The 144,179-nt window shown below is 30.3% G+C and overlaps 16 protein-coding genes across 21 annotated transcripts in view; 9 read left to right on the forward strand and 7 right to left on the reverse strand.

Moving 5' to 3' along the window:
* Window positions 1–854: 854 nt before the first annotated feature.
* On the reverse strand, window positions 855–2,025 carry LOC148194756 (uncharacterized). The gene is made up of 3 exons (XM_088095768.1): window positions 1,905–2,025; window positions 1,491–1,637; window positions 855–1,170 (listed from the first exon to the last, which is right to left on the reverse strand). The coding sequence occupies exons 1-3, from the start codon at window positions 1,991–1,993 to the stop codon at window positions 1,065–1,067; spliced, it is 342 nt and encodes a 113-aa protein (XP_087951894.1). The 5' UTR covers window positions 1,994–2,025; the 3' UTR covers window positions 855–1,064.
* A 7,845-nt stretch (window positions 2,026–9,870) lies between these two features.
* LOC148194757 (uncharacterized) lies at window positions 9,871–12,088 on the forward strand. Its single transcript, XM_088096304.1, has 3 exons — window positions 9,871–9,970; window positions 10,540–10,683; window positions 11,896–12,088. Exons 1-3 carry the CDS (start codon window positions 9,891–9,893, stop codon window positions 11,996–11,998), a joined length of 327 nt encoding a protein of 108 aa, XP_087952430.1. The 5' UTR covers window positions 9,871–9,890; the 3' UTR covers window positions 11,999–12,088.
* Window positions 12,089–20,967: 8,879 nt separating this feature from the next.
* Window positions 20,968–23,720, reverse strand: LOC148194758 (uncharacterized). The gene is made up of 4 exons (XM_088096062.1): window positions 23,369–23,720; window positions 23,169–23,272; window positions 22,705–23,088; window positions 20,968–21,228 (listed from the first exon to the last, which is right to left on the reverse strand). The coding sequence occupies exons 1-4, from the start codon at window positions 23,493–23,495 to the stop codon at window positions 21,166–21,168; spliced, it is 678 nt and encodes a 225-aa protein (XP_087952188.1). The 5' UTR covers window positions 23,496–23,720; the 3' UTR covers window positions 20,968–21,165.
* A 1,695-nt stretch (window positions 23,721–25,415) lies between these two features.
* Window positions 25,416–29,004, reverse strand: LOC148194759 (G-box-binding factor 4-like). 3 transcript variants are annotated; one of them, XR_015781745.1, is made up of 5 exons: window positions 28,191–29,004; window positions 28,025–28,096; window positions 26,983–27,725; window positions 26,557–26,586; window positions 25,416–26,077 (listed from the first exon to the last, which is right to left on the reverse strand). XR_015781745.1 is itself a non-coding variant. In XM_088097612.1 (4 exons), exons 1-4 carry the CDS (start codon window positions 28,728–28,730, stop codon window positions 25,997–25,999), a joined length of 723 nt encoding a protein of 240 aa, XP_087953738.1. In that variant the 5' UTR covers window positions 28,731–28,994; the 3' UTR covers window positions 25,416–25,996. The 3 variants fall into 3 exon arrangements, 1 of the variants encoding a protein (XP_087953738.1); XR_015781746.1 differs by lacking the exon at window positions 26,983–27,725 and adding an exon at window positions 27,726–27,934 and having other exon boundaries at window positions 28,191–28,999; XM_088097612.1 differs by lacking the exon at window positions 26,983–27,725 and having other exon boundaries at window positions 28,191–28,994.
* Window positions 29,005–31,975: 2,971 nt separating this feature from the next.
* Window positions 31,976–33,153, forward strand: LOC148194760 (UPF0496 protein At1g20180-like; the record flags this gene model as incomplete). Its single annotated transcript, XM_088095607.1, has 1 exon — window positions 31,976–33,153. A coding segment is annotated over one exon (1,044 nt), but the record flags the coding sequence as incomplete, so codon positions are not given.
* A 4,215-nt stretch (window positions 33,154–37,368) lies between these two features.
* LOC124833469 (sterol 3-beta-glucosyltransferase UGT80B1-like) lies at window positions 37,369–48,127 on the forward strand. 2 transcript variants are annotated; one of them, XM_047308061.2, is made up of 15 exons: window positions 37,379–37,532; window positions 37,606–37,921; window positions 38,914–39,062; window positions 39,407–39,643; window positions 40,181–40,292; window positions 41,218–41,388; window positions 42,238–42,301; window positions 42,547–42,604; window positions 42,716–42,893; window positions 43,423–43,553; window positions 45,418–45,520; window positions 46,769–46,845; window positions 47,071–47,118; window positions 47,268–47,417; window positions 47,609–48,127. In XM_047308061.2, the coding sequence occupies exons 2-15, from the start codon at window positions 37,738–37,740 to the stop codon at window positions 47,810–47,812; spliced, it is 1,866 nt and encodes a 621-aa protein (XP_047164017.1). In that variant the 5' UTR covers window positions 37,379–37,532; window positions 37,606–37,737; the 3' UTR covers window positions 47,813–48,127. The 2 variants fall into 2 exon arrangements, with proteins under 2 accessions (XP_047163952.1, XP_047164017.1); XM_047307996.2 differs by having other exon boundaries at window positions 37,369–37,921.
* Window positions 48,128–48,269: 142 nt separating this feature from the next.
* Window positions 48,270–50,392, forward strand: LOC148194761 (ABC transporter G family member 1-like). The gene is made up of 2 exons (XM_088096287.1): window positions 48,270–49,282; window positions 49,354–50,392. The coding sequence occupies exons 1-2, from the start codon at window positions 49,112–49,114 to the stop codon at window positions 49,705–49,707; spliced, it is 525 nt and encodes a 174-aa protein (XP_087952413.1). The 5' UTR covers window positions 48,270–49,111; the 3' UTR covers window positions 49,708–50,392.
* Window positions 50,393–52,565: 2,173 nt separating this feature from the next.
* LOC124833615 (Sphingomyelin synthetase family protein) lies at window positions 52,566–55,512 on the forward strand. Its single transcript, XM_047308170.2, has 4 exons — window positions 52,566–52,948; window positions 53,594–53,988; window positions 54,437–54,630; window positions 54,747–55,512. Exons 1-4 carry the CDS (start codon window positions 52,659–52,661, stop codon window positions 55,143–55,145), a joined length of 1,278 nt encoding a protein of 425 aa, XP_047164126.1. The 5' UTR covers window positions 52,566–52,658; the 3' UTR covers window positions 55,146–55,512.
* Window positions 55,513–56,529: 1,017 nt separating this feature from the next.
* Window positions 56,530–59,147, forward strand: LOC124833705 (uncharacterized). The gene is made up of 6 exons (XM_047308346.2): window positions 56,530–56,548; window positions 56,667–56,894; window positions 57,271–57,359; window positions 57,473–57,650; window positions 58,615–58,685; window positions 58,791–59,147. The coding sequence occupies exons 2-5, from the start codon at window positions 56,700–56,702 to the stop codon at window positions 58,678–58,680; spliced, it is 528 nt and encodes a 175-aa protein (XP_047164302.1). The 5' UTR covers window positions 56,530–56,548; window positions 56,667–56,699; the 3' UTR covers window positions 58,681–58,685; window positions 58,791–59,147.
* Window positions 59,148–60,694: 1,547 nt separating this feature from the next.
* Window positions 60,695–63,253, reverse strand: LOC124833856 (small ribosomal subunit protein uS13z/uS13y/uS13x-like). Its single transcript, XM_047308453.2, has 4 exons — window positions 63,115–63,253; window positions 62,408–62,568; window positions 62,102–62,290; window positions 60,695–61,071 (listed from the first exon to the last, which is right to left on the reverse strand). The coding sequence occupies exons 1-4, from the start codon at window positions 63,115–63,117 to the stop codon at window positions 60,966–60,968; spliced, it is 459 nt and encodes a 152-aa protein (XP_047164409.1). The 5' UTR covers window positions 63,118–63,253; the 3' UTR covers window positions 60,695–60,965.
* An 11,297-nt stretch (window positions 63,254–74,550) lies between these two features.
* Window positions 74,551–75,731, forward strand: LOC124833951 (uncharacterized). The gene is made up of 2 exons (XM_047308562.2): window positions 74,551–75,132; window positions 75,348–75,731. The coding sequence occupies exons 1-2, from the start codon at window positions 74,644–74,646 to the stop codon at window positions 75,531–75,533; spliced, it is 675 nt and encodes a 224-aa protein (XP_047164518.1). The 5' UTR covers window positions 74,551–74,643; the 3' UTR covers window positions 75,534–75,731.
* Window positions 75,732–79,409: 3,678 nt separating this feature from the next.
* On the forward strand, window positions 79,410–80,214 carry LOC124833381 (17.6 kDa class I heat shock protein 1-like). The gene is made up of 2 exons (XM_047307893.2): window positions 79,410–79,582; window positions 79,664–80,214. Exons 1-2 carry the CDS (start codon window positions 79,435–79,437, stop codon window positions 80,107–80,109), a joined length of 594 nt encoding a protein of 197 aa, XP_047163849.1. The 5' UTR covers window positions 79,410–79,434; the 3' UTR covers window positions 80,110–80,214.
* Window positions 80,215–84,166: 3,952 nt separating this feature from the next.
* Window positions 84,167–86,370, reverse strand: LOC124834043 (plant/protein (DUF793)). Its single transcript, XM_047308671.2, has one exon. The coding sequence runs from the start codon at window positions 85,761–85,763 to the stop codon at window positions 84,543–84,545; it is 1,221 nt and encodes a 406-aa protein (XP_047164627.1). The 5' UTR covers window positions 85,764–86,370; the 3' UTR covers window positions 84,167–84,542.
* Window positions 86,371–103,257: 16,887 nt separating this feature from the next.
* On the reverse strand, window positions 103,258–107,116 carry TLP5 (tubby like protein 5). Of its 3 annotated transcripts, none has more exons than XM_047308785.2 (5): window positions 106,954–107,116; window positions 105,583–106,048; window positions 105,362–105,449; window positions 104,366–104,498; window positions 103,258–104,161 (listed from the first exon to the last, which is right to left on the reverse strand). In XM_047308785.2, the coding sequence occupies exons 2-5, from the start codon at window positions 105,928–105,930 to the stop codon at window positions 103,432–103,434; spliced, it is 1,299 nt and encodes a 432-aa protein (XP_047164741.2). In that variant the 5' UTR covers window positions 105,931–106,048; window positions 106,954–107,116; the 3' UTR covers window positions 103,258–103,431. The 3 variants fall into 3 exon arrangements, with proteins under 3 accessions (XP_047164741.2, XP_047164884.2, XP_047164817.2); XM_047308928.2 differs by lacking the exon at window positions 106,954–107,116 and adding an exon at window positions 106,908–106,926; XM_047308861.2 differs by lacking the exon at window positions 106,954–107,116 and adding an exon at window positions 106,765–106,901.
* A 15,631-nt stretch (window positions 107,117–122,747) lies between these two features.
* On the forward strand, window positions 122,748–126,237 carry LOC124834332 (trihelix transcription factor GT-2-like). Its single transcript, XM_047309027.2, has 2 exons — window positions 122,748–123,157; window positions 123,993–126,237. Exons 1-2 carry the CDS (start codon window positions 122,877–122,879, stop codon window positions 125,602–125,604), a joined length of 1,893 nt encoding a protein of 630 aa, XP_047164983.2. The 5' UTR covers window positions 122,748–122,876; the 3' UTR covers window positions 125,605–126,237.
* A 17,137-nt stretch (window positions 126,238–143,374) lies between these two features.
* LOC124832532 (trihelix transcription factor DF1-like) overlaps window positions 143,375–144,179 on the reverse strand; it is a 3,303-nt gene continuing 2,498 nt past the window's right edge. The window contains exon 2 of the mRNA XM_047306753.2: window positions 143,375–144,179. This exon is cut by the window's right edge and continues 1,235 nt beyond it. Within this exon, the coding sequence (XP_047162709.1) occupies window positions 143,761–144,179 (419 nt within the window). The 3' untranslated portion in view covers window positions 143,375–143,760.

The following is a 144,179-nucleotide window of genomic DNA, read 5'->3' on the forward strand; positions in this document are numbered from 1 at the left end:
TCTTTCAAAGTTACGTTGTGTGATCAAGTAAAAAACAAATTTCAAATTATGTTGTGTTAAAGTAAAAAACAAATTTCAATACAGTATTTTTAGTTGAAGTTGTAAGTAGTGAAGAGAAAGTGAGGGAAAACCATAATAATAAGTTTATCAACACTCGTTTTTCAGACTGCGAAATGGAACTTTCCTCGCAACTACGGTGTGTTTGGAGAGATATGGACATGTTTAAGTCACGTTCAATATAACTCCAGGACAAACACACCACTGTTCCACCCACCCACCCACAATGTATATATATACACTTAAATAAATTTGAAAAAAGCATAAACTTTTGACATCTTAAAAGATGTGTAAATACCAACTATCATAATCACCTCTTCTAAATATCTGAACGTAAATATTAAACATATTTCTTTATATTTTCAATACGATAAAATTTTATCATATAAACATTATTTACTTTATTTTTACAACATTAATTAACGACAATATAATGAAAAAAATGAGTTAATCATTTAAAATGACACAAAAATCAAATCTGATGAAATGATTGACAGTTCAAACTCGATGAAGTATTTGTTAAAAAAGTTAAATGTACTTAAATGTGATAAGCACATTATAAAATTTCATTATAGGGCTAATAGCGACATGAAATAAGAATTACAACAGAAACGTAAACAGTTAATTTTATTGAAAGTGTTCATTATAGTTGTAATTTGTTTTCATTGTTAAAGAATATTTCCTAATTAAGTCTAATCCATTTTAGAAATTTGATAGACATTTTTTTCAAGTTTGTTTTTGTTTCATTTTAAGATGATTGTTATTAAATTTATTTTAAAATTATAATATTTCATTCATAAAGAAAAACTTATAAAATTTGAAGATTTCGTGAATAGTTTCATACAAAATCATTTATGTGAAAGTACATAACATTAAGAGAATACAACCATTTCATGAAAGCTTAAAATAAATTCAACGTAATAGTACGATAAAGTTCAATTGCAATAGATTGCAAATTGAATGTTACAGATTAGATTCCTTCTGGTGCTTCTCACTGAATTAAGGTCTCAATTACTTTTATCTCTATAAGTAAGCCGCTGCTTTTCTCCAGGCACGTACTCAATTGCTGCTTGATTCACTCTCTCGGAATTCTCTGCCTTGCTTGTTTCATCACTATATTCACCAATTCACAGTGAAATATATGTCAGAATTTGAAATTGTATTATAACTCAGTGCATAAGTATATGATTAACAGTTAATAGTTTGAAGTCCTAATTTCAATTTAAATGGTCTAAAAGTTAAAAGGGTTAATCTCCGACAATGTTGATTCAACATTGCATATATCAGTTTTGAAGAAATGTACCTGCTGCCTTTTGGAAATGTAACTGACAATATATGCAATGAAAAAAAAAAAAGCAATAGCCTATCTAAGTCATGTGAATATAACATTAAGCAAACCAATCTAAATGGTAAGATCTTTTAAAATGCAGTACCGTCCAATTCTAGCCCTCCTATGATTTTGTATGCCGTTCTTGTCGTTATTGAATGCGCTGGTAATCTGTTCACCGCGTACCTCCGCCTCAGCCATGTCTTGTCTTGCTCCCTCTGCATTATTGAATGCGTTTGATATACCTCTGGGTCTGCATAAAAAATTGAAAAAAATTGAAAAAAATTATTAATGAGGTAATTATAATTATACTATTGACTATATAACTCTTAGATTGATAATAGCAAGATCAACACGTCAACGAATGAGTTGAAGACAATTGAATACAATTAACTTCAATAAAAGTTAGTTAAATAGAAAATTAATTTTAATTTAGAAGGAATATGGAATATGTAATTTTGAATATACGTGAATTGATAGTTCTAAAAGCAATAAAGAAGAAGAAATGGGTTATCCATACCTTGTTATGTTATAAACGCATATCAACACACCCAAGCATAACACAACAAAGGCAAGACGGAATAGGACATCGAGCTCATCGGTTTGCATCTTAAATAATTAAACGAGAGTTAGTAGTAGACAGGTAAGAAGAATGATCCAATGTATGCATATTTATAGGATCCAGATTGGTGCACAAATGGAATTTCATGTTTCAATAAAAAAGTATTAAAAATCTGTTACCTTTTCTTTGAAAAGGGGAATTGGACATATAACAAGTCAAGTAGTAGTTGAATATAAAAATAAGGATAACGATGGTTTGATAATATTTTTTTAACAACATTTTAGCATTATTTATGTGTCATTCTGTGATTGGTTCTGTTTATGATTATTATTATTATTGATTGTGGAGTAATTTTGGACCAATCACATAATGATACGTAGATGATGTTAAAATGTTATAAAAAAATATTGTTTATCCTAAAAATAATAATGCTTGTATAAAAACATGATGTGTATAAACGTGACGAATAACAAAAATATATTTAAAATGAAACTTTGGTGAAGTTGAATGGGAAATTGGATTTTAGTAAACAACACACCCCAAAATAGTTATTGATGAAATGTAGGAATTTTATTCACAATTCCATAACAAAATTAGAAAGGGCGTGTATTCTATCTTCTCAATTATACAGAATTATCTTCATATAAATCTACAAAATCAACGGAAGGGCATTTTATAACAAAACTATAAATGGCTCATATTTAGAAAACACAAACTTATATTAATATTTCTAAATGAAAACCTTATTAAAAGATGCTGTGAAATAAATAGAGGAAAAATGCTTCAGTTTTTTGAATGAAAGGGCCAACTATTTTCTAATTCTTTTATCTCTCTTTTATTTTCCTTCTTCTACTATAATCTTAAGGCCTGTTTAATTCCGAAACAATAAAGTATAACGTTTTATCCATCTTGGTAATACAAAATTTGATGCATATATTATAAAGCGATATTATTTTGTTTAATGATACTGAATAAAAGTATTTTCAGGTCAATTTAATACTTCTGGTTCGTTTGGGTGGCATCAGAATGTAAGAGAGAGAGAGAGAGAAATGAAAGAAAAAAATTATGATGATACGAGATTATTCCTAAAAATTTTAAAGAATAAAATAATTTTATTTATTATTAGTTTTAATTATTTATTATTGGTATTATAAGAAAAAAAAAATTCGTTACGAACTATGACTAATAGTCATCCATAATCAATAATAATAATAATAATTTAAAGAGACAAGTTAAAATGAATTTCCTCCCAAATCTTATCTTCTGGAAGAGATGGACTCCAAGTTGCATTTGTGCACTTCATACGAATAAAAAGAAATCAACGCAAATATTTTTTCTTCCATCTTTTCATTAGTCTTTCTTTGAATTAAAAAGTTAAAAATAAAATTATTTAAATTAGGAAAAAAATGAAAATGAATAAATAATTTGGTTAATAGGAGAAAATAAAATTATATACTAATTTGAACAATCATCGAAATATTTATTATTTATTATTTATTATTTATGTGTTTTAATTAAGACATTTTATATAAATCCACGCGTGTTCTTTGAATAGAAATATGTTATTTCAGTCCTCTTCCTCTAAGCGTGCTACTTCAGTAAAGTTTTAGGTAGTGAAGAAAAAATTGGAATCAGCTGTTGCCTAAATAATGAATCAAACATTTTAACTTTTTTCATGTGCGTGTGAGCCTCTAAATAAAGTTATACCAGTCCTTTTTCCTTCCTTATCCTTTCAAATTTATTTTTCCTTTTCAAACAATTTTTTATTTCTCTTAAAAACATATGAAATCCTTTTCTTGTTACAAGAATCTATTTATCTTTTTATACCGAGCACTAAAAGAGGAGGTAGAATGTTTTTTATTTCATAGTTTCATATTTTTATTAAAAGTGCATAAGGTTTCAACGTCTTATGTTCAATGTCAGGAAAGGAAAATGTCAACGTTAAAAATGACTGAGTAAAACTTTTATAAATAAAAGTTTAAGGAATTTAGATTTTTTTTCGACGAATTAGTTATTAGACATTACAAATTGAGAATTTCAACGTCATATTGGATAAATTTTGCGAAATTATTTTGCGCGATGGTAAAATTGTATTAATGTATGACGTCGAATGTCGTAGTTTCAAATGACAAAAGACTATAAGAATTCAAAATATCACTTTTTAGACGTTATATATTAGTGAATTCATTAAAAATTTGGGTAGGAGGTTGAAAATTCATTTACTTTATCTTTGCGCGAAACCTCTTCTCTGCTCAAACAACGAAGTTTTCGACGACCAACACATATAATCTTTATTTCGTTTTATATAAATGCACGTTTATTAACTACTTTATGTATAATTTTCGTTCTTGTTGATATTGTTGAACTTATTTGTTGTTTTGTTGATATTGATATTGTTGAACTTATTTGTTGTTCATACACATTATACATCCAAACTTACGGTAAAACTGAGAGTATGAATGAGGATTACTTACATAATTTATCATTTAATTATTATTGTTATATTGTAAATTTATGGGTATTGTTGAGGTCATTCGAAAAATAAGAGATAAAATTAGTAAACCAATGATAATTAATAATAACATGGGTATTAATAAATGTATATGGTAGATTGACGTAATTTTATGACTCTGGTGGAGAGATTCTATGGTAGTGCCTTGTAGTGTAGGTGTTGATGTAGGAAGCATATTCTTCGAGGTTATCCTAACGTTCCAATAATTGTTCCATCGAGTAGAGAAGAGGATTATGCAGTGAGAAGTAGCAAAAGGTCCTATTATAGGTATTCCATCTTGGCCTAAGGCATTTTTTAAATGATTAACCTTGTGTGCGTGGGTGAAACTCAATAACAATGACGACTCTGCAGAACAATAGAAGTCTCTACAAGTGCATGACTCATCATAGCTCGACTTCAATACCTATATCTAGATTTGTCAAAGTCTAGTATATTATATATCCTTAGGTTGTTGTTTGATTTTAAAGTGAAATGTGTTAAATGTTGAATTATAATTACATACTTAATTTGTTTATAATATTAGTTTATCATTATTGTTTGTGTGTTTGTTTTTTACAATAATCACTTTAATAGCTTGAGCTTAAGAGATGTTAGGATGCACATGTATTAGGAAATGATAGAGCTAAGATGTAAAATAAAAAATTTAATTTCAGAAATATATTTTTATAGTCATATACAAATATTTACATATTAATTCAGATACGAACAGTTTAATTATGATATTCTTCACACGTTTAAATAACATATATATATATATATATATATATATATATATATATATATATATATATATATATATTTATTACATACTAACATTAAGTTGGATTAGTCAAAACTAATATGTTCTGTCAATATATAAAATACAAATAACAATCATGTTCATTTTCATTGGTTTCCTATATTATTCATCAAAGGCTTATCAGTAATTTGCTTTATATATTTAGATTTTTATTTGTTTTGGTCTTTTCATATTTTTTAATTCAATTGGTTTTTTTTATATTTTAAAAAACAACTAAATTAAGTATTATTTTTGTAATATTCAATTGAATCTTATTGTTCTAAATTCAACATAACTTTTTCCATATTAAATTGACGTTAATATTATTTAATGTAAATTTGTCACGTGTCAAAATTTTAATCAAAGATGTTATTTATCAAAATTAGAAAAAATTTAAAATAAAAAACAATTCATTTTAGCATATAGCAAATCTATAGTTTTGACAGATAACTGTTTTAAACAATTTAACAAGAGATTATATTAATATTATTTTAAAAAAATCAGAAATCATATGAGTAAAAAATAAATATATAAATAAAATAATAATGAATATTTAAATATAGAATGTAAATTATTAATTAAACCTCCAGTAAAAACTCCCACCTCACACTTCATTGACTTGTCCAAAGTATAAGTCTTCCTCCGTGTTGGTATCATCATACTTTCACAAACCTGTACTCTCTACTCAAGCGTTTCATAATCTGACACCTACTCTATTTTTTATAATTTTTTTAATAACATTTTAACATCATCTACATATTATGTGATCGATCCAAAATTACTTCACAATCAATAATAATAATTATAAACATCAACATAGACCAATCATAAAATAAAACGTAGATGATATTAAAATATTATAAAAAAGATGTTGTTAAAATATCATTATCCTAAATTTGTTAGAGACTTTTCTTTTACGGTTGAAATTCCATTCTAAAGATTCACTAATGCGGATATATATATATATATATGAAATTATTATACAAATAAGCTACAGTTATAAACGAATATAACTTATATATGCTATTATACTTTTAAAATTATTGATAAAGAACAAACTAATTCTCCCCTATCTTAAGAAACCTTACAATAATATACTAATTTTGAAAGTAACAAAAATATAAGAAATTATTAGAACGACTTTTATGATCGAGATACAATATTTTTCAAAATATAAAAATACATCAAAAAATATCTATTTAGGACACAGAAAAGGAAATGACACTAGAAACTAAACAACTTCTGCATCATTTTTCAACCAAAAGGCAGACGTTTGCTATAAACATATAATTAAAATTTTATATTTAATGAACATTCAATTTTTATTATGCAATATCTGGAAACAAATTTAAACTTATATCACTATTCATTTCAATGACCAAAACATTATAGATTTATAGTGCTTAGAGTTTTGCTTAAACTTCATTTAAATTTTTCCTTCGTTAAAATATATATGGCCAAATGTAAGGTATAAAATTAATTTGTCATCCCTATTAACAGCTCCATTATAATTGTAATGATAACATAATAATAATAATAATAATAATTTTAATTAGACTATAATAAAAATATGTATATATTGTGGAATTATAAAAATAAAAAGTGAAAACATTCCACATACAAAATTCTGTTATAGTATTAAGGATACAGCATGCAAAAATTGGCCTATTTATCTGGAGGGAGACAGACATGTGCTTACAAAGAGTCATAAAACTATTATAATTGGCAACTTCATTGAAAATGGTCATTGCTTATTGCGTAGGTCTTAGGGTTTACACTAATCAATTCAACACTAATCAATTCAACGCTTTTCCAAAGCGGAAGAACCGCCAGGTTTCCGGAATACTAAAAAATACGGAAAAGCAAAGGGAATACTAATAAAAATGGAAAAGTAAAGGAAACCACGCATACCACTCATTATTACCTTCATTTTAATTTTTAAATGTTTACTATTTTTAAAAACAATTAATTCAATATTTAACACAACTTTGTTAACAACCTGAACATTTTATTGCATTATGATTTTTAAATATTTTAATTGGTATGTGAAAGACGAGTTTAAATATCTTTTAGTTTTTAATCTTTGACAAAAAATTAAAATTTATCGTTATCAAATTTTCATACATTTTAATCTTTAAATTTTAAAAGTAAATATATTCTTCATAATTAAACTATCATTTTTTATGCCAAATGTATTTAAAGATAATGTTTAAGTAGTTTAGTTTATAATGTTCTTACCATTTTTACTTTAAATATTAATCTAAAACATCATTAAATAAGATCAACAAAATCAATGTTATTAAGTTAAAATCTTTATAATCATTCAATCTTAAAATTTGAAAATTAAGATATATTAAAGTTTAAAACAAAAACAAATTATAATTTCGTATTAAAGATACAAACCAAAATTATATTTAATTCTTATCATTTATGTTGTTTAAAATTTTTCATATAAATATCTACTTATAAAATTACGTGCTTTATATATAACTAATTTTTATCAAAATTTAAAAGGAAATTGTATCACAGTGTCAGAACAGGCATATAACAATTCTATAACAATAAAAGTGATGCACTTCATTAGCATACCATAGCTAATCAATATTGTGATTGGAGAAACACCTTTTTTTCTTTCTATATAATGCTACTTTATCCCAAACTATCTCTAGTTAGTTTCTACTTCCGCATATAAGTGTATGGTAGGTTTTATTTTTAGTTGATTTGAAATTTCTATTAAATATTTTAAAAATATTTTTCATGTTTATCACATACACATTCCAATTTTAATATATTTTAATTTCTAACATCTAAATTATTAAAATTAAAAGAAAATAAAAGTAATGTTTATAAGATTAAAATAATATATTTTACTTAGAATATGTTGAAGTATAAAAACAAAAAATGAAAACATTTGTATTAGAAAGTGGGTTTAAACCTAATTCAACCCCACAAAATCGACTTTTAAGGTGAGGTTTGCACCTCACTTATATATTATAATTTAGTCTTATCTTTAATCGATGTGTGACTTCCAACACACCTCCTTCATGTCGAAGTATAAACATCTTGTGCGTGATAGTAGAAATTGGGTGGTCCGATAGCGGGTGGAATAGAAGAGTAGAATGTCCACTTAGAACTCGCTAGGATAGGCTCTAACCATGATTTTGATACCATATTATAAAGTGGGTTTTTAAGCCTAAGCAATAACTTCACTTATATATCAGAAGAAAATAAATTCTTGATCACGTTCTTTCGCAGCCAATTTTGTTACTGCCAAGATCTTCATCTTCTACCTTTTGTTCTTGGTTTTCCTACAATTTCTTCTCCTTCTATGGCTACTCCCTCTATTATTCTCACGTCATTATGTTTTATATGTTTTGATTTTGTTTTCTAGTGTTTTCAATGAGAAACAATTGGGTGTTTTAATCACTCGTAGCCTTTGATTGATTTTTGAGGAATTTGGAGGATATTATGGAGATTCGGGTTGTGAAATTTTTATCCAATTTGAGGTTGTGAAATTCAATGACTTTTGCAGTTGTTCCTTCTTCTACTAATTCTCAGACGCAGTCACATTCCTCATGAGACTTTTTCAAGAGTAAATTAATGGTCTATTAGCCCTTCTTCCCCAATTCTGGTAAAATAATTTCTCATATTACTAAGGGTACCCTAAGCAATAACTTCATTCAACAGTAGTCATTGCATTGCATAGGGTTTACACTATCAATCGAACGCTTTCTTCTCCCCAAAAGTGGAAGACTAGCTGGATCTCCCAAAAAATAATAAACAAAAAAAAAGGAAAAGAGATTACCTTTATCTTAATTTTTCAATGTTTATTTCCAAAACCAGTTGATATAATATGTTTACACTACTTTTTTAACAACCTGTTAGTCTTCCACTAATGGTCCATTTATCAACATTTTGTTGCATTTAAAATCAGCAAAATGATATATAAGAGTTTTTTTTTTCCATATTGTCGTTTAAATATTTCAGTTGGTCTGTGAAAGATGATTATATTAACTGATATTGAAATTATATACCATGCGCCATAATTATGACTAACGGGCCTAAGTCTGTGATGACTTTTATTTTTAAAGAAACCTAAGTATAATTAAGACCATCTAGTACCACAAAGATAAAATCTTGTTTTAGATAAAAGTAACTTTCTTTATAAAATAAAGAATTTTTTTTTTTAACTTTTTGACAATAATAATAATAAAAATAAATGAATTTTAAGTCTTAGGTTCTCATAACAACGGACTAATTATTCTAAGGTTCTCATTGCATAAGTCTTATGGTTCACACTATCAGTAATTATTAAAGTTCAATTTCGGTGTAAGAATAAGGTCATTGCAATAGTAGTTTTGGTCGTGTTGTGCATGCACATACTATGTGTGTACAAATTTGCCTGTAACATAATAAAATTTGAGATGCAATTTGCATTAAGAAATACCATTCTTTATAGTGGTAAATTATGCAAACACGTTTTGGAATTTTTATATGACCCATTCCCTCCTTTTTCAATAAGAAAGTAGCATGTGTTTAGTCTTTTTTAAAACCATTTTTTTTATTGAAACACACCTATCTGGATCCTATAAATATATGCATACTTGGATAATTCTTCTACCCTATCTGCTAATCTCACTTTCGATTATCTAAGATGCAAATTATGCTGGATCAGAGTTTCCTTGTCTATGTTCTGTTGGCTGTCATCTTTGTTATTTTCATGTGGCTAACAAGGTATGGATAATCCATTTTCATACTTTGCTTCATATAAAAAAAGAAGTTAAAACAGTCAAATTTTTTCTACTTTATTGATTCTAACTCTTTAAGTTAATTGAGAGGTGATAGATAATTAGAATTTAGATGATGGGAGAGGAATGGTATTTATGTATATAGTTCTAATTATATCAATTCATGTATATTCCATATTATATATACAAAACATTTAATTTATTCATGGAATAATAAGTCTCTACATAATAAATAGTTTCAATTTATCCCTTGACATGTTGATCTTACTATTATCCATCTGAGTTATAGTCAGTATATATTGTTGACTAAATTACTTAATAAATATGGGGGAGTAAATTATTTACAAGATTTTATGTTTAATCATGTTGACACAAAGAAAATGGTTTTATATGTGCTGGTGATGTGGCTACCGTCCTTCGATGTCATACATGTATCTAATCATTGAAATTTCCAATAATTGAAATATCCTAGATTTTCACCTTCCCATCATTTTCTTTTAATTATAATTACCTCACTAATAAATGGTCTCAAGTTAACATTAATTTTGTATGCAGATCGAGAGTACACAATTCATTCTATAAGGGTGATGGTTCGGCACAAAAAGCTAAAGGTTTAAAAGTTCACTCCGGAGGAATTTCCAATTCGTTCAAAAGTGAAGGAAAGGGCATACAAAATCTTGAAAACGCTGAAATTATCTGGTATTACTTTCACAAAGATCTTGCAATCTAAATTTATTTAGACTTTTACAATATGCACATGTGTTTGATAGGGTATTATTCACTTGTTTTTGCACCAAAATCTCACATACATTTCCAAAGTCACCCGGAACATTAATCAACATTGTCAGTGATTAACACTTACAACTTTTAGAATGCTTAAATTGAAGTTGGGGCTTCAAACTATTTATTAAGCCTAAGTGGTTGACATGTGCTTTTGGTAGTACCGAACATGTATGAGATCTGGCTGACAGTGGAAGTGAAATATATGTATTGTAAGATTGGTCGGATGTTTTTTAAACATTGTGCATGGACAGGCAAAGATTTAATTTCTTCATAATAAAATTCATATATTTTTAAAATTTTGACTGTGACAAAAATATGATTTGATGTTTAAGTTTATTTGAAAACTTTCAAACTTGTTTTTTATATGAAAACGGTAAATACTATCGTATAAAATATGTTTAAAACTTTAAATAAATTTCAAAAATATTTAGTTAAAAAAATTAAATTTATTTATTTATAAGAAAAAAAGACTGGATCAAAGTTTTGAAAACAAAACTAAAAAAGAATAGTTTCAATTTTTATTAAAAATTAATGAATTAAAACTATATTTAACCTTAAAATATTTTATATTTTAATTTTTCTTGTTTGAATATTTTAGTTTTTCTTGTTTGAATATAGAATAATTAAATATCTTTTTTATGATAAAATTTTATTTTAAAATTCAAATTTACAAAAATAAGTATTATCCAAATTTAAATAATTAAATAATATTTAACAAAAAAATTTATATCTATGCGTGTACGATGTGTATAAAGAGATATATAAAGAAAGTGACTAGGTATAAAATTTTAATTTCTTTCATTTACATAAATTTCAAATTTTATTATTTAGTTTATTGGAATATATTAAGATTCTTAAATTTTAATTTCTTTATCTAAACAATTCATTTTAACTAAAAAAATTAAAATTCATCGAATGAATTGCTTTCTTAAAATATTCATTCAAACACAAATTAAGATTTGCAATGAATGCATATAATGCTTACAACATCTCTAAATAGTCTACATATTGTTTACACTAGTTGGATTAAATACTACATTTTTTAGAATAATATTCCAGCTCCATTCTACTCTCATCTCATTGTTACTGTTCAAATTATAACAACTTCTTCCAATTGGTTGAATGTAGTCGCAGCGAAACAACCAACCTTTTGGCTAGTTTACTCCAATTTATAATAAACTTAGCTCGAGGTGGAAAGTATGAAGCTGATGGTAAAGATAAAAACAAATGAGTTGAGAACTTCGTTCAAGACAACTCAGTAAGCTCAGAAGCACAAGGATGTTGTACTAATTTCTTTCTCTTTTTTGTATTTGTTTCTATGTTGCCACATCAAACCTTTTCATATTTTCAGTTAATCTTATATTTTTGTTCGATAATAAAATATGCATGATTATGGTTAATTTTATCTGGATATTTAATAAATATGTCGTTTTTTTGTGTTTCGTAATCTTGAAATACAAGATTTCTCATAATATGAAAAATACATTAAAAAAATATATGTTTCTAACAAAAAGCGAAAATGACGCACTAAACTAAACCACGCAATATAATAAGTTAATCATGATATTTCTTTTATAAAAAAAATCATTATAGTCGTATAATTTAAGTCTAATGATGAAACACTTTCAGCTACACCTCAAGCTTTTTTAACTAGGAAGTTTGTTCAAAATGTTGAACAAATGTATGTTTTACTATGTGATTTGAATAATATATATATATATATATATATATATATATATATATAATTGATGAGTTATATATATATTATTATAATATTCTTTAATTTATTCAAAACACAAATATCGCTAACAATCTCCCAATTAATTTCTAATATCATATCCAGTTTACTTTATCCTAAAAGTCATGTACGAATATTAATCCAGATACTTACTGTACCATAGGATACCTAAATTCACCAACTGTCGACGAGCACCACGGACGACAGAGTGTCGACCCCTCTCACGATCAAAGGAGTATCGAACACTCCTGGCCAATCGTTGTGAGGTCGACATTCATTTTGTTGATGTCGACGTACTGGCAGACCACAAACCAGCGACGATGTCGCGTCAGTCAGCGACAATGTCGCGACATCTATCGCCCTCACGACATTTAATATGTTTGTGTCGACACAAACAGTGGTCAACATGTAGTGAACGACACCATAATAAACGGTTCAGCAATAAAGAATAAGCAGTTACAAATATTAGCTAATGCAACGCCACGAATCACGCAGGTAGTTGACTCAGTATCAGACACGACCTAGCAGTTACAACTTCCAAATAGTCCACTTCGGTAACTGTCCAGATTTTCAGGTAAACGGTTTATTTTCCTGTTTTAAATATGCAAAGCACACCAGAAAAAAGGTACGTTTTTCCCCTTAGAGAAATTAAGAGAGAGAAATTACTCTTCTGCTTGATCACTTTGAACCAAAAGATTCAGGTGACCCTTTTCTGACTTGAGCGTCGGAGTGCCTTTGCAGGTACCCAGCCCACCTTTTCCCAAGGAACAGAACGTAAAGAGAGGAAGGAAGCATCGTGACAGACAACATAAGAAGAAGCAGTTCAGTTTTGTTAGGTTTGTATCTCGGCCTCCACATCCCTACTGAAACACTTACAATTTAATTATTATACTCTTCACACATTTAAAGAACATATGTATTTATTACATAGGTTTAATTGCTTCCTTTGTCCCCAGTTTGGTTGAATTGTGTCAAATTCATCCTCATTTTTAAAAAAGTTTCATTGTCATCCTCACGTGGTGTAAAAGTTTCATTGTCGTCCTCACGTGGTGTAAAAGTGTCAATTGAATCCAAACATAGAAAAAATTTGTGTCAAAGTAGTCATTTTTCCTATATATCTGTGTCTTCCTTTCATACAATCAAGTACAGATATTCATTTTACCTTATCCAATTTAAGGCTTTTCATAGCTCCAGAGAAGTGACATATGAAAGGAAGACACAGAGATATAGGAAAAATGACTACTTTGACACAAATTTTTTCTATGTTTGGATTCAATTGACACTTTTATACCACGTGAGGACGACAATGAAACTTTTTTAAAAATGAGGATGAATTTGACACAATTCAACCAAACTGGGGACAAAGGAAGCAATTAAACCTATTACATACTAATACTAACATTAAGTTGGATTAGCCAAAACTAGTATACGTGTCTATAAATAAAATACAAATAACAATCTGTGTTAACTTTTCATTTTGGTTTCTATGTAGGTTTTTATATGTTTTGGTTATTTTGTATTTTTTTAACTCAATTGAGTTTTGTTTATTCTTTTAGTTTTTTAAAAACTAAATTGTATCTTATTTTTGTAAAGTAAATTCAACATAGTTTTTTTTTTAAATTGGTCTTAACACAATTTGAAAATATTACTAATAAAATTTAGGTTTATTACATTTAAAATCTTATTTATCTTATAATATAAATGTGTCATATGTTAAAATGAAAGGAATCCTAAAATAGAAAATGATCTAAATTTTATCATCTAACAAATCTAAATTTTTAACATAACTTTTTAAAATGGTGTCAACGTCAATTTAAAAATAATTAATTTTTTTTTACAAAAATAAAAAATCAATTGGATAAAAAATAATTGTATAAACAAAAAACGAATTAAATATTTAATATAGAATGTAAATTATTAATTAAACCTCTCAAATAAAAACTCCTAGTTCATTTAGTTGTGGGATTGGAGAACCACAGCTACTTGTGAGAGGATTTCTAGAATTGTCACAACTTGGTGAAATTTTGCAAAACCACTATTGGGGTTTTAAAAACCAACACAACTTACTAAGGTTTGCAAAACCATCACTATTTACTGAGTTTTTATAAACCGTCAGTAAGTACTGGACTTATATCATTATTCATTTTAAACATTATAGATTTATAGTGATTAGAATTTTGCTTAAACTTCATTTAAATTTTTCCTTCGTTAAAATATGTTGTTGTGAAGTGTAAGTATAAAATTAATTTATCAATTTTGTGCCATGAAAAGAATTAATTATGTAAAAGTTATTGTCTGCGCATTGAACGCAAAAAGTCTCTAACTTTTAGCAAAATATAAGGATTAGAAAATTTAATTTTTTTTTATGCTCGTTTACATCATTAACTTCATAGTTGAGTTAGTTTAGTGTTTTTTACTCTAAATCGCCTTATCAGTCTCATTTAATAACTTAGACTAAAATAGCATAATAAAATAATATTTAATTTTATTTTCAATTTGATCAAAATTAATATACACTAAACATTATCGTGTAAATGTAACTATAACAGTGTTCACAGCCCCATTATAATTGTTATAATAATAATGATAATAATAATAATAATTTTTATTGGAGTATAATAAAAATGTGTATAAATATAAAACTAAAAGTTAGATCAATTACATATTTAGTAAAACATCAGAACTAAAATCGCAAAAAAAAAAAATTAATTACGCATTAAATCAACCAAATTACAGTTCAGTTGATTTTTTTATAAACATTTATATGCGAATTTTCTTATAAATAAATTTAATTTATAAGCAAATAAAAAAAATCTCATATAAATTAGGTGATGAAAATTTATTTTTTAATTAATTAAAAATAACCCTCATTTTATTATTTCATAAATATTTTCCCTATTTATCATAATTTAATTAATTATTTAGTCCTTATATTCGTACCAAAAACATTGTGTTCCTATACTTAAAAATAATATATTTCATTCCTCTTATATATATATATATATATATATATATATATATTTGAACCATAAAAATAAAAAGTGAAAGCATTACACATACAAAATTCTCAGCTCCGCTTCAGTCACTACTGCATTCACCCGATTGAAAGTGAAAATAAAGAAAATGTCACAATTTCAATATTATAATAGGTATCGCAGGAGATTGAAAATCATCCAGCAAAAATATTCACAAATAAAAATAAAAAAATCCCAACGTAAGTTTAACGGAGTTTGATATCTCAGGCATCATAAATACTTAATAAAAATATTATTATTTAACATAATTTCTTTTTCAAAAATGACAAAATTATAAATCCTTTAATCGTAGAACTATTCAATCCTCTATATACTTGCAATAGGAAAATATAGTATCTTCTAACATAAGTATACCCCATAAATAAAAACACAACATAAACGTAAAGGTTTACATTCACGAATACTTAACCGTATGCAAATTTTTTTACAAAAACTACAAATCCTCACATAATATTTTAGGCAAAATCTGCAAACTTTCTCATCATATGAATCGAGATTCATGTATTCTTAGATGTGGTGCAGCCCTCTGGAGACTAATTTGACCAATTGTCTTCAATGTATTCAGATTCTGAATCTGGCATATTACATGTGAGAAAGAACTCCACAATATAAAAATTCCACGAGTTTTGGCAATAAATTATGGTATAAGCAAGACATTACATAAGATAATCTGATTTTAAAATTTTATGGTTTATGCATAATTGGCAATAACATATGTATTATGTAGTAGTTTAACATGAATATATATAATTTCATGACATCTAATGTAAATACTTTTTATATTCGTAACATGATCAATAGGTCTAATATCAATGATCCAAGAATTCGTAGTGATATTACCTTTCTTGCTTTGTTGTGTACATGGCTGACCATTAGCAACACTGATTTGGTTGATTTTCATTTCAGATGTTTGAAGAAATTTTAGAAGTTGTTGAATTTTTCCATCAGTGAGAGAATCATCATTTTGATTGACCACGACCACAATTTGATGATGCTTCAGATCATTTTCTTCTATAGCATGATTGAAACTATTCTCTGCACCAATTTCGTTGATAGCGTTCTTGTTCTTTTGTTTCATCCATAGTGGATATCGATGTTTTGAGTAATATCCATCTGCAATGTGATACAATTTGTGAAAAGATCTACATTGCTCTGCTCTACCTTTACCTTTACCTCTAACTCTACCATGAAGTTTCCATTTATTGGAATGAGAATTTTCAAGAACATGCGACTTCCGTTGTTGTTGATGAGTGCTATCAGTATGAATTTTTACATCAGAACAACTACTTCCACTTAGATGTCTTTCTTGATGAAGAATGAGCGAAAAAACTTTGTTGATGTTAGGCAAAGGTTCCATGAGAAGAATTTGAGTCCTAACATTTGTATATAATTCTCCCAATCCCTTTAGAAAGCACATAACATACTCTCATTATGAGAACAAGTCAAGTTAGTATCCTAATTATTTAATATTTATTAAATACGTAAAATGAAACAATTGTTATTATTTGTTATTGTTTGTTATTATTTGTTATTATTTATTAAATACGTAAGCTATATTTATTAATATGAAACAATTGTTATTATTTGTTAACCTCTAAATATGTTTTAATATAATATATATTTACTGATATATAAAATACACAAAAATACATCGTGGGTTTAAAACTAGTTTATCTGAAAAACTTAATCAAGAAAAGATAGTTATAATTTTTTTAATTTATATTGTTACAGTTTTACCGTCTTTGAGTGGAGTAATTATTGTACTCAAGAAAGTTATTAATCTTAATCAAACGGCTCTATTTCCAATTTATTTACCAATCAATTTTATTATAACATTTACATGTTGCTTCACAAACCAATTTAAATATTTAATTAAATCATGCAATCTTTTATATAACTTTTTGCTTAATTTAAATGCAATAAAATGTTGACGAGTGAACCATTAATATAGAAGACTACCACGCTGTCAATAAAGTAGTGTTGAATATTATCTGTTTTTAAAAACAATAAACATTTAAAAATTAAGATAAGGTGATCATGTTTTCCAACCGTATGTGTCGTTTCCTTTATTTTATTTGTTTTCCGTTGACCCAGCTGGTCTTCTGGGAGAGAGAAAAAAAGAAGTCTCACTGGGTGTACCGGTAGTACGTACTGTAGGAAAATTTTGTGTGAAATGTTTTCACCTTTTGTTTTTATGGTTCAACAAATTTTAAGCAAATTAATATGTCACTTTGAAATTAAGATAAATTTTGAAAATATTTTTTAGGGAGTAAAGAGCTAAACATGAATTCAAAATTAACTTTGCATCAAACTGACTAAACTATGAAGTTTAAATGATGAGAAGAACTTACAGAAAATATAATTTTCTAATCACTATTTTTTTTTGTGTTTTTTTATTGAGTGGTTCATGTATTCACTCACTTTTAAATACAAACCAACTGAAATGTTATTATTGTGTTTTAAATACATTCACTAATATATTGACTAACATTTTTGTTGAAGCCACTAAATTTTAAATGCAAGTGTGATTTTCTTATATAGAATTATTTTTATTTCAAAAATGTCACAATGAGTTTTGCCATGTTGTTTATATTGAAATGCTTTTCTAAGTTGAAGCCAAATATAAGATTCATACAAGTTTTATCGTAACATGTTGAGAATCGAAAAACAATTTATCTTTTTGAGCACAAACACATTCACAAACAAAATATTTTAAATTAGATATTTCAAATCCATTACAGAAAGGCTAACCTTTTTCTTGGCCCAACACAGAATCTACGGACTATCACACCAACAATGGAATTTCTTCTTGCACTTCCAAACTTTTCTATATTCCCATAATGGTCTCTTTGACTTTGACTAACAGGATAAAAAATCCTAATTTATTACCCTCCTGTGCGCCATATAACACTTTCTCCTCCTGTGCACCCCCACAGTCACTGCCACAAAACCACAACGCTCTCCTCCACGCACTGTCTTCTTGGTGCAGCAGAGTTTAATTTATTTTTAGTCTGCTGCGTATGAACGATTTGTGTATGAACGAAATTTGAAAACCTTAAAATTTGTGTATGAACGAAATTTGAAAACCTTAAAATTTTTCGGTTTAAATGGTTGGTTTTGGTTGAGAGATGAAACTGATTTAGAAATTCATAGTAGAAGGTCAGACCATGAAGGAAAAGCATCGGATTTGGAGGTCTTAAAATGGATTTCAAATTTACGTTTAGAAAATCATTAAATTTTAAAATTTGATTAAGAGATTTCAAAATTTAATTTAGAAAGACCATTATTGTGAAAACGGACTCCGTCCACTACCGTATTGTTTCCTTCACCTCCGTTCTTCTTTTATCCTTTAGTAATATTTAAAATTTGACAGTACTAAAAAAAACTATCAAATTTCATAATAAAATATTAGATTTTAAAATCTAGAATAAAAATTCTATATATTTTTAAAATAGATTTCGAGATTTAGTTTAAAATATATCAAATTTCAAAATCTAATTAAGATTTTTTTGAAATTCAAAATTCGATATATATATATATATATATATATATATATATATATATATATATATATATATAATTTTTAAAATTTATTTGAATGGCTTGTAATTTTGTTTTATTTTTGTTAATTTTATTTATTTTGTTTGTTATAAATTTGGTATAACATTAGATATCTCTAATGAAAAATTTTATACAGGATGAAACTAGTAAGAGACTACGGTATCTTCTTGAGGAAGGAGTTTTCATGGGCTTATATAAAACTTAAAGAAAAATATTTCATTTTAGATGATAGAATTTTTAATCGGATTTTAAATTCGAAAATGATTTTAATTAAATTTTGAGATAAAGTGCTTAATCGAATTTGGAATTTTAAAATTTGATAGATTACTGTTTGGTAAATAACAATTATTTATTACTTAATTTAATATTTTATTTAGAAGGATGTAACTAGTATGGAGAAAAAATTTGGGGTGCAAAAGAAAAGCTGAAAGTAGAAGAAGAAACCCCGACAAAAAGCAAATGATATATAGAAAAGTTATCTTTAAAGTTTAAATTATAATTTTTAATATATTTCTTATTTCTTATTTCTTTATTATTTACAATATATTCTACATTTGAATGGATAAATATTCAAAAACTGAAAAACTGTAAGATTCAACTGTACTATCAATGACATCAAACACTTTTAACAAAAACATTGATTTTGTTTTTATTTAGTATTTTAAGATTGAATATACTCTCTATTCAAAATTAATTTATTATTTTTAATTAAGAAGTTGATTAAGTATATTTTTTATTTGTTAAAACACTTAAATATGTCAATAATTATATTATAATGAATTTTTTTTTGTGTTTTCTAACCTTACCCATGTAGTCTACAGGTACTGGAGGAATGAAATTTGTTTAAGATGGAGACTATTTTCGAGATGGGCTTCTACATGTACTAATTTAAACGGCTCGTAACCACCTCTATTTAGTTTTTACTACATAAGTACACATAAATATTAAATATAATTTATGTTTTATTTTTCAAAACTTTAGTTAATAAATATATTAACAAAATTGATATTTTAATTTTTTAAAACAACAAATAAAACGAAATCAACCTATTCTTTGAAACGATTGACGTCGAAACAGTAATACACAAGCAAAAATGAATAAATAAATATAAATAAAGTGATAAACACAATAAATTTTTTTATTGCACATGGTTTTTTTTTCTTCCATTGACATAAATAATAATTACAACGGAAATGTAAGTAATTAATTTTATTGAGAGTGATCATTCTAGTTACTATTGTTTTCATTATTAAAAAGTATTCATTTGTTAAGTCTAATAATTTTTAGAAATTTGATAAACATTAAATAGATGACCATTTTCTTTCTTGGTTTTAAGACCATTATTATTTAATTTAATTAAAAAATCACTGCATTTACTTTACGAAGAAAAACTTTAAAAACAGTATAATAATTCGAAAAATTTATTAATGTTTTCCAAAAGATAAATTCTCAACCCACCTTCTCCCAAGTTGTTTAACAGTTTCATATTTCATAGTTTTCAAAATGGTTTTATTATCTTTTTAACCATATTATTTATTTAGTTTATTGTAAAACATAAAATATTCATCTTTGATTTTTGTTTAAAATAAATTGATTTGATTGAAGTTTAGAAGAGTCATATTTAAGAAACTTGATTGAAATTCAACAAAATCAATAAATAATATAATATGAAAACAATTTGAAAAAAACTTGCTTAAGTGCTCGAATTTTATATATAGATGGATGGAATTTTGAGGTGTGAGGTATGTGTTGGAAAGTGGCCTGACATCAGAGTTTCCCCACCATAAAGGTGCCATGTTTGATGCAGTGGTGAAGGTAGGACCCCATATTGTACCATCACCATGAAAAGCAAGAGGGAATCAGAAGGAAAAGAGAAAAGCAATTGCAGTAATCGATTGGTTTCTTAAACCAAGGAACAAAAAGTGGCAACCATTCCAAAGTAGAATGTAAGAGCATCTTAATACATGGTATAATCATCACTCTTAAAGCTACTTTAGACCCATTGGCTTCCCGTTCTCTTTCTCTGCATAAATTGCGCTCCAACTCTCTCTTTTTCTCTTCATCTCACAGCAGCAGTAAAACCAAGATGTGCACAGCAATGCCAACTCCAAATGACCCAATCATCATCTGCACTCACCCACACCACAACAACACAATCCAACTTCCAATCAGTAATGCATCAACCCCACTTCTCACGTCAAAATAACCACATTCATCATTTATGTGCAAGTTTCTGCCTAATAAGTATTCACATTAGGTACCACATACACACACAAATTTAGGTGCACCAACATAACGTAACATTTATGATTTATGTTGCATGTTTCTTGCTGATATACCACATTTTGGTACATGCATAGATACGAATGCATTAACTTCAATTAAAAGACAACATAACGTTAATGATTTTTGTTTTTGTAGCTGTTACACCAAATTTAGGTACGCAGATAGATACACATTTAGGTGCACTGACATCAATTGAAAGACAGAATAACATTTATGATTTATCTGCACTTTTGTAGCTAATTAATAAACCACATTTAGGTACACACATAGATACACATTTAGGTGCACTAACATCAGTTAAAAGACAGCATAATATTTATTATCTGTGTGCACTTTCGTGGCTAATGACCACATTTAGATACACACATTTATGAGCAATAACATCAATTATACCATAACACAACATTTATGGTTCATTTGCATGTTGCAAATACATCACGTAAGACACTATAACTAAAACACGCACGAAAACATTGGACTAAAACGGACCGAGAAATAACCAAAAGAAAAAAAGATATTTTAACACAGATATTTTTATAATATTTTAACACCATACATGTATCATTTTAGGAAAATGACACTTGAACAACCATTTTTGACAACATTTAGACACGCGCACACGTGTCAAAATCTGAGTGGTCCATTTTCATTTAATTTTTCCAACTGGACCACTCAGATTTTGACACGTGTGCGCGTGTCTAAATGTTGTCAAAAATGGTTGTTCAAGTATCATTTTCCATCATTTTATCATTAATTTATTATTTATTTATTAGTGTGCTGATCTACTTTCAACCTAATGAAAAAATTGACACCATAATTTTATCCTTTTAAAAACTGTGTCAGAACAATTTCAGTCACAATATCAATGATTTCTTTTTTACTTTACAGTCACCCATCACTATTGTAGTTATATTATATCTACATATTTATCTATAGTCTTCTGTATTGTCAACTGTTTGTAATAAAATTATGACTACAATAGTAATTTAAAACCTCAGATAGCATTATGGTAAAATTTAAATCATGTTCGCGGGTGCAGTTTCTTCGTGTTTCATGATATTGGAAGAAATTGCAGATAAATATAACTATTGTTGCTAATGTTGAAGTCTGACTGCGGTTGCAATCACTCCAAAAACTAGACATTGGGGTGGAAATTGCAGCTGGGAAGCTTTTTTCAAAATCTTGCACATGGTCTACAATTTATTGTTTGTGCAAACTAAGGGAAAGTGCATGACACAGAAACAACAAAAATAGAAACGCTGCACAATAAATGCGTGGTTGCTTTAGTAGAGAGAAAGAGAAGTATGGTATGGGCACCTGTCCTGGATGGCCAGAGGTGGGTATGGGGCGTATGGTGGCAGAATCAACTTCACCGGTAGGCAGAGGAACCGCAGGATTGCTGTTAATGAAGGGCATGCCACCTTTATCTGGCACTAACGGAACCGTCACCGGTGAACCTGCTTGTGCTTGTGGTGCTGGGCCAGGTGAAGAAGCAGCTTGATGTGGACGAAACGGCCACGGAAATGAAGGGGAAGATGGTACCTCTCCACCAGAAGAAGGAGCTGGTGTTGCCACTGGAGAAGGTTCTGGAACCGTTGCTGAAGAAGCAACTTCTATGGCTAGCTTTTCAGAATCTTTGCATGCCCTGAGTGACCCATCGTGGAAGGTAAAATAGAAGAAACCGGGTCGTGATGGATGCCACTGAAAAACATTATCTTGGTTAAGGAAATTGGAAAAGATAACGCCGCTGAAAGTAAAGAATGAGGCTTTAAGGGTCTTACCGTGTAGGGGTTGGTGAGAAGAGTGGCTTGGGTGATATTGCAGAGATTGTAGGCTTTCTCGTTCTTGAAAATGTAGAGGTTGAAATGTTGTTTGTGCTTGAAAACTGAGAAAGAGAAGAGGCAGAGTGATGTTAGATGCTAGTGGTAGAGATTGTTATACATTGTTTATGTAGATTCCAAATCTGGGTGTTGACACTTACTGATGGAATCACCGATGGAAACTGTGGGGTTCTTCCACTCTGAAGATCCGTCTACGAGAATTGTGGCTGAATGTGAAAGCTTGAAGAGGGAAGGTAGGAGAAGGAGAAAGAGAATGGGGAAATGCATTGTGATGAATGTGGTTTGATTTTGAAGGGAAACTGAAATAGGGAGGGTTTGCTGGTGTAGTGTTGTATTTATTTCTGGCTCGGCTCTCGGCTCTCTGGGTAATTATGGAATGGCAAAAGAAAGAGGATTTTGAAAACTGTGTTTGATGTGGAAGAGAGAGAGAGAGTGTGTGTGGGGAAGGAGACTGTTAAATTGTCAGGTGTGTTTGGCTTTTTGATAAGGAAGAGTTTGAATGGGTGCCAGACATGGGTGTTGGGAAGGGGGTGCTAATATTATTATTTTACACAGCAAAAGGTTGTGAGATTTTGTTTCTGAAAAATCTAATCTCAAAATTGTGGCAAAAGAGGTTGAAAAAATGGACAGGAACGCAATCACTAGGAAGTTTTTTGGGTTCTGAAGTATGATGATGGGGATTATAATTCTAAAATGATTAGTGCTGTGATTATAAACCTGCAGTCAATAATGTGGTCAATACTGATTTCTTTTTTCAATTCAAAAAACCCCTTCTTCTTGGGTGCTGAGAAATAAAAATTGCCTTTCTCCTTTACCCCTTTTATTTTGAACGAAGTTTTGCTCCCTACTTTCTACGATGCAATGTTACTCACACTTTGATGCAATACCGGGAATAAAGTTTTCAACAAATCCTTTTTTTTTTCCTTCTGCTTGAATGCTAACAATTTTTATTTAATAATATCATTGGTAATATAGAGAGAAAAATAATAATAATACAAGTTGATAGTAAAAGGGCTTGGCATTTTAATTTTATGTAAAAGTGTGGTCCTTTTTAGGTTAGATGTAAATTTTTTTTTTGAGATTTTATCGTTTATAATAAATAAATAAATAATATTTTGATCAGGGAGCTACATTTTTATTTTTATTTTTTGGGAGGGTTGAGGTCATTTTTAACTTCTTTATATTACATTAGTATAATATAACTCTTCTCTTACAATCTTTCTTATATCCATAATACTTTTTGTGCATAAGTGTGATATCATCTCAATCAAATAAGTTACGACCAAACAAAAACCTACACGCCACAATTACTTGGAGAATGAAATGCCAATAATATACTATATTAAATCTATTCCAAGAATGTATGGGTCTCGTAAAGTATTATAATATGTTCTTCTTTGTCACGCTTCCTCTTATATTACAAACACTTCGTTTTATTTTTCTTCTTTTGTCAATACATGGGCTATATAACATCTTGGAAGTTGTTTACAAAAGTTGTTTTAAAATAAAAAATATTATTTTAATATAAATATCAGTAATGTGAATTACTTAAAATTAAAAATGTTCATAAATTAGAGAAAGTTGTTTACTTAAACAATTTTTATTTTCAAATTATTTGTTTTCAGTATCATATTGAAATAATATTTTTTTTTATTTATAGGTAATTTTATAAACAGCTCTCATTAATAGTCTAATGATATAGAAGAGAGAGAAAGAAATTAAGAATATCGAATATTATAATTAATGGAAAACTTTTTTATCAACCACGTGATTCATTTTCTTTTTAAACTAACTGATGTGTCCCCAATATCATTTATTAGTATATCCTCTTACTGTTAGAGCTCTGAACTACAGAACTGTGACTTTAATTTTTAACATTGACAATTGTGAGTAATGTTCTTGCTGTAAAATGGTACAACAATTGCTCTATGGAAGTAGGGACAGTAAAAAACATAAGGCTCCATGTCTTTCCCTAAGGTGGCAGCTTTGCTTTCATTTAATCTCAGCACGTGGTCCAACATACAGATAACGAGACCACAAGGATAGCAACGACAAAGAGGAAGCATCATATTTATTGTCTTTGGTCTATTTAATATTTTCTCCTCATTTGCCTCTCGCTTCTCAAGAACTCTGTCAATTTATAGAATCATTATAATTAACTTCGGTTTTCTAAAAGAGGCCTACGGATAACAAAAAAGAATTACAATAAAATCAATAAATTATTCGCGTCAAGAACAGCGCTCGTTGGTATTTTACAACAGAATCGGGTTCTTAAGTTGAGACTGAAATACTCCCGTATCTCCGGACATCAGAGATTATCTTTCACACGCACAAGAATTTTCCATACTATAACGCTTTTACAGGTCGCATTAACAATTTCTATAGACTTTTCTCCAAATAAAGATATATACTCGTCTGCAAATCCCCTTTGCTATCTACTATTACACATTGACACTGCATAGGGGAGAGAGACCAGGAAGTCAAACTCATCTAAAACTACATGATCCAACTCCATATTTCTGTTTTTACACCTACGAATAAGTAACTGCTGTTTCTCACGCAATAAGGAATTTTCCTTAGCCCTTCCGATTCAATTCCTTCTATCTATCTCTTCGTATCATTAAACAAGATCGCCCTTGACACTAACCGTTAGGCTGAGAACTATCATTTAAGACATGATGATTAGTTTGGTCCTGTTATTACTTCCCCCACCACTGATGGGACTAATTCAGTAACTGTCATGCAGCTGCACAACTAGCAAATTTTATCTACCACTGCAAGGAGCGAGCCCTACGGAGTATACACGGCGGCTTTTGTTTCTGCGCTACAGGGAGTACTTTTTCCATTAGCTGCCCAAAAACGCCAAAGGTCAGTCGTAATCCAATCACTTTCTACAGCGAACATCTATTCTATAAACACACTTTAATATAGTCACAAGATAGCAAACAATCCAATGCTACAAGCTTCATGAAACAACACAGCTAGGTCTAATATCATCATACATGGCAGACCAGTTTTGTTGCATTGCATCTCTATTAAATCATTATGGGCACTATCGATAATAAATTCAGTATGAGCACTGGGTTAATTTTCTATATCTTATATCATATACAAACAACCTTCATAATCCAATAAAACATGTTTGTATTCATGACTAATTACCAGTTATGTTTTCAGACAAAATATCTAGAAGAAATATTTACCAATAATATATTATACCAGTATCAACAGAGAAAAAATGCCTTCAAAGCAATATTCAAATTATTATCATAAACATTTTCACCAAAATCGTCAAAAAGCTTACTAAGTTCTTAGAACAAATCAGTACCTGCTTGTACCTCTCTTTTTTCCTCTCGGCCTGCACAATAAAATCTTTAGTAAGAGATTAGAGGGTAAAAATACATAATAAACTCTAAAGCTACCAAGGCAAATGGACAAAAGGAAATGAGACACAAAAGTAGAACTTGTATTACAGGCTACACTCAAACCCCTTACAAGTTACATCCTCTGTTTTGGAATACAGTCCAAAATGTGGGCTGTTTGCAACCCAAAATGCTTGAAGAAACATTCCAAATTCAAACGTGTTAGCAGTGAAAACAAGACCCTAAGCAAGTGTTTAGGGAATAAAAATCAGAACATCATGGCTCAGGTATAGATAGAGACTGAATTCTGAGGCAGAAATAGACATTTCCCCATCCCAAGAATGGAGGTAGAGAGCGGACTCGACATTATAGATTGAAGATTATGCACTGACCCAATTCTGTGAACTTCAATCAACAGTGTCCCATTCCCCCGGCCCATGTTTGTAATTGGAAAAAGGCGGTGCCATTGCCCACATATCACTAATTTCAGTGAACAATCAATGAGGGAAACAGTGATATTTCAACATAAAAAATAATACAAGCATTCTTAACAATGGGCAATGGTAAACATATCTGTTTATAAAACACCGGTGAAGTTATCACACTTGTATGAAAAATAATAGTGGTAAGATTACAACATTTTGTCAAAATATATTGGTGTAAAAATCGTACATAAAAGGTATACAAAATTATTTCTCAAAATATGACAGAAAAAATCCTCCCATATCTAAAAAGTTCAAGGCGAGCATCAAATACAATGTCAACAAAAAAGTGGTGACAGGTTAACCAAAGTTTGTTTATTACTAATATCAAACCTATCCCAATTTTGTACAAGCATCTAAAAATGTGAGATACGTGTCTACAATATAAGAGAGAGGGTAAAAGTGATTACAATTGGATCATAATTGTAACAGCATTAAAGCAACTGGGAGCACAATCGCTCAGACATTTTATTCCAATGATAAGACAGCATTAACTACAAAATATTCATGGCTTCAGAAACATTTACTGCATAAGCAGATGCCAAGAAACAAGACAGGTTATACTTAAGCAAGGATGACTTCAGGTGTGACGGAATTAGAAATAGAGAATAACACTGAACCCATTTATGATGAAAGCGAGAGAAAAATATGACCTGGAAGCGTGTTTACGAAAGGAAAGTCCATCAATGCAATCCGAAATATTAATAGATAGCACCCAACAGCAAGGTAACGGAACCAGGTCAGGGAACAAGACCAGGCCAAAAACCCAATCAATGATCAGCCAAATCAAACCAAAAACGAAAAGTCAGCACTGGAAGGGTTTCAACTTTCAAGTTCAACACATAACAAAACTTATTGTCTCCTGCAATGATTACAAAAAACAAGTAGCATGGCTAATGAAAACTGAAAGTACCCCCGGGACAAAACTTCAAAACAATGAAAACTAAAGCACCTTTTCCTTCAAGAGCTTGTCGTTTTCCTCCTCTAGTTTCACCGCCAAGGACTCTAATTCCACTTGGTAAGCCTGGAATAACGAATTCACATCACAACCAACAACGAAAAGTCAAATACACTGAAACAAACACACATATATACCATATCCACATCACTACAGATACCTGCTTGCGTTCCCGAGACCTAGCAGCAGATTCTCTGTTTTTAATCATCCTCCTCTGTCTCTGTTGCGCTGCCTTATCCAACTGTTCCAAAACGGGACGTGCTCTCTTTCCTCTCCCGCCTTCAACCACCTCCACGCCGTTCCCGAACCCTATGACGGAGCCTTCCACTCCATCCTGAAACGGCGTCGCGGCGAGGAGGGGATCGAAGGCGAAGACGCCGCTGCCAAGCCTCTCCGTGAGGGGCATTGGAATCTTCATGTCGCAATCGACTTCTTCATTGTTGTCATCGTCGACTGCGCCGGCCTTGGCGAGGAAGTCTTCGAGAGTCATCATCTCGTCGTCAGGAGCCTCTTCCTTGCATTCGCGGCGGTCTCCGGCCACGATCTCCCGCCACACATCATCGACGGTCTTGGGGGCGGCGGTGACGGCGGCGTCGGAGATGGGGATGAAGTTGGTGGTGGTAAATTGAGGCGTGGGAGAAGGAGAGGAGGACTCTGAGTTCCGTGAATGGGAAGAAGCCATTAACTTGGAAGATGCCATCAATCAATCATTCAGTGTCTCCGTGTCTCCGTGTCTCTCTCCTAGGGTTTTGGTTTTGGGATTTGCAATTTGGAATTTGAAAGTGAACAAGTTAGAGTGTGCAAGCTGCAGAGTAGAAACCCCCCATCCCCAAGGCCTTGCGTGGGCTGTTTTTGGTTTTACTCTTCTTCTATTACTCTTTTCCTTCTACCATTTTATTTATTTAAATAGACCATCGTCAAAGTCACTTTAGTTACTCCTTTTTACATTTTTATAAAATATCTCGTATTTGGCATTTTCGCTGTAATTTATTTTAAATTTTATTAAATCTGTCTTTCGTTTCAATGAAAAGATTCTGCCTCCAAAAAGAAGCAAAAGGAAAACTGCTTTCATTTTCGAGGTCGCTAAGACGAAGAGAGAAATTTGTTTTGATTTCAATAGTGTATTTCTTAGTGAATATGATTATTATAAAAATTTGTAGAAAATATTCTGATATATTTAATTGCTTTTTTATATTTTTTAAAGTAAAATGTGTTTTATATAAAATGTAATTGGGAAAGATATATTTATGTGAATTTTACGAGATTGAGATTATAGGTCCCCAAAGATTTTTTAATCAATTATTGAATTCATGTATTAATATTTACTCTACATTCAATTAGGAGATTTCGGATGTCTAAAAATTACATCGAAGCTATGCGTGTGCTTTAAGAATATCTTAATATTTTCAAATGACGACAGATTAAATTGATTTACAAATTTATCATTGTAATGAATTGACATAATTTTTTTTTAATACGAGAAAATTATTTTCATATATATAACTTATGTACTGTATTACTATTCTATTAGATAAATAATAATTACAGTGACGCGTTTAGTTACCTTCTCTTGCTTATGGGTAATGAAGACCAAAAATAAGAATCAAAACAAATATTTTAGTACAATGACTTATCCCAGCTCAAACACAGACCATAAATATGTTTAACTTAAAGCAGAATGAAACTCACGGGAAAGGAAGAGTTACAAAAATACATGATTCTTGTAATAAATAATATAGTATGTATCCTGTATTAAGTAATCTCCTTTGCAAATCATCAGAAAATTGTGAAAGAGCAGCATGCATATTCATATAAGTCTTAAACTCCTTTGTCCGAAATTGAACTTTGCACGCACCCACACACATCCATTTTCTTGTGGGACTATAAGCGGTTGAGTATCTTTGTGCTCAAAACCTCCAAAAGTTTGCGTCTAATTTTATGCATCGCTCATTCTTATGTCGTTTACTGATCGGTGATGCTAAGTCCTTTCTACGCGTGGAGCATCCAGCTCCCATATATCCTACGCGTGTAATTCACATATTGTGCCTACCCTATTCTAAAATCAACCCTTCTAGATGATAGAAAATCACTTATTTAATTAATCGAGATGATAAGATGATAATTTTCATGTACCACTGCTTCTATTATTGTTAACCACACTTCATAATTAATAATTACCAGTTGAAATACCGATCCCTTCTGCTTGACATTAGAGCAAACACTTGGCGATGTAGCGTAGGAGACTATATTTCCGAGTGACAACTAATTAACGTATAAGAATGCATTGTTGTATCTGTTTCTTTTCCACTTTGAGAATGTTCACATCGATACCTAACCAAACAAGCTGTTGGTTTCTCAAAACTAGCAAGGTTTACGCTTATACACAGTTACTCAATTTATATATAAGCATGTCTCTTTCAATTGGTTAAAACGTAACAACAGAACATTATTAGGGGCCATGTATGCCTACAATAACGACAATGGGAACGAGATTGACTAAGGGATATTTTTAACTTAAAAAGGAATAAACCAAATGATTAAAGATGATAGGTGGTTAGCCATGACAAGTATACATTTGATTTCAGCCTTTTCTTCTTGAAGCTATGTGTGCATGCCGAATAATAGGACAATAAACAGATTGCTTGCAAGGTTGGAGATGGTCCATGCATCAATCAGCAGGTAAACAAATTATACATGTAAAAAACCAGAAACCACAAACACAGTTTTACCTAAATTTCCCATCTATTAATTAACCTTTTCTTCACGTATATATACAAACGCATTTCTTAGCAGGACTTGTAACACAACAAGTGCTAAAAACATTGATTGAGAAAATAAAAAAATCGAAAAACTGTTTAAAAATATTTTCTGTGTTTCAAATTAAAACTCATTAAAAAAAACTATTTCAAATGATTAGAAATATTTAATGATACAGGGTGTATTAACTATTTCTTAATCTACTTGAAGGATGTAAAATAATTAATCTACTTTCTGGGATGAAAGTATCTCTGCCTGCATGATATACTGTAGGATAGAATGGTGTAACCTTACAAAATTAGGTAATTGAAATGAGGAAAAACCCACGCGAAGCAAATAATTAGAAAAGGGATATCTCCAGCAATTTCAGCCTTAAGCTTGCAGACAAGTTGGCAAAGAAATTATTATCTCTGTATTTGTGGATGAGATTAGAAGATCCCAATATCCGAGAGAAAGCTTAAACCAGAATCCTTGAAATTAACAACAGTAATAGAGGCTTTATAAACACATTAAATTTAAATATGTATCATCTTCCATACACAACCTAGCTGTTACGAATATGATATGATCATTAGCATTATAGGCTTACAATTATATCAGGGATATTGAGATTGTATAATAGCAAGATTTTTTAGAGCCAAGTTTGTTCAGTTAACTTCGTTATTAATTATCAAGTTTTTATTAGGATCAATAAACCTTATGTCGCCAAAATTAAGAGCTTGGAAAACTCAAGGTATGTGTTTTACGACTTCAGCCTTAATTTTTTTTTTCATTTGGCTTCTCTATTTGTTTCAAACCCATGCAAATCTAAAGCAACATGATTCATGCGATTATTTTGTCAAAAATGATTAACCAAAATTTGAAAATATTAATCATTTTGTATCATGTTTGGGTAATGGTGTCGGAAAAATTAAAAGGAACGGTAAAAAACATGTATCATGTTTAATGCTTCATCACACAACATATAAATAATGTTGTTCACCCATATATTTATTGTTTGTCAAATTTCAATTTTCCCTCTTCTTCACGCAATCCTATATTTATAAATTAACTTATCAGTCCTTCTTTTCCAAGCATAAAATTTCTCTGTTACCATTTCTCACCAGCATTCTGATTCTTGCATCAAGTTTTCAAGTAGCAAGACTAAAACATTGTTTTGGCAAGTCTTTCCTGTAATTTGTATCATGATTTAACATCACAGATGTGAAGGAGTGCAGAGAAGCCCTGAAAAGCATAAACTTCCATGATGAGTACCATAGGACACTAAGAACAAAGCCCTATGTTGATTTCTACAGTAAAGCTCAATTACTTGCAAACCAGCCTTCCATTAATTACAACCATGACAATTTTTCGAAAGTCCTCCTTGAACCTTGCCAAGAAACTATATTTTCCATCGTTGATTCAGGAACCCTTTCAAAGACACCAAAACTCAAAAACCTTATGCTTAGTTACTTTGACATAAGCGCAGAGGCTTCACACATTTGCTGTAATCTTCTCAAAAGCATCAGCCAAGTCCTCTCTTATTATCAGTTCATTCAAAGAGTTCTGGACATTAAGGATGGTGACTCTTTCGAAACTTTTGAAGTGGTCATCTTTGAGCTAAACTCATTCACCTACTCAAATGACCCGTTTTCAAACCTTAAAACCCATGACTTCAAGCTCATCAATGATAAGCACTCATCAGTTTTGTGCCATCTAAAGTCAATGAGAAAAAGAGTGGGAAGGAAAATTAAGCTCATGAAGTATTTGATGAAGACATCTTGGTTTTGTGTCACTGCAGCTTGTGCCTTAGTGGCAATCACAACCATGTTTATAGCCACACATACTCTGACAGCAGTAATCTTGGGGCCAGCAATTCTCTGCTTCCCATTTAAGCATCTTAAGAGGGAGCTTAGAGGCTGTAAAGTTTCAAGAAAAGGGTCTCTTGGTAAAGTTTATGAGCAGCTTGACATAGCAGCCAAGGGGACTTACATATTGAATAGAGACTTTGACACGATGAGTAGACTTGTAGCTCGGCTTCGTGATGAAATTGAGCATAACAGAGAAATGGTGCAGTTCTGTTTGGACAGGAAAGAAGACAAATTATCATTTGAGGTTGTGAAGGAGCTTAAGAAAAGTGATGTAGGATTCAGAAAACAAGTGGAAGAACTTGAAGAACATGTGTACTTGTGCCTTGTCACAATAAACCAGGCAAGGGCCTTGGTGATTAAGGAAATGAAAATATCAGAATGATGTCATGGAGATCAATGAAGAACTTCAAAATAATTTGAACAAACATTCATTAGAATTTGATCAATCTTTTTTCTTCTGTTAAGGTGTTATTATTACATAACAAATAAAAAAATAACAATTGGACATTAAAAAAATAACAATTGGACATTATATTATTCACAAGTTATTAGTTATGATTACTTCGTATGTAAGCCTCTTCATTAGTATTACTACTTTGTTACATTTCCCATTTTAAATATTTTCATCGATTACTGGAACATCCCAAAAATACAGTCCAAAACTATATAATAGAATAATCACATTAATTAATAATTCAGATCAGTCTTTACACTAAAACCAAACGTACGCTTACGGACGAGCGACCTTACAAAAAGAATTATAACTTTAAACTGTATAGGTTTTAAAAATATCTGACCGAACGGTTTACAAAAGCCTATACCGAACGGTCAAATAAATCAAAAGGGGAAAGTGATCGAACGACCACCTTTCATTCAAACTAAACTATGGTCTGAACGTACTACGATTCGGTCTTCACTTCAACCTCAACCAGATTATCTTCCTCTAGCGCCTCTTCCAGTAGCTCGTCTCCTTCTACTCACATCCACACGGATGATCATTGCAATGACAAAGACGGACGTACAAAACAAGACAAGATAGGAAACACAGGGTAAGCTTATATAATTTAAGTCAAGTATAAACATACATTTCTCACATTCAAACACATAAGATATATTTCATCATACGTTTCAAGCAAGGCCTAATACTAGACTGACTGTCCGGACTGTATGAAATCTGTGTAGCTACGACGTTCGTGCACCCAGGTGATGTAGTAACTGGGATACCCTTAACAGTTGCCACCCGAGGTTAGTCATATCTGTCCAAAGTAACCCTAAGGACTAGGACCTCATGTCGTTCCCACACATGACCTACTCTCCTCTACGTGAGGACGAGTACTCACGGAATCTCAAGATGAACCGCCAGCTTAGCATGACCACGTTCATACTTTACCAATTCCAATATTCAACCATGAGTCATTCCTCCTCAGAACGCTCGTCCATAACTCAACACATTTCATCCGTATCATTTTCTCTTCATCTTTCATTATCCATTATTTCAATTTCATCTTTGTTCACCGATTATTAAGGACACCAGATACCGAACGTTCAACCCTCATTCAAAACGAGAATGAACGCTTGGAGCGAGACTGAGATGTCTCCGGTTCCAGAATAGAATAAGACCGAGAGGGTTACTGTCGGTTTAAGAAAGAAACCGATTGTAATAGATATAACAAGAAACGAATGAAGCTAACGTTAATTACAAAGTGAGCCAATTAGATGAATTGACTCTTGAGAGTTCTAACCAAACACTGAAAGAACCATGTCAAATACTAAGGTTCTAAGCCGACACCAAATGGATGTATACACTTTAAGACCTTCATAAGAAAATACTTAGAAGGATTCATATTTAGAAAACGAATGTCAGTCAATGACCGAACACGGTAGAGAGAAAATTCTATTGAAGTTGGACGAACGCTAGTTTCATCAAAATAGATTATAAAGAAGCGAGCACGAATGCTTGGTATAAGACCGAGCACTACTCAGCACGAGCGCTTGGTCTGAGACCGAGCACTACTAAACTTATATTAGAAAGCTTGATAAATATAATAAGATTTTATTAGAATAGTGTTTAAGAATAACTAAAATATACAAATACATATATTTACAAAATTTAAATTTATCCCAGAATACTCAGATGCAACTACGCTTGGCCGAACGCTCAAGCATATTATTACCACACGAAGACGCTCGTCCTCAACTAGGATTCTTTCCAAATGAAAGAATCCAAATTTTAACCAATGTTATTAGCATTACCGAACGGTCAATGACCGTTCAATAACGAACGTACATTATCATAGGAAAATTTCATATCCATAATTCATTTATATTCAAACTCATTTCTCAACATATAACTTCATAATTTTCATAAGATTAAACACCCATAACATAATTAATCATACTTCATATAATCAAACATATCAACAATCATACTTCATATCATTCATCAACTCAACACACGTACATGCCATTCAAACATCATACAAATTAAATCATATAAGCTTCCCTTACCTCTGAGCGTGAACGAACGTCCTAGCGACAGAAATACGGTTCGTCTGACTACAAATCTTTCTACCCTTACGTTCCACAATTCTTCAAACTAACCCAACAGTCAAAAACCAATAATGGTTCAGACAAGATAACAGCATGCAACCGGTACTTGGTTTGCATGTACCAGAGAACGAACGGCTAAGGACAAGAAGAACTTACCAGTTCAAAACTCGAAACTGTTCGGTTCAAACTGAAGCTCTGGACGCCGGGAGTGCTTCTAAGGTGCCTGAACGGAGATCGGAGTAGAGAAAATGTGAGATTTGGTAGAGAGAAGGGGGAGCTTTTTAGAGAGAAGAAGGAGAAATGAAAGATCAGAGTTTTGGAGAAGAAGGTGCATGCAGAGAGAGTGTGACGTAAACTTTCAAAAAACTCAGTTTTGTTTAAAACGAACGTCCGCTCATCTGCTGACACCTGCATTCCACTGTCTGATTTTCGGATCCTCGTTACTTAACACCTGGCGTCCGCTCAGAGGAGTTTTGGGTGCGTTTTTAATCAGGTCTGACAATTACCTTAGACATTGAATGTTACAATTTATCGCTGGATGTAGGCCATGCTCTTCTATCTTTGTAATAACTTACAAAAACCAAATAGATGTTAACTTAATCAGAAATACACTGACGTTTATTTAAATTTTGTTACTGCAGATTATCATTAGTGTATTACATGTTTGAGGAAGAAAATTGTAGCATTCATCTTATAAATAAACTAAATTATGGTAACTCGTATAGAGCAAGAAAAGTGGTAAAGAAAAAAAGTCTAAAACGAAAGACACCGAAGAAAGTTGTGTACATAGGAACTGACATTTAGCAGAACTCAATGATTTCTGTACTGGGTGAAGCGGTCGGCGGCAGTGTGAGAATACTAGAAGGAACAATGAATCATACAAGTAAAGGTTTATTCTTTTTAGCTCTATTTTATTTATTTCCATTGTTGAAAAAAAAATGTTTCATTATTTTTTTCACATGATTATCCAAACCTTTTTAATCAATGATGATAAAATGAATTTAAATCCGTGAATCAATCTTTTTATTATAGATTTGAATTGAGTTTTTTGAAAAAAAAAATAATATTTTAATATAAATTAATATTGAGTTCGATTCACTAAGAGTCCAACTCATCCAATTTGAATTTATGGTATGTCACCTAATTTTATTCTTTTACTGTTTTTGGATTATATTTATAATTTAAGATAATTTTGGATTGGATTATTTTTTATTTATTTTGAATTGTCTTTTAAATTTAACATTATTTTAGATTAAAATTTATTTAGTTTTGAATTAGAAAAAATTGTTATTTTTCTTTAGAATTGAAAAAATAAAATTGTTATTATATGAGTTAGTGAGTTAACCCGTTTAAACCACCAACCCATGGTGAATTGAGTCGGGTTAGATTGGTTCACTAAGTGAGTCGGGTTAGATTGGTTCACTAAGTGAGTCGGGTTATGTTGGTTCACCAAGTGATCAACCTGTGGTGGACTGGATTGAGTTAAGCTGAGTGACCCGTTTTGATAGTACTACTTTTCATGTAATTAAGTGTAAAATTATAACTAAGTAAATAATGATACATTTAATTTAGGTATAATATTATTTATAAAATTAATTATGCTAATAACATTTGATGATTTTCTTATATATAGTTAGATATATTATGTAAAAGACTCAAACAAATATTCTAAAGGTTCCAAGTTTCAAATTCAAGATATTCAAATCTTTCTCTTTAGCCGGATAAAGATTGTGTTTTTAGAGAACATTAAGTTAGTTAAACACATTAACAAATAATAAATATAGTAATTAATCAACATAAACAAATTATTTCATATTTTTTATGGGTTTTTTACTTACCGGTCCATTTGACTAAATATAAGGTGAAAGAGAAAATATAAAACCGAGAATTGTAAATTTAAAGTTGAAAAAAATGATATAATATGATAGTGTAACTTATGAAAAGGAAAAAATATTTTCACAGTTTTTTTTTATAATATTTTAATATAATGTATAAATTATATTTTTAAAGGTTCATTATTTATTTGTTATTTTATTAACCTATGAGAAAATCACATCTATTTCTAAAACAGAATATGTGCTAACATATTCCCATGTAAAGAGGAGTGAAAAATATATTGGTAAAATCTATAATTTTAAAGTAATCTGAATACTATTAAGTTGACCGTAAGTAGTATTTGCACTGCATTGAAGCTGCGAATAGCTTAGGTTGGGGATTTTGTGTAGAAGTGCTTCTCCTCGTGAGGAACGTGAATACACCTTGAGTTGACACGTCGAAGGAAGAACTGGGTTGGAAAAGGGTTTGAACTTTAGGTTTACCAAATGTTCTGTGTGTTCTGATGACTGGTGGGTCTGCGTGCCAACTGTTTTTTCGTTTCAAAACCTTTCGACTACTAATTTTCTCCTTCGCTCGTTGAAGGCCCACTTCCCACGTGTTAGCATGCATGCCTGCGCTTTATTTCAACAGTTCAGTACTCGATTCTCTGGAACCGTCTGTTTCTGCTGCTCCTTCTGTTTGCAAGAAGTAATGGGTTGAGAAACTCTGATTCTGATGATGGGTAGTAATGAGATTCAATGCTTGACCCAAGAAGTGTCGGAAGGGGTTCTTGATGGTCGGCAGAAGAACGATCTCAAGAAAATGGAGATAATAAAGTCACAGGGTGAGGATGAGAAGATTGGTGGAGCTTCTTCTGAGGACGACGAGTCGGTGCAAGTTTCTTCTTCATCAAGAAGAGGTTTGTGCTCAATACTTCTGTCCAATTCAGTTTCTTCTGTTAAGCAATTGATTGTTATTACTGTGAAATAGGAACTGCTTTAGATATGTTGTGCGGTGGGAATAGTGAAGGCGTCTTCAGTGTATTAAGTATGTTATTGCCTTACTGCTTTCAGTTATTGTCAGATGACTGCATTTTTTGTTTGGCCTATTTTTTTTTACCCCCTTTTGAGCATGTGGGCGTAGGTTTATTTTGCTCTGGGATTTAACTGGAGGGAAGTTAGCTCCAGCAGCACTTTATAATTCAATAAAATCTTGTGAATTTAGTTGCCATGTTTTCTTGAATGGGGAAGGAAGAAGGGAGGATTCTTGTGTAGATAATAAATATGTCCTACCTCTACAAAATTAATGCCTTGGAGAAAAAGAAATGTTACTTCATTGGACCTCTTCAAAAGCTTTTATGTGGCTGCTGTTGTTTCTTGAGTCTAAATTACTTGCCTTCCGTGTAAGGCCCTATCCAATCCAGATGACTCTTTCATATTTATGATATATGGAGTTTCCATTGTATTTTAGTTTCTGTCAGATTCCCAAGCACAGATAGTTACGAGTTAGTTACAGCAAATAGTTAGTTAGTTAGTTGGTTAGAGAGTGTGGAAAGAGAGGGTTAGAAATGAGTGGTATATTTCCTTTTGTATCAATTGAAAACTGCATTAGCTTTGTAATAGAAAGGGGAAACTCTTTGTTAAAGAGATCTTTCTCTTTGTTCTGTTCATTTTCGGTCAGGAAATAAAATAATTCTTTCTCTTTTTTGTTGTGTTTTGGGCTCCAAACAGTTTCACAGGTTTAAATCTAAAAATCCAAATTTTAGCTTTATTTCCTTTGAAGATAATTGTCTGCTCACTGCCTACCTTGGTCACAAATGCTATCGGTCTTGTCCTAATGGACTGCTCTTTCTAATTGCTTCGGTTGGATGATTAATTTTTCTGCCTTGTATGTCCCATTATGTGTGTGAAGGTTTGGAACATTGCATCACAGCCCCTGTTGGAGCTGAAAGGAACCCACTTATAGTTGATGACAAGTTTATGATTTCTAGATCAATGACAGAAAAGAGTGGATTCCCTAAGCGAGACACAATATTGGACAGGCTGTCTGAGAGGGCGAAGGTATTGCAAGTATTACTATATGTGAATGATCTTAAATTTCAAACTTGTGTTTGCATATTTTTATTCTAGTTGGATTAAGTTTCACCCAAAAGTTGATATAAATATTTGTTTACTGTTCATTTTAACCTTGTTTGAAAGATGCAATGCAAATCTCAAAAGTAGTTCTATTAGTTCTTGTGTGCTAGATATATCTTGTGATTTCTTGACACATGATTGGTATTTGAAAAATATGGGTACACTGTCTTTGTACATTTGTTCTTGAAATGGTTCTGTATTAGTCAATTATGTGTCATATTTTCTACATTATTTGCATCTTCATGAACCTTTCTTGTTTTTCTACTCAGCAACTGATTACTAACTTAGTGAAGATACAAAATGATGGAACTGTTGAAGTTGATCTTGAAAGGAGTGCATCTGTTGCTCCAGAATTGTTAGAGCTCCAATCTTTTGAAGAGTCAACAGTGAGTGGAGGTTTTGGTTCAGAATCAAAAAAATTTGTTCCACGGTTACAAATTGTCATACTTGTGGTTGGAACAAGAGGTGACGTACAACCTTTTGTGGCCATAGCAAAGAGACTTCAGGCATGTTTGGATATTTCCATTCAATTCATTTTGATGCACACAGCACGTGAGAATTTCCATTAAATCATCATAACCTTTGTTATTGCTTTCTTGCCTTTTGTATGGTGTAGGACTCCATGATATCTTCATATTTGCTTCAATGTGAGCCTAAAATGTGACATTACTTTTCGTGGAAATCACATCATATAATATTTCCTTTTATTTGTTTTGTTCTGAAAGGCTTTGTAACAATTTACGAATTAATATATTATCATCTTGCTAACTTATCATATTGGCTTTGGTGATTAGAACTTGTCATTGAAATTCTAGATTAGATTTCTTATATTTGGGAAGGAATTATTCTGGTCTCATTCACTTTGAGTTTAAAATCCCTAGGTTTTTCCAAGTTATCTGATTACTGTTAGATGATTTGCTTTGCTGATCTATCTGAAAATATGCAATGACGTGGTTTTTAACTATTGATGTATCTTTCGTCCCAACAGTCAGTTTTGTTGCATTTATTCTTTCTTTCATAGATGAACTAATATTTACTTGCAGGAGTATGGTCATCATGTTAGGCTGGCAACTCATGCTAATTTCAAAACATTTGTAAAGTCAGCTGGAGTAGATTTCTATCCTCTGGGTGGTGATCCTCGTATTTTGGCAGGATGTAAGAGGTCCCTCTTTAATATGAAGTCATTTATTCTCAGTCTACTTGTACTTTTTATAATACTTATCAGGTAGCTGTATGGAAGACCTTGCTTTTATACTTCAAGTTGTTAATATATGATACATTATCTAAATTTTCAAGTGTTAAGCTCAACAATGCAAAATAGATACTCTAACGTATCTTGCTTGCCTATAACTGTATATGAACCTAAAGCATATCTAAAATCGATAAGGATGTATTACGAATGCTAGCTATAATAACTACCAAGGAAAGAAAATATAAGTTTTTGGATCAGGGATTTTGAAAGCAAATCTAGCATCTTAAATAACCAATTTAAGTGTAAGGTAAGAAGTTAAGAGATTTGATAGAACTGAATAAAATTCAAACCTAACAAAAATATTTCCTTTTAAAATCTTCAATAGAAAAAGTCACAGGTTTGATCTCTCTTTTAATACAGTTAATTCATATACAACAATTATTTTCCTCATTGTCATATGAAATAGCAAACCTTAAGGTAATTAAATTTTTTTAAAAATATTCTCATTTCATTCTCAAATGGCTAAGCATATGCAAAAAGGTTCACTGATTTCTCCATTGCAGATCAAGCTAACTTAGGCAATGATAAGCATCCAAGCACTAGCTGAACCCATCTTTAAAATCTAAGAGGGAAGAACTAAACACTTAATTACTACACCTGATATCATATACTACTCAATATGGGACTTAGGCACCCCATAGTACCCAAATCACTTTCAGGCAATGACTATGGTCTTTCAAGCTTCAGCTCCGTTCTCCTCATGGTTTAGTCTCTCCTATTTTTGCTTTGCAAAATGCTGAAACAATGTGTATTTTTGTTTTAATCTTATTCTGCTGTTACTCATAATCATTATATACTGATATACTAAATGAGATATTTAAATAATAGATATGGCTAGGAATAAAGGTTTAATCCCTTCTGGACCGGCCGAAATATCTGTCCAAAGAAAGCAGCTGAAGGCAATCATTGATTCCATTCCTCCAGCATGCACAGCACCTGATATGGAAACTGGTGTTTCTTTCAGAGCTCAGTCTATTATTGCCAATCCTCCTGCCTATGGTAAGTGGTTAGGACTTGAGAGATTATTGTATCTTGTATTTCTCCATTTCACATCTTATGATTTATTTGTTTTAAGGTTTTATTATCTTTAGTTCTTTTATTGAAACACAATAACCATACAAGATGTGATCTGCATATATGACAATAGGTGATTCTATGTTTAACCTATAGACTAGTCTCTGTGCCTGTTCAATAGGGCATACTTCTGCTACGTGGATGACAGTTTGACAATATTCACGGTCTTCATACAGTAATTTTATGTTACTAGACCCTTTTTTTTCTAAATGCTAAAAAAAATATTACTAAACCTTTTACAAATTGAGGACCCTGATATTTTAGTCAGACATGGCTACTTGGTATTGACAGGTTGAAATGCATCAGCATTTTGCACATGTACATGCAATTAATTTTAAATGCTCATAAACATAATGTGGGGTTGAACTTATCATCAGGAGCATAAACTGAAAAGTAGAAGTCGAAATAAAGAAAAATTAAGCTATTTCAGTTTTTTCTTTAAATACTTGTTATGTGAATATCACACTCCAATTTATAAAAAAAAGTGTTAACCATGTACTGGAAAAAGGAAAAAATATATGTATAGAAAGAACAGTTGGAATACAAGAGTAACTACCGACATTGAAATATGAAATTCAGGGGCTTTTCACATTCAAAGCCTGAAGAATAATGGATCTTCGTTAGAATATGTGTACTAAGTCCATAAAAATGTTGTTGAATTCTGTAATTTTTAAGAAAATAAGATTGTTTTTCATTTTAGGAATATTTTTGTTTGTTTACGACTTCAATATCTGCAAATTTGCCTGTACTGTATCTCGTGATCCCTGTTTGCAGGACATGTACACGTTGCTGAAGCCCTTGGGGTGCCCCTCCATATCTTCTTCACAATGCCTTGGACGTGAGTTTTTATTGTTATATAAGCTGTCACTTCATATCAGAAAGAGAAAGTTTCATAACATGATATGGATACTTTTCTAATTCTTGAATTGATTTTTATTGATCAAGTAGTACAGTAGTGTTTTAATTAAAATCAGTGACAACTGTATTTTCAAATATTCAGATAAATGCAACATTCTTATAGCATCATTTCTTAGTGCTTTCTTTAAATATTTGAGGTCACTTAAATAACTTTTGAATATGCAGACCAACATATCAGTTCCCCCACCCTTTGGTACGTGTTCCTCAAAGTGCTGGTTATTGGGTATGTCCGTTGCTGACACAATATATACTCTGATTTTGATAATTTTATAAATATTTGCTGGACTACCTCACGACCAACATGCCTGTTTCAATGTTTGCTTGCCATCTCCAGCTGTCCTATATAATTGTAGATCTGCTGATATGGTGGGGAATGCGAAGAATTATCAATAACTTCAGGAAATCGACATTGAAGCTTGCTCCTATTGCTTACTTCAGTATGTACCGTGGATCAATATCTCATTTACCGACTAGCTATATGTGGAGTCCTCATGTTGTTCCAAAACCAAATGGTATGCACTATGATTACAGTATTATCTGATGACCTCGTCATACTTTCTTTTTGAATGAGCAATCATTTTAAGTAATTGAAGTAGCAAATAGATAGCCGTTTCCAGAGAACTGAAAACACAGTAACTGTTGACTTGGATTGTGAATCTATATTATGAAGTTATTTATTGAAATTAATTACTGAATGAGTTTATTATATAATATATGAATTTATAAAGGACGACCTTTGTAAGTGCTTGGGTTCCAATCGGATTTCAATCAATTTTTGTCCAAGTTTAAGCATTAAAATGATTTCACATGTATCAAGCGTACACTATAAAGTACAGTATACATTTTATGTTAATAATACTATTATTTGTAAATGTTAGAGATAAAAATCATTGACCGGCCTCCACTTAACATCTTTAGCCTCTTGAAGAAATTATTCTTGACAGTAATTACTAGAGCCACCTTACATGATTGGTAGACATTTTTTGGTCGGAGTCCCAAATTTATTACTTGTAGCACTAATAACATTTTATAAATGTGCAGACTGGGGCCCTTTAGTTGACGTTGTTGGTTATTGTTTCTTGAACCTTGCATCAAAGTATCAACCTCGGGAAGATTTTGTCCAATGGATTAAAAAAGGGCCACCTCCTTTGTATTTTGGGTTTGGGAGCATGGTATGGTAATTTCACTTGAATTATAAGTCATTATTTTCATGAATTATATCTAATAATGAACATCATCTGAAAAACAATAGAGTAAATTGCCAATTTAATGGTAGCTTGATGTCTATTCCCTAGTTTAACAAAAACTCATAAGTTTTTAAAATATTTTAGAATATCATTTAAGTTTCTAAAGTTAACTCCTTTTTTCTCCATTTTGGCTCTTAAACATTTATTAATATATCACTTAGGTCCCTGGACTGGGGACCAAAAATGAAAAAAAAAAGATTAATTTTAGGGACTTAAGTGAAAGCTTAAAGTTTCAAAGATAGATTAGAATTATTTTTAGTTTGATGGACTAATATGACAGAGAGAAACAATTTCAAGGACTAAATTGGTCGTTTATTCTTGACTTTTCTGTTCGGATAGATGGGATGTAGAAATGAATGGAAAGTGAGGTGGTTTGGTTTAATGGAAAGATAGTGAATTTTATTGGTATATGTTGTCTTTTAGTATCATGTCAAAATTGCCCTTAAGTATATTTTAAAAAATATAAACATTTTCTGTTAAAAAATTAGTTGAGAAACTGAAAATAAATTATTTGTTAGAGATATTATTTATTAATTGCCAATAATAATTGTAAAAAATTAAAGAAAAACTATATAGATAGAATTATTTTAAAAAACCAAATGTTGAACTAAAAGGTAAAATTTGTAATTTATCCAACCATCCCCCAGAAATCCTTCACTTTCTTCACATCTCATACAATTTGCTCAATCAAATTTCCATATAAATCATCTCATATCACCTATATCAAACACAATTCTAATAAGTCAATTCTACAATCCTAAATTCTAATTACCCTAACCAAATTATGCATTATACATACGTGGAGGATGAAAATTTTTCTTTAAGTAAATGAAACGTGATGTTTCATGCAAGGATTTTTAGGTTACTTTTTCCTTCAAAGCGTGACACATTTGATGCCTTACAATGTACAATCTATTTTTGTACATCGCCTTTGGATTGTGTCTTAGCCTTGGTTAGTCATTAGATAATCTTTTCTCAATCACACATTGGGCAGAATCCTCAAGATCCTCGATATTCATATTAAATGGAGGCTGAATTCTTGAATTCCTCTGATCGCCATACAGGGAAACAATACCAAGACAAGTAACCCAAACTAGTGGATCAAAAAGTTGTAATCTGGAATTGAACAAAATGTTCTTCTCCAATCTTCTAACAGGATACCGAGAGACTCTAATAACTAAATCTTATTCTCAAACAATGTTATTAAATGGTGTCCACGGTGGCACCATTGGGAATGACAGTGATGTGGCGGGCTTTGAGTTGTGGCTGCTCTTCGCAAGGTGCCTAAAAATGCAAAAAAATTAGTTAAATATTAACAACAATTAAATTATAGTTAATCCCTAAATACTGTTTTTTAATATTGATTAAAAAACTTGAGTGCAAGTATTTAATATTTAATTTTTTTAATTACCATAAATACCGATATCCCCAATCATAAATCCTAATTCCTAGTCTCTCGTGTAAAAGAGCACTATTCCTTGAGCTTATAAGATTAATTCGTTTGGTGTGTATAGAAAATATGAGCACTTATTATGATTCTGACCTTTCTGAACTAGTAGATCCACAGATGTGACTCTGGTCAAGATAATTTTCTTTAATTGTTTTCTTGACCATCCATAAATTGGGGTACACTTTGATTGTACATGTCATATAAAGAAGCGTTATAGTTATCATAGAACCAACGCAAATGTATCATTGGCATATTTTCATCAACTTATAAAATGTCAAGTTCATGAGTTTATAAGCAAAATTTTGAAATCCTCTAAAACAGTGTGATTTTCTTTTTAAGCCTCTTGAAGATCCCAAAGGAACAACAGATGTTATATTGGAGGTACTAAGAGATACGGAACAGCGGGGAATTATTGACCGGGGTTGGGGCAATCTAGGGAATTGTGAGTATTTCATTCCAATTTTGCTTTGCACCTAGTTGGTATTTTTTTTTTCAAAATACTTACTGCATTTGTGGAAGTTATAATTAATTTTTGGTTTCATGTTTTATTTGTTTGTGTCAATGCCAATGAATGAGTGAGATGTGTGTCGTATTACCCAGTTTTATGACCTCCTGCAAGTCGTCCAAACCCCTCCCCACTAACCCCTTTCAAATGGTGATGTGTTTTGTTAAACTTAGTTCTATCTGGTTTTTACGAATTTGTACATGAATATGCCTGAGAAGGTTACATTTTTTAGTTGTATAATAGATTTTCTCATTCTGCCATGTCACTATTTTCTTTTAAGATTAAAAGTTATCTTCTGATAATTATTTTTATAACATGTGATTCTACAAACTGAAGAGGTCTATTTCCAACCTTAAGAAGGGTATATAAAAATAGCTTGATATGAAATATTATAAAAGTTATTCCCATTTGTAAGAAGAGTTATTTGTTTTTCACTCATGTTCTGGTTGGCATACATAATTTTGTTTTATAGGAGCTAAGTTCCTCTTTGATGGAGAAGAGAAAAAATAAGGTGAACGAAATAAAAATGATGGAAATAAGTGAAAAATAAAATGGAAATTAAAGCTGTTTGGTTGAAGAGAAATAAGAAATATATAAAAGAAGAGATGGAAATTATTGAAAATAGTGTGAAATGGTATAGTGGGTCCCTCTATTTTAAAACTTCTACTTTTTCACACTAATCAACACAAATTAATTTCATCGTCTCTGCTTCTTCCGTTTCTTCTCAACTGCAAAGATCACAAAACATAAAGGATGAGTGAACTACAAAGATCACCATATAAATGTTTTTCCTAAAATATTATATAATAATTTTTAAGAAGGATGAGCAGAATAATGCCAATATCATACTGCCAATTGGCAAATAACCTAGACATTAAATACTTCAGTTTATTTTCATATGCTTTAACGTCTAACCCCTTAGATATGTTTCTATATGTTTTGGCCGCTATTGTATTTAAGACTAAGACATGCCTCAAAATTTTCTTTAATATTATGAACTTTGTCCATTAATCACTTCATTCTGTGAGAACTTTCGGTTGAATTGTTTGCTGTTCGTTGGCCTTAACTTCGAAGAATGGATACCTTTTCTCGTGACATGTTTTGTGATATGCTTTGAGAAAATTATATATTTTGTTTCAATTCATTTTAAGTAGTTTCATTTGCATTTTGTTTTCCATCATGCAGTGACAGAACTTTCTGACAACGTTTTCCTTCTGGAGGAATGCCCTCACGATTGGCTGTTTCCTCAATGTTCTGCTGTGGTGAGTTCGAATTTATCTTTTCTTGTGGGTTTTCTTGGAGGTGGTTTACTCAATGCTAGTAGTTTAAGCCTTTTTTACTTTGATTCTTAATTTAACAATAGAAGTTTTACTGCGATAAGTTTGCAAAGAAAAAAACTTAGAGAAACAGGGGGGGTAGGGAGAGGGGTTGGTGGAGAATATTTTGGCATGCTATTAACTGGAATATATTTTGGCACAAATTTGCAGGTGCATCATGGCGGAGCGGGAACCACCGCTACAGGATTAAAAGCTGGGGTAATCAATGTTCATTAGTATCTTCTTAGATATTTTTCTTTTGAATTTCATAGAATTTAATGACAACATATTTCTGGTGCTTTTAAAATTAAAATAAAGAACAGTTTTTGCTTCCTTTTTTTGTTTTAATTTGAGTACTATACTTGCAGTGTCCAACAACCATAGTTCCATTCTTTGGAGATCAATTCTTTTGGGGAGAGAGAATATATCAGAAAGAATTGGGACCCGCTCCAATCCCAATATCTGAGCTCAACGTTGAGAATTTATCAAATGCCATTAGATTCATGCTCCAACCAGAGGTGACATTAAATTCCTTCTTTTATACTTCCAAAGAACAAGGTTTTTAAAAATAAAAAATCTAGGCCCACCTTTTTGTTTCCTCCAGCATACTTAAGAAACATAATATAATACTGGTGCCATTCAAGCAAAATCATGGGGTCCTGGTTTAGCTAATAATAATATTGATAGTTAGTGGATAATAAATATTCAGGTGAAGTCTCGGGCAATGGAAATTGCTAGGTTGATTGAGAATGAAGATGGTGTTGCTGCTGCGGTTGATGCATTCCATCGACATCTGCCCGATGAGTTACCGCTGCCAACTCCATCTCTGGTGGAGGATGAAGACTTGAATCCTTTACAGTGGTTTTTTCTCCGACTTGGAAGGTTTTGTTGTGCTCCTTGTGGTGGTGTGTAGCTTTTGTGCATTGATTGCTTTTTCATTTTCACTGATTCATAATAGAATTACATTTTGTAGGCTGCATAGTGTTTTTTCTTTAGTATTCCATTCATTTTGTAAAGTGTCTACTCTGAGGGTTTGCTAACATTTAGTATTCATGTATTATGTATATTTCATATCCTCCCCAAGTATAGGTTCTGTCATTAGTGATAGATACGGGATATAAAGAGCTGGGTAAAAACATAATTCATGTAGCGGTTGATCCAAATACTATGCTTCTGTATGATTCCAAATTTGATTGTTGATAATAATATCATACAGGGATTTTGTGTAGGTTGCCTTCATTTTTTTCTCCAGGTAATTAATTATTTGCTTTTAAAAGGTGGGATATGCAAATATTTTCTGTTGTATAGATGTTTTCATCACTGATCCAAATATCAGGGTAGTGACAAAAGAATAAAGTGCATTATGGTAGGATTATTTGCCCAGCCATCGATTATAGTAACTTCCATAATCTCATTCTGAAAAAATTCTAAGCCTGTCACTGAACCTGTTTCTTTCCCCAATTGACATCGTTGCATGAACTTTTAGGATTTGACTATATAGTTGTTATAATGCTAACCATCTTTTTCTCCTTTTCTACCGTTGCTGTCGGTTTGGTTTCCGATGAAACGGTGGTGGCTTAAGGAATCTTTGGTGCTTAAATTAGTTTCCATGCAAACTAAGGTAATAAATGATTTGATTTTAATATATGCATGATCGAATTTTATCTTGTATGTATGATTTGGACTGAAGAGTTTCTTACTCTCCTTACACGTTATTTTTGTTATTAACAAAGTATTTATCTTCCATTCACTTTAATGCACTTTTATCTATGTGCTTGACTCGCTTGATTATATATTTCTTCTAATCTATCCTCTTTTATTTTTATTAGTTTTTTTAAAAAATTGAATAGTTTTTTAAGAAAGTATGAATAAAATGACATTATGTCAATATTTAACTTGTTCATTGTAAACCTGAAATATAATTTAGATATTGAAAGATTTTATTGTGATATATTTATATATTAAAGGGTGAAATATGTTTTTAGTTCCTAAACTATCAAGCGGATTTGTTTTTAATCCCTCTTTTAAAGTAAGCTACATTTTAGTCCATATCCTTAAAGAAACCACAATTTTTTGTCATCTGAAACCAACGGCGTTAAAAAGGAACCGAGTTGGCTAACGGTGGAGTGCTGTGTCAATTTATTTTTCTGACACAGTTAATCTTCCCAGCTTTTCTCCCTTCCCTAACGAGGCTCCTGCCGTTAGCGAGAGCATGTTCAGGCGGACCAAGATGCTTCTTAACGATACCTTCGATGAGGCGCACGACGGCGAGATCATGGCGGTCCTCGACGCCAGCGGTTCTGGAAAGTCAACACCGATCGATGCACTGGCGAACCGAATCACCAAGGGAAATCTAAAAGGCACGGTGGCACGCTGGAATCGCGTCTTCTGAAAGTGATCTCTGCGTATGTGATGCAAGAAGACTTGCTCTTCCCTATGCTCACTGTGGAAGAGACTTTGATGTTTTCAGCGAAATTCAGACTTTCGTGCACGCTCTCCAAGTTGAAGAAAAACACTCGTGTCCAAGCTCTCATCGAGAAGCCAGGTCTTCGGAATGCTGCGAAAACAGTCATCGACGACAAAGGTCACCGCGGAGAATCAGGCGGAGAGCGTCAAAGAGTTTCCATTGGCATCGACATTATCCACGACCCGATCCTGCTGTTCCTGGACAAGCCAACCTCGGGACTTGACTCCACCAACGCATTCTTGGTGGTGAAGGTTTTGCAGAGAATTGCACAGAGCGGAAGCATCGTGATCATGTCCATTCACCGTCACAGTTACTGGTTTTGCCCCCAATCTGCAAATTAGGTTTTTTTATTCAAAGGTCTGTTTTTTATTTTTATTTTGTTTGTTTCTCTGAAATTGAATTTGTGGGGTTTCTTTCAATCAGACTCGTGATTCAATTCTAAAATTTGTCCCTTCAATTTTGGTTAATTTTCATTGGGTTTCTTTTTCTGCTTGTGAATGGATGGAAAGTTGGTTGTTTTATTCCCAGATATAGAAGTTGTGCCATTGGGGCAATAAATCTTGTGTTTTCAGCTTCTAAATCAGATATCTGAATGAATGATGGGACCCCACTTGCATCGTCATCACCATATCTTTCCAGTCTATAAAAGACAACCTTATCTGTATCAATAGAAGTGTTTCAAGAAGCAATAATGGAAGCAATGGACAAAATGGGGCAACACAGCAGTTAACGTTGGAGGAACAAACATGGAAAGCAACAATGGACTCTCTGGAAATAGTGGCAATAGCAATGCTAGTGGAAATAGAACTGTCAACGTTGGCGTGGTGGAGAGGTTCGTGTTGGTGAAGATGGCAAGGTGTAAAAAGAGTCGACGAAGGCGGTGGACGGGGATGAATATGTAAGGAAGGAGACAACGCCAGTGACGGAGGGAGAAAAAAAATGACGTGGCACTTCACTGTTAGTCAACTCAGTTTGTTTTAACTTTGTTAATTTTGGAGGACAAAAAATTATGATTTCTTTAAAAAGAATAACTAAAATGTAACTTACTTTGAAGGACAGACTAAAAATAAATTCGCTTGATAGTTTAGGAATTAAAAACATATTTAACCCTATATTAAAAATATTTTTTATCGTTATTTTTAATTTAATTTAATTTAAAATTTTTCGTTGAACTAAAACACTAATATTGGTAAATCAATTCATTCATTTATATTTTTTTTCTAGATAGTTTAATTTCGGAGGTGCTTGATTAGAAAGAGTAATTTTTTAGAATAATAAAGTTGAGAAAGTATATTTCTTATAATTGATTTAATTTTCAAAGTTTTACGCTTTTGGTAAATGATATTTTTGTCGGGATGTTTCATTTTCTATAAAACTATTTTGATGAAAAATTACAAATTTAAATTTTCTTCAAATTACTCTGTGTTGATTTTGTCATTATTAGGACGGTAGGAAGTATTATTCTCACAATTCATTATTTTCTAAATAAAAAGCTTTACTTATACTAAACACTCCTTATGATTTTCGTAGGCTTCATATATTAAATTATCTTATCATTTCATTTGCAAATAATTCTACAAATTTATCAGAATATGTCCAAATTATCCAAATGCAACTTAAAATAGTATTAACCAAATAATTGAGTTATTTTCATTATTCTTGGGAAACTGTTATAAGATAGAATTAACTTATGTACGTCACTTTTTAAAAAGTCTTATTTAACTTTTTCAAAAGTTGAATTGAAGTGTATAAATTATTTATTTTATGAAAAAAAAAACACTTGAGTTGTTTTTGTATATTTAATTAATTTTGTTTACTTGTTCAATTTTTTTGTGCTAAGAAACAAATTATCTAATCTACCTCTAATTAAAACATGTTAAGAAAAGTTAAAAAAAATTTCTTTCAAAAGGAAGTAAGGTAACAGTGACATAATGCGTATTTTGTAATTTAATTGGATATAACATTCTTTAGAATTCACTTGTAAGGATTACGAGATCTGAATCCACAAGTCAAAGACGAAAATAGCGAGAAAGAGTTGCTCCTTATATATTATTTTTGATCTTGTTATTGGACATAAGTTCATTTTCTTAATATTAGAGATAATTTTGTTAATATATTAGACACAAGTACTTTATTTTTAATTATGTTTAGTTCATAGTTTAAAATTATTTTAAAATTTTAAATAAACTCGTGAAAAACTAAAAACACATTTTGAAATATTATATCCTATTATGAAAATAACTAACAAATTTGGATGTAGTTAATGTTATTAACGTTGGAGCTTGTTCTCCTTATCTCACTTATGTGCTTTGAGTAACGCTTATTTTAATTAGAAAAATATGCTTTTGACACACATAATTTTTATATTTATTTGATACTATTTTTTTAATTTTTTAAAAACCGTAAAAATTAATTTTTTTATGATTTTTTTTATAATATGTATCAAACGACTGTAAAGGTGTATCACTTTATTATTAGTCTTTCAATTTCAATTGATGTTCATCTCTCTCTTTAAACTATGTGAACAAAGAAACTAACGTGTTTCGTCTCACTTTCAAACACTTTCTTTCCCATAAATAAATTATGTTGGAAAGATAAATACAAGAAACAAGAATAATGATGTTATAAAAATAAATTAAATTTAAACTTAATTTATAATCGAATATGTAAATCTATTTTTTAATATAATATTAAAAATTAGTTTAATATGATTTATTAAACCAGTATGAGGGAATTCGGATATGTTTAAAATCATATATTGATTAAAAATAAAAATTATATTATATATAAACAGAAACAATCACTATTAAAATTTATAAAGCTGAATTAAACATGAATTTACCTTTCAATAAATTCTTTTATTTTGAAACACTTCTTACCATACCTTCCTATTAATAAAAACAAAGGATACAGTATCATAATTTTTTTTTCATATTTTCATAACCATAAAGCAAGGAATAAATCGAAGTACACATACATTTGTCATATTATAAGTTTAGTTCATTTCTCTCCTTCATGATTTATCAAGTATGTACATTTCTAATTAAATAGTAAAGCGTGAATTAATTAATAATTTGATAACTAGCCTACTTCTTTTAAAGTCTTTTTAACAATGTTCTAATAACATGATAAAAACATAATAAATATTTTGGCTATTTTAAAGTAAACATGCAATAAATTTTATATTTTTAAATACCAACTTCCCTTGAAAGACCGCCGCAACTCGATTCCATTCTTCCAGTCAGGCTTCACTTCCACCCACTCTCAGATTCCTCAGTCTCACTCGAAGTCCATGCCGTGGCCGGCGAAGAACGCCGGCCTGGGCATAGCCGCCATGTCCTACATAGCCGTTGACTACCTACGCCACCTGTCCCCGACGTGGCACTCCCGGCTGCAACCGGTGCTGTGGTCCCTCCTCGCCCTCGCCGCTGTGGTCCGCGTCCCCTCCTACCGTCACTGGTCCGCCGAGTTCCGTTCGGCGATTCCGTTTGTCGCCTCCATGCTCTTCATGCTCTCCGCGCTTCTCTTCGAAGCCCTCTCCGTCCGCTCCGTCACCGCCGTCCTCGGCCTCGACTGGCACCGGTAACTGTCCCCCAATCCAACTCCTTTTTCTTTCCTTCTTCTGTTCATTGCAATGCGTAGATCAACGTGTTTCCTATGTTGTGATTCTGTATTGATCTTGTTTAGATTTTGGAAAGTGGATTTCCTTTAGGTGTTGGATGCAGATCTGTATTTACTAATATTTTTAATTCATTTGCTTGTGGATGCTTCCTGTGATATCGGCTTGGCTAAAATAAGATAACTTGTATCAATGTCTCTCTGGCACTTAGTTATAATGACTGAAATTCAGTAGTTTTTTTTAGTTCTTAATTAACTCTGTAACGAACTCCTGATTTTATAATTTTCAACAAAATTTTAACTGTAAGATTGAAAACGTTAGAAAGAATATTTCAGGGAATCTGTTACTAACACAAGTAGCATGAGGTAAGCATCAACCAGCTAACACAAGTGCGTTAAACAAGAATACTGGCATTGATGATATCAATTTGAAAATCACAATATAACAACCGGCTATTAGGTTTTGAGTAGTTCACCGTTAAGAAAAATCACAATAAAAGATAAGCCAGCTGTGGTAGAGAGTGTGTATGCGTTACTTTTACATGAACATAACTTCAACCGAGTGTTGTAATTTCTATTTAAAAATAAAATGTTCTTTTTTTCTGACAGGAATACGCCTCCTCTTCCAGATACGGGTCAATGGTTTCTCTTGGCGTTGAATGAGAAACTTCCTAGTCCAATTGTTGAGATATTAAGAGCTCGAATCATTGGACTGCACCATTTCTTGATGTTGTTTATGATGCTGGCGTTCTCTGTGCTATTTGATTCTGTGAAAGCTCCGGGCCTCGGATTAGGTGCTAGATATATGTTTACCATGGCAGTTGGCCGCCTTCTTCGTGCCATAACTTTTGCATCTACAATTTTGCCATCAGCCCGTCCTTGGTGTGCTGGTTCTCGGTTCAGAGTTCCAGCGTACCCTCATCCTTGGGCCCAAAAGTATTATGTTCCTTATGCCAAAGATCATGATGCTATCAGCCGAGTGATAAATCTAGATACAGCTTATGGTATGTAGGATTTTATTTTTGCTGAGTCTGGCAACTGCTTTTAACTTCCAAAGTTATGTTCTCGTACCATTTACTGATTTAATCTGGGAGTGCTTATGTTGTGGTCCATAATCTTTCCAATTTACAGCACTTGGGATTCTGATTAAAGAACCTCTTCTTTTATTTTTCATTAACTTTATTGGGTAGAAAGATCAACTTTGAATTGAAGCGGAAAATTATTAGGTTTTGGACAGTGGAATTATTTGCAGCCACTTGGAGTTTCTTTTGAAATGTGTTCTACTTATCTGAATTTAGATTTTTATATCATCCGCAGATATAGCTTTTAAAGCTTTTATCTCAGCTCGATAATATGTCTGTCAATACCTTGCTCTATGTCTATATGACCTGTCCCACCTTTAGGGACATTTTTCGAAAATCTTCCAAATTAACATACTTTTTTTTTTCTTAGTTGACATTGGAAAACCAGTTAGCGACTACCAGCCAGATTGGGGTTCAATGAGCTTTCTGATTGATTTTTTGCGACCCACTGTCTCGGAAGGACCTACATGGTACAGTCTGTTAAAGAAAGCTGGAGGTGGCTGCAATGACCTCCTATACAGTGGCCACATGCTTGTTGCCGTACTCACAGCCATGGCTTGGACAGTATGATTTGAATTAATTCCAAAATTTGTGTTTTCATCTGTTGTTGATTGTTTGCATTTGATTTTTTTGAGTAGCTTACCTTTGGATTTTTTTTTTCTATATTATAATAACTGCAGGAAGCATATGGAGGTTTCAGTTCTGCTCTTGTATGGCTTCTTTTGATGCATAGTGCCCAAAGAGAAATACGAGAACGTCATCATTACACTGTAGACTGCATTGTAGCCATCTATGTGGGGATCCTCTTGTGGAAGATGACAGGTTTTATTTGGTCACATGAAGCTAAGTCAAGTAATAGGAGTCTGACTAAGCTGGAGACGATTCAAAGCAGACTGGTCCAAGCTTCAAAAGACTCGGACATTGACAAAGTGAGGGAGCTTCTGAAAGAGATTGAGTTAATCAGTGAAGAAAGCAAGGATTTGACTGGAATTAAACATGCACGGTTGTTTCGTAGTGCCACCATTTTCTTTGCACTCACCATTGTTGTTCTGGCTTTCACGTTGACAAGTGATGGATGATCTTCTGGCGATCCACTTGTTTAGAATGCCACACACGGTTTTAAACTTTCAAGTATTCTGGTATTCTCGGTTATAGTTTTGGAGTCATACAAAAATGTACATCACGTAATGAGGCTACCCGCAAATACTGTTGAAGTGAGGATTTAATCTTCATGTACTTTTCTTGATCATTGTCATCCTCTTGTACCACTGGCATGTATGTAGTTATCTTGTTTGAATGTATTGTATCATTTTGAAGAATTGACAACTTACCATGGATGGAAATCAGAATTGCCACGTTGCATCTGCAATACGATTCTTGATTTACTTTGTTTTGGGAAGAATGAAGTGAATAGAATGGTTAGACTTTTATGGTATTTTCATGCAATTCTTGTAGCAAGTGTAAATCATCCTTATCCCACAATTCCTCCATCTCCCAAAACACTTCTTATTGCTGCTATGTATTGTTTTCTGGCTTGTTCGCACCATTTGAACATTTTTTAATCTTGATTCGCAGATCCTCATGAGATCCCGTAGGTCAACTTTTTCATTCACCGCATTACTGGCATCAGGTTCAAGCAACCATGCATTCTCAAACTTAAATGCCCTCTTAGTAGTTATAGTTTGCTTTTCAAGTAAAATGACCAAGGGTTTAGCATTGCTTGCAAACTCCTTAGCACAAGTTGTCAAATTTTCTACCTTTAAATTTTCCTCCATCTTTCTTTCAATAAAATAATATTGAGTCAAATAATTAATGTCATCTTGTAATTTGTACTTTATGTCTTTGTGTAAATGTGACAAAGCAATCAATTATGAATACAAAACTTGAATTAATAGTACTAAAACTTGAAAATGTAATATCCTACAAAAACTTGTAAAAGCTAACACTCGAAACACTCTTTTACAACTTTTCAAATCAACAATCATCTAGGAAATGGACATGTGCTAAAAGGTGATATCTCAATGAACATCATATTCTCTCTCAAATTAGATAGTTCTAATCGTATATAATGATCATAATAATAAGGTTTTTTATTAAAAAAAAGGCAATACCTCCCTTTAAAATAAAAATAACAGTTTCAATATATAAAAAAAAAATTTAAACATTATCATCTGTTTTAAAGTATAATTATAAAGTCACAAAACATGCAAAATATTTTTTCTAAGAGAAGGTACACCGTTAAAGTTAATTATTGTAAGATGAGAAAAAATATGAACAAAATTTTCTTCCAACGCAATCAAAGTTATTTTGATTTAAAATACTGCCTTGGTTTGACAATAGTACGCGGAAATTGTTTTTTATTATTTAACCAACCGTAACATTTATAAAAAAAAAAAACAAAGGAAAAGGAAAAGGAAAAGAGAGTTGGGATTGGGAGAGTACGAGTCAGAGCAAAGCAGCAGCTTGGGTTGGACCTTGGAGAGTCCGTTTGTTCCTTCCCTTTGTTTTCTTTAGATATTTCTTTTTTTTTTTCTGTCGTTTCATTGCAAACTGATACTTCGGTATCCAAACACACCTCATCTACATTTTCTCATCTCCAGCACAAACAAACACGTGCATCTCCTTTCGTTCTCATGGCGATTTCCGTTTCCGCATCCTCCGCGATTTCTTCTTTGAGTTCTGAACGTTCTACGCGCTTGCTGCCATCCTTTACCTCTGCATCTTCTTCCGCCAAACAGTTCTCGCTGCAATTCCCCTCGCGCACGCACCTTCTTCGGATCAGTACTCCACGCGCTCCTACTTCCCCGCGGCCACGATTCCTTCTTCAGGTAACCTAAACCACGCTATTTGCTTTCATTTTCCATTGCAGTTGTACGTACGACTTTCTTCATTGTTTAGTGAATCAAGGAACACGCGTGATTATTATTATTATTAATCATAAATTGTGCGTAAATAGTTTGTGAAATTATATTAGTGGTACAATAGTAAAAATTACATTTGGTCCCTAAATATGTATTTAACCGTGAAATTAGTGGCTGAATGTGTGTTTCAGTAGTCAAATTTGTGAGGTGAAGAATAAATTGAATGAACAAGTGTTAACTCAAGGACCGTGAATATTAATTTGATTATTCAATTTTGTTAAGCTGATCAACAGTTTTAGCCAATTATGGACTTATAAGTATTTTTGTGTGTTGTTCTGTGTAGGTTCAAGCTAAGAAACAAACCTTTAACTCTTTTGATGATTTGCTTGCCAATTCTGAAAAGCCTGTATTAGTTGACTTCTATGCGACCTGGTAAGTTTCTCCCTCCGTTTTCTGTTTTCTCCGTATTTGGCTCGCAGGGTGTTTTGCTGGTTTTGTTAACTGGTGCTTTTTGAAGTTGAAGCTGTTTTGTTAACTTGTTACAGGTGTGGTCCTTGTCAATTCATGGTTCCCATTCTCAATGAAGTAAGCACTCGGCTTAAGGATAAGATACAGGTGGTGAAGATTGATACTGAGAAATATCCCAGCATTGCTGACAAATACAGAATTGAGGCATTGCCAACGTTCATCATGTTTAAGGATGGAGAACCTTATGATCGTTTTGTAAGTAATTTTTTATTTTATTTGAGTTCTGCTTTCCTCGCACCTGGTGGTTAATCGTGTCTGTGTGACCCTTTATAATATGTGGGAGTTTCTGGTTCTGCTTCTGCAATGACTCCAAACACTCATTTGGCCTAAAATGGCATGACATTGCATTAAAATTTGAATCGTGAAACCGAATTTAGTGTTTCTATTTGAAAGTACATGTCCATCAGTAATGCAGCAATGCTCTGAGATATACTAAACATAGAATTAACAACGCTACTACTTCTCTTTTGTTCTGTTAGGAATTTGAATTTGTAGCGTGAAGGATCCAAACCATCATAAAACTTCCTTTGACTGCAAAGCCAGCTAATAAAAGAAGTAGCGATCTTTTTGGCCTTTTATGGGGAACTGCCTGAAGTTAGTTCTTATGCTACAAAAACTTGTAGAGCATCTAAAAGAATAATCTCGTTCCTAATTTTTCTTAAAACTTTGATATTGGCCTATTCACCTTTATATTCTCCCAGGCTTGTTCACTTTAACAGAATGAAAGCAAATTTGATTTTATTATAATGAAAAGAGCCTAATTGCTAGTTTCGTACATCCATTCAAGAATGTTTAAAATATAGTCTTCTGTCTGCAGTCAATAACAGCACAAGTCTCATGAAATTTCAAATGTTTTCCCCTATCATTATATTTGTGGGAAGGTATATGTAGCTTGAAATGATCTGGTCTTGAGTTTGTCTGTTTGCAGGCTTTTCTGTAATGTTCTTGAAATTTGTTGGTAATGTTGGTGGGGAGACTAGACAGATTTTGTTGAGCTGAATCTGTTATTTACTAATGATTTTTTGTTATGAAGCTACATAGACATTTGCTTATTTGACAAAACAAAATAAAACAAGGGTGTTGTCTGTTATCTCCAAATTCTAAACAACCATCTTCACATTCTAAGCAAGAATTTGTTTTTGGTCTTGATGACTTCCAGGAGGGAGCATTGAATGCAGATCAGCTTATTGAACGCATAGAAGCCGGTCTGAAGGTTGAACAATAACCCTAGTAAGTCTCTATTATTACACTCATTATTATTGTATTAAAGATGCTCAAGAACATCTCCCCAATAATCGCTGTCCTCTAAACTCCTTATTGTTTTAATTTTTTCAGCTTTGATGAAGACAGAAAGAAGCTTGTCCATTGGAATGTTCGATCACATACATGATGTGACCGACTTGAGGATCATTAGTTGATTGAACCTAGACCGACTTGAGGATCACTAGTTGATTCAACCACATTAGACATTTTTTGAAGTGATCATTACCTTTCATAAGTTAATTCTTGCCCCTTATTTAGACTCCGTCCTCTTGATCTATAATTTATTTTCATTTTCTGAGGCTTAAAAATAGTGCAAGTATAGGGAGATTAAAGTTGGTCAATGTTTGCTATATACTGATTGAATTGCAGGGGAAATGCTTAATGTGATACACATCTTAAAATAATTTTATCAAAATTATTTTGATTAAACATTAATCCGAACAAGTTTGTCGACAACGCATTGTAAAAAGGTCACATTGAATGACAGCCTAGACGAGTAGATGGCAAACGTGATTCTTCAACATTCAGCAAGTATTTTTAGCGGTGTATGGTTAGAGGCTTGTGCGGCACATGAACCTTTCAGGGTCAATGTTTGCACTACATGTGTCTGTTGATTTTTGTGCGGACAGTTAGAACAGTCAACCTCAGCAATTCTTGCAGGGTGTAGGACGGTAACACCATTATTTGTCTAGCAAACTATCAAAATTCGCCAACTGTCAAAAGTAATTTATTTCGTAACACATTTCAATATAAAATTTATAATTAAACTTAAAGACATGTCCAAACTGGGGTGTCCAACTGAGTTAGAATTGAATTAAATTGTATAAAAGTTTAATTAAACTAAAAGAAAATGTCAAAATTAATCTGAATTAGAAAACTGTTCAACCAAATTGAAAAAAAAAATTTGGTTGACTACATTTTGTATTTGTAGATTGAACTATCTTTAGTATAGTTTGCTACGATCTACATTTTTAAACTGATTATTTTTCTTTGAAAATTAAAGTAATTTAATTATTTAAATTTCTTATTTACTACACTACTAGAAGAGACAGAGAATGTCTTTTTTTTAATTAAAATTTATATATGCATCATCACCAACTTTTTTTAGACGTTGTTACATTGTATCTCAGCAACTAATATAAACATCGAAATTTTAATACGAAGGGAAACAAGCTACTTTCACTAGTATCTACTGGAATGCATTCTTGTTCTTTATAAATAATGTTGCAAAAATAACAAAAAAATTTACAAATTTAATTTAAATTTACTAATAAAAATTTAATTAAAAACTCACCAAAAAAGTTAATCGATGACTTCAGGAAGAAATGGTGAATAATTACGTAAATTTTTTTAACTCTAATTATAGTTTAAGTAGCATACTAATAATGTAAATTTTAAAAAATTGAATTGAAAAAATAGACTAATATAATTTTCAATAAGAATAGTTCAATTGTTTTGTTTTTAGTTTAGTTCAATTTACTAAATTCTTCTATTTCAGTCCAGCTTTCTTAACACCCTTATCATTTCAAAACCAAACTAAAAGATAAAGTTTAATATCCTCAATTTGGATTAGGTTTGATTAACTCAGCCAGAATAATATTTGGTTAATTCTCTTGAAAAGTATTCCTAAGTCATTAATATTTCTTATGCTTTAATCATCTTAAATTTAATGTTTTCCATCCTTTTTACTGGTAGTGTTTGGGATGTGTACAATGTGACGAATACGCCGCGGTCACCCTTATTATTTCATGATTATTGGACATGCGTCTATACTTACCATGTTAGTTACTATTTCAGTTAACATGCAATTGTTAACTTTATATTGGTTTCACTGCATCATTACATATAAAATACAACTGCAGGATTCTTCTGTGTTTAAATAACTTCAATCAGACATTATCATTCTTTTCATTATTCATTATTATCTTAATATACAATAAAATATATTAGTTATATTTATGCTCAGATACCAAATATCACTCAAGCGCTGTGTAGGCATGGTAATCATATATTAATCTTGCTCAATATTGAGCCATATTTAAACGGAAATTAACATGGCGTCCGCCTTCAAATGGGGGGCAAAAATAAACAAGATTCATAAGGAAATAAAAAGAACAACCAACCCAATCACAGTTAAAATTCAAATGCAACAAAATCCAAATGCATTCTCAAAATAAAATGGTTGACTTTAACAAATAATATATCCCATTGTTCAAAAAACAGTAAGAATAAGGGAGAGCTTTAAGCTCAGCGCTTCTTAGAGACACCAACAGTTTTACCCCTGCGGCCAGTGGTCTTGGTATGCTGGCCACGTACACGAAGACCCCAGTAGTGTCTCAACCCCCGATGGTTTCTGCATGCAAGAATAAATATAAATCAGGATGCCCAACGTTTAGCTAGCTACAATCATCTTCACAACCAAATATAAAATGAAGAATTCAGTTTTCTTTCCTAGCTAAGTATTTAGATTCATGAAATGAAGTCAAGAGAAATGGACGAGTTATTTTTCCATAGGACACCCAAAATTTGTGATATTTGCAATCCTTCCCTCGGGAAAATGGTAAGGAATGAAAGGGTTCCTGAGATTCCCTAATTTGTTTTCTCACTTAAACAGTTACATAAGTCTTCTAAATATTTTCCAATGGATAAAGTTAATGAAGTCATTTGACTTGTATTTTTACACATATTTCTATCCAGTTTGATGAAACCAAATAAAGAGAGGAAGCCTCCTTCTTCCTTTTCATTGGATTTGGATGATACCAAAAGGGATGTGACTCTTCAAGATCCTCTCTACAATCTTTTTTTTTTTCATTTCTCTACATGATACCATACACACCCTGACATGCGGACAGCAGGGTTGAAGGCATACAACTTAAATTCATATGGCTAATGTACAACATCAGGCACAAAGAACAGTACTAACATGTTAAACGGTATATTTGAACTCAGACTTGCACATATCACTTATTACCTTTGCAGTTTATAGTACATGACATATTTATACTTTATGAATGACAGTAAAGAAGCAGGTAATCTCATAGTGCATGCAGCCATTAATAAAACAAATATAATAGCCAGGTAAAAAGTACTGTTTTGTTCTCATGCATTTCTTAGTTTTCATTTTTAAAACAGCTCCAATTCCAATACCAGTGCATATTCCGAAACTGCTGACGGAAAAACAGGCATTCAGCATAATTGAAATCAATAATGTTCGAAAGAATTAGTTTGCTGGTATCAGATTTTTCAGTGAGCAAAAAAGTATCAAAAATCCAAAAAATCACTTTAACCGTGCATGATCAACAATCTAATCATTAAAAGTGGAATGTATCAGTTATAGATGAACTTTTTTCCATGAAAAACACACGATAAAAAAGGGTATTCACCTGATTTTCTTGAGTCTCTCCAAGTCATCCCTCAACTTCATATCCAATGCATTGGACACTACCTGAGAATACTTCCCATCCTTGTAGTCCTTCTTCCTGTTTAAAAACCAGTCTGGAATCTTGAATTGCCGGGGATTGGCAACCACAGTCATGAGGTTATCCAATTCAGCGGCACTCAGCTCCCCAGCTCTGTCAACAAAATAACCAAAACCTATTTCAATACAAAACATAACTAATTGAACCACAACACTCTTATGCAACACTAAGCAATTATCAACAAACAATGGCAATGAAAGTAAAGTAAACCTTTTGTTCATGTCAACATCAGCCTTCTTACACGCCATGTTAGCAAATCGTCTCCCTATACCTTTGATTGAGGTAAGGGCGAACATTATCTTCTGCTTCCCATCTACGTTCGTGTTCAAAACACGAAGTATGTGCTGGAAATCCTCATTCGCCACCAAGGCCTATAAAACAAGGCAAGGATCGGATTAAATAAAACAAACCAAAATCACAAAAACCCGAGCATAAGTCGTAAAATTTCTTATTTCAAATCACAGTTAACAAATTCAACTAAAATTCACCCTTTTACGGTCATTCCAACGAGAAAAGTAAAAACTTCCAAACACTACAAAAACACGAACCCTAAAAATTAATAGCATGAGAAAATAAGAAGAAATAGAAAGCGTCACAATCTTCGTGTTCAAAACAATAAGTAAGTGCTCGAAATCCTCGTTTGCAACCCAGGCCTATAAAGCAAGGCCTAAGGATCGGATTCAAATAAAACAAACCAAAATCATAAAAACCCAACTTCTACAACATATGCAATCATAAACACCAAGAAGATAAATTCTAAAATTTCTGATTTCAAATCACAGTTAACAAATTCTACTAAAATTCACAATTTTATGGTAATTTCGAAGAGAAAAATAAACACTTCCAAACACTACATGAACCCTAAATATTAATAGCATGAGTAAATAAGAAGATATCGAAAGCGTCGAATTAAGCACCATCTTGAACGCAGGGGATGCGCGATTCCAGTAAGTGATGCGGCTGAGAGCAGGTGAACACCGTTCCTAGGCTAAAACCTCAAGGTAGCAGAAGAGGGTTCTTATATTTCTGGGACCATAAACACGGGTTGTGCTTTATAATGGGCCTGATCCATCCAACATAATTGATGACATTTTATATAAATGGGCCTAATATTTGGGAATCCAAATAGAGTGTTGAGAGAGTTGCTCTAAATAAAATAAAATAAATTTTATTTATTATTTAAATAATAATATATAAATTAAATTAATAATAATTATTTTATTAAATAAAATAAAATTAATTTATAAATAATTAAGTAACAATTTTAAAAAAGTTAAATAATATTTATATATTAATTTAAAATATAAAAAATTAAAAAAGTAAAAACTAATTCAACAATGTCGCCACATCCGTTTAGTAGATTTATAACAAAAAATTTAATTATCATTTAAATAATAATACATAAATTAAAATTAATAATAATTATTTTATTAAATAAAATAAAATTAATTTATAAATAATTAAGTAATAATTTTAAAATAATTAAATAATATTTATATATTAATTTAAAATACAAAAGATTAAAAAACTAAAAACTAAAAAAAATAAAATTCAACGGATGTTGTCATTCGTTGAAAAAAAGAGGTAGGAGTGTAGAATATTTTAAAATATAAATGATAGTTTTAGAATTTAAAAAATGTAATGATGAAGGGAACAAAGTGGAATGATGTAGGAAATAACCCTCTAGAGTGTTTCATCCTGCACCAAGACTTCATCCACCTCTAACTTTTTCAAAGATTTATTTTTAACTTCTATCTTTTTACTTTTTCTCTTTCTATTTAATTTAAAGTAATCCTACTTCTACACTTTTTTTAACTCTACACCCTTTTAATACAATTTTTAAAACTGTCTTTTATTTATAATTTAATAACTTTTTAATTTAATTTAAAAATATAATATTATTTAATATCTTTTCATATTTTAATAATTACTAAAATATAATTTTTCATTTAAATTAAGTTATTATTAAATTTTAAATAGAAAATAAAACTTTTAAAAAAAGTAGTCGGATATTGGTATCCGATAATTTCCAACACGAAAAATTTGTTTTTTATTTATACTTTATTAATTATTTAATTTAATTTAAAATTTTAATATTATTTAATATATTTTACATTTAAATAACTATTAAAATATAGTTTATATTATTATAGTAGTAATATTAAAAAAATTAAAATAAAAACAATAATAATTGTAAGAGCCTGAAAATAATAAGACTATTGGGCCTTATGTTGAGGCAGTCAGCCCATAAGCTAAGGACCCATGACCTTAGGAAGAGATTTTCTAAAGATCAGAATTCCTTCATTTTGTCAACTTTCTTTCTCTATTTAAAACCCTTGTTCTAAAATTCTCTCTGCCTTCTCTCTATATTTTCTCTTCACTGAACCGATCAAATTTTGATTTGAAGGTGTTTCCGCACTTGCTGCACCAAGGGCTTCAATTTGAATCGAATGTTTTTCCATTCCGACCCGCAAGTGTTTTTCCCTTTTCTTCAACCATTATTGAACCTAAGCCATGCAACTTGCTGGTTGTCTGTTACTGGTAGTTTTTCCTTTAGTTTCTTTGTCCTTTCCAACTCTAAGAAATGTGCTCTGCACCAATTTTTGGTGGCTTATAGGTGTTGTCAAACTCGCCTCTGTGAGGAGGTACTATTAGAGCGTTCCTAGGAGTGGTACTGTTAAGCTTTCCAGGGAGCTAATTATTTTTGCATGAATTTATTTTATAAAAATATATGCATATGAATGTTGAAGTGGTGTGCTCTTGTGAAACTGTTTTATGACTTTTATTTTATTGGGTGTTATAACTGAAACTGTGAAATTGTGCATGTTGTGATGTGATGAATTTAATCTATTTTGAATGAGTTTGTTGGCTGAAATTGATCTTGTTGGAAGGTCTGGAGTAAGGGTTCTGTAATAGCATCTATATGGGTATTAAATAGATGTACAAGTGTTTGAGGTTGCTGTGAGAGGAAGTGAAAATATTAAAATTAGGCATTTCAAATTTAGAGCATAAGAGAACAGGGTAGATAATTTAAATAAATTAATTGTTAATTGTTGAGAGCCTTTCTTTGTTGGTAGGATAGAGGAACCTTAAAAACCTGAGTTAAGAAATCCTTGATCATAGAGCAGCCCTGGCCTGGTCCAGTCAGTTGTGACTAGTCATATGTGCTGACGTCGAAGGTGAGTTTGTTGTGTTCAAACATCTTGGTCCAACTGAGGTAAAGAAATATCTCTACTAGGATGAAAATAAAATAAAACAAATTGATTGTAGATGCATAAAGTTATCATGTGTTAATTTCTAGTCAATTATAATTTTAAAAAATCAGTCACTTTTAGGAAATCAGTCACTGTGTATTTAGAATTTAAAATAAGGATCCATATATAAATATATATATATATATATATATATATATATATATATATATTACGTATTTTGTCTTGTAAATATATATATTTACATTATATTATTATACATACATATATTTACAAGACAAAATCCGTAATATATATTATTATACATACATATATTTACAAGACAAAATCCGTAATATATATTATTATACATACAATAATATAATGTAAATATATATATTTACAAGACAAAATACGTAATATATATATATATATATATATATATATATATATATATATATATATATATATATTAGTTTGATGGTGTGTTGGTATTTCTAAACAATAACTCCAATATCCATTTTGTAGTTTATGATTTACCGGGTGGACAGTTAGTTATGATTAATTTAGAATTCAGAGTAGCCTTGATTGCAGCAAAACAGGTGCCTGAAAAGAGAGCTTGATATGCTTCTAATATAATATAAATATGTATATTTACAAGAGACTGTACGTATCATATATATATATATATATATATATATATATATATATATATATATATATATATATATATATATATATAATAAAGTATGGATAGTTGTTTCTTATATTGAAACGTGAGTGTTAACCGATAATTATATTACTTGTAGGTATGTATAAATTGATGCATTTTATGAGCTGTTATGGGTTAGTTGGAGCTGTTTGGTTCTTGGTATTGATTAACTTAGATTCAATTGTGGAGATGTTATTTTTATAATTTGTGAGTGGTGAGTAATGTATATTGTTGAGATTGTGTATATGTTGATTGTGGCAGAAAGTATATGATTACAAGTGATGAAAGTATGATCCAAGTTGTAAATCAAGTTCCATCTCTGTAGGATCTCTTGGTGAGATCCTTAGTGTTTTAGAATGAAAGTAGGAGCTCAGTCTTGGGGGTCATTCTGAAACTCCAATGGCTAATCATACTCAAGTAGAGAGATTAATCCATGTGGTGAGGAATAGCAGGAGGTCTTAGTCTTGAGGGCTTCCAGTATGCCTTAAGGCCCGAAACAGGCTAATCTCGTGAGTGTGGCAGGGTGGGGAACACAAGTTTCATAAGTCACCACGAGTGCAGGACGCGCCATAGCTCGACTATCATTCTAAAGTCCAGACGAGTCAAGTATAGAAGATAACATGCTAGGATGTATGCCTTAAACTGCTATGATTTAAGTTAACTCTTGTATGTTATGTGCTTGATATGATGCATGCTTTTATATAATTAGCTCACCCTTACTTGTTTGTGTGCTTGTTGTATGTGTTTTCTTTTGCAATGATCATCCACTTGGATGTGAGCAGAGGAAGATGAGGTTTCTTTGGAGGCAACATTGGAGAGAAATGAAGATGATGCTGCAGCTTAGACTCACTAGGAATTATTAGTTCTCTTATGTCATTTTGAAGAACCTTGTTATGTTTTAAGTTTCAAATTTTGGACATATTTTGGAATACTCTAGTACTTGAAGTTTTAATTTATTAATAAATTCTGAAAGACTGTAATCCTATAATACTTTAAGTACATCTCTTAACTGCTTTCTAATATTATAAATTGGTGATGCTTTTGTATATATATCTGTTATATATTTGGAATGTCACAATAATTAAAAAATCTAAAACTTTTAAAATCTAATTTTATTAATTTAATATTTTAATATAATTTAATGTATTTATATATTAAATCAGTTTTTATGTAATTGTCTATATTTTTATTACTTTTATTTTAATTATTTTAAATTTCATTTTTTAATATAATTATTATATGAAAAATTAAATTATTTTTAAATTTTAAATAGAAGATAAAATTTAAAAAAGTCATCGGATATTGGTATCCGATAACTATTTTATCGGATTTCCAATTCCGACAAAAAAGTTTTTAAAAATTTGTTTTTTATTTATACCTTATTAATTATTTAGTTTAATTTAAAAATTTTGTATTATTTAATATATTTTATATTTAAATAATTATTAAAATATAATTTATATTATTATAGTAATAATATTAAAAAAATAATAATAATAATTAAGAAGTCTAAAAATTTCGAAAAATTCTATTTTATTAATTTAATATTTTTTATAATTTAATATATTTATATATATTAAATCAGATTTTATATAATTATTTTTATTTTTATTGTTTTTATTTTAATTATTTTAATTTTAATTTTTGTAATATAATTATTATATGAAAAATTAAATTATTAATAAATTTTAAATAGAAAATAAAATTTAAAAAAAAGTTATCGGATATTGGTATCCGATTATCGGATATCCAATTCCGACAGTAAAAATTTATTTTTTATTTATATTTTATTAATTATTTAATTCAATTTAAAAATTTAATATTTTTAATATTTTTAATATTTAAATAAATATTAAAATATAATTTATATTTTTATAGTAGTAATATTAAAATAATTAAAATAATAATAATAATTAAAAATCTAAAAATTTCGAAATTATATTTATTAATTGAATATATTTTTAAATTTTATATAATTATTTTAATTTTTATTACTTTTATTTTAATTATTTTAATTTTTGTATTATAATTATAATAATAATACAGATCATATTTTAATAATGATTAAAATATAAAAAATATTAAATAATATTTGATTTTTAAATTAAATTAAAAATTTATTAAATTATAAATAAAAGACAAAGTTTTAAAATTTTGTTAAAAGATTGCATAATTAAAGAAATATAAGATTACTTTAAATAGAAATAGAAAAAGTAAAAAAAATATTTACTAAGGTTAGAAAACTACTTTTGAAAAAGTTGAAGGTGCACGATGAACTCTTGGAAGTACAGGATGAAACACTCATCCAACTTTACTTTGTTTGGACCATCATGTATTTACAATTATTTTGTTGGATTTAAAAAAAATATATTTTATTTTTAACGATGCATTAACTGTGTGATTAATATTATGTACCTTACTTATAATCAAATTGTTACATTAATGTTGGTTTCTATTTAATTAAATTCATTTTGTGTTAAATATTAATAATTGGTTAAATAGAGTAACATTAAATAGGACCACAAAAAAGATTAAGTTTTGTGAGCTTATTTGTCAATTCGGTAAAAAAAAGTGAACCGAGATAACATTTTTAACCGAAAATCCGAACCAACCCAACCCACCAAATTCAATATCATTAAAAAAAATTTAGGACCTGCACCATGATACTTCATATTAACCCCGTTCAACTTCATATTATGGAACTTCATGAATTTGAATTCATAAAACATGTTTTATATTATGTTATCTTCATGTATCTTATTAGTTTTATTATTTATTATATTTAGCAGAATTATTCATGTACATGACACACATTTGTTAATTCATCTAATATGTTGTTTCTTTAAAGTGCCTGAATTGTTACCCACAATACCATATGTCATAGCATTGACCTTACTTAGACCACCATCCATATTGAAAATTTTAACTTGAAAAACAAGAGAAGGATGCTTGACGGAAGCTATAATGGATGACAAAGAAAGATGGTTATGTTAATATGTTTCGATCTTAGACATGTTTAAAGTGAGTTCATAGTAAAGTTACATAAATGAGAAATTGAAATTCAACAGAAAATACTAACATGATTTGTTTTGAAAACAAATCACCTACAAGTTAGACAAACAGAACATCCTTACCTAAAACTAAAACTATTGTACATGAGATATAAGGTTCATTACACATCAAGCACCGCTTCAAACTAAAATAAAAGACAATAAACATTCAGTGATTATTACTATAGTTTAAAACATAGTGAAAAGGTCCATAACAAGAACAAGACAAACATGAAATCTATAAGGGAACAAAAATCTTACTTACATAACTATATGTTTCTTGAAAACAATATATTTACGTGCGTATAAGTATGTATTGAATTATAAAAACTAATTTTATTTATTTCTTGTATTTTTTGAAAGAAAATATGTGAACAAATTGGTTTAAATATACTTATGTAAGAGTTCAAAAGTCGTGTTAGAGTTGATAGAATATTTAAAATAGTGAGACTCGATTGTTTTAATAATAAAAAAAAAATTTATAAACAAATTTCATTATCTTAAAATCACATCATTTTTCTAAACACATTTCCTCCAAAGTTCTCTTCCTTATCATTATGTTTTCTCACCATCATTTCACCTGTTTCAAAATTGAAGACCGTTAGGGTGATCTTTAAGGTGAACTTTTCACTTCTATCCGATCAATTTCTTTAATAGAGTAAATTTGTTATTTATCCTTTTTTGGTTTGTTGTTTCTTCTCTACATGTGACCATTTTTCGCTTGCATGTATTGTTTGAGTTTTCTTTGTAAGTCTCTATTGATTAATGGTCCTATGACATGTTGTAGTTGTGTTTGTGTTGTTCCTAAAGACATATAGGACTTCCTGTACGTCTAAAGGTGTTTTAAGGGTTCTTGAACATTTTGGTTTGCCTTTCAAGCAAGGGAAGCTAATTGTATTATTTTCTAAGTTATAAGTATCTTGAAATTTGTAATTGCATGATTGAGTTGTATGGTGAAATTAATCTGTTGTGTTTGGTTTGCTGGATGTTTTTCATGTTGAATTATCTCGTTGTGTTGATTGAGGAATTTAGAATCTGATCAATTGAGACAATTGGTATGTACCTTGACATTAAAAGTCATTTTTTACCAAAGTTCTAAGAAGAGAACATCAATTTGACCACTTGAACAAGTTTCATTCTCCCAAATCAAAGAATTTCAACACCATTGAACGGTGGTAGGTTGGCGTTGAGCGTCAGTCTATTGTGTAGGTTTGGGAGCCTTTTATCTTCAAGATGTTGAGCACTAATTTTGTACCGTTGAGTGTTAGTAAAATGCAAATGCTTTAACACTAAGCGGTAGCAGGGCATCGCTAAGTGTCATCACCCATTATAGGTTTGATGAAGCAATTTAGTTATAGGACGTTGAGCGGTATGAAAGTGTTGTTGAGCATGACTTTTTGTGAGAAGAATGACGTTGAGTTTCACCTTTTGTGAGAAGTCTGACACTCAGCACCACTTCCGAATGTCAGTGTGCATGTTTAAAATTTTTTATTTCATGACTGTTTAAGATAAAATTTCAATCTACTTTATGTATATTTAAAAATATCATGATATCTATTTAGGTATGGTATTGTAATAATTATGAGTATTGTATTTGTATTTGTGTTTTATTAGTGTATATATTAATATGAGGATTCATTTTTTGATGTTATCTTATCGTTCTAATAACTACTCAATCTCAAATAGAAAATGATGAGATATGTGGTGAAAGATGTATAAGTGTCATAGTCTAAGAACTTTACGATAAACAAAAATGATTGAAAGACTAACATTATGTGTGGTAGATTTGATGGGTTAGTTGTTACACCATCACACCTACGTAATTTACTAAAATATGATATAAATACATTTATCTATATAATTGAGTCTTATATTATATTACAAGTAAAAAGACAAAATAAAAACTAATTTTATTTATATGAAAAAGAAGTTCAAAAAATATATTAATGAATAATATATTCGATGAACGTATTATAAACATAGTTCGAAAAAATTATTTATAAAGACGAAGTGGGTTTTTTTTTTTAAATAGTTAAATTAAATTTTTAACGAAATAGAGAGAGAACATAATTCGTTTTTTCCATTATTAACTTTTCTTTAATAATCGACCCTTTATAGTTTAATTCGAAGTGAACTAGGGAATTTCCCAATTACGCAAAACGCAAACCAACAACACTATTACACTTTGGTGGTGATAAAATAAAATTATAGATAAAAACAAAATATAATTTATAAACAATGCATGAGATCCTCCAGATCCTAAATAATCTGCTATTCAACACTCAGGAAGTTACATCACGAGAATCCAAACACTGACATAATTCCTTATTTTTATTTTGTTTTTATTTATTTATATTCTCCGTGTTATACACGTGTCAACACCACGTGGCTCTAATTTGAGCCAGAATCTTTAATCTTCCGAAATTCAAATCCTAAATTGATTCAATTGATTGAACTGTGACAACTATGTCACATAAATAGGCAATACGTGTAAGGTCGAATATGCGACACCCAAGTTTCCTTCAATTGACATCTCTCTCCAAAACAAAACAAAAATTATCAAATTTGTTTCATTTTACAACTATTTCCACAGTTCCACAGTTTTGGATTCACAGTTAACTGTATATTCTTATCAGGTTACAAATATTTCTCATTACTCTGCTACTTTACGACCATTGTTTTGCTAAATGTATTCATTATTTTAGATAGGACCTTTTTAAATTAGGAGTTTTCTTTATAACACTATTAAACACAATTAAATAATAACTTGTATAATCTGTCAAAATCATTTATTCTTTTATGCTGAAACTAAACTTAGAAATATTTTCAAAATTCTAATTAACTAAGATATTAATATTACAAGTGTGAGGTCACGAAATAAGTTGTGTGGTTTCGTGTGCAGATGGCTACCTATTTTTGACATGTTATTTTCTTTTTTGCCTTTTTGTGAGATTTCATTTATATAGACAACTTTTATATCGTATCAATCTTAAAATCTTGTTGGAAACAACAAAATTTTCAAACTTTATGTAGACAATTTGTATTTCTTCACATGTAACTCGCATATATATAGCGGTAAAGTTTAGTAATAATCATAAATAAATCTTATTAAGATAATTCTTTAATAAAATTTAATACCATATAAAAAGTAAAATGTAAAATCCAACTGCATCATTCATCTTAAATAATAATAATAATAATAACAATATGTTATCATATTTCTCTAGAATATATGAAATATTTACAGAAACACTTAAGTTTATCTTATCAGTGAATCATATAACTTTTCTTACATTAACTATTCGTCAATTCTTTTTATAAAGCAATATACGAAAATTAGAATTATGTCTATTATATTTATCTTTTAATTGAGAAAGAATATGCTTAATCAGATGAAATGGAATGTTCTTTGTTGCCGACACAAACGAACAGTTCGTCAACTAATAACTGCCATTCAAAGGGTCCCATGTGATTTCAATCCAATCACACCCAATCTTATCCATTTCAATTATCTCTCTTTTATTTTTCAACACCATAATCATTAAAATCTTTTGACCTAATTGTTTTTCTCTCTACAAGGTTTAACTCACTCACCTTATTTCAACAGTGCATGTATTTAACATGTATATTAGGGTATTTTCATAAACGAAAAAAAAATAAGTAGACACCAAAAGATAATTAATTTTTTCAACACTAAAATATTTTAAGATGGATTTTAATAATTTGTTTCGTTTTTGTTGCTCGACTTCGATTTAGGCTTCAACCTTAACTCATTATCATTGTTCTATTTTATTGTACTTACCACTTATTGAGACTGAGTTTGGCAATGAAAAAAAAATGAAGAGATAAAAGAAAAAGAGGGAAAGGAATTATGTGAATGAAAAAAACATATGGATACAAATATAAGTATGTAAAGTTAAATATTGGTGCAGAAGAAGCAATCTTTTTAAGGTTTATTTAATTTAAACACAAACAAGTATTTATTCATTAATATTATTGTTCTGGTATAGGGTTGAGTCACCTAAGCTCTGCACAATTTCCTCCAGACGTCGTCCGGTCTATGTTTTCCCTATTCTCTTTGTCCTGTCAAGCTTTGTTTAATCTCCTGTGCATCGATGGGATGTGTACTTGTTAAAGGTAAGTTAAGTGCTGTAATAAATATGTAACTAACGAAGCCTTAATCACGGCCCAACCACAACTCAATCATCCTTAATCAGTGTTTTACCTTAATCATATTCAGAAACAACTGTCAGTGCCGGATGGCCTTATCGTTACTCATGCACCGATCGTCTAGGCCGTCCGAGCATCCCAAATACAATTATTATTGTTATTAAAGAATTTAAATCATCTATACTTTCTTTAGTATATATTTTTTTAATGTTTGATCTTTAGTTATACCATCATAACTTGTATTATTTATTTTAGTAGAAGGAGATTTTAGATATAATATTAAGATATTAGTAAAAATTTAGTGTAGTTAATTGAATTTCTTATAAATGTGTGAAGTTAATATATATTTTTTGTTAGAAATAAGAGGAGGCAGTATTATATATAAAAGAAATTGAATTAAATAATTATATAAAATACATTTTCATTTACACATTAATATAATTAAACTCTAATAACCAACATTTGGTTGGTTTAAATAAAATAAGGTCAAAAGTTCTTAAAAGAAAAGTTTGAGTCCAAACTTTATTTAGGAAGACAAAGGCTGAGAGAGAAGATATTATTGAAGTAACCAATCATAATTCTTAATAAAGAACTAATAATCATTATAACATTATCATCGCTGCCCATAAAACAACGAGAAGAAGAGGTTAATATATGAAAAATATCATAAACAGTGTAGTTTTGTTTTGTTTTCCTCTTAATCTTCTGAGGAATTATGCACTGTCCTTGTCTTCTAAAAAAGAGTATCATTATAAATCTAGAAAAACTTCATTTTCTTCCAACTTTATATATTTTTCGCATTCCAAACAAGCATATTTTAATATATGTGATATACATGAGAACTCCAAACAAGTAATTATAAAAAAAATACATCATAATAAAAAACAAAAAAAGTGGAAGAAGAAATTCTAATAAAAATAGTTAGTTAAATGTTTGAACAAAAATTAACAATCGATCTAATATTATATTTCACATTAATAAGGCATTTATTAAGGAAATATTAAGTCGTAACTTTACTTTGAAAAACTTAAAAAATAAAAACATTTATAAAAAAAATATTGTTTGTTTGAATTCTTAAAAATGTGAGATTTTTTTTTTTGTCAAATAATGATAAAGTAGGATGCAGAAGTCATGGAAGATAATTTAATGCCCTACCAAAAAAGCAGGAACTTAAGAATCATGTCTAACATGTTTCATGGTGATCACCACTTTATAAATACCTAACAGCTCCTTCTCAACTATCACATCTCACCTTACTTCAATCCATTTCCCTACTCACCCTTCTTCTCCATCCTCTTTTCATCCACTACTATTCCAACCACCATGGCCGAAGAGAAGCACCACCACCACCTCTTCCACCACCACAAGGACCAGGAGACTAAGCCCATAGAAACTGAGACTGGTTACGACAACCCATCGTACGAGTCTTCTGGTGCTGCTCAATATGAAACTGGCTTCAACAAAACATCATTTTCTAGTGACGACCCTTCTGGTGAAGGCTACGAAGGGCGCAGAAAGACAGGTTATTCTGCCATTGATGAGTCTTCAGGTGGCTATGGCACTGGTGGTGGATACTCTGACACCACCGATGCTGGCTACACCAAAACAAGTGCTGGTGGTGGATTCGGCGTTGGTGGTGTGTACGCTGACACCGATGACGGTGGCTACGGCAAGAAAAGTGGTGGCGGTGGCTACAAGGATGATAGCGACGAACGTTACGATGAGGTTGACTACAAGAAGGAGGAGAAGCACCACAAACATCTTGAGCACCTCGGTGAGTTAGGTGCTGCAGCAGCTGGTGCTTACGCCTTGGTAATAATTCTTAACCATTCTTATTTGCTTTATAGTACATAATACATGCATATTGTTGTTCACTTGAAAAAGAGTTGCTAATTAACGTACATATAATGTTTTCTTTTGTTTGATCTGATTTTCTTGATCTTTGTTTGTTATTTCTTGATCTGATTTTCACCTTGAAAAGGAAAGTTAAATGATAATTGGAGTTTGATATGTACATATAAATATAGCATGAGAAGCACAAGGCGGAGAAAGACCCAGAGCATGCACACAAGCACAAGATAGGAGAGGAGGTTGCAGCAGTTGCAGCAGTGGGAGCTGGTGGATTTGCCTTTCATGAGCATCATGAGAAAAAGGAAGCAAAGGAAGAGGAAAAGGAAGCAAAGGAAGAGAAGCGTCACCACCACCTCTTCTAAACATTTATGATTATGCAACCAATAAGAGCATATATATGCTTCTGGCTTTACTTATGTTTGTGTGTTCTTAAGTTATATATCTTCCACTTTATATTGGGAGTGAATGCTTTGTGTGGACAATATTTCCTTCCTGTGTATGTAGTAACACTTGAGTACATATGTATAATCATAACATATATTGTGAAATCGTTTCAGATCCATACGTGACTTTTTCTTTTTAAAAGTATACGATATATGTTCCACACAATATATATGCTAGAAGACAATCATTAGTTACCTTAAAATTTATATAACTTTATTTGTAAATTAAGAATATACATACATATATATTACGTGGATATATATATTATTGAAAGAAATATAAGAAGAAATGAACAATAGAAATTGTTATTAATTATGATCTGGTTTTTTCTTTTACTTTGTATATAGAAGATGTGCAATCTCTGTATTAAATTCGAAGGGGTAACTGTGAGTGAATGGTTACCGACAGAAGTAGGATAGAAATAAACCATTTTTTTCTTTTATTTTTTGCAAAATTATGATGGGCATTAGTTAAGAATGCAATCTCACTGAAAAAATCACAGTCACATGGTGCAAATATCAACGTTGCCAAAATTCAACGAGGTTTGAATTAAAGTGGGAAGAGGGCAACAAATGGGCCCGCATGATTAAATAACGATCCCAAAGGTATTTGTTTTTATGTTCGATTATGTTGAAAGTTTAATAAGTTTTGAAAATAAAAAAATATATGAGAATATCAATAATACTTAACAAAAACACATTACACCTATCTAACTTATTTTTTTATGGCACAAAACAAACTCTCACAACACCACATATATCTCGTAATTTTCTCTTTTCCTAAAACCACCCTCACGGGTACATTAATCAAACTTCTTAAACAATTTCATATGAAAAAAAAATTAACTTATTTCATAAATTAAACTTAATTCATGCATAAATAATTATTAAAAATATTTACATATCCATTGTTCCATCAACTCAACTTAATCTAAAATCAAATTAATGGTTTGGTTCGAGTTATTAAATCAAACCAACTTGAAAATTTGATAAATATGTACACTTTAAATTTGTCATCATTTAGTTCCAACTTTATTCGATGAATCCAATCATACATTTGATTCCATTCACCTTTTGAGTGTATATTATTCAGGGAGAAAAAAAAGTGGACATCCAACTACATTTTAACATACTTTCATCACAAGTTACAAAATAATAAACAGCAAAGCGATTTGTTTGTTTTGAAAAAACCAAAATTGTTTTTAAATTGATTCTTTTTAGTCTATCCAATTGTTACACCCAATCTCTTATATCTTCTTTCCCTACTTCTATCAAATAATAAGTTATTAAGTTGCTTCATTGTAGAATACCTTTTCTTTAGAAGAAAAATATATTATTAGAGGCGCAAAATGGGAAGCAAGGAAAATTTGGGGGTGCAGGAAGAAGCCCCCTTAACTTAAATAGTGTGTACTATGCTCACTGACCTTACACTCGGCCCACACTACTTTATTTAGTCTACCCAATTGTTACACCGAATCCCTTGGATCTTCTTTCCCACTGCGATCCAATAATAAGTTTAAGTTGCTTCATTATAAAATATATTTTCTTTAGAAGAAATATGTGTCATTTTGTTATATTTATATGTTACACAAATACCACAATATTAATAATTATTACCATCATAGAATAAATTAACTACACCACATATTATGTTTAGAGATTTTTATAGTGATGAATCTTTTAATCCATGGTGATGAATTTTTATAGATTAAGATATATTTTCCTATAAAAAAACTCTCAAGATATGTATAATGATAAAGAAATCATATTTTAAACTTGTTTTTACTACATAATTAACATTTACTATGAGATCTATAAAAAGCATTTAAAATCTCAAGCTGAAATCTATTAGTAAAGTAAATATTGAATGAGATGTTAACAGATCTTATATTCTACATAAAATACTTGCTAAAAAATAGTATAAGATTAAAATAAGATATTTTACTGATGACACTATTCTCTTCAATTACCGTTGAGCTTAAGGATTTAGATAGTGTTAAATTTAATTTTTCTTAAAAATTGAGTCTAATTTAAATTGGAATTTTATTGGTTATTGTTGAACTTAATATAATACATTGAATTTGTTGGTTTTCAAATTTATAACTTATGATACTTTTATGTTAAATTTAAATTTAGATTTTATAAGCTTATATGCGTCATTTTTGTCAGAGCGGCTACAGCAGAATGATTAAGGTGGAATAACAAATCAAGAGGGATTTTAATACGGACGTGTGTCTTTTAATTTCTACTCAATTAAACTTACCAAACAAATAATAATATCAAATAAAGAGAGTAAGGTTGAGAGAAATTTACACAAACGATTTTGTACTGGTTCACATCTTACCAATCCTACATTCAGTCGCTTATTTCAAAACAAGATAAACAGTTCACTACTCACAAAACAGTTACAAATTACAATCACAAAGAAATACTTTCTAAAAGTTTAGAAACCACCTCTCTTGTTACTCCCAAGAGATGAAAGTCACTTCCCCTGTAACACACAAAGGATGAACACCTCCTCTGAATCTTCATAAAGGATGAACACCTCCTCTGAATGCTTCACAAAGGATGATAGGCTTTTAACTCAGCAACAACAACAACACTCAATCACACTCCTTGTGAAAGTTCTCGCTCTATGCTAACACGCCAAGTTCTCAAAGCCACAGCACAAGGGTTCAACAAACCCTAGAACACTTATCACCGCACTATAGATAAGATTTTGTGAAATACACTTATTTCGTATTTTAGAATGAGAGTCCCAATTTGATTTATAGAGATGTCACTCAAAGATACCTCCACTGTTAACTAATTAATATGTGATAATCAATATATCGTAAGTCATAATTGATTACTCATAATCGATTATTATAAATTGATAATTAATTATCTTGAGTATAAAATGAGGTTTTCTGATTCAAAAATAAATTTTAATCCAACCTAAGACAAACAATACATAGAATCAAATATAAACCACATACATAAATCTACTAAATTACAAAAACTTTAATATAAAAACAAGTTTTCATGAAGATCTTCCTGTAATAAGAACACTGGAAACTTAACTTTGAGACATCATAAAAACATTTATGCTAACCATTTTTTTTAATACTGTTTTGTATGTATTATACTAACATATTAAAAAATTAAAATAATACTACTTTATTGAAGTCCGATTAAATTCCAACCAAAATTAATCCAACGATCATTGAATAAAAAATAACAATACTTTAATACAGTTATTTATTTTTCTACTAAAATGACACAATTTGAGTTCTAATAATAGTTTTATTCAACCAATCATATTATATTACAGTGTCAAGATACGTACTCTTCAATAAAACCATTTTTTTTTTTATCGAACTACCTTTGTTGATTACATGATTAATTGATTGGAAAGTGACGGAGAAGTAATCAAATCCCTCTACCATTCCCTATCTTATGAACACATACTAACAAAAGTAACCAAATCCATTTGGGATACGAGGTTTCATATAACACTGCATAACAATATTTATAGGACATGTTTTCTACTGCTTTCATGTTACAGTAAAGCGTCCAAAAGAAACAGTGTAGATTCCATCGAAGGCATAAAAAATAGTGATACTGACAGTAAAGCAAACTTACCAACATTATAGTAGCTTTGCCCATACATACTATATAGTGAAGAAATGAATATGTGCTTTACTTGCACAGTTTTTGTTTTTGGAGACACCAAACTGTACTTGGATACTTGGACATCGTCTCTATTCAAGGAAATACAAAAAGAGAAGACCTTTCAATTTCACAAGGTTCCGTTAGTTTGAGCAAAGAAGTAAGGATCATGGAGGTTGAGTTGGGGCTGAAGATCACAAGAACCAAAGACGATAACACTTCCGTTTCTGATTTTCAGTTTGCCAAAGACAGATCTGGACCTGTCTTCTTTTCCAAAGAAACTGATTCAAAGCTCATCCTCACTGCACATCTTAAAGGTTTCTTCAATCTCGAGTCTCGTAGGGTTGTGTTAATCTGTATTAATTAATATTGTTATATATGGTCATGTGGAAGTGCAGGGTATAAGAAAGAGGACATTGACATCAATATCAGTAAAGATGGGAGTGAGATTTCGGTGAGTGGGGAGAAGGAGGTGCAGGAAATGCAAATGATACCGTTCAAGAAAGAGGTGAAAACCAAAGGGTTTGCGAAGAAGTTTAGAATTCCTGATAGGGTGGTTTTGGATCGGATCAAGGCTAAGTATAGCGAAGTGGATGCAGTGTTGACAATTGTGATGCCAAAAATGGAATTGGGAAAAGGAGTGACAGAAATTGAGGAGGTGCAGGAAAGAGAAGAGGTGGATAGCGTGACGGCAGAGCCAGAAAAGATTGAAGAAGAAACAGCTCCAGTGAAGAAGCCCGAAAAACCATGGACTCCTTGTCCTCCTTTCTATTTTGGAGGATCAACTTTGCTTCTAACTCTTCTATTTCTTGTAATGCACTATATTAGAGCCAGAAAGAGTTAATCTTTTTCTTGTAATGCAGAAGAAAGAGTTCGTTTAAGTTTATTCAGGGATTATTTATTTCAATTTTTCAGTGTCTCCACCTATAAAGTATTATTTTCTGTATCTACATATGGTCCGATGAATCGTAGTTATGAGATTCTCGCATTGTTACTTTGATTATCCATAATTGAAAAGTTAATGAAGTAAAACTGTTGGGCTGTCCAATAAAACGATCCTACCAAAAAAAATGAAGCAAGTTTAGATGAATGATGGAGTGAAATCCCGGTGGATAAATAAAATTAGTAAAATAGATAATAATACTCGGATTAGCTCGTGAATTATAATTCCTTAAATATCTTATCCAGTCAAAAACAAAGTTTTAATATTTATAAATTTTGCATAAATATTTTAAATTTTAAATTTTATTTTTGGGATGATATTTTTTGTTAAAATTTAATAGTAAATTATAAAAAAATATAATTGAAACGTCTTAATTATTAGAATAATTCCATGAAAAGAAAATATCACAAATTTAGTCATTCAAAATAGATTCAATTTTTGTTGATCCTAGGTTTAGCCGAGACCTAACCAAGTTCAAAGACAGCTTTAAAATCTTCCAAGAAACCATTTCTTAGATATTTAACTTGTCTCAGATCTTGTGTTTGTTAGTCTCTTCTCGTTACAATAAACTTCCAACCAAATTTTAATTATTAGAGGTGGTGAAGTATAAAATTAAAGTAGACTATATTGAAGATAAATACCATTTTAGACTTTCTTCCAAAGTAGGGGGAAGGAATCTGAGGGACTGTAATACCAAAACAGACAAAAAGTATTTAACTATTTTGTATTTAGAATTTTTTAACTTTACATTTTGTTCTTTCGAGTTTATATGTAAGAATATTGTCAGATATTTTCTTCTTATTTCATATAATTTTACTCTCGCGTATCATTCAAAATTTTCTTCTTATTTTTTTTAAGTTAATATTTTCTGAAGGTGTCTTCAATGAAATCCCTGATTGAATTCTCGGTATCTTTTTAATGGAATGAAACTGGTTCTGATTTTGTAAAAAAGGTAACTAAATAAAATAGTTTAACTGAAGTGCATTCACCGTATATTTTTTTAGAGCAGCATAATCAAATATTTTCTCAAGTTCATTTAACTTCTATAATATTCAATTTGAAAGATATGGATATAATAATTTATTTCTTATTAAAAATGTATATTATGCTCACAAAGCAAGGAAATTAAATTGTAAATAACATGAATGGTTAAAATATTCTTTCCCACCATGGGTTGCATATATCTGAGTACTAAGTATAATAGGCCCAAAACTTGACCCAGTACACCATTACATATTACATATTGGTGATTGCTTCCTATACCCTATCAAATTTCTCATCCACCCATCAAAAAGCTTTTCAGCAGTGATAGGGTGCTGGAAGAAATCTTATAGGGTACAGGAAGTAATAGCCTTAAATGTTAGCTGCCAATTTGAGAAAACCGACCACTATATGAAACTTCTAATTATGAACACGAACCCAGTTTTGTTTGGGAATCTTATCTCGTTGAAATTAACGTTATTTTATTCCCCAGTTTCACGGGAAGTTTGTTTATGAAAGAAATTGATTGATTTTCTTTTTATATTTATGAAAGATAAGAATAAATGGTATTTGAATTTACATATACTTTCAACTCATGAAGAATTTACTATTTTTCCACATCCAAACGCTACATTTTAGAGTCACGTGATCCTGTTATAGGTGATTTAATATCATAAAAAAAAAGTAAAATACAAAGTGTGAAGTAAAATACATGACACTAACATTAGTTACTTTTAAGGTAACATGGTTGAAACAATTCCTCAAAGAGTGTAAATTTAAATAAAGTTTTCGAATAAATTTTGTATGTGACCACGAGACAACACTGCATATTATCTCTAATTTTATATTTTATGAAAGGACTAAATATATTAAGGATATTTGTCATTCATAAAACAAAAAACCAGAGTATTAAGATATCACCACTAAATTTGTCAATTGGATGAACAATTGACAGACGTATTCACTAAATCGATTGATAATCAATTATATATGCAACAAGTTGGACTCATTATTATGACAGGATATCAAATCTCTTCTTCTATGTACTATATTGATTCGTCTTTTTCCATTATAAATAGAACATTTTTATTGTTTCATTAATACAAATTTCAGTTTAATGTTTCTCTTTTTCCTCAAGTTTAACAATTTAAAATATACTTTTAAGATTATTTCAGAAGTATTCATGGTATATCTCGAATTTGTACAGCCACCCGTTTTTGTTTTTTCTAATTTCATGTTCGAGATATCTAATTCTTAATACGAGTCATTTTAAAAATTTCACAGATTAAATTATACTATATAAATAAATATAAATTTCATCTTTGATTTTACAGAATTGAGTCATATCTAAACTTCACTTTCTGAATTAGTATACAAATCATACAAAGCTTATCTTATATTAACCGTGTCTCATGTTTTGATGTTATAATAATATTATGAGATGATATTATGTTTAAATAATATTAATGAGTTTACTTGAGTACAATGATGACACCTATATCTTCAAATCAACATTTTTATTAAACCAAAAGGTAATCCGATTCTAACATTTTAGGTTACTACTATTTTATGTTATGCTGTTTTCACGTTAAAATAGAGATTATGGTATAAGTAGTTCTAGAAAAATGAAAACTAAATTAACTTTTATGAATATGTTTAATATAGTATATTCTTACTTTAATTTTAATTTTTTTATGTATTAATTATTAATGGTTAATAAATCTGAAATAGAAAAAAGAGAGATTTTTGGAATTAAGGTACAAAAAATAATTGGTGCTGAGTAGTTCTTTTTTGACAACTCGTTGAGTAGACTAATTCATCAATTGTCCAACTACCATGTGCCTGACAAGCTCTTAGGTTAGGTAGACACAAAGCTATCTTCTAAAGCAGACGTTATCACTTAATTGCATGCTACTACATCAACTTGCTAGAAATAAAAGGGCATACCTTCAACTTTAGTCATTCTATGGTATCTCATAAATTTGTTCTTTTATCTAAGACTGCATAACATAATCAAAAGCAAACCATTTTCCTTGATGTATTCATATTGCATTGAGCTGGAAAGAGAATAGTTTGCTTCTGAAGCAAAAACCATACATTCTTCTAAACGTAGGCACAAGTTGCAGACATAGCATGTGCATACAGATAGATTAAGATATACAAGTAGAAATCATCATGAAGACACTTAAAAGGCATAAAAATAGATTGTAATTATTTAACAGTTGAATGCCCCAACTGTTGAAATATATTACTTCGATGACACTTAAGAGATATAAAAATAGATTGTAATAATTCACATAACATGAGAAACAAAATTGATGTTCAAATGGAATAATAACAACAACGTATTGTAGCATTGCCTTACCCGCTGAATCAAAACTACGATATTTTCCAGCAGAAAAGGAGGGAGAAGCTATCAGAAAACCTTTCAAACACTTCCAAGTTCCAGCACAAATGTTACATCCACAGCCAATTCCTGATGACTTTAAAGAGATGTCATAAAGTATACATTGACCAGAGCTACTGTCACTGGCTCGAAATTCAATTCCGGATGGCAGTAACCAAGTCAAAGTCCACCAAATTCAACAGACAAATAAATCAGACACAGATAACAGATTATATTTGTGAGATTTCCAATTCAATATGTGATCTTACAGTGAATGGCTTAAGGGTGACACAGTGGTCTGATTTCAATTGACCAACCCAAATGATATTGCAAAATCTTTGAGGCCGTATTTTCCTAACACATGTCAATAGAGCAGAAAAAAAAAGTAGTTGACCAACATCAATGCCATTCCAAATTCAAGCCCACAAATGATAATGGAACAAAAAACAGACTTAAGCATATGAACGACATTGTCTTTTTCTACGTTTAGTACTTTACAGTTTAAAGGAAATTAAACAATCCCAAGACTGCAAAGGAAATAAAGATTGTACCATAATTTGGTCTTCCAAACCAAACAGAGATGTTAGTATATGAACCAAAGGGATTTGACTAATAAAATCACGGTGAAGCAAGTTACAGCGAAATTTGATCAGAAAAAAGCAACGTTACATGACAAAAACAAGAGGAGAGGAAAAAAAAGCATAGATCACAATGATCTACTTCAATATCCTACATTCTATACATTTTATATGATTTTTAAGTACAAGAATCCTTCCCCTTGCCATTTCCTTGCGGGTATAATCTTCATATCAAATTACCAGACTTTAATTTTCCACTTTTTATATCCATTGGTAATTGGCTTCTTCATTTAGTAGTATTCTATTTCCATAGAAGCAAAATTAAGTTATCACATAATCTCAACTTGTATTTCATTACAGCACCCACAAATAATGATGCGGGTAACAAATTATTCAGCACAGGTTGGCCTACCAAGAGAGTCAATCCCTTCTGTTCGACTGCGAACAATCTTATGGAAAACCTGCCTTACTTGGCGCTCCAAAGGGTCCAGCCCGTCTTTCAAAGCATCACAAACTTGTGAAACCTCCTGCACTATCTGTCTAACCTCCCGCTCTTTGTCCTCTGTCAACGGGAAGTACACAGAATCAGACAATTCATTCATCGATCTAGCACATTTCTCAATCTGATGAATCTCCCTGAGCAAGCCACAGGAATTCTTGCGTTCCCTCTTCTTTGATTCCTCCATGATCCTTTCGTGGAGAGAGAGTAATGCAGCAGCCCAAGAGAAATTCCTGGGAATGGTAAAGTGGACATGTAATCCGCGGTCCTGGCACGGAATTGCTGCCACAAGAGCCCACATAACAAACAACAGGATCGAATTCATGATGAACAACGTCATTGCAATTCCATTAGAAGCCACAAGATCATTTGCCTTAGGTGGATTAATGCTGCTCCCAATTGCTTGGAGCTGCTTGGCAGCAGACCAAGTCCGAGAAACACTCCATGAAAGCGATCGAAAATGCCCTAAAGACCGATGATGATAGCCACTACCGCTACTGTGACTGTGACCATGACTATGGCTGTGATGATGATCTTTATAACCAGTGTTGCGGCCAAAGGACCGGTTTCTGTTCGCAATTGAGGCATTAGAGTCCTTATCATCAAGCATCCCAATTGCCAAATCAGCGAGGGCCTTCCTAGCTCTTCGAAATTGGCCCTCGCCAATGCTCCTTTGATTCCCCAATGCATAGACAACAATCTCCAACAGCTTCTGCCATTGGCGAATCTGCTCAATCCCATCACGAATAGCGTTACAAACATCCAAAGCCTTAACACTGCGGTCAAAGTAATCAGACACCATGCGATCCAAGGGAGGTCTCAACACCTGTGTCTTCTGGGCACGGACAATGGCTCTGAATTCCTCTTGGCAACACAGGAAGCAATCAAGGAGCTTCCCAACCCACGAGACTGAAAGCAAATCATCAGGGGCAACCGAAGAAAGTTCCAAGAACCGGTCAGTGACGTTTTGCTGAAAAGATTCCATCTCAGCCTCCAAGCTTGACCCTTCCATGGAAATGGAGTGAACCTGTTCGCGACGAAGACTGAAAAATGAACGGCCAAAATGGGTTAAAGATGCAGGAGACGACCCTTGGTAGTCCGTCGCGGGCATTCTCGTACACAACGCAACTTAGCAAACCCACTCAATCCTCCTCCAACACCTGTCTCATGAAGCGAGATACCAAAGATTCAAACGAAACCAAATGTTCTCGAATTTTAAAACTTTTTCACCTCACTTTTAAAACCAGAAATAAAAAACTAAATTTCACACACTCAATTCACAAAGAAACTGATACCCCAAAAAAAGAATAATAATAACAATCTCAGGCTTAAAACTTCTAAAACTGCAATTTGAGACCGAGGAATTGAAAACCCAACATTTTCCTAGAAATTCGAAATTGAACTTCCAGAAACTAAAAAATGAATCCCCTCCAAAATGAAATTGTAGTCACTCCGATTGGAAAACCCAGAAGTGACAACCAAATTTGGGTTTGAATTTGAAACCAGTGAAACAAAAGAAGAGGGAGTTGAGAATAAAAAACACAAATCAGAATATTTCAAAGACGGAGAGAGAGAGAGAAGCAGACAAGGAAGTGAGAGAAGAAGAGAGAAATGTGGGGAGAAGTGAGGCATGGAACCCTAGTAGGAAGGTGAGGCTTATATTGGGGACAATTGGTCCGCGTAATACGGTGGTTGGAAAATAAAAACAGCGAAATGCGCAGAAACAAAAAACGAACCCACGAAAAAAAAAGGAAATCTATTTTCCCGGATTAGTAGTAATAAAGAGGTCTAGGTTTAAATCCAAGGTTAATTAGTGAAAATTTTAAGGTTGTAAGAGAAGTTTGAACGCGCACCCAACACGTATCCGACACGGTGGCAAGAACCAAGATTCTTAGTTAGCGGCGTAGATGCCAAGGAACAAGTACGGATTATATCTTCGCCGTTGATTTTACAAATAGGGACGTCTCAGTTATCAACCCTGTACAACAGCACCTGAAGACGGGAAGCGAAGGGTTAACGTAGTATTAAATAAACAAAATATTTAATGTATTTAAAATCGAAAAAAAAACAGATTAAATATTAATAGACAGAATAATAAGAAAATGTTAGAAGAAAATTTAGAATTTTTTTTATTTAATGATTTGAGGTTAGAGTTTGGAGCAACCATAGATGCGGCACCAGGTGGAGGAATGATGGGATTTGGTGTCACGTTGGGTCCGGGAAAAACACGTGGAAAACTTAAGCTCAAAAGGAAAATAATGCAGCCATTGCCATTGGGTCTGTTACAATCAAAGACTTCTGTGCACTCTATTATTTCCTCTCTTACAAAAAACTTGGATAAATGTATATATACATTATTTAAAAGTTAAAAGCATTAGCAAAATAATAACCAGTATTATTGATTAATTAAATGTTTTCAGAATATGGATAACATTTATGCAAAACTTAAAATTCAATAACATTAATGTAAAGTTTATTACACTAGCAAATTTTATTGTTTTTTAAATTCCAATACTGTAACCAACTCGCTTTTAATCCATATAATAAAATATTCTTTATATATTTGCAGATATTAAAATGTTAGCTAAATATTATTGTTAAGTTTATTGGCTTCAACAATCATTGCACAGGTAAAACTTTTTCTTGAACATTTAATACACCAGTATGACAAGAATTCAAATTCAAAATCTATAATCATATATAATTGAACTCATGTGATTGAAGATACAAAAATAGTAATGTAATATTTGCCTTTTTTACGTTGTGGAATTTTCAGAAAAGAAGCAATGGGAAGAAATGTGGGAAAGTGTAAAAAGAGGAATGGGTTTGTGAGAAAAGACGTGGCTGAAACAACCGAGTCTACGATGGCGCGTGAGGGACTGGGTCCGTTCATTCATACTTAATTTTTCGCTGCTTTCTAGAGAAAAAAAATTGAAATTACGAAAAGACTAATACCAAAAACTTTATTTTATAAATAATAATTGATTGAAAGGTTCAAAAGTGCAATGTATCTATTGAGATTGTAATTGGTGGGGCAAGCAATGGGTAGTAGTATTGTTTGCATTGGTAGCTATGATGTGATACTCAACTCTCTTCCATCATCACTTTTTTCTATTTTATATCTATACATCAATATCTCTTTATTTTACTTTTTCCTTATAGATAATGGTGTTTAAGTCATGACTTGGCCAACCACAAAGATACATCAACTTTAGCTTACCGCTTATCTTTTCATAACTAAATTGCAAAATACTTATCAATTTCTTAACTTCGAGTTATATTTGCAAGAAATTTTCCCTTAAAAATGTAATAGTCCAAGTTAGTAGGCATCAAATTACCAATTTTTTTCCATCATTTATTTAATAATTGTCACTTGCATCAATAAATTATACATATACTTGGTATTTAAAATCTTTCAAGATTTTGTTTCAAATATTTTTTTGAAGAAATATAACAATTACATTTATAGGAAATACTTTCAAATATAATAACATATACATATATAAATATTCTACTATAACATTATTAGAATTTTGTGATTTTACTTCTACTTTCTCTCCCACTTTGCATGATATTTTGCTCACATATATACACTATCATCATAGATAAAAATCACAACTACAAATATAAGGATAAGCTAGTGAAAATTAACAAATATTACACATGATAATTCCATCACCAATTAAAAAAATTAATATTTTTCATCAAATGTACAAAATCAATCTTTAAACAAGTTACATGTTCCCCCATTTATCACACTCTCCTCAACTCTATCCTAAATATTGTTAATCAATCAAAATTGCATTATAGATAAAACTCTTCATGACCATACAATTCTTTAATAGTGTGTGTATTGATTATGAATTCCGTATTAAGAGTTATCCTACGCTCTAATAATCATTCAGTCTCAAGTAAATAAGGGTGAGGTATGTGGTGAGAGGAGCAAGAGATCCTAATATAGAGATCCTAGTACAGAGACCTTGTGTATAATTAGGTGAAACTCATTACCAATGACTATGTAAAACAAAAGAGCCCACCATAATTACATAACTTGCTAAAGCCGGATATAAATACATGTATCTAGATGGTCAAGTCTAAAATGAATTATTGTATGTCTTAGGATTGATTGATATAACTTTACACATAGGTTAACATCCATGTTTTATTCTATGCACGTTTTTTTGGTGAATAAGTTTACCCTTTCATTTCCATCTATTTTTCTTTCTTATTTATAATAATCACTTTAATGGTGTGAACATAAGAGGATGTCTCTGTTTATCAAGTGTATGACAAGGATGGTGCTGAAACATAAAGTAAAATGTTGTTCTTTTATCTTTATCTGTTTTGAAAAACTTTATTAAGTTTTTTGATTAAGTGTAATATCACGGTTTAGTTGTACATTATTCTTTTATCCATAATATATATATATATATATATATATATATATATATATATATATATATATATATATATATATATATATATAATATGGTATTATAGTTATATTTGGATAATTATAATAATATTTGTATATTTTTTTGAGTTGAATATTCTTTATATTAGATATGTGATAATTCTTATGATTTGAATACTATTAAAAATATGATATTATGAAATTTAATTTGAAATATTTTTTATTTAATCAATTTTTGCTAATAATTTTATAGTTAAATTATAGTCATCGATAATTTTTTTTAAATATGTTGTTCAATTTCTATTATTAACTTTATTGATATGTAGTGATGATATAAATATGTATTTATGACAATTAAATATGTTCGGATATTATTTGAATGTACTTAACTTTTATAAGGAATTTATGAAGTGATTGAGTAAAAACATGAATATAAATAATATTCAAGTTTTAAATTGAGTATGAAATAATAATGAGAATAACTATAAATATATACATATTTACTACCGTTTTCATATCATGTTGTATATTGGTCATCGTCTTTATACTTATTCTCATTTTAAATTATTAAAACATTCATAATTTTATAAAGTAATTTAACAAATTTATATTCATTGTTTAGTTTTGTCATTAATTTCATTTTATGTATAAAACCTTGTTTTTCTTTCTTTTGTTATATACAATTTTTATTTTCTTTTATTAACTGTTGTTCGACTTATTCAAAATTCACTAAATTTTCCAAGGTACTTTCACTGCTATCAGAATCTTGATTATTTATTTTTTTCCATTATTTTCATCATATATTTTGAGAAAACACAAACATCTTTGTTTATTAAACGAAATGGTATTTAGAAATATATTTGATTATTTCTATCCATTATAATTAATATATCTTTTTGTTATTTTTTTTAAATGAGAACATCTCAATTTCAATTATTCAATAACATACATTTTTATACTGTGTCTCCATTCTTTTACCTGGAATACTTTATATGTGTGAGTAAAAATAATAAAGACACTGAGTATATGTATATCTAATATAAAAATGAGAAAAAAAATTCATATACATTAAACATTAAAATAGAAATATGTATGAATTTGTCTATAAGAATTAAACACTTAAATTTGCACCGATCTCTCTCGTTATCATCTCGAAATGATTTGCACATATGATAAAATTGATACTTTTTATAAATTATTTTGAAAGTCATATCTAAATCAATTTAAAATTTACTAATGGAAAAATATTTAATGTTATATCTTTCAACTGTACATCAAGTTATGATTATAATTATAAGACAATCAATCTATATTTAATTTTTTTAAATGATTATATTATAAATATATGTTTCAAATAAATATATTATAAAAATAAAATATTCTTAATGATATGATTGTATATGAGTATGAATTTCTCAATTATTATATTTTGCAATTACCTAACTTGATGAAAATATTAGACGTTACTAATCAATTGTTGCTGAGAACGAGATATTCAACTATAGCATTTTATTCAAATTCTGTGTCAACTTCTAGATTTTGTTTCCTATAAAAAACTAAATTAAAATAATTTCATTCCTAAAACAAAATTTCCTTATCTAAGAATAGATATCTTTTACTAAGTAAATTGAAAAAAACAATCTTTATTTTCAAAGAAATTGAAATTTGCAATTTTTACTTAGACAAATTAGTTCAATTTCACTAACCTTTTTAGGTAAAGTATTACTAGATATAAAAGTTATTTTAATATTAAATAATTTACAAATTTTAATCGGTGATATTTTTTAATTGGTATTGATTGAAAAAAACATTGTTAAAATTTGTGACGTTTTTTCAAAAAATGTTTATAAGGGTTTTATTTATTAGTGACAAATATTTTAACTGACATCGTATAAAGATCTTTATTTATTGTATTACCTAAAGTTTTTTTTTTCATTTTCAAATATTCAAGTAAATTGATGATCATTGTTAAAAAAATGTAAATATATATAAAAACGTCAATTAATAATTGTTAAAAAATAATCTTACCAACATTGATAAAAAAAATGTTAACTTATATAAATAAAAAGTATAGTCTCACTTATAAAAAAGTGTGTCTAATATCGAGTGAAAAATAGTTTTACCATAGACTAAATTAATTTTAAGATCTCCTAATATTTTAATATTAGATTTTAAAATAAATTAGATATGATGTCAATAAAATATAAGTCAGATGCTAATTTTTCAATTCGTTTTTCTTTACGTACTCTTTGAATCTAAAAGAGTTTCAAGAGTGAATATAGTAAAAGTAAGTCAAAATGATGTAAAAATAAGATTTTGAGGTCCAACAAATAACAAAATCATTTTAATATATTAAAATTTGATTTTAAAATGATATTTTGAAATACTTTTGACATAATTTTTATTAAAAAAAAATCAAGTATGAATTTTTCTATATTTGAACACTTTATTCTTTTGAAATAAAAAACTTTTTATATATGTCTATACAAGATATTAAAATTAAAAGATTACTTTAAACTTTTAAGATAATGAATTTATAAGTATTTCCATTAATATAACAGTCATATTTATCGTTTTTATTTAACAATACTTTCAACTTCAACTTTTAACACCATGAGATCAAACATATTTAAAGAAATAGTTTTCTAGTGGGTAGTAATTAAGGTTTTTATTTTTACTAGAAAGAATTACTTAAATTTAATGTCTGAATACCAATTTTGTGTACAGACGGAAGAGTTTTAAATAAGAGTTTTCTTTAAGGTTTTTGTTTTCTTGGATACCTAAAATGATTAATATTAGAAAAAGTAATTTCTTTTAGATGTCTGAAATAATAAGGACTAAAATATTATTTTTGAGATTTTTTTTCTTTTTGAAGGTTTAAAGCAGCTACTTGTTATTTTGAAAAATATATTTATAAAAAAGTAAAAAAAGTAAATTGGAGAATGAAAAGACACATCGATCCTTCATGGTCACCGCATCTCATGTTTTTAATTTGTAGGAAAGCTTGTAGATGGTAAACATAAAAACACAGATATAGAAGCATATCTACACATATTAAACAATATTAACTACCATTGAAATAAATTAAGCATTAATCAAGTGACGATATTAAGATAGTAACAAAAACTAAGACAGTGTAAAGAGCAACGATCAAATCATTTTGTCACAAATTTTCTTGATTTCTCCACAAATATATATTTTGAGAATAAGAGAATTTAATCTAACTTTAAGTTGCTTTCAGTAATGTCAGTACAAACTGAAGTCTTTCAAGAATGGATCATATCGACAAAGACAAACTACCCTCTAACTAATCATTTTGGCACTCTATCAGCTTAATCTTCCTTGCGATGCTGCTTTCATTTAAATTTTGTGGCCAAGGGATATACCATATATATATATATATATAAAACTTTAATTAGAATACAATATAGTGAAAAGTTGTATTATAATTCAATTCTATATAACTCGCCATAAACTAAAAGCTTTTCAATTTTATTATAATTGCTTTCAAAACCATGTTTATGCAGTTTTTGAATAAATTAATTATATTAAAATACGCTGACAATCTGCTAATACTAAAATGAAACATATGCATTATACAACAATTTTTTATGCTCTATAATATTAATCTAATGCTAAAATATACTGTGGACAAACTCCTTCTTGTAGATGTAAAAAATAATCGATTTACAAGTTGCTCTGTTGGAATTTAAGAAGTTAAGTGTCGTACAGTATAAAAAAAAAGGTAATCTAACACCTAGAAATTTATTTTCTTAAAGTTTTTGTTTATTAAAAATTGTTTTCGTAAGAAAAAAAAAACTAAGAAAACCATTTGTATTGCAAGAGGAAAGAGGGTTGATATGTTGAATTAAAAATTGAGAGAGGGACATTCAAGTAGCTGTTCTGACAGTTACCATCTACCAGCAAGCTCGTAGTTGTTGTTGTATGAAAAGCCTTATCTTTATATATTTATTTATACCAAAGAAAAAGAAAGACACATAAAAGAAAAGGATTGAAGAATAGAATGGAGCCCACAATTGTAAGATGCAGGAATAAATTAGAGCATTGAATCGAAAACATCTTAAATGCATGAAGATGATTATATAAAATAAAAAATTAAATGCATGAAGATGATTATATAAAATAAAAAATTAAATGCATGAAGATGATTATATTATTAGTTTAAATATTAAAGTAATTTAGTTAATATAAAGTTATGTTTAAAAATATATATGTCATGAAAAATTAATTATATTAAATATTATAATTAATATTTTAATTTAATGATAAATCAAAATTAAAATTAAAAGAGTAAGGGACATAAAATGATTAAAGTTCTTATTTAGCATGAATAATTTTTTTATTTTTCTTTTTATTCTCGTAAGAAAATAAAATCAATAAAAACATAAAATGTTTTATAATTAAAGGATCAAATACGAATTTCTTCTAATATGTTTAATTAGTATTATACCTCTCCCGTTAATGTTTAATTGAAAGATCTATTAAACTAAACCTAAAAATGGATTGGTCTACATTTATAATCTGAATGTTTTGTAAGACTCGAAGGTAAAACGGTGTCCGAAAGTTGTCTGTGCACATGTGTATTCAAAACCAAAGTTGTTTTCCATTTTTTATGCACGTAGAGGAAGAAACATCACTGATAATTCTCGTCAATCGAAAACCTGAGTTGTTTTCTTTCACATATGTGAATGATTCTGCAAAATACTTTATACACAAAAATAAATACGAAGATCCCTTATCAAATATTAACCTTATACTATAATTTTATGAAAATACTCTAAAGTTGAATGTTTTAAATTTATAAGAGTCAATATTACAAGTAATTTATAAATATTTTTCTCCTTTCTTTTAAACAGAACGATTACTGAGTTTCAAATTGAATGATATTTTGAATACGATAATATTTATAAAAATATTTTGAATACGATAGTGTTTATAAATATTGAATAATTTTTAATTTCTTTTCTATTTTCTGTTATTTTTCTTTATATACCTTTTTTATGGTCTCTCTTAATTAGTTCACTTGTTCAATATCTATATAAAATTTTCAATATTTTTTTACTACATAAATTTTCATTAATTTTTTGTGTGTTATTTTACATTTAATAATGTAAACCTTGATTTCATAAAATTGAATTGTTTTTTAATATTTCATTCGATGTTAATTATTAGTTTTCACGTGATAATGTCTAACTAAAAATTTTTAGAGTTCAATCCTACAAATATAAATCTTTAGTTTATTACATAAGTTAAAAAAATAATTTATAATAGACCAGTCTAGTGAAATATACTAAACGTCCATAAACACAAGTTTAAAACTAGTTTTTTTTTTTTAAATTACCATACAAATTTTTATTATTTTTATCAATAGTAAACTAATTTAATATCTACCAAATTCACTTATCTTCGAATAAATATTATAATTGTTATGTATACTTATTTTTTTTTTCTTATAATTTCTTACAATTATGTAATTTTTATTTTATATTCTATTTTAAGATTTATGTCATTGTAATTTCTTTCTTAAAATTTCATATTAAAGAAAACAAAATATATGTCATTTAAACTTTGAATCAATCACAGTATATTGTTTCTGTAGTAATTTTTAATTTTGATTAAAAAAATTATGTAATTAATATTTAAAACGATACAAGAGTGGGTACGTGAATAATATTAATTAACACTAGTGATATACACAAAGATAAAATACCAATTAAATGAGGATTAGTATAATAAAAATTAAACGCTAAATCCTAAATATATAAAAAAGGTCATCGTAGTAAATGGGATCGTAAATTCCCTTTTCATTTTCTTATATATTCCCGGGGGGAATTAAATTATGATTATTGCTCATATTCATTAAATATATAAATAAAATATTATATAATTTTATTTTCACTCAGCATTAAGAACTCCAGTAATGTGTGACTCTTATTAAACACTAGCTTTTATCAATCTCACTTTGCACAGTTAGCTATTGTAAAATAAAAATATCAACTTCAGAAGTATAATAGTCATTTTATTTTTTTTATTTAATCATTCATCAAATTAAAAAACGCAATTGGTAAAGGAAATCAGGAGGACATAAGTACGAGAGGGTCACTCACTCCTCTTACATTTGGCAATACACACTAGCTACCGTTTCTGGCCTTCTTTGACAATATCCATGCAGTTAACCATAAAACAGATATACATATATATACATAATTTATCAAATTGTTAAAGAGGATAAGAGAGATAGAAAGAAGAATAATAGATACTTAATAAAACAAAGCAGTATGTTGAACAAATTGTGAGGAAAAAGTATATTAAAATGACGTGGTTGTCAAGTTGTACTCTCATTGTTTTCATTTTTAAATAAAATCACACCAAATATGATTAAAATTAATAACATTTAACCTAAAATAATATAATTCTAAGTAATGTATGATGTTAACAGAGCTCTCAAAACGGATCATCCGAGTCAATCCGATCGTCGGTCCACTATGAATTGGTCACTTATGCTTTGTTCACTTGAATGCATTTGAAAGAAAATAATTGAATGAATTTGAGAAGATTTAAAGGTAAATTTTTTGTTGTTTATTTGAGTGGATTTTTGAAGTAAGTGAGAATGAATTTCAAAGTAAAATTTGTGAGAATTAGTGTAGAATTTGATTGATGTGACAAATTAAAAAAAATTACTTCCAAATCCACTCTTAATCCATTCAAGTGAACAAGGACTTGGTGAACCAACCCAACCCGACTCACTTATTAACAAACTAAAAAAATTTGAACTCAACCGACCCGTCATGGATTGGTGGATTAAATGGGTTGACTCACCAGCTCACGTAATTATAATTCTTTTTAAATAAAAAAATTATAATTTTTTTAATTCAAATCTAAATAAATTTCATTCTAAAATGATGTTAAACTCCAAAAGCAATACAAAATAAAAAAAAAATATATCATACAATCAAAGCATAATCCAAAAACAAGCACAAAAGACGAACAAATATTAATAATTTTTATATAATTTATCCATTTATAATATTAGAGTCTTGAATAACTAAATCTATAATATATTTTCTCTCTTGAAACTATCTTTTTTTATCCCACCTATCATACAATAAAAAAAATAATTAAATTAAATTAAGTGAGTTGGTGAACCAATTCGACTCACCACATTTTCAACTCAGATGAGTCAGATTCTAAATGAACCGGATTGAAAACTAACCCACATAAAAAATTACACTTTTATCAAACCCGTAAAGGACTAAATTGACTCACGAGTTAGAACCTTGACAGCACTATATGTTAATCATAATATATATTGCATTTTTGGATGTAGAAAATTTAAAAAACGAGAGGCGAATTAGTAAATGTGAAGAAATGAACACAAGCTCTAAAATCGATTGACCATTTGAAGGCCTTTCTTCCGGGGGAGCCACTAAAATATACGTATTCAAATTCCCCCTTATTTATCTCAATAAGCAGTTGGCTGGTTACCTTTGAAATACAAGAGTCTCGCTATTGCGACCTTTTCTCTTGTTTGTTCCATATCTATAACTACCACTACTTCTAATAAGTATAATTTTCCAACAAGACAGCATATTCAATTTTATCATCCCCATGGTATAGCAACCCTCCTTGACCTTTGACTTTGATGGTTTCCAGAAATTGAAGCACTCAACAGCGACCAAAAAATCCATAGTAATTAATGACCAGCAAACAAGGAGACATGCTTCAGTTCAGACACGTCAAGAAACGCTTAAATTCTCACGAATCACTTCCAAGCACGTGAAGCCGGTCATAGACGACCACTGACCATGGCGTAGCCTTTATATGTATTATGGACATACCTTACGCTAGTTTTATCTTTATTTCAACACCTCAATTCTCCAACCCACCAACATTAAGTCATTTATCATCTATCAAAATAATTAAATTGGAGAAAGAAATCAATATAAAATTTGTAATAGTGTTTATATAAAAACCTAACGATTGGTTAACCGAAACGAGAATCCACAAAAGAAAAATAGTTAATCAGCTATTGATTGTTTCTTTAAAAATAATATTACAACTCTGAAAAGTAAATTAACGAAACCAGCTTTCCTGCTACTAAAGTTAATTAACGAAACCAGCTTTCATGTCTATATATTATTTCAACAACGACATTGTTGGGTTAAAAGCACTGTATCATTTTATATCATCTTCATCAATCAATACACATGAACATGAAAGGGCAAGAATCATCATAGCCGCTAATCAAACTCGACCACTGAACATAACTTCAAAAAGTTACCATGTCCGACTTAAACAGATTCACAATATAGATGTGAACCTCTTCAGAAAAAAAAAATTAACACCACTGACAAGACATCACGATGCACACGGACAATCAAGTCAGCAAAAACTTCAGGAAAAACAAAAGGCATAAAAAGAACATGGGCAATATTTGATCAATGCCACACCCATAACACTAAGAATGCATAACAGATAAAAGTAGTATTGCGCACTCAGATAACTCCTATTGGTACTACTTTTTCAACATCCATATAAAAGCCTTTCAACATCCATCTTGGCACTAAAACCCCACAACCTCCGTCATCTCTACTTGCCGCCAGCAATAAAACTAATACTAATAAATAATAATAATAATAATAATAATAACAGCAGCAGCAACAACAACAAAGGGAATGAAGAGAAAGAAGAGAAGCAGTAGCAGAGTAGGTGACGTCAGTAGAAGGAAAGGCAGAAAAGATGGAAAGGCTTTGAACAATATTCAAAGTACCATATCTCACAACGAGCGTTCATCATTGCGCGATCACAAGAAATATGACAATGACACTCAATCATAACAAAAAATATCGACCTGGACATTAGTCATTGGGAGACCAAAGGTTATGATAATGAAAAAAAGAGGAAGAAAGATTTGCTCATGAAAATAATATGATTGATACTAAAGAGACTTGTAACTATTAGTACATGACAAAGTATAATTAAAATGACACTATCAACTTAATCAGTTGAATGAGAAATAAAATGCTTCAATAGATCTAACATTACTGAAGGAAGTTTCAAGCTTTAATATACAAAGACAAAATAGTGCAGACAAGACCCACAATATCCTGGCAACACACAAGTGAACAAGAATGAATTACCTCAACATGGGTGAACAAACTACTACATAACCTCAACACGACATAAAGGATAGCATTTACAGCCAATGCTTGCTGTAGAAAAAGAGAAAACAGAATTTTTGTGAAACGTCATAAAAATATTGGCTTAGATCATAAACTAGTGAATGCTATAAAGCTAATCCAGAACAAAAGAAAGGAGAAAGACTTGGGATTGTTCTTATGGCCATAAAAACGAACAATGATTCCATGACTACCGAATTAATATAAAACAGTTAAAGTTAGTATACATAAAACATCTCCTCGGCACTTTTCTCCTGATTATTTCAAATGCATTTCAGATGTTAATCAAAATTGTGTAAGTCTGCTAGCATGTCTAATAAGAACAATAGAAAAATTGCTTTAGAAAATGGAAAACAAGTATTGCCAAATAAAATAGAGCGCATAACCCTCAGATCTCATAGCTAAAGACAGATCATCTACAGCTTTATAACAGGCTTCGTTCACAGCCTTCTTGCACCATCTCAACATAGTTTATGTATATATATATATATGTATGCATGTATGCATAGAGTGCAAAAATAGACGTGCGCGCTCACACACGCAGACGTAGAGAGAGACAAAAAGAGAGAGAAAGAGGAAGAGAATGGTGCAGGTCCAGTTACGAACAAAACCATGTAGCCGTTCAATAGACTATTTATCCATCATGGGGTAGCATAGAAGGCAGCCGCATGTCAATTGAACCAGTTGAAACAGTAAGCATGTTTTTTCAGACCAGAAAACCCTAGACCAAAATTTAGGTCACTCTGCTTCATGCTTAACAAATTCTTTCAAATTTAAATATCTAACAGGTTTAAATTGGCATATTAACCGTCAAACTAATAGGGTTTCCCCAAATGCAAACCATCGAGAAACGAAAGTACAAAAGATGTAGAAAACACCAAACAATAACGAAGACGGCGGAGGAAAATCTAACTTCATGATCTCACAGAGCATACACAGTGCTACTCAATCATCAGGCTCATAAAAACAGAACAAACCTCTATGATAAAAAAATCGGTGAACTGAGGTAAAACCGTGAAAATGCCATCAGATCCCAGATCCCATAGCATAAGAATAAATCATGGAGTTTTAACACAATGGCGTTCATCAAAAGCCTTTACAGACAACCACACACATACACACACGTGTGTGTGCATGACCAAAAACGTAGGTGGCGGTGGCGACGGCGATGGTTAGGGGAAAAAGGAAATGACAAGTCAAAAACCAATGAAAAACTGTTCGATACATTTTGAATTGGGCAAATACATTAAACCACACACACACACACAAAAAAATTCCGTTGAAGAATCAAGGAAGGACTGAAGAGTGAAAAAAACGAAAAAGTGGAAGTGGAACAGTGTGGAGAAGAAAGGCCAACAAGAAAGACGCAAAGGCATTTAGTTTTGACCAGAGGAATTTTGTATTCGGGCCGTTTTGGATTTGGGCTTTTTTTTTTGTTCATGGACTTGGTAGCGACTGATATTGCTACCTCAAATTGCTATTTAAACACCCCTCAAGTTGAAAATGTTTTAATGTTTCCGCTGGTCAAACTTATTTGATCTGAACACAAAATTTTGTTGATTCTAATATTAAAGTTTTAATTTGAAATTGTAAATCAGTAAAATAAACATTGTGCTCTCTGGCATAGCTAGTAGGAGTAACATGAATCGTTACACATACCTGTTTATCTATGTATTTATATCTACTTCTTTTTTATTTTTAAGAAATTAACACGGAACACCTATTTTTGCAATTAGGTTTGAGGGAGTGTGTGAAACACGCCTTAAGGTAGATATGGGTTCTTTTTGTGAATTTTGGTGCTTCCTAACAGTGGAAGAGAAAAGTATGAACTAAGTGACAACATTATCTTCCAAAATATTACTGAGAAAGACCGACCCGTGAGTCCAAATCCAACGAAATTCAGGATTTTTGTGTGGGGTAGCATGTTTTGATAGAAAATCTAGCTATAGTGCTCCACCAACCTAGCCCATAACACCAAAAAAAATTACTTTTTTTCCTGTTACATGCGCATGACATTCTTTTGGGACCACAAATTATTTGGAATCCACTCATATGGTCTACAACAGCCACCTTTCTGCATTACCCTTCAATTAGAAAGTTGCCCCTTCAAATAAGTTTTGCTTCCTGATATGTTTGTGATTTCGTCCATCTTATACTATATTCTGTCGTATCAACTCTTCATACACATACACTCACAGGGATAACATATAATAATGACTACCAAAGCTCATCATTAAAACTTTCACTACACTTCAAAACTTGTACACGTCATAATTGAGCTACTATAAATAATACTTCATGTAAAGTGTAATCTCACTAATTTAATTCTTAATCTAAGTGATTAAGAGTTCCACTGTTTTCAGTCAAAATCTTCTGTGGCTAATAAGGCACAGATCTGGTTCGTTTGAAATCTGAAGCAAAAATCAATCTGAAGAAAAAGGGTAGCGCTTGGAGTAATCAATTGCGAATCTACTATTTTTTCTTTTAAATCTATCAACATATCTTGATGCATCTGTCGCCTCTTCACAGTCAAACTGACTCTAAAAAACCTATCATATCAATTTTCATTCAATGTAAATGATATTTTGTTTTTAATTCAATTATTTTTAGTATACATATTGAAAATGAAAATATTCAATTATCTTTTACATGCTTTTTCTGAAACATCCTCCAAAACTTATAACTCTGAAGGGTGAGCCACCTGAAAAACATAACAAAAATTCATTAAAAAAATTTAAAGATTAACGGATATAAATATTTACAAATATAAATACTATGATATTTATATACTGCATATATTCATTTTATACCCTTATCGACGAATATATTGAGTAAGGATTTTCTTTGCATCCCTTATCATAACCTAACTCATTAGGTTAACTTTCTCATTTTCTATTTGATACTTTTGAAATATGTGTATTTAATTGATGGTCATAATTTAAGACCCACCGAGCCGACGGAGGGGTTGCTGCTCTCAACCCCATGAAACCACGTGGGCGCGCACCATACATTTATATAGCAGGTACCTTTCATCCTCTCAGAATCAACCAGAAGAAAAGATGGAAGAGGGAGAAATGAAGATGGAAGAGAGTTACACACTCGTGTGCTTTCTCCATGTCTCCAATATTAAATCATGATTCAAGGAGACTCAAGCAGTGCTCACTTCTCGTAACTCTGTCATCAGGTTCAACATTTTGGCTGTGCTCTCATCTTATCTTTTTAATTAATCATACAACCATACTTTCTATACTCTTTTTAATTGTTCTACTTTTTACAGTCTTTTCTCTTCAACCAGATCTCAATGTATTTCTACAATCTCTCATCTTTCTAATGCTCTATGATCCATATGTACCATGTTCTTGCTATGTTTACCACAGCTCATAATGGCTGAATAAAATAGTTTCTTGGTGGATTTTTTTTTGGTTCACGGAAGATGTTTTATTTTGGTAAGTAATGTGTAATGGGTTAGTTGGGATGGTTGATGATGTTTCCGCAATATATACATACTTTTAATAAAAAGGGGTGTAATTAAAGTGTGTTAATATGTATATATAGGTCAAATGTATATGGGATTTTATGTTTGTCCTTTAGTTTTTGGACTATGTGGTTGGCTTGCACCTCTGATATACCATTATATCACAGGTGTATGTTGGCAAAAACTAGACAACCTATTAAACGTGGCCATTAACGGATTCAATGAGTATTTATGATCCATATCAACTTTTTGCGAAATGGTGCACCACCACATCCATCTTTGATGTACTGACACAGTGCCATCGAAATTTTTTTGTTGTGCAACAACTTTCATTTGGATAAAATAGGTTAAGATGGCAAGAAGTGATAAAATAAACAATCTACTTGATAAATATACTTACTGTATCCTTATGTTAATTGATGGCTACATAAAGTTACCAAAATAGAATGACAAATGTTGTTCAAAATTTGAATCAACCGTATTTATTTAAGAGTTCGGTTTCATTTCTAATAAAAAAATAGTATAAATAAAAAATAATTATGCAGTACATAAAGATATTAAAGAAGCATAATACTATATGTTTATTTATTATAAACAAAAAAAACAAAAACTTTGTTTAATCTTACCTCTACCATGTTAAGACGGAAAAGCTGATAACAAGGTAATGAAAGAAAGATATAAAATACTATAAGAATCGCATTGTTAATTCTTTTAGTTTTGAAACAAGTAATATTTCTTTTAAACTTTTTAAAAATGACAATAGTCCTTTTTTGAAAGATATTCAAATCCATTATATTTTTCAATAAAATGACATTCCACCATTACGTTTTTAATAAAACCATATTTATTTTTCATTTTATTTAGAAATAGCCTACTATCTAAAATCTAAATAAAAATATTTTAAGTTTAAATTTAAAATATAAAATGTTAAAGAAATTTTATGAATAATTGAAGACTTTAATTATTATATATTAATAATATCTAAAAACTTGGCAGTCAGCCAATTACAAATAGACTCATAAAAATTAAAAAAAAAAATGAGAACATACTCTTTTAATATAAAACAAGTAGTAATTACTATTATAGTTAAAAAATGATATAAGTATGCAGCAAATCAAATAAGATCATTTTTAATTAAATAAAAATATTATTAGCATGTGTTCGGGTTTCAGCAGATTCTTATAACATCTTTCAATTTCATGAGCATTTCAACAGAAATACTGATGGAGCTCACTTTTTTCGGATCATCCTTTGCAAAGAAATGTCTGCACTCGTTTTATGCACGAACTTGACCCTTCATTTGTTTTTCCTTTCAATAACAATGCAGTAAAATAATACAACAAATTCTATAGTCACAATACTTTCTTATTTTTCATAAATACCTCTGGGCGACAATTTCATTACATATTTACACAAAGTATGGAAATCTACATCATCAAAGTTTGACAAAGATAACTATAAAGCATAAATTGACTATCAGAAAGAAAGGAGCAATGGCAAGAAAAAAGGAAAAATGTTCAAAAGAAAAAGAACAGTAAAAAGAAAAAAGGTACATTGGGCAGAGATTGTTCCATACTTTACAGTTTAACCGTGAGGAGAACAATGACTTAATGAAGCTTCAACATTCCTACCAGTATCTAAAATGAAGATTAAATTCTACTTCTCTTACCACACATATATTTCTTGTAAACTATTCACAAGCCAATTTTGTGTCAAAGCTAGTCAAGCATATGGCAAAAGCCTGAAATGCAGAGAGGGGGTACCGGTAGTCCATTGTAAACATATCCTTGCCAACCTTGCCAAACTGAAGAATAATCTTGTCATGGTCAGAAGAAGACTGTGTTGGCTGGGATAGAGAAGGTCCTGATCCTACAGGCACCGCGGTGGCAGCGGTTGGTGGGGCAGCAGCAATCAGCTGAAAATTCTTAACAGAGGCAACGGTGACTCTTCCTCTAAAGTTGAGACACCAGCATTGCAGCTGTTCATGCCACCTTGGGGACTTGTTCTTGAGAACTAAAGGTCTCACCTTTCTCTCCTGGTCTTCATTACCGGTTCCCATAATTTCTGAGAACCTAGAGCTGCTAAACTCTGTTGAATTGTCAATTGATTTTGAGAAGGATATACTGCGGAAAGAATCCTCAAGGGGGCGAGAAAGGAGCTCTGGCTGGCCTGGGACAACGCCATTAGGCTCAAGGGATGATGCAGGAATGGAGTACATCGTGCAATTCATCCTTCGCGGACCCCTAGTACCAAGAACATTCAACTCATACGTCACGTGGGCAATGTTGTAGCTGCCGCTAGGGACCTTTGGAGAAACCTTTTTCGAAAACCTACGGCTTCGCCCAGGTGGAGACAGCATAGCATTGTTGTAAGGTGGTTGTGTATCATAAATTATGAACTTGGTGCCAAGAAAATTTGACCTGGAACAACCAAAAATTAATACAGTGTAAGTCCATGATGACTACAAAGTAAAGAAACAATTGATTTGTAGTTTCTTGAATGATGATGTAAAAACTTATGCATAAATTTAGATCTTGTACAAGTCAGTAACAACCAAACAATTGTCGTACCCATCACTGTTAATGCAAAAATGATTGTCAAGCAGTCCCAAAATTAAGTCTTACCTCAGTTTTCCAATGTACGTACTAGTAGATCTCGATATGTTATCTGCATCCATTGATATAATATACTCCGTGCAAGTTGTTCTTCTGGTCCTTTTTGCAGAGAGAAGAAACTTTCCATTTTCAACAAGCAAGGCTGCACGAACACATTTATCAGTCCAGAACAGGCCCCAAAAACAATGATAGCCAGGAACATAAAATTACTAAATGCATATTTACAGCATACTGTAACAGCAAGACATTTGTCAACTCAATACTCGTCCTAGCATAGAAAACATTTCAACCAATAAAACAAGTAGGATAGGCAAAGCATGAACTATTCTCTCGTAATTAAAGTCAACCTAAGCATAGACATGCATCACACACCATTAAAACTTTAGCAAAGCTAACAAGCCAAACACACACCAAGTTGAAATGATGCTCGGAACAAGGTTGAATTATTTGAATGGATCATATGACCAGAATAAACTAGAAGTGACATCAGCACCCAACCCTCAAGTAACTTGAGCACCAGTAGTTATTACTTACTTTCATAAACTACAATAAAACGACACAATAAGTTTGTAAGTGGGCCACAACAAAGAAGTTGACCATCATATTCGAACACTACTATCTAAATTGCATTAACAACAACAGGTTTTGATAAAAAAATAATTTGGAAAAACAATTTCCAACGCCACAAGGAAGCTGTAAGATCGAGTTTAAGGTAGCAAAGCTTACATTTCAAAAACAACCAGCTCATTCCATCATTTTTCACCAATCCAAACATAGAAATAAACATCACAAGCAATTAAGCTGAACCAAAAATCAAAGAAAGAGCAATAAATTCTACGTTCAAAGGTGACCACGGCTCGTATTGATAAGGGAAAAAGTCAATAAATATATCAATACCAGAGGCCATAAGCACAAAAATTAAACACTAAAAGCAAATTAAAGAAAGAACAAAACAAGATGATCAGATAAATTCATATAGGTTATTGTCAACAAAGGAAAGCTTACCAGGACTGAGGCAAAGGAAGAGATGGTATGTCAGCTTAGATTTGTCTCTCTTGATGAAACACTGGATGGTTCCATTCCTATGCCCAGGCTGCAGACAAGACAAGAGTCAACGAAGCATAAAAATGTAAACTTTGGTCATGGTACCAATTTCATATCCTTTATACATAAAGCAAATACTTTACACATATTTTAGGCACAGGATAGAAGAACAAAAGGCCTACCTGCTTCAGGGCAACAGGGAAAGTGATCTTCCCACAGAATTCAGGACTGCTGACAATTTCTTTGCACATTTCTCTCCAGGACTTGCACACGGCAGCACATGCAACGACATGCTTACGAGCAGGCCATGTACTCTCGCTTGCTTCCAATCTATTAATAACATCGCGAAGGAGCTCAGGGGGAAGGCTAGCCCACCGGCTGTTCTGTATAACCGCTGGCTGCTCCTGCAACTCGTGGACCGAACTGCGTGACTTGCCCCTGTTATGGCCAGGAAGCCTCACCTCAAAGCTCCTCCTAGATAGGCTTCCCAATCCATCCCTTACATCACGAACTATGCTGCGGAAGGACATCTCTACTGATATACTCAGCCCAGAACGTAATATATAATCAAAGAGCCACTAAAACAATAAATGTTCCACTCTAGTCACCAAGAGGATCTCACAACTGAAACCTTAGAAGAGTGACGAGCTGCAAATAAACCAAACTTCATTTTAAATTCCATCTTCGATGCTCAGTGATCGAGAAGCAAAAGAGAAGGAAGACAGATTGGGTTAAGCACAAAGTGGATGAATAAAAATAAAACCAAAGATTCTCATAAAAGAAAGCCCCACATGGACCTAAAGGCTAAAATTCCATACTTTAGTCAGAAACATGTTTTTGAAGGGTTTTTAGACCTAATTTTTGTTTCTCCTCAATCTAATTTAACATAGGAGCAACTGAACCAAAATAAAAGGCTTGCTGAAGGTTCTTCTTTTTATACTAACTTCAACTATATGTGGAATCTGATTTCCCTATTTTTTGGTGCAGAATTTACTAGGCCATGAATCGAAAAAAATACCCCTTCACACGCACGGGGGGCTGAGACAAACAAGCACACAAGAGAAAAAGAGGGGTCTTCTTTCTAAACGCTGAGATCAAACAACATAACGAGATCTTTAAAGAGCAGAAAAATAGATCAAAGCTCTAGACTACCGACTTTCTTGCTAACCAAATAACAAGATTCCAAAAGAATTCTAGAACCAAAACATAAATTTATTTATGTCCTTGCAAGTTCCCAAAACTACACAGCAAGAAACACGTCGGGGACTACCCAAATATAAATTTTACAAAACCAAGAGACAGAAGCTTTGAAAGGCGAACAAGAAACCCGGAAGAAAAAAGAATTCAAATTCAAGATTACGAACCATATCCAAAAACACCAGGGTCTCGAAGTTTCCCACACCCCAAACACGGCGAAGGAAAAAATAAATAAGGAGCAGAGAACTTTGAAGAAATGGAGAAAAATTAAAAAGATAAGAAATTGAACAGAGCAAAGGTGCGTTCATACACATAAAACCACCCAAGGCCATTAGATGAAGATATAGCTGACTAACCATGATGTTCCAAAGTCTTGTCAGTTACACGTTTTCAGATCCTGTGTGCTTCACAAATCACAACTCTCTTTCTCTCTCTAACTTTTCTCTCTTTCTCTCTCCAACACAGAGGCTGACTCTGTCTGAGGCACGGACTCAACGCCTTCATTAAATCCACCCCCACACACATGTAAAAAGAAATATGGAGAAGCCTTATATATAATACTATAATTGCTCACCTTCAGTCGTCTTTAGAATGTTATTTACACAATACTTATATTATTAACTGTATCATATTTTATTAAAATAAAAGTTTAAAATATTACTCAAAAACAATACCTATATATTATATTATTTTAATAGAAAACTGCTGAATCTTTAATTATTTTTAATGATATCCTAGACGTTCAATCAAACAATAAATAGCAAGTAAATTTGTCATTAATTATATAAATACCGAAATTATTGAAGTACTAACCATTTTTCATGCGTAATACAGAAAATAAATATTTATGACTTTATTTATTTAATTTAGGCTAAAGGGTAAATTTACGGTTTTGCCCTTGACAGTTGACCTTTACAAATTACTTGAAAAGGTTATACCGACTAACGATGCTTGGTGTGCTCACAGTTCACGCTTTGCCTTAGTGAGGTCGGATAGCATGCGAAGTGGTGTACACATATTTAAGGTGGTCACGCAATACTATTTATTCTATTTTTATTCACGACAAATCTTCCAATTTTGTTTTTTTCTCAATTGTATTCAACAATAAATATAGAAATATAATGTAGTAGTAAAATATCCAAAGTATATCCACATTAGGTATGTTAAAACTTGTTTTGAAATTTTGGAATTATTTTTATTTTGTGTGTTAATAAGTATTCATTTAAGAGGTTTTATTTTTCTTCAATTTTTTTAGTTTGGACCAATTTACCATTTAAGAAGAATGACATTGACAGATTATAAACTAAAATCATGTTACATTCGATATGGAAAAATGGAAAGTGTTAAATTACAAGATTTAATGTTCTTTTATCACCTATTGAAGCTTTTGAATTTGAAGAAAATTGAAAAATTGTCATATTTGTCTTTGTCTAAGTTCATAATTACCAAAATTCACGCAAAATGTAAGGTGTTGTTATCGATTCTGAAATGCATTTAATCAATTATATGTGTTTGTCTTGTTATGTAGTAAATCTTGAATCGATTATAATGTGGAGGTAATCAATTCCATTTGTGTGTTTGGTTGGAGATGAAGACGAAGTAGTCATTATAGAGGAGATTAGATCCACTGTAACAGTTTTTATGAGTTCATGCACGATTGCCAAAGAGATTAAAAATAAAAAATAGAAAAAATTAACGTATCCAATTCCATATAAACATTGTATTTTATTTAAACAGAAATTATACAAAACACATGTTTTTACTTCAAACATTACTTTTATTTAACTTACTTCACTTTTCATAAACATTGTATTTCATTTAACCAATCATTCTCTCCACGTATTACATTTAAATTATTTGGTCACGAAGAGAAAAGAAAAAAAAATAGAAAAACTCATTTTTACTATTTATTATCTATTTCAGTCAATGTTTTTATATTTGTCATTATTTTCCATCAAAACTATGACACACAATAAATAAACATCCACAACTATATTTTAAATTCATTTTCCATCGTCTCTAAATTTTTTAAAAAAATACACAATTTATGTTATGATGAAAGAAAATGATAAAAAAATATTGCTTGTTTGAATGACATACCATTATCTTCCTCTCTTCTGATTTTTGGGTTTTTACCAATTTCTTCTGTTTTTTACTCTAGAAACGTCTTTGCAATTTCATAATTGAAACGAGGCTGCAATGTGAACAAGTCGGACATGCTGTAAAGGTGATTTTTCTTTTTTTGCCTTTTTATTTATACTTTGAATGTTTTTCCTTTTTTTTCTGAAATTTGGTATTGTTATTGGAATTAACATGGTGGTTCTGTGTTTTTTTTTTCAAGTTTTTTTTGTCTTATTTGTTGATCCGACGGGAAGGTGAAATTTTCTTTTTTTAATGGATGGGTATTTTTGTAAAGTGATTTGATTTTTAATTTGGTGAAGCGTTGTTGGTGATATGAAGGGATTTGAAGCATTTTTTTTTATCAATCTGTTAAATGAAAGCATGATGTGTTCAAAATTGATGGTCAACTGGCCATGGGAGATTGAGAATGAATGTGTGGTCTTGCCTGAGATGCTCACTATACATACACTTTCAACAAATACAAATATATTAACAACATTATAATTAAATCATTTACATTTTTTTATTTTTAAATTTAATTTTACATAAAATATATATATAAAAAAATAATTCAATATAACAACAAACGTATATGATAATTAAAAAAAATCCTATCCATGTATGCAGAGTCATGACTCATGTTTTTATTTTGTATAGGATAATATTTTATAATATGTTTATATTTTATTTTTGTAACTATTATTGCATATGGATTTTATTTTAATATAATATAAAAGTCAAAACTCTAATGATAAATTTTAATATATAACTATATTATTTTATTACAGATCACTAATTAGTTATTATATAAATTTGTAATTTAACATAAACAAATATATATTTTAATATTCTTTTTTAATCTTACTTTTATAATTCCAAACAAAAACATGTGCACATCAATAATTAATTATTATAAACTTAATTTCTATGTTAATAACAATATCTTTATATATTTTTGTTTAAAACTTTTAAGGTTAGTTTCATGTTATCCCAAAAATTATTTTAAAAAGATTATATTTCACAATATTTATTCATTTTATTCTAAAGAATTATTTATATGTTTATGTTATTTTTATTTAAAATATTTTAAATTCATGTGATTTCATGTGTCGATACCTTTAAATATATCTATGTCTTCTAAGTTTTAGTTGTTTATATATGTATGTGTTTTTATTCACAAATTTTAACTATTTTACTTTTTTTAAATGAACATGTTCTTATCACAACACCGGCCTATTTTAGTTTTTATGGTCATCTATTATTATTTATATTATTATTATTATTATTATTATCATTATTATTTATTAGTATTATACTATTATTAATAATATAATTATCGATATTAGTATTATTATTAGTATTATTATCCATACATGCTATTATTCATGATATTAGTACTCTAACATAAAAAAAAAATTCAATTAATATTATTTATTTTTAATTATTTTGTTATAAAGAAAATATCCACTTGTTTAACTTTCTTATATTATCAAACTTTTTCATTTAAATATCATATCTATAATCATACATAACTAAAAATGACACCATACAAATAAAAGTTCAACTCGCTATTTGTACGGGTATCATTTTAAAAAATTAACGAATATTTTAAAATTTAGGGTACCCACAAATATTAAAAAGTAAATTTTATACACTTTTAAATAATATTAAAAAAATATAAAATATAGATTAAAATTTATTTTTAATTAAATTTAACGTAATAAAATAATTTTATTTTATATTAAAGTAAATTTGATTTAATAAAATATAAATTAAGTTTTTATCTTAATTTTTTTCGGATAATATATATCCGCAATTAAAGTAGAATCAATTTAATTAAAAATTAAATTAACATTCACCAAATTAAATTTACTCGATAAGTGGGTTTCAGTCTATTATAAGTGATTAAGATATCATAAAATCATCTAAATATCGCGGTGACTATTTTAAAAACAATTAATAACAACATCATTATTGCATACACCAATTTTTTGAAGCGTTTATAAAATAAAATTAATCATATTTATTTATATATACCTAACCACGTAACCAAGCCAACAATGGATGGATGGAGAAATTGATACGTTAATCATAACTTCCTATAATCTTTATTAAATCTACTGCGGTAAACATGTAAGCAGAAATTGAAATTGAGAATATAATATATATGTTTTCACAACAAAATTTGTGGATTAAAATGCCAATTGGAGCTCGTAAAACACTTTCGTTTTGTCAAGAGAATATTATTATCCCATTAACAGAAGAACATTTTTTTCTCTCAAGGTGAGGTTCGAATTTACTCAGTCCACCGTGTGTTGTTACTGTTTTATAATATAATGTCTGATTATATATACAATCCACAGTGTACTAAATCTAAGGTAGTTGGCATTGAAAAAAAAAATGGAAGAAAATTGCAACTTGTATAACGATACTATGATCAATCTAACATTTCAATTTTAGATGAAAGTCAAAAGCAGAGGTCTTAATCGTACACACTAATTAATCCTTTCACACTGCTAGAATTGATTTTTTTTAAAAGCCTTTAAGAGAACGCTTTTAACAGAATAGAGTAAACAAAGTCAGCTTGTGCTGATTCAAACTTAAAAGAAAAAAAAAACGACGGTGACTTTATTATTGATTATAGCATGAATAAATGGATAAGCATGAATAATTTTACTTCTGAAATCTAAAAAGAAAGAAGTTTCAAATTTGCTTTCTTCTGCTTTCAACACACCCTTTCGAAGAGGCGTTTTTCACGACACAATTTTCAGGGAGCTTTTAGTCACTGGATTGGCCCATCGTTTCCTTCCTTCATAAACAAACTTAACCAACGATTTAATCCAACCACATTACAATTAAACGTTTTTTTTTATACTTTGAAATAATTATTAACTTTTATATTGAAATATTTTTTATAATTATTTAGCATCTTACGTAAGAAATTTAGATCTTATTAATATTGAGCATGGATCGTATGAAGATTGATGCTTTTTGTGAGTTTGAGTTTAAGTAGTCCCTTTGTTGTGAGCTGAGACTGGCCAAATTTTCAACCTTATAACGGATTACTTATTAATAAATAATTTTAGAAAGTGACCTTTTGTTAATGAATGACCATCAAAATAAGTCAACCTAATATAATAATATAATCCTTAATTTCAAATATTTACAAATTCAGAACCACAGGCATATATAAGCTATCAACACGGTATATTTCTTAAAATGAAATCAAAATTTGGGCATCTTATTGAGATGATCATAACCAATATAATACAAATTTAATATTTTAAAATTTGTATTAGACCACTTAATTTATTGAGCTAGTCGGATTCACATTGTTCGAGTTGTGGATTAATTCGATTGGGTTTCTTAAATTGCAAATTTATATTAAATTAAAACATTTTAATGATTTTTTTTTAATTTTGAATAAATTGCATAAATATAGGAAATCTTTAGCTAAAAAATATGACATGCCTGATTTTAATAATGATTATTATAAGGAAGTATGATTTTATATAAACTACTACTAAATTTCAATAAAATAATATCATATTAAAAGTAATATTTGAAATTTAAAATTTAAAATATATTTTCAAATTTATAAATATTAAAACATAAATTTGAATTAAGTCGAAGATTCATAAAGTTTCAACCAACTAACTAAACCCAATTATAGATATTTATTTTACTCAATTTTATTTATCCAATCCAATCCAACTGTATGGTTAAATTTACTTTTGAGTTTTTTGGATTTTGGTCGGATACGATTATTTTGTCTAACCCTACTTCTTTGTATGTATTTATAAAAATGTAAGTAAGTAAAAAATAAATAAAAATGTTCGTGTGTGTTTGTCTAGTAATTTCTACAAGAAAACAATTAGTATCAAAAATCACAATTTTGGATCAGAACACAGAGACAACTGGCCAACTATTGGGCCCATTCAGTGATCCAGAAATCAAAAGCCGTTTTGATGGGTGCATGAAGAAATGTAAACAACACCCCAATTATTTTGCTATAGTTGATCCAGAGGTTAGACAATAAAGATTAGACCACGGCCTAAGGTCCATGATTTCTTTATGCAAATATATGTTGGATTGTATAATGTCAAATATATTTTTATATCTGAAAACATATTTTAATAATATAATTTGAAATTTATTTTGAATTACATAATTTAGAATGCATTTTTAATCTATGATGTATAATAGATTTGTAAATTACATAATCTAATAATTAATTTCAAATTATATAATTTAAAATATGTTTCTAAACTATGTAATTTTAAACATTTTTAATTATAAATTGCATAATCCATAACATGTTTTTGAATTATGTAACCTATATTTTTTTGGACTTATATAGGCAATTTAAACTTTTTAAACACCTACGGAGTCCAAGAAGAAAATATGGGGTGTTAACAAAAATGGCAAGGCTTAATTGTTGTGTAATGTCCAATGGGTTCAATCTCTAATATCCAATCGATTGGGCTGGGTACGGGCTTCTACTTTAACACATTGTTTTTCTAATGGGTTCCTTTTTCTCCGTGGAGTGTGAATAAAGACCAAAATATTCCTTTGACATCTACATATGCATCATGCATCTATGGTCCAAGCTTCCGTTGTCCGTGTGGCCACTGAGTTTGCATATTGGTGATTTTAATTGTTATTTTCACTGCACTTGGGATAAATTTTCAATTTTTGATTCCTTAAATATAAAAATCAAAGATGATCTTATTCGAATATTTACTATGACCCTTGAGTCAGTGAAAAAAAGTTTAAAATTTTTATGAATACGATGAATATATAATTATAAAGTGAATATTTTTAGATAATTCTAATTGTATTTATAGGTTTAACATAAATATTTCACCTATGTTTCTATTAGAATAATACTTATCTTAAGTATATAATAATTGTGTAGTGAATAATAATATAATAATACTTCATCACAAATCATGTTTTGAGTATGGGATGGAAGTTAACGGTTAACCATATTATAAGTTGTTGAAGGTTCGAGTGTTTGTCATTATGTCAGTGCCTGTCTAAGTCATTCGTCCATTTGTCTTTAGAGGTTACTTACAGAAGGTATTCTCATGTCAAAGTTAGTAAAATTCAATTACTCAAATAATTAATCCATATTAAATGTCATAACTTACTTTATTAAATCAAACGTATATTTATAGACTTTAGAACAAGTTTCACAAGTTTTAGATTTAATTGTTCTAAGAATGATCCGTCCGAGACACATGTTCAGTTTTAAGATTGTAATTATGGTTGTTCTTGTAGTATATCTAATCATCTGGATTATTTGGTCTATATTGATCGGACGATCACACAATATAAATCATAATTATAATATTAAATTATTGATATTAATTATGATAAAAAATAGGTTTGAATTGATCATAATAAAAAAATTATATGAATAATTTTGAATTGTATTCTTTAATTTATTTATTGAATAGAATAAAAATAAAAGACATTTGAAATAATTGCATTTAATTATTTACTTTTTAGTTGGGTCAAGAAGTATGATTTTTTTTCATAACTTATTAATCTCACAAGATATAAATGTCTTTATTAATGTATTTGTTAACTGGCGATTATGGTATTCACAAAATAACTTTCACTTCACCTGCATTGTTGTTCATGAATTTTTCATATAATTTAAGAAAGAACAATAAAATCTTATCACTTTGATAATAATGTGTTGTATAATTAGGAAACTACAATATTACCTTTCATAATATTGAAGTCATAAAAAGATAAAATCTCAAAGTTACATTTTCGATTACCCTATAACGCAACAGAATAAATATCAGAAGCAGTGTCCAGATCTTCCATTGTTATTCAAATGACATCATAAATATTCATCAGACACAAAGAAGTACAAGATTGTAAACGAGGCAATAAAAGGACAACAATGAAACTCTCTGGTAAATATAAAATAGAAAAGGACAAAAAGTTGTTTTACAAACTTTGAGGTGCATAGAGAAATTACGATTGATGTGGGACGAAGAAGCCTGCCTTCTTTAAATAGACCCAAACAACACATCCAATTTTTTTATTCCTACTTTAATACATATATACATCGAAAGATAAGAACAACGCAATTCTCTATATGACCCATTAATGCATCACTTTTCTTTTTGGGCTTCGTCCCTTGTTATATATGGTGTAATCCAGTAATGCCTTTATCGTTTCATAACTTCCAAAAACTCTTTCCAAACATAATTTCTAATAATCTATTCAACTTCACCATAATTGGCTTTCATAATCCACATTATGAAAGAGGAGCCATTCGTATGTTTAAATGTAATACTTATTATATTATTTTTGTTAATTTTATACAAACTTTTGTACTGTGAGGGAGGTTTAATTTAAATAAAAATTATATTTTTCACGTCAAACTTTATGTAACTTTTTATTTATTATGAAGATTTATTTTATGATGCATTTTGAAGAGTTGAGATATAAATTAAACTCTGGCAAAGTGATTGATACAGCACCATCTATATAACTATATTTAATGTAAGTTAAATATTTGCATGAGAATCGTATTTATTGTAACCCTAATCGGAATGAGAGTGAATATATAAACGGATCCAAAATAGTAAAGATCTGTAAGAAAGAAAGCGTCGTTTTCTGTTGCTGCTTTGAGATTAAGAAGCCATAAATTGCGTATCTCTGTGATTGAATGCATGTGTTTGTATGGGGTGGTAGCCCTAGTCATAGCCATAGCCCAGCCCTGCAAACTAAGGTAAGTGAAAATTACTGGTTGAAGTTGGGATGAAATTCCTCTTATATAGAGATAGCAGTGACTGGTGAAGCGACACATGTGGAAGGGTCCTATAGCTATGACCTACCCTTGGTTTGCCTTCAAATGGTAACCAAACAGTAACATGGTCCCTTCAATTCTCCCACATAATTGCCCTTTAACCAACACAATATCAACATCTATTACCATTTCATATGCTTAAATTATCTAAACACTAACAACCTACCCCTCACCATTTCTGTCCCTAATTCATTTTCTTCTGCTAAATTACCCATGCAATTCAAAATCTCTTCATCCATATATATAACCTACTCTGTTTTTAGATTTGCATATATTTTTTATTACGTAAATTGAGTTGTGCTGTGATTTTTATCTCTTAAAAATCATTTTTATTAAGCTTTTGCTTCATATTTCTGGGTGATGAATACAGTGTACCCACCTTATTAACGTGAGCTTGAAAAATGATCTCTCTGAGTTTTTTCTAACACGTTATAATTTGCAGTTATTGGTAGCTTTGATAATGTAGCCAAGTGATAGCGTTCGCATAACTGAAAGCATTAATTAGCTAATATTATCCACCGCTAATAGTTACCATCTCCTATCGTCCAAAGTCCAAACCATGTTGCATCACTAACTTTAATTTACATATATAACTCATTCATTATTCTTATTAAATAAGATTTAATATCTAATTTAATGTCTTTTGTCGTGTCTATTGCGAATTCTCGATGAATTTAAGGAAATTCATTCCATCGTTGTAATTATTTATAGTCAGAATACAATTTCAACCTGATTTATTTGAGATTAATTCAAACTCAAACGTACCAGTATTATGTCCTTTATGGCACTTTTTTTCAACTTCATAATGACTGACTAACAAGTTCATAATGTTATGTGTATTTAACTCTCATAGTTTTAATTTAAGACAACATTAATTATTACTTTAACTTTTACATAATTTTTATTTAGAATCACTATTAATAACTATTTTGTAAAGATCAACAAAATTATGCACAAATCTTTATTTATTCGAAACACCTTAAAAGACACAAAAAATTAGAATAATATACTAGGGTTAAAATTTAACTTTATCTTATATTTATTTTATATTAATATCACGATACAAATATTATTTTAAAAAGGAAAACATTAAATTATCACCCACAATTTTTTTTTATATAAGATTGTTGTTTTTCTTCCCTTACGTTTGTTTTCCTTGTAGTATAGTAGAAGGAGAAGAAAGTTGAAAAAGAGCATAAAAATAAAAACCAACTAAGAAACCCTAAAAATCCGTATTGAAAGGAGGAAGGATAATTGAAATACAAAGAAAGAAAATAAATGTTGCTAAATGGTGAGTTATAATGGGAAAAAGAGATTTCCAAAGTATTATTTTCACCTTACTAGAATACTAAATACACCCTTTCTCTTTGATGAAGCTATCTATGATGTAAAACATAACTTAAACCCAAAATACTTTTCATATATGCACCACCTCTAATTTCTATTCTCACCACTGAAACACAACTATTTAACTAACTTACGGAAATAATAAAATAACTTAAATACACAATTAAAAAAATCATAACTTAATTAAAATGTGAATTTAATTATCACATTTCAGTTTGTTTCACACTCTTTATTTTAGCACAAAAATAAATCCTTATAATAGTAATGATAAATGATCAGTAAAAATTATTTTATTCCTTTGTACAAGAGATTTAACGAAATTTGTTTGTCACATGAATTATTATTTTTATTAATGCCACCAATCATTTTTCATTTTCCACTTACTATACAATAAAAGTTATAAATTTATGAAATAAATTTATTTAATTTTCTCTTGTGAGAACTTTAAACTATGGGTAGTTCATATTAATTAATTAGACGAAAAACAATTTAATAAAATAAAATCACAAGTCGTAATAATTTTGAAGATATTTTTGAAAAATAATGAAAAATTATTACTAAATTTAATCTTAATTAATTAAATTAACTATTTTTTAAATAAATGATAATTAATCTAAGCACTGCATGCCAAAGCTTATACACAACAAGAGCATACCACAGAATTCTTTCTAATAAGTTCCCTTGTTGGTAAAAAATATCACAGGATATATGAGTATAAAGAAAAGCAAAGAAGAAGAAAAATAGATATATTCATTGTCTGCGATTTATTATGATTGAAGAAGGCTTCGATATAATTTAAAGCGATCTATCTCATCTATTTATTTATCAACCGAATCGATACCATTAATAAAGAGGTGGAGAGACTCCATGATATGTATCTCTCGGAAGTTAATTAGAACAAGTAATCGATGTTATTAATCATGAATTCCATAAGTGATGAATAATCTTCACCATTATGTTAATTCAACATCCCTACCTATAATTAATTAATTAATTAATTAATTTATTAAAGTTTAGTTTGAAGTTAGAGGTGCATGTATATGTGGCAGTGATTCCATGATTGAATGATTAAGCTGAAGAATTAGCAGTATTAGTTAAAACACAGGCTATTTTGTTTGATGAAGCAAGATATGGATTAAGAATCCCTCCGAAACGAGCATGATGAGATTAATGAAATTATTAATGTAATCCTTGGTTAATGGGTCACAATCATAAGATTTCCTTCACGGAAAGATAACCTGGCTCGATGATTATAGTATTGTAGAATAATATATTCACCAACGAATGCGATTGGATCATCAAATTTGATCCAACGCGTGACTCCTTTCAGAATTTATTAATCACTTTCTGGTTATACATGTTCACCACAATTGACATCTATGGAAGAAAAACTGTGTGAGAAGTTAATTAAAAAAGGGAGAAAAATTGAGTAATAAATAAAGTGGAAGGTTAAACCACATGGAAGACATAATTTGCAGGGACATTCACACCACATGCCCTCCACGTTAAGCATCATCTCAGATACAGCCTCATTCTTCTTTCATGCAAACAAATATCTTAATTATCAACACTAATTTTTTTATACCTAATTAAGGCTCATGTAATTATGAATTTCACTGTTATGGGTAAAACCCACTTTGCTTCATCTTATTCTAATCTTCTCTAAATCATTATAATTTCAAGGCAGCCTGGAACAGATTGTTCTAATACAGTAATCAAACTAATATGTAAATTGATTTTTGTGTGCTGGGTATGGTTTAATAATGGTAATCATTTTATTTAGATAAAATATTATCTATCCATGTGGTTTGATTTATGTTTAGTTTTCATTCTCTTAGTTTCAGTTTTTCTCATTTAATTTAATCCTTGCAGTTTTTCATCCCCAAAATTTTATCTAATTACAGAAAAAAATAATGTACATGATTTTTTTTAAAAAATATCTAACAATGATTGGCGCACATTTCTTAACTTAAATAATTGGAAAACTATAAAAACTAAATATGAACAAAATGCTACGGAAAACATGAACAGAAAGAGAGTTTGGAAAATATTAAAAAGGAATGGACGGATTAAACCATTAAAAAATGTGAAGAATATGATGACAAAAATTACTCAGATGAATGAGGTAAAAATAAGTGTGTCACAGAGAAAATGAATAAAAAATCAGAATGAGTTAAAAAAGTTACCAAAGAAGTCATAAAAAAGAACATGGACAAGCCATACAAATAGCGAGCAAAATAATTCATGAAATGAATTAAAAACACTGCAAATAAATGAAATAAATAAAAAATGGACAAGAATACAAGTTAAAAAAAAACATATATACATACGTTGAAAAAAAAAACTAAAATGTGATAGCGTTAAGTTTTGAATACTATTTTTTATGCTCGTTTGAGGAATAATTTATGAAAATAAATTGCGCAAACTAATTATCAATCATATATCATGACGCGCAGAATTTAAGTTCATAAATTTTAATTTATTGATTTGGAAAATATCGTGTCAACAACTGAAAAAAGTAACTAAGTTACATCAATAAATAAAGAATAAAATAGCTAAATTAAAGTTGATTCAAGATAAATTACTTGTCGCATTAAAAATTTGAAATGAGTTCTATTTTTCAAGTTAAACTCAACATTAATATATATATAAAGTTTGATTTTCATATTCAATATGGTTTTAAATACGAGTTTGAAATTATAGCTTTAAAAATAAATAATGTTCAGTTATACGACAATGAATTCTGAACTACAGTTGACAATCGGTATATATGAACCAAAGTATAAAATATGAATAACTATTTTTGAGTATCCTAAATTTTATCTATAGATGTTGATATTTTATTTTTGATGGAAAATAACAAATTATTTTCATTTTTTTATATATAAAAATTTGGTATATAGATATATCATCCTTTCGATTATTTGATGTGTTAGGTTAGGATGAATGTTATTATCAAAGTTGCGACTAAAATGAGTTTCTCTTGTCTAAGGACTCCTTCTTTTCATATTCTTATGATTTATGTCTTCTTTTTGGCTGCCACGAAACTTTAGTAGATTCCTTGCCATCATCAATTAATGTTGCATATGCATGCACATTATAGAAGCATAATGCAGGTGGTTCAAAGATAAAATAAACACAAGGAATAATAAAAGTAATAATAATTAATATTGCAAATCTTTCGTATTTACAGCGCACAATATATATAGAGTCGACAATACGAAACAAACCAGCTAACATATACGCATAAATTAACAAAATGCACATAAAATAAACATACAAAACGCTCTCTCTCTCCTTCACTCATTCACTTTTCAATCATATAACCATATTATATAATTTCATCATATACACCAATACTTTTTACACCGTGTCACCTTCATCATTTTTCATACATCTTTACCTACCTTACTTCTTCCACTCTTCAACATCAAGTGCTCACACACCCTTTTAAATTTCTACCCTATTCTTTTACTTTATCTTTTCCCTTTTAAATTATACATTATTCATTGATGTCTTCGAATAAAACTATTAGACATAAATCATAATAATGCCGATAAATGGACTTACAAATAATTAATAATTTGGACCCCACTCTTGGGCATTATATCCATTCTCATCCATTCAATTATTGAGTTCTAATCATTTTTTGCTTCGCGGTTCTTCTTCTCCCTATGCATACGTATATCTCATTTCATCCAAATCAATTTTTAATCAAAAAATACATTTTTCATGGTTGTTGATAAAGCTTCGACGCATAAGACCCACATCGTTTGGTTTTTTCTTTTCTCACCCTCAATTAACCGGTAATATCTTTACTATTAGAGATAGATAAGATTTAGCCTGTTTCTTTTTAAAAAATATTATCGTGTAGCTTTTTATATATCTAGAATAAACTAAACAATATTAATAATCTCCATTTTATAAATTCGTTAAGTTGGCGATTAAAATATTAATGGTATGCATCTAATTATGCATGTATTTATACTGTTTAAAAACTCCACGCAACTGACTATATATATTTCTTATAATTTGATGTTTTATTGATATTTAATTATTTTTTTCTAAATGTAGAAACATTAGTACATTCGTATAGTTGGTGGTTAGTTTGATGTGAGAGTAAATGATGAAAATGGTGATTTTGATTGAAGTTGGAAATGTGAAAGCATAGTATTTTCTTTTCCGGTAAAATGCCAAATAAAATAATATTGGGTCATAAAGTCCACCACGTTGAAGCACGTTGTGGGGTCATTACAAGTTAATGGTGAAGTCTTAGATCCAAAAAATACAAAATATGAAAATAAAGCTCACTTTATCATCTTCTCCTCTTTTACATCTAATTTCTAATTGGACATTTATTCACATTGAAGGGAGAAAAAAGAGAGAAGAATTGACCGAGTAACTCTATATATATAGTTAGTGATAAGTATTGCAGTACAGTCACCTCATTGTACGCACCATTGTGGATGGTCCCTAATGCAAATTTTAATAATTGGTGAAACATGTGGAGTTACAAGATTTTTAGTTATCCAAAACTTCATTCTATTTATTGTGTTAGGTTGTAGCTAACTGAATTTGTCACCGGTTACTTCCCTTCATAAATGGTCTTCGTCTTCGCAAAGAGACCTACTTCTACCATCTATCTACCCACGACTAATTAATTCATCTCTCACAAATACTTCAATAATTCATCACCATCATCTAACTACGTCAAAATTAGTATTTAAATCACCCACACAAGTAAACCAATTAATTCAAATTCATCACTACAGCATGTTAAGTAATTTTTAATTAGTATTCTTAGAGCACTGGCTAACAACATCTAATTAGTATTTCTTAACTACAGATTTCATGTTCATTAAAATTCCAATGCCGTGAACATATGTTTGAACAAAAGGAAAATCATACCCAAATGATTATATGATAAATTCCAAGTTAAATTATTTGAATTCTTTCCGATTTCGACTTTTAAGTGAACTTAGAGTAACATGAAGTGAGATGATTATAAATTTAATCAAAATTGAGCAAAAGGCATTACTCTATTGATATAAATCATAAAATATTTTTAATTGATAGTTTTGTTTTTTAAGTGTAAATAATAGACATATATGTAATTGGAGTAAAAGCACCTAATGATAAGTACAAAAGTTGATTATACCGTTGTTAAAGGAAGGTTGGGATTGAGAGTTTATGAATGTGATTAATTAAAGGTCAATGATATTCTTGGCATGGACAAATATGTAATTTGAGAATTTGTTATGCCACTCAATTCCAAAAGCTCCCAATAAGCAAAGCTGACCTACATGGCCCAACTTATCATCTACATCGTCCCTATCTGCAGGCTGTTCCCACTACTACATGTATATATTTAATTTTTGTTCATAAATATATATCATATACGCATACAAAAAATATTAATATTAATGGTAATATAAATTAATAGTATTATCTTTTCCATTTTTGTGATTATTATTTTCCCTTTAAAGGATCCATGTTATAATTTATCTCTTAGCTTTTCTTTTGCTTTTTCGAGCACTAACGTATGACACACATAAGAGAACCCAAAGCGACTACTCTAATATTGTGTTTCTTTTTTGAATCCAAGGGAACACCATAAAAAAATAATAGAAATAAAAAATGAATGAAGATTCCACAGCCCTAATCATAAAAATTAAAATAAGAGGAACAATAATAATTATGCAGAGATACAGCAAGGAAAAGTTAAGAGAGCTTAATTAAAGGGTAATATTTGCATTTTTCTATGATGAAATTGACAGATCCCACCACCCAAAAATAAACAAATCTATTCACCCCCACAAAAGCATCCTCCCTCCATGCGCACAATAAAACCCCTGAGAGACTATACTATTCCCTTTGTTTTCTGATATATTCCCTTTTTTTTCTCAAGCTCTAATTGCTTAGCTAGCTAGCTAGGTAGGGACATCTCTCTCTCTATCTCTCTCTCTCTCTCTCTCTATGCAGCTTGGAGACAACACAGCCATGGAAACCTCCTCTGGTGAGGCTGTGGCGGCGCATGACGGTGGCGAGGTGATTATGATGGATGCAACTTCCGGTGAAGAGAAGGGAAAAGAGGGTGGCTTAGAAGAAGAAGAAGAAGGTGACAAGATCAACAGCTCATGTGCTGGAAACAGATGGCCCCGCCAAGAAACTTTGGCTCTCTTGAAGATAAGGTCGGATATGGATGCTGTATTTCGTGATTCAAGTCTTAAGGGTCCACTTTGGGAAGAAGTTGCAAGGTACATCCACACCCAAAAATAACTATATCAATATCTATCTCTCTATATATAGATAGATATAACCAGACGTGTGATTTTAACTGAATTCATTATTCATGTATCTCTCTATTTTCTGGTTTGTTGTTTTTCCTTTTGGTGTATCAGCTTCTCTATCTTTGTCTTTGCAGCTTTTTTCTTCTCCCGTTTTGAAGAAACTATGTATGCTGGAAGCTAGCTAGCTTCTTCATGATCATGCATGGAGATTTTATGAACTCTTCATCAATTTCGAAACCAAAAAGTTTTTCAGACCCATTTCCTGTCACCGTGTTTTTCTTTATAAACCAATTGGGAGGGAGGGAGCGGGGGAAACATTATATTTTATATTTTTACTTTTATGTTTGCGTATAAGATAATAATTAATTAATCATCTTTGCTAAAATCCGCAGTATCAAGATCACCCACATGTCTGAAATTCTTCTAACTCAACCTTGTGTTATATACATATATAGCGAATCAATAGTCGTAATGAATCATGTTGAGAGTAAAACTTGTAAGTTTATGCAGGATTTGCTCTCGATCGAATTTTTTTTGTTGAGTTTATCTTTTGTTTCAGCCTTTCAGTTTATATTTTCTGCGTCTTATTTATTGTTCAGTACTATTTTAGGAATCAACTACCCTCATGTTTTCATCAGTACGGCAAAGCCGTCTAAAAATTTACCCTTCTTTACGTGAAAGGAAGTGGCTTTATTTATTTTTTGTTTTCTTTTCACTATTTTCAACAGACATATGTATTTCATGGTAAAACTTGATCATTCTCTTTCCTTGTCTCCCTCCCTCTCTCTTTATATATGTTCAGGAAACTAGCAGAATTGGGTTACCACCGAAGCGCGAAGAAATGTAAGGAGAAATTCGAGAATGTGTACAAGTACCACAAAAGAACCAAAGAGAGTAGAAGCGGGAAACAGGAGGGGAAAACCTACAAGTTTTTTGATCAATTACAAGCACTCGAGAACCAATTCGTAGTCTCTTACCCGTTAAAACCACAACCCACTTTGACAACAACAAACACGGTTGCATTATTACCTCCGCCAACAAGGCCTAGTGATACAACAACAATCTCTTATGTCACCACCACTGTTCCCTCCATAAACCCTACAGCAATATCTCCCACACCACCTCCACCACTACCACCTACCAATGCCACCACCACAACCACCATCACTTCTCCAACAGTACAAGCCAACCCTAGAAACCCTCCGCAACCCAACAACAATAACCATGACATCCCTTACTCTTTGCCTAACATGAACAACCTCTTCTCCACCACTTCAACCTCTTCTTCCACGGCCTCTGATGAAGACTTGGAAGAGAAATACCGGAAGAAGAGAAAGTGGAAGGACTACTTCAGGAGGCTCACAAGGCAAGTCCTGGCCAAGCAAGAGGAAATGCAAAAGAGGTTCCTGGAAGCCATAGACAAAAGGGAGAGAGAGCACGTGGCACAGCAAGAGGCTTGGAGGATCCTAGAAATGGCAAGGATCAATAGAGAACACGAACTTCTTGTCCAAGAAAGATCAACCGCAGCAGCCAAAAATGCAGCAGTTATTGCTTTTTTGCAACAGTTATCTGGTCAGAACCAGAACCCCTCAACACAAGCCGGTGCCAATTTCCTTCAAACACCGCCTTCACAACCACCACCTCCACCCCAAGTATCACAAGTGAAACCACCACCGCAACCACAGACACCATTGGTGATGTCAAATAATAACAATATTGAAATTCAGAAAATGAATAATGGTCACAGTGCAGTTGCTGCTACTCCTACAACTGCTGCTACTGCTATTTGCGTTGTTTCTACCGCTCCTACTTCGTTGAATTCTTTATCTTCTTCTAGGTGGCCGAAAGCTGAAGTTCATGCCTTGATAAGGCTGAGGACGAGCCTTGAAACCAAGTACCAAGAAAATGGACCAAAGGCTCCACTATGGGAGGACATATCAGCAGGAATGTTGAGGCTCGGGTACAACAGGAGTGCGAAGAGATGCAAAGAGAAGTGGGAGAACATCAACAAGTACTTCAAGAAAGTGAAGGAAAGCAGCAAGCACAGGCGAGAGAATAGTAAGACATGTCCCTATTTTCAGGAACTGGATGCCATATACAAAGAAAAGAGCAAAAGTCAGAACCCCTTTGGCGTTTCATTCCTGAACATGAAGCCACATGAGATGATGGAGCCCTTGATGGTGCAACCGGAGCAGCAGTGGAGACCTCCCTCGCAATACGAGCAAGGTGGAGTGAAGGAGAACAGTGAAAGTGAATACGAAAGAAAAGAGAGAGAGGAGGAAGAGGAAGACGATGATGAAGAAGTAGAAGAGAACGAGAACGAAGAGGGAGATCTAGAGAGTGTGGAAGACGAAGGAGGGAGCCGTTATGAGATTGCGACAAATAAACTTTCTTCAGTGGACACAGTTGAATGAGACAAGATAAGGAAGTTTCTGATTGGATGGAGAGTTTAATTTTAATTTTTAATTTGAATTTGAATTTAATTTTTTTGGGGGTTTTAATTATTTAATTTGATTTAATTTGAAATTTCCAATTTGGGGTTAGGAGATGTCACTGAAAGGTTTTCATAGCAGATACACACTAAAGGGCAAGCCAGAAACACCTGCACTATAAAATTCAATTCTTTAATAATGATGACCCATCTAAAAGCATGGTGGTGCACAAGGTACCTATCTGACACACTTTCTGATCATGGGCCAGCTTAAAAGCAGATCATTGGAGTTGTGGGTCACATTCCGGCCGCCATGAACTGGGATCAGAGTTAAGATCGTTAACAACAGTTCACATGGGCCAGCAAAGCAGAAGAAGTTGTAGTGGGTGTACATGTTTTAGCGCTCTTGAATTTATAATGTGTAAAGTGTATATTGAAGATGACAGACAAACAGAGAGAGAGAGAGAGAGAGAGAGAGAGAAAGAGAGAGATAATGAGGTCCCATAACAGTTTAATAAAATAAAAAATGGTCACATGCAACTCTTGTAATTTTCCTTTACTTTCATTTTGTATCACGGAACCACTGTGTAGTTCTACTTTCACTTTCTTCTTCTTCCTCCTCCGTGTTTTTAATCACTCCTGTGAAATAGTTTAATTTGCAGTAGGAGAACTTTCTTCATTTTTTTCACCATTCACTTTACAACCCATCTATTGCTGTAATGGACAAATTCTTGATTTTTATCAGAATGGAAAAGTGATTTAGTTAAAGAAGACAGGGCACATTAAGTTTTGGATTAGCTAGGTCAGCTGTCCATTCTTGCCAGTTAATGTTCAACACACATGTTACTACTTTTTATAACAGAAAAAAAATTGCAATGAAAATAATAAATTATCAAATTAATTGAGGGTGTATTAAGAAATATATATTCTACCATATTCTCATAGAGACATTTTAAAAGCATTAAATATATCAGTGATGTTTTAGATTACTTAGAAAACAAGCAGTGAATTATTTGATATATAACAATATTTTTTAAAATGTTGACTTTCTATGTTGTAATAATGATTGAGGAGAATACGGTAATAAGGCTTTAGCTAGGGTTTGTAATAAATATATATAGTGAATATAAAAAGAAGTGATGAATGGTGAGAAAAAGTAAAAACACAACCACTCTCTTATCCTCTTGCCATCTTCATATAGCTAGTTGCTACAAGATGACAACTTTTCAAGAGGCAACCTGTTCAGGTAGCACAGAGAGGAATCTTATGACTCATGTGCTTTCCAAATTAATTAAGCTATTCAATTATAATATTCTTTTTCTAAGTTAGTCCGTGTTGACTTTTTGGTGTATCTATTTTATATGTTGGGATTCTCCAGATCAATAGTTTCATTATTGCACTCGTGCGGAGGTTCAAATTGCTATTCACCGTAAAAAACATAAGGAATAAACAGATAACTAAATTCACTCATTTATATTTTTCCTTCATTAACAAGACAAATTGAGTGTTTTTTCATACAAGAGATTTTTTTAATAAATAATTACAACCAATAAAATATGTTATGACGGAGTCAATATTGTACATCAATAATGTATTGGAGTTGAATTTGGACTTTTTTTACTAGTAAAATTGCTTGCAATTATGGGTGATAAACAGTTTCAATATCCCCACCCGAACCAACATTTAGATAGAGGAAGACCAAACATAGAGTTTTGGAAACAACTAACTAAAACTTTTATTAAAATTTATTGATGAACATGTTTTTCCATTGTAACTGGATTTTGGTGGTTCTTTTTTCCACACACATTTCGATGCCATAAAAAACATACAGCTATATTTGTATGCTAACTAAAAACTTTACTTAAATTCAGCATCACCAACGTGTCATAATTAAGGTGCATTTCATCAACATAAGATGAGTAATGTGATGGTCATACCCCAATCCCTTGTACATTTGTTTGTAATCAAGATGTGTTGAAGAATGGAATGAAGAAAACGAAGAAGAAATGGAATAGAAAAAGATTATTTTAAGGAAAAGAGAACGAGAAAATATATAAACGAAAATTAACATAATTTTTTTATCAAACAAATATTAATTGTTAGTATTTTGTTATAACTATTTTAAGTAAAAGAGAATGAGGGTTGAAATAAAAGAGAATTAAGATAATTTTTTTATCAACAAATATTAATGGTTAATATTTTGTTATAAGATAATTTGAATTCACGATTCATCTTCTAAGCATAAATGAGGAGAGTTCAATCCAATATTTTATTGTAAAATATTATTAATATTTAACATTTAAAATTTTTCATTCTCAATAATTTCTTTTGAAGCTTCACCACTTCTTATACCCATTAATATGTCAGAATGGATTGTAATTTGTTGGTCAATCCTACTCACCACAGGTTTGAGCTGGATTGTGTTTGAAAAAATTGTAATTTTTTATGTGGACTAGTTTTTAACCCGACTCACCTAGAACCCGACTCATCGGGTTGAACTCGTGGTGGTCCGAGTTGACTCACCAACTCACTCAATTTAATTCAATTATTTATTATTTTTGTGTTTCAATATTAATAGTTAGCATTTTTTTATTATATTGTAGATGGTGATAAAGAAGAAGATGTCAAGGGAAAAAATAGTATAGATTTATCTATTCAATACTCTAATATTATAAATGGACAAGTCATGCAAAAATTATCAATATTAAAAATTTAGTTGTTTTTGTACATGTTTTTGGATTACGCTTGGAGTTGTATGATACTTTTTTTTGAATTATTTTTGGAGTTTAACATCATTTAGTGTGACGTTTATTTAGATTTGAATTAAAAAAATTATAATTAAATAAATTAGTGAGCACACCTATTTAATAGTAAGTCGGATCACTAAGTGACCAACTCTAAATATTACTATTGAAGCATTCATGTTGCTCTCAGAAAATATTGTTGATTTGGACAAATACGGCCTTTTATGGACATGTAATTGAGGATGCTTCAACATACTTCCTAGCAAAAGAGGTGATGTGTTTGAAAAGAAAAAAATAGTTTTTATTATAAAGATAGAGAATAATGTTAAATTTTAACGTTGATTGATGGTTTTATCCATTTGTCTATTTATCAAATTTATTTATTTTTATTATGATATTGACAAATAGCTGGTTAGTGGTTTTATCCATTTGTATGCTTACAACCTTTAAGAAATAATTAGTAATATATATATATATATATATATATATATATATATATATAAATACTATTTTATTAATTTTAATTAGTTCTTATAATTTTAGAGATTGAATTAACAATTCACTTATAATATGGTTGGTATGAAGTGTTTATGAAATAATTCCTCATAACTTTCATCCCTTTCATTAAGTACTATAATTTTTTTAATTATTGACAAATTAACAATATTTTACAAGCAAACCTTTAATACAGTATTAGCAAAGTTTGAATAAGCAGTGTTATTTGTGTCCTATCATTATGATTTTCTAATGTGTATCCAGAAAAGATAAAGAACAAAAAATAAGTACATTTCTTTTAAAAATTTCAATTGACAGTGATAGTTTGAAGGCATTATTTTCCACTCTTGTACTAAGCAGTTATGTACAAGATATATGTGCTTTTTAAATAGAAGATGACATGGTGGTATTTGGAGTTGGCCTTGGTGGTGGACGAGATTTGTCTGAGAAGAAGGACTAGTTACAAATCTAGTAAATATTTTGGGTTATGTTACCACTGACAGATTTATTAATTTGCTGCGATTGGCATTAATTTAATTTTTCTTACTTTCTTTAAGTTGCTAGCAATTTATTGCTCTCCAATGTGACTTTTTAAGCCAGGAGGGAGATATATGTAGGAAAATATCTTGGGTGAGTTATAATTCAAGAAGTATATAAGTCTACATCTATTCCGAATATGGTAAGGATTTTACATGTAATTTTGAGTGTTAGAATAAATAAAACGAGTAATATATATTTTTTTCATTGGATTTTTTTTGTTAACAATGATGGTTTATTTTAATAAAATTTTTGTTTTTCATTTGGATATTTTGAATCATTAGTATAAAAACATCGTCCAACGTCGAATATTTTTTTGTTTTTCATGTCGAATTTGAGAACGATGTCATATCGAAAGACGTTAAATTGAAGTCGATTTTTAACGTTTTATTAATATACCACGTTAATCAATTTCTTTTTAATTAATTGTAATATTTTTTTACAACTCTACAAGACCTGGAAAGTAGAACTATGAACGGTAATATAGGATCAACAACAAATAAGAATAACAAACAACAAACAAGTTCAATAAAAAAGTTCTTCAAAACGAAAACGAAAACTAACCTTCAAAAGGTGGGTTCATCGGAATAAAGTGTTGTCACCGTGAGAGAGAAATCAGAATGCACCTATATAGTAAAAAAACACGGAAATAATCAATGAAAATCATATCTAAAGTAGTTAATTAACATACATTTGTATCAAATGAAATAAAGATTACATGTGATAGTCGTCCAACTTCGTTTGAGAAAAGTTTGAGCAGAGAATAGGATCTCGCGCGCTAAGATAAAGTGAATGGATTTTCAATCTCCTGCTCAAATTTTTATTGAATTCACTACGGTCTAACGCTGAGGCATTCGACGTTTTATATTCTTTTACGTCGAATTATAATTCTAAACGACGTTTAATAATTGCATTTATTTACAAAATTGTCACCGGTCATTTTTAGCATTGGTTATTAAATGATTAAACATTGAACGCATGATGTTACACGTTGTTTTTGCAGTAGTGAAGAAAGATTTTAAAGCGTGTTATTATTTTAAATGGTTTGATGAAGATAAGGAGAAGGAAAATGAAAAGAATACTGTTATCGGTAGACAAAAAAAGAAAGATTTATAATCTCGAAAAATTCTTTATCATTTCTACGAACTGTCACAAAAGTATAAACGTTAACTATTTAAACAACATAAAAAAAATGAATTGATGCACCTTATTGAATTTAAAAACAAAATTGAAAAATTTAAAACAAATGCTAAATTTATATACTCCCACTATCCCACTAAAGTGAAAATGATCCAAATAATTAAATCTTAAAAAAATTATGTATTATTCATATTATACTTATACTTAATCAATACAAAAGTTCTTCTTACATAAAAATCAAAATGATTCAAATAATAATCACACACAAAAAAAAGGTTCATTTATCTTTCCTAAATTCTTAAAGGTATTAGTATTCTCTACCAAGACCATTTTTGTTTTAGGAAGATTTTGGTTAGTGTTGAGAATAATATGGGGGATAGATTTCAGAATAACTGGAAAGGCAATTAAGGCAGAGAAAAATCAAAGCAGGGGAATTTTAAGCTGAACAGACAGAGAAAAACAGTCGCAAGTGATATGTCAAGTTGCAAATAAATTAAAATATCTATTAAACCATGTTATAGTGTTCACGACTTTGCTAAAATAAATCGAAACGACTACTATAACATAACTATTAATGATATGTGATGTTTTTTGATGGTATAAAAAATGTCAAGTTACATACACCTGATAATATTAAAATATAGGCAACGCACCAACCGATATAATATTAAAAGACATACATATCTTATATATGATTATAAAAGACATGTAAAAGCAAGTGTCGTTTTCAAATAATGAAGACATACTTTATTAAACATAATCCTTGCTTACTTATATAGATCCCAAAGCCTTGATTTGCTTTAGTGGCTAAACCCCCAAAAGTGTGTTCATATTCTCTTTTTATTAAGCTTTGAAATAGTGGCATTAAGTTGATAAAACGACGAATATTTGAGTTTGAAAAATATTGCTTAGTGAGTAATGATGATAGGTAAAGTTAATGACAGGGACACGCGTCTTTTCTCTAGTTTTGTCAAGTGATTACCATATTCTGCCAAGGATAAACCTAGACTCATACCTCATTTTGGTCTCTTCAACTTGGAGCTCATCATTCAATGTTCTTGTTGGACCACATATATCCTAATAAACAACTACACTCTCTCTGCAAGAGCATCTCATCTTCCCTTTGATGCTTCTTTCTTCAATCTTGTCCAGTTTCTAAATTATTAACTATTAATTTTATATTTATTTATGTCACTATCATACTGTTGCGCGTGCTTATCAATATTTTTATACTCTCTTCGTTATCACAATATTACATTGCTTCTTTTTTTTCACAACATTGGTTTTCAGGAAAAAGATGCCGCCTTGCTGCTTGTCATCAAAACTGTGGCTGAAGATTGTTCAGTAATTCCGCAACAGTTTTACAATTTTCAGAAGCTGTTTTATTTTTTACAAGTCAAAGCCTATGTATCTGTGTTGATCACATGCACGAGTTACGTTACAAATGTAGGGCAATAGTAGTCGTTTTACATGTTCATTACCAAATAAAACTACAAAACCATGTAGTTTTTTTCTTTTTTTCTCTTTGTTTATGTGTATATAGATGGAGAGGGCAGAGAGATATAGCAATTGCTAATAGCTAAATAATTAAAATTAAACAATTTCTTTGTTTAGATTCATTTGTTCATTAACTTTTATAAATTGTTCGAATCAAAATGTGATTAATAATTTTGTAAAATATAAACATTATAGAAAAGTGATTCTTTTTTAAAGAAAATTAATTGGGTTCACCTCAGATATCTTTAATCCTAACCAATTCAAAATTGAGTTTTAATTTTTTAGCCACTGTTAAAATCTATTCTCAGTCCCTCAATAAGATGGAAAGAAAGTTAGTTAAACTTAACTCGTGTTGCTTAATGCCATAGACTTCTGAAAAATAATCCAATCTTTGGCAAACTTTTCTTTTCAAATCTTTTTTTTTTATGGCCAATATACCTCAACTTGAGAGCCAACAATGGATAACGATGTGTTATCCTCAATTTCTTTTTACTAATTTTATAGATTTGAAGCTTTTATAGTAAAAAAAAACATGTAATTCGCAATTTATTAATTCACATAATTATGTAAGTTAAATATTGTTAGTTTATATGTAAGAATACTTTATATACAACAAAACTTAATATATTGATAAGAATTTAAAATATGTCAGAAGTCTTATCGAATAAAAATAAGTAAAACGATCTATCTATATATATATATATATATATATATATAGAAAGATAAAAAAATATATAATTTGAAATATGAAAGACAACGAATCATTCATTACTTATACTTGACTCGTCTAGGAAAATGTCTCGTTACTTATTTCATTATCCATTGATATCTATAAAAAAATCTGTGAATTTTTTTATATTTTCAAATACCCATATGTGTATAATTTTAAATAAAATTAATAAAATTAAATTTTTAATATAGAAAATTAAATAGAAAGTTATTTTTAAAGTATAATCCAAATCAAATTATTAAAATGTTAATGCAATATAAATTTGATTAAGTTGTATCCATATATAAATTTTAAAAATTATTATTTTTAAATAGTTGTAATTTTATAGGTCTAATAAAAAATAAAAATATAAAAATGAAAATTTAGTGAACTGTTTAATAATACTATTTTTCATTAATAGCTTTATTTTAATCACTAGACAATTCTCACTAACTACAAGTGTTTTGATTTATTTATTTAAAAAAGATCATCCAAAGTGCAAATAATGATAGAGTGGGATTAAAATAGGAGATAGGTGTGGAGTATAGAGTCCACGTGGCTCAAAGCTTATTGGGGGCTGTTTGCATTGGGATTATAAATGACAAAAGAATGACGTGCGAATTTATAGGTAAAGTTTGTAATAAATTGAAGATAATTATTTTTTATAAATATCCGTGAGTAAAATTATAGGTTTAAATCCTCCCTTGGTCCTCAAGTTTATATGAAAATCTCAGTTGGGTCCTCAAGTTTTTTTCTGTCTCAATTGGGTCATATTTTTTGTAAAAGTGAGCACATTTTGCCATAACCGTTAAGTGGTGTGAGACGGCGTTAAATTTTTGTGAGCTGGATTTTTTCATTTACTGACGTGGCATTGTGCATTAAAATTGAAAGGCCACGTGGTGCCAGATCTTCTCCTCCCTCCCCCTCTGCTTCCTTCCATCGGCGCCACCCACCATCTACGACACAATCACAGACCACTGGAAAACACCGGAAAACACTGGAAAACACAGACCACTGGAAAACACTGGAAAACACTGTTTTTCCTAAGCTGGGGGACAATCACGGCAATTACGGAACCGTTCAAGAGCGAAACGAGGTCGTTTCGGGTTCGAATAAAATCGAAGACGGACAATGCGAGGTCGAACTTGTTATTAAACCCTAAAGCCTTGATTATGCCGAGAATGTCCGAGGAGAGAGAGGAAGAAGCCGGTTGGTGGAATAGGAGAGGGAAAATTTGGTGGAAGCTATTGGAATCGAAGGAAGGATGGATTAGGGTTTGGAGAATTCGGTGAGCCTGAGGTGAGAGGCGGGGAGTGGGGTGAGTGGAGGTGGTGACGTGTAGACGAGGCGGAGAAGAGGGTTTTTTGTTAAAAAATAGGTCTTGGAGAAGAGGGGTTAGGGTTAGGGTTTTTGGGAATGTGGTGTTTGAGGGTGTGGCTGTGGGTGGGTTTGGGAGGATGAGAGGGACAGAAACATTCTGTGCCATGGAATGTGATGCAGTGTGTTTCCAAAAGCAATCAAATCTCAATCACAGAGTTGAATTTTGAAGCCTGGGCAGAAAATTTTCACGATCACAGTTGAATTTGAGCTGCAGCAAGAAATAATTCCCACAATCGTAGAGCTCCCTCTGCTCATCCATGGAAGACTATGAACTAAACATAACATTTATCTCACACTTCTGAAGTAGATTTAACTTTCTCTTGATAACACTAATAAATCAACTGTAATATGGGAAAGCCATGGAAGGTGAACAGGTTGCAGCTGGGTGGCGCCGATGGAAGGAAGCAGAGGGGGAGGGAGAGAAGATCTGGCACCACGTGGCCTTTCAATTTTAATGCACAATGCCACGTCAGTAAATGAAAAAATCCAGCTCACAAAAATTTAACGCCGTCTCACACCACTTAACGGTTATGGCAAAATGTGCTCACTTTTACAAAAAATATGACCCAATTGAGACAGAAAAAAACTTGAGGACCCAACTGAGATTTTCATATAAACTTGAGGACCAAGGGAGGGTTTAACTCAACATTAACATCCTCTTTTCCTTCTTTTCCCACCCAGCTTTTCAGAACCAATCACACACATTCATTTATTTGGTTCAACTTTTCTCAACATAACCACCATCTCTAAACTTAATCATTATACTGCATAAATTTAAATTCAACTAACCAAATTCAAACATCAAAACAAAATCCTATTTTTGAATTTTCAATAGTTAAAAAATAAAATTTAACTATAACTCAATTCATAAGTCTAACTCAATTAAAAAATCAGCTTGAAAAATATATATACATTCACTTACTTATACAAAAATAGTTTTATCTATAGTTAATATAAAACTTTTAATATTTTCATCTTTTGACGAAAGAATTAGGGATAAAAGCTTTATAGTTTTCAATTTAAAAAAAAACTCTTAAATAATAATCGATTTTAGTAACTAAAAATAATGAGTAACTACTAATTTAGATACCAATTTATAAATTAAAAATTATTAACAATTAAAATAGTTTCTATTATGAATAAAAAATTATTAAACATTTCTTAATTAGTAATTAAAATAATTTATATTATGAATTGATATCTAAATGATGACTATTATTAACTATGACAATTAAAATAATTGGTTTCTAAACATGATTTTGATCGCTAAAATTATTCATTATTTAATAATTTTTTTCTAGTATTTCTTTTCAAATATTTTTGTATACATATAAAAATTTATATATAAATATATCTTTTTAATTATAATATATTTGTTCTTTCAAATTTTTATACATTAATAGATAAAGTTTTAGCATCTTCATTGATTTAATAAAATACAAATTTTGTTAAGATAGATTCTAATTTATAATTTTGATTCCATGTTCTAATGTTTTATGTTATTACGGTCATCTTAAGGGCATATTGGTTGAAGTAAAAATTTGTTTATCAAACAAAACTTTTTGTACAAACTTTTTTTTTTATCGTCTATCATATAGTTTTATCGAAATCATGCATAGTTCCTAATGTAAAATTTTTATCTTCAATATTTAAAATTTCAAACAATAAATTTTAAATATTAATGGCATATAATAAGATATTTAAATATAACAAAATTTTGACATGGATTAAACAGGTTGAGAAAATCATCGTTTTGAATTTTTTCACTAAAATTGATGATAAAACGTAAAAAAGAATTAAGGGAAAATGAATTTATATAAGAGATAAAAAATTATTTTATTTGAAAATTTAATCGATGAAAGACAGGTTATAGGAAATGAGAAAAAAAAAGTTTAAGTGAGAGAGACAATTGTTTTGAGGGAGAAGGAATAGGAAAGTAAATCACTGTTTTACACATCTCTCGCAGTAGGAAAGTGCTTTAATTATATAATTGTATAAAAAGTAATAAATTATGCATTTAATTAAATTATTTATATTAATATAAATAGATTATAGTGTGAATAAAGAATTGTAAATTATGAGTTAACATAAATAGATGAGTGAGGATATGATGTAAATTATCTTTCTCCGTTAATGCACAATATTCTTAATTTGGTGGTATAATGCAAAATATTTTATATTTTATTTGGGTTGAATTAATTTCTTCCTATTGTACTTTTAGTGGTTAGTTAAAAAATTACAATTTTTTATGATTATTGTTTATGATTCATAGAGACTGTTGGTGATGATCATGTATCCGGCAAATGCACATGCCAAAGTTATAAAATTGGGTAGTAATCAGATTCCAATTCCTTTCTCTCTTTATATATCATAGCATTGTTTTTTAAGTTTATAAATCTTTATCTGTAGCCATTTTCTTTTGTCGTTTCTCATTCTTCTCATCTACTCTTATATATTCCATAAAAGGAATTTCTCACTCTTATTCACAAAATATAAATTTAACTTAAATATTACTTTTATTCAACTATTGAAATATCTCTTCAAAGTCTGCTGTCACTTTAAAAAAATTAAGGTTAATATATATTTGAATTTGATGAATTTTACTTTTGCAAACTCTGTGAAGAATAGACTAACCATATGTTGCTTAGAAGTTACAACAATATGACTACAGCCGTCACTTCAAAGAGTAATTACATCTCATTCTCAATCATTGAGTTCATCTTTTCATCTTCGAGTGAACGTGTATTAATATGCAGACACATCGATAAAAAAGTACAAAACTCAGGTATCAGTATTTTTTTTCCTGAGCCTAACACGTCTTTTTTTTTTTTTAAATATTATCAATTTATATTTCTATTTTTTCTTTTATATTTTCTTACTGTAAAAATTAAGAAAACGCACGTGCCTGTACATATTTTTATCACAACACAAAAATAAAAGGTTGAACAAATTTTAAAAGAGAAATATTATTAAATTAAATTAAATTAAACTTTTCCTATAGAGTAATTATGAAATGAAAAAATTATATATTTTTATTGTAAATCGTTTTTTTTTTTCAAATTGGGGACAAATTAATTAAATTTAAAAAGGCTTATTTGTTAACTCAGTAAGAATTTATATATAATAAAGAAGTAGCAAAATGGGTAATCCAGTTCGATCCACCATAAATTGGTCATTTACTGAGTTAATCCAACTTAACTCACTTATCAAAAAGCTGAAAAAATTCGAACCTAACTCGACCCATCACGGGTTGGTGGGTTGAATGAGTTTGCTCACTAGTTCACTTAATTATAAGTTTATTTTAAATAAATAAATTATAATTTTTTTTAATTCAAATCTAAATAAATTTCATATAACTTCAAAGACAATTCAAAATAAATCCAAATGTAATAAAAAAACAAGCACAAAAAATGAACAAATAAGTTTTTAATATTAATAATATTTGTATCACTTGTTCATCTATAATATTCGAGTATAGATAAATATATAATATTTTTCTCTCTTGAAACATCTTTTTTATCTCATTTTCAATATAATAAAAGAAATGCTAACTAATAATATTGAAACATAAAATAATAAATAATTAAATTAAATTAGGTGGGTTTCTCACTTTGGATTCAACTGGAATGACAGGTTGAAAATTAACCCGCATAAAAAAATTATATTTTTTTCAAACTCAACCCAACTCAATGGATTGACTCGTGGATTATAACGCATTTTAACAACACTAATTTTAAAATAACAGTTAGAAAAAATTCCTTTATCAACGTTGCATTAATTTTAAAAAAAAAATATTTAGAATAGAATAGTATAAATTTATATAAGAAAACAGTTAAAAGAAAAAAAATCCATACACATCCATCTTTAGTTTTTTTGTTTTTCTTCACCTTTAGTATCGCGTCAAAAATTAATTACACCAATAATTTATCTTTCTCATGGTAAAACAATAGCGACAAAACTTTTAATAAATTAGAATATTGTGTTTTGATTGATTCATCTGTTCTGAAATTGAATTTAACTTAATATTCCATTATTGGAAACAGTAACTATATAACTTACAGTAAATTGGAATATTTTGTTTTGTTTAGTTATCTGTTTTGATTATTTTGAACTTGTAGATCTTTAGTAATTATTGTGTATGTATTTAGATAAATAAATTATCCACATCAAAAGTATTTTTTTTACGTAAAATTTATTTTCTATAAAACTTTATATTGGTGCCAAATTTATACTCTTTTCTCCATTGGATGGTAATGAGTAGGTGAAAAATAATCTTCATATTTACAAAGTATTTTTTAATTCCAATTTTCTTATATTGATTAAGAGTTGAAGTAAAAAAATATAAATATATTTTTTCTTTTAATTCACCGATATGTTTTTCAAGAACTTTAGGCTTCAAAATAGTGGTAATTGATCTTATAAACATATATTTAAGATAAAAATTCTCAATTCTAAGAATGAAAACTCTAAAAAAAAAAAAAATTCAAGACAATTAGTTCCAAAAATCTACCTCTTATCCTTAAGTGGAAGAAATAAAAAAAATGAATACTTATTCTACTACCATAAATCTTTCTCTTTCAATATTCTAAGGCCGTTATTAGAATAAAACTGTGACAAATTTCGGATTATAAAGTGGAATACTTCTAATATGATGGTTAACACTAACAACATTATTTTAATAAATATGGGGTTAGAACAATCTAATTTACACTTTTTACAATCCACAATATTTTTAACATATATAATATTTTTACTCAATATATTGATTATAAGAAAAAAAACTATTATTAATGAGAATATATTAATTAAAACTGTTTTTTTACAAAATTTTAAAATTTACTAGTAGACATACTCATCACTTATTACAGAAATCGATATAGTATGTGTAAAACTTATAACATTGATTTTATTAAAATAGATGTAGAGAATGTTATATTTTTTTTTCTATTTTCATAATATTACTATTTTTCATTATTTTTGTCATCTTTAGATTTCTTCGTTCTTTCTTTATTTCCGAGTCACAAGTCAGTTTCCACAAGTTTTAAGTTCGCAAGTCTTTCATCTATGAGTTTCTCTTCAAATCTCTCCGCCGCGAGTCCCACCGTTACCACCCCTTCACTTCCTGCAAGCCAGATTCACTTCCACTAAACTCATTTTATACCTTTTTTTTTTTCATATTATAATTGTAGTTTTAGTAGTTATAATAGTATTAGTTAGAATTTAGAATTCATACGTTGACTACACTGTAATTTCGAAAGAAACATAATAGAGTTTTATAATAACTTGATTAGATAAAATAAAAAAAACACGATGAAAAAGTTTGCTGTAAACTAAGAATTTGAAGATTGTCATATTTATAATGAATTGATTAGATAAAAAAATTACAAGACTAATATTTATTGTATATTTTATGAAATGCATGAGTATCAAAATAATAAAATGAAGACGAACTATTTACCTAATGATAACTCGAGTGATATAATAACCAATCTATGATAATATAACTTCTTATATAGGTGACTCATCATCTTAAAATAAAGAGGAAGGATCAACAAAATTTGTTTACCATGTCATATCTTAATATAATAAATATTCCATCAACATGTTTCATAGTTCAATACTCACACTATAGTCATATTAAAAAACATCAAGTCCTCAAAAACTACCTCCCACAACCACACATTGTGTATCTCATCTCATTCCATCACATCCATTAAAACATAGTCACATTTCATGAAATAAAAACATTTAAATCATGAAATTAAACCTTATGCTGTGATTATATACCACATTTAAGAACAAATTAAAACTTTTTCTAAAAATAAAACAAACTCATACTTGAAAAAAATCTCCACGTTGAATGATGTTCTACAATAAAATTCACATGTTTGAAATACTTTATTCTTAACTGAAAAATTGCAGAGTCGAAATTCTTGCTCACGACACCTTGCTTCAGCGAAATCTTCTTCGGTCAAACAATTTTTATGAAGTAAAAGAATAAACAATTAAAACCTATATTTTTATTTAACATGTAACTAGAAATTATATAATGTTGCATTTGTTTAAAAACCAGTGAAAATACATGTACTACATATATACGTGTTTATTTTTTTAACAACAAAAAATAAATAAAAAATGTAATTATAAAATAAATATCAATAATTTTTAGAATTTGATTGTAAGTAATTTTTATTATAAATAGTTAAAAGTAATTTGAGAGTGTGGTGAGATTAGTGAAGGAGGCATCCGACAAAGGAATAGGGTCCGTAGAGTTTTGTGCATGAAAGTATATGAATGAAGAAGGTACTGCAACAGGAGCGTTTATGTCTCAAACTGTTGCTGTGTAACAGAATAATTATTCCCATCCGTAGAGGTAAATGCAGGCCAATCAATACTGTGGGACACATCTTTACACCCAAATGCTCACCATTTTCATCAAAATGGACAAAATTGTAGGCCATACATAAGTCAAATACATATGCTATGCACCATCACCCAAATCCACAATTTCTAACTCTCTCTCTCTCTCTCTATATATATATAACTTCACTTTTCAAATCTATTATCTCTTCAGGATTTTCTTCATTTCAGCTAATGCTGTCAGTAGCAGCTATTCCTTCTTAGGTCTACCATTCTTTTTCACAGAATTAATATGAGACTGCAGGGTGTAATTTAGATCTGCAATCATCAAGTTAAAGATCAAAATTAATAAAACCATATAGTGATTAAGCATAATTACCATTCAAAAAAAATCATTAAAGCATATAATTGGAGATGGGATTTCTGCAGGCTCCAAGTTTCAATTTCTGCGGGAGAAGGATTATTAATGCATGTCTTTAAGTCGGAAAAAAGTTTGCTTTTTTCTTTAAAATAAATTTAATTTAATTTTCACACACACACAAAAAAAAAAGGAAGTAGCTCTTATAATATATTCACATTACTAAACTTAAATTAGTCAAGGTTCAATGACTTTTATTCCTTAAAATTATTTGACTAAAAAGCCCACGTTTATTCTTAAATAAACAATTAAGACGACAATAATACATTGCTCCATACACATCCGATAATGCGAATTAAACCTAATTAATACCTAAGCATCCTCATCATATATCAATGTTTACTTTTATATAGTTAAGAATGATAAAATTAAATATTTATAACTAAAACGTATGTGAAATATATTTTTCATGCATAAATTAACTTTTAGATTTATAATTAATAATTTAAAACGTAATATAAATATTATATTTAACTATTATTAGTTTTTTTTAAAGAATGTTTTTTAAGTTACAACTTGAAGCAAAAAATAAAATAAAATTACTAGTTGATCTGTAATATGCAAAATACACATTTAAACAAAGAAAACATATACAGTATATTAAAAGTACCAAACTGAAAAAAACAAAAGGAAACACTGTCTAAATTTATACTTTAAATGATATATGTAAGGAAAAATAGAAGTAAAGAATATAAGAAAGGAGAATTGGATGCCCCATTCATCCTAGTTGTAAAAAGTTCAAAGGAAAATTATGAAACGGATAAATGATTCGACCATCAGATGACCTTAGAAGTGATAAATTAACTTGAAAAAAACGAGAAGTATGATTTGCATTGGCAACAGTAAATGTGAAGATTTAGAAAGAAAAATAAAACAAAAGTGTAAAAGAGAAGAATTAGATACCCACCAAATGATTGTGCAACGAGTTCAAAGAAAAATAATGACCTGTTTTATTCCAAATCGAAAACTGTTCCATCACAGCAATCTCATTCATATATGCAAATGTATATATAATAACATAATATACCAAAAGCATAACATAATCTCGACCATCCCTTACTTATAAACCAATCAACATTTAATCGTTTTTTGAAAGAATACATTTGTTGAGAGAGAGAGATGAGAGATGAGTATGAGATTGGATTAAATTATGATAATTGGACGGTGATGAAAGAGTGAGAAAAGCAGATTAACAGCAGAAAAAGTTGAGGCTTTAGATGATGATGATGATGAAGCTTCATCTCTTTCTTAGGACTGACACCCATGAAGAGAAACACATCACCTTGCGTGCACAGTGACACAGAGACAACAACTGCATGCTAGTGTTTTAGGTTCTTTTCAGAGTGAGGTTACTCACAACTCACAAGATTCCCTTCGTGGACCCTCTTTCAAGGGTTTATCACTCCATGTGTGATGCTGCCATCTTCTGCTCTCACTACCCTCTCTTACAATGCAAAACGTAGGGTCACTGTCCCAACAATTTAACCCTTCTTTAATATATCCTTTTTATTTATTTTTTCACTCCTTTAGACCTTCTTTTAGGCTTTGTTCACTTGAATAGATTTGGGGAAGAGTAATTTAGGAGATTTGAGAGGATTTGAAGATAAATTTTTTTGTTGTTTATATGAGTGAATTTGGAGGTAAATGAGAGTGAATTTGGAACTAAAATTTGTAAGAATTAGTGTAAGATTTTATTGATGTGACAGATTAAAAAAATTTACTTCAAAATCCACTCTCATTTACCTCCAAATTCACTCAAATAAACAACAAAAAAATTTATCTACAAATTCGCTCAATTACTCTTTCCAAATCCATTCAAGTAAACAAGACCTAACACCCTTTTTTTTTTTTTTTTAATTCCATTATTTTCTCACCCTCTTTTGTCATATCTCGCTAATAAGTTAGTGCAAACCGATAATCGGGGCAATTAATTCACCAAACTCAACCTTTTCTCTCTACTCATCAACTACCGTACATCATAATAAATTTGTGGGTAAATGTAAATACAATAAATCTAATTTTAATGTTTTGTATTTGCTTATGAATCTTGAAACAATTAAATGATACTCCTTCTTGTTTAATGATAACAAAATGTCATATGTTTTTTTCAGATTAATTAGTAATGTGACAGGTCTAAATGCATGTCACGTAATTAATAAATGATGATAAAGACTAATTTTGTAACGTCTGAATGCATGTCACTTAATTAATAAATAATGATATATACTAATTTTATAACCGGCTGATTTAATACAAAAATTAAAGGAATAATGTTGAAGATGTATTTAAGTAATATATATTAAAAATATTTGAGTTAAGTACTTACTGGTGCAAAAATTTATGTGTACCAAAATATAGGGATTACAAAAAATAGAGAAATAAGCTAAAATAAGAAAAACATAGGAAGGAAAAGTCAATGGCAGTCATATAAGAGTAACAAGATGTCAAAACTGAAAGCACAGAGAAAAAGACAAAACCAGAATTAATCTCCTCCCATTTACAGCACCAGGAAGTAAGAAAAAAAAAAGATGAAGTAAAAGAAAAATACAACCTTAATTAAGGTCTCTCTCTTCTTTATTGGTCTCTATCTTAAATTCATCTCTGCTCGGACTTATTTATTATCCCAAAAAATAAACAAATTTTATGAAACAGAAAAGAGAAAAACATATAATCTTACTGACTATATGCTACAACAAAGTAGCAACCAAACCTCATCTTCCACAGGTCGATACCCATGCCATGTGTAACTTCGCCGTACGTGAATATTCAAATTCTTTCTCCACCACAATGGCCACCACCACCTCCTCCGACAACCCCTGCACTCTCTATGACCTACCACCACCACCTTCTTTCATCACTCTATTCTGTCGATGCCGCAACTGAACCACCACTCGTTTTGTTCGCCACTATCTCATATTTCCCATCACCACCACCTTCTTCATCCTCTTCGTCATCTTCTTCTTCCTCTCCCTCCCCCTCTCCCTCTCTCTCTTCCTCGTACTCATCATCTTCGTTCTCCACGTCCTCCATTCTGATGTCCCTATCTCTCATCGTTTCCTCCTGAGGTGGCCATTGCTGCTCCGGCCGCACCATCAGCGGCGCCACCGTGCTTTCCGGCTTCACCGCCGCCACTCCCTCCACCTTGCTCTTCTCCCTGTACAGCGCGTCCAGCTGGTGGAAATAAGGGCATGTTTTCGAATCTTCCGGTCTCCGCTTGTTGCTTTCCTTCACTTTCTTGAAGTACTTGTTGATGTTCTCCCACTTCTCTTTGCACCTTT

This window comes from Vigna umbellata, chromosome 8 (assembly GCF_029865625.1).
Source record: "Vigna umbellata cultivar VRB3 chromosome 8, Vumbellata_1.0, whole genome shotgun sequence".
NCBI classification, from domain to species: Eukaryota; Viridiplantae; Streptophyta; class Magnoliopsida; order Fabales; family Fabaceae; genus Vigna; species Vigna umbellata.

Coding starts and splice junctions, on each gene's coding strand:
- LOC148194756 (XM_088095768.1), bottom strand. CDS start 1,993: ATGCAAACCGATGAGCTCGATGTCCTATTCCGTCTTGCCTTTGTTGTG. Junction 1,638..1,904: donor TGCGTTTATAACATAACAAG/GTATGGATAACC, acceptor TTTTTTATGCAG/ACCCAGAGGTATATCAAACG. Junction 1,171..1,490: donor AGGAGGGCTAGAATTGGACG/GTACTGCATTTT, acceptor TGGTGAATATAG/TGATGAAACAAGCAAGGCAG.
- LOC148194757 (XM_088096304.1), top strand. CDS start 9,891: ATGCAAATTATGCTGGATCAGAGTTTCCTTGTCTATGTTCTGTTGGCT. Junction 9,971..10,539: donor ATTTTCATGTGGCTAACAAG/GTATGGATAATC, acceptor TTTTGTATGCAG/ATCGAGAGTACACAATTCAT. Junction 10,684..11,895: donor GAAAACGCTGAAATTATCTG/GTATTACTTTCA, acceptor GGTTGAATGTAG/TCGCAGCGAAACAACCAACC.
- LOC148194758 (XM_088096062.1), bottom strand. CDS start 23,495: ATGCATTTCCCCATTCTCTTTCTCCTTCTCCTACCTTCCCTCTTCAAG. Junction 23,273..23,368: donor TTCCATCGGTGATTCCATCA/GTAAGTGTCAAC, acceptor TCTCTTTCTCAG/TTTTCAAGCACAAACAACAT. Junction 23,089..23,168: donor TTCTCACCAACCCCTACACG/GTAAGACCCTTA, acceptor AATGTTTTTCAG/TGGCATCCATCACGACCCGG.
- LOC148194759 (XM_088097612.1), bottom strand. CDS start 28,730: ATGGCATCTTCCAAGTTAATGGCTTCTTCCCATTCACGGAACTCAGAG. Junction 28,097..28,190: donor GGTCTCGGGAACGCAAGCAG/GTATCTGTAGTG, acceptor TCGTTATTCCAG/GCTTACCAAGTGGAATTAGA. Junction 26,587..28,024: donor ACAAGCTCTTGAAGGAAAAG/GTGCTTTAGTTT, acceptor TTTATTGTGCAG/GCCGAGAGGAAAAAAGAGAG.
- LOC124833469 (XM_047307996.2), top strand. CDS start 37,738: ATGATGGGTAGTAATGAGATTCAATGCTTGACCCAAGAAGTGTCGGAA. Junction 39,063..39,406: donor GGCTGTCTGAGAGGGCGAAG/GTATTGCAAGTA, acceptor TTTTCTACTCAG/CAACTGATTACTAACTTAGT. Junction 47,119..47,267: donor CTACAGGATTAAAAGCTGGG/GTAATCAATGTT, acceptor CTATACTTGCAG/TGTCCAACAACCATAGTTCC.
- LOC148194761 (XM_088096287.1), top strand. CDS start 49,112: ATGTTCAGGCGGACCAAGATGCTTCTTAACGATACCTTCGATGAGGCG. Junction 49,283..49,353: donor CGGTGGCACGCTGGAATCGC/GTCTTCTGAAAG, acceptor ACTGTGGAAGAG/ACTTTGATGTTTTCAGCGAA.
- LOC124833615 (XM_047308170.2), top strand. CDS start 52,659: ATGCCGTGGCCGGCGAAGAACGCCGGCCTGGGCATAGCCGCCATGTCC. Junction 53,989..54,436: donor AAATCTAGATACAGCTTATG/GTATGTAGGATT, acceptor TTTTTTTCTTAG/TTGACATTGGAAAACCAGTT. Junction 54,631..54,746: donor TCACAGCCATGGCTTGGACA/GTATGATTTGAA, acceptor TAATAACTGCAG/GAAGCATATGGAGGTTTCAG.
- LOC124833705 (XM_047308346.2), top strand. CDS start 56,700: ATGGCGATTTCCGTTTCCGCATCCTCCGCGATTTCTTCTTTGAGTTCT. Junction 56,895..57,270: donor GGCCACGATTCCTTCTTCAG/GTAACCTAAACC, acceptor TGTTCTGTGTAG/GTTCAAGCTAAGAAACAAAC. Junction 57,360..57,472: donor GTTGACTTCTATGCGACCTG/GTAAGTTTCTCC, acceptor AACTTGTTACAG/GTGTGGTCCTTGTCAATTCA.
- LOC124833856 (XM_047308453.2), bottom strand. Junction 62,291..62,407: donor GATGTTGACATGAACAAAAG/GTTTACTTTACT, acceptor TTTTGTTGACAG/AGCTGGGGAGCTGAGTGCCG. Junction 61,072..62,101: donor GAGAGACTCAAGAAAATCAG/GTGAATACCCTT, acceptor TCTTGCATGCAG/AAACCATCGGGGGTTGAGAC.
- LOC124833951 (XM_047308562.2), top strand. CDS start 74,644: ATGGCCGAAGAGAAGCACCACCACCACCTCTTCCACCACCACAAGGAC. Junction 75,133..75,347: donor CAGCTGGTGCTTACGCCTTG/GTAATAATTCTT, acceptor ATATAAATATAG/CATGAGAAGCACAAGGCGGA.
- LOC124833381 (XM_047307893.2), top strand. CDS start 79,435: ATGGAGGTTGAGTTGGGGCTGAAGATCACAAGAACCAAAGACGATAAC. Junction 79,583..79,663: donor CCTCACTGCACATCTTAAAG/GTTTCTTCAATC, acceptor GTGGAAGTGCAG/GGTATAAGAAAGAGGACATT.
- LOC124834043 (XM_047308671.2), bottom strand. CDS start 85,763: ATGCCCGCGACGGACTACCAAGGGTCGTCTCCTGCATCTTTAACCCAT.
- TLP5 (XM_047308785.2), bottom strand. CDS start 105,930: ATGTCCTTCCGCAGCATAGTTCGTGATGTAAGGGATGGATTGGGAAGC. Junction 104,499..105,361: donor CTTCCTTTGCCTCAGTCCTG/GTAAGCTTTCCT, acceptor GTGTTCGTGCAG/CCTTGCTTGTTGAAAATGGA. Junction 104,162..104,365: donor ACGTACATTGGAAAACTGAG/GTAAGACTTAAT, acceptor TGGTTGTTCCAG/GTCAAATTTTCTTGGCACCA.
- LOC124834332 (XM_047309027.2), top strand. CDS start 122,877: ATGCAGCTTGGAGACAACACAGCCATGGAAACCTCCTCTGGTGAGGCT. Junction 123,158..123,992: donor CTTTGGGAAGAAGTTGCAAG/GTACATCCACAC, acceptor ATATATGTTCAG/GAAACTAGCAGAATTGGGTT.